The following is a 110,398-nucleotide window of genomic DNA, read 5'->3' on the forward strand; positions in this document are numbered from 1 at the left end:
TCACTGAGATGCAAAGCAGGGCCAGCTGCTCATCCCAGACACCTACACTTCAGCAGTGGGTCGGAGTGCTTCGCCTGCACCCCTAGTTTGATGGTGCCCCTCAGGGCACCTCTGTGCAGGAGTCACCATGCCACACTGGCTGCCTTCAACATGGGACACCCTGAGGACCCTGCCTGGCACGTGCATGCATGGGGCAGGGGGACTGGTGCGTGGTGGCTGGATCCTGCTCCTCAGCAGCCCAGTTTATGCACGCCTGGCCCAGCTGGGTCACCCTGCTAGGATCTGCCAGTGTGGCCCTGCTCCCGGCAGGAAAAGATCCTCTCAGGGCTGAGCCTGGGGGGTTTCTGCCCCAGCAGGGTTGGGGAAAAGGTTCTTTCCCCGCCCTGATAAACCCTTTTCTGGAGAAGGTGCTGGGCACTGCACCCCTCTCCTTTCCAGAGAGCTCTGGCAGCAGGGTCCCCACCAAGCCGTGGGGATGTCCTAGTTTCACCTGGGCTCATGCAGCAGGTGATGCCACAGCTGGGATGTCACACACTGTCCCCTGCATGCGATGGAAATGTCTTTCCTAACTAGGGACTGTCCCCAGTGTCTCCTGGCTCTGGGTTGTGCCCAGCCCTGCTCTCAGGAGGATGCCTGAACATCCCTGCCAGATCCATGGGGCCAGAGGCAACTGGAAGTGAATCTGGGCTCTCCCGGCTGCACCTTCAGCCCAGCGAGCCAGCAGTGGCACTGGGAATGGCTCTGTGCTGAGCAAGGGGCTTGGTCCTGGGGGACAGAAGGGTTGTGGCCGCTTGCTAGGGGTGCTTGAGCCCCTCTGTGCCTCCCGGTGCATCTGGGCACGTCAACATCCCACCCACGCCTGCCTCCTCACTGGGGGAGCAGCCCTGGGCTGGGCAGGGGAAACTGAGGCAGGGAGCCTTGTGAGGCTCAGCCCCGTATATTTCCAGAGCACCTCGAGGCATTGGGACACACTGCGTGCCCTGTACTCCATGCTCCACACCTGAGGGTTTTGGGAGGCAGCAGTGCTGCAGCAAGGGCTGGGGACGCAGCTGGTCCCCACAGTGTCCCCAGCCCCTGACATGTCCCTTCTCCAGTGCCAACAGACATCAGGGTGGTGAAATGTCCTCTGCAGCCAACTGGGCCCCATGGCTGAGCCACCGTGGTGGTGCCCATGGGACTGGGGAGACTCCCAAAACTGAGCTGCCTGGGGACCCCAGGGACAGCATCCCTTTGTCATAACCCTCTCGCCACCTCTCCCGGGTGCCACCATCACTCAAACTGACAAACACGGGTCATTGAGTGCTGGCTGCAGCCCCACCAACTCCCTGCCGCCCCGCCGGGCCCCCCAGCCCCTGATTTCTCTTTAATTGCATTCCCCAGTGTCATGCAAATCAGTCGTCCCAGGCGCAGCTGCCAGGATTAAATTAGACCCCGTTAATACGCGGTAATTACGTTTTCACACAGGCCCAGGAATGCCAGCCCGGGCGCTGGGGCGGTAGGCGGCCAGCGCTGGGGCGGCAATCGGTTTTCACAATATTTACTCTGGCAATTACCCTCCCTTCCAGGCCACGGCCCCTCTGAGGCCAGGGGCTGGCAAGGGGATTAGGGGATGGCAAGTAACACTGGGGCGGTGGCTCAGGATGCTGATGGGACACAGGGTTGGTGTGGGGTGAGCTTCCCCCACTTCTCATCATCCTTAAATTCTGCCCCTTCTATGTGCAGGTTTGTGCCCTGCCTGGAGCATCTGAGTGGTGGCTTCACCCCCTTTTCAGGTGGAGCATCATCGAGGTAGAGCATCTTTGAGGTGGAGCATCATTCCATTCCTGAGGTGTTTAACCCATCCCTGGAAGTGTTTAGAAAAAATGTAGATGCAGTACTTGGGGACATGGTTTAATGCTGGACTAGGTTAACAATTGGACTTGATTTTCTTAAAGCTCTTTTCCAATCTAAATAATTTAGTGATTCTATGAAGCGGAGCATCCCAGAGTGGGGCATCATCAAGGCAGAACATCCCAAGGTGGAGTGTCGTTGAGGTGGAGCAGCATCAAGGTGGAGCACCCCAAATGTAGCTCCTTTTGGCAAGTCCTGCAGCCATTGAGAGGACCTTCTCCAGGTGCCCCACACTGCTCCAGCCCCGCTGGGATTGCACTGTGCCCCTCATGGTTGCAGCTGTAGGATGTGGAGCATCTGAGGAGGATGCTTTCAAGGGAGATTTTCTTGCAGAGCACCAGGGAAGGGCCACGAGGTGAGGGACATCTCGCATGTGACCAACAGAGCAGGGTAACGTGGACAAGCTTGGGACCTGCCACATCTCTAGGTGTCATGGGGACGGTGCAGTCTGTTCCTCATGCTCTCCACTGCTCAGAGCCCCACAGTAGAGAGGGAAACTGAGGCTCAGGACAAGCAGGCATGGGTGGGAATATGCAGGGTCATGGGGACCCAAGCCATGCCCCCCCGAGCTGAGATGGGTGTGGGGTGACAAGCTGGTGTCAGAGCCACTGGGGTTCAGGAAGTGGAGAGCAGGGGAGGGATGTGGGGTGCTGGGAAGGTGATGGGCAGGACAGGATGAGATATAGGGGACCTGCAGGGGATGGGGGACCTGAAGCGATGACACCTGAGAGGTGGGAGGGTGAAATAGGGGATGGAGGGCACTTGGGGTGTGTGTGTGTGGAAAGACATGTGGGGAATGAGAGGGTTACACAGGGGGCATTGAGGAAGGGGGAACATGAGGAAAAGACATATGGGTGTGGATGGGCTCTTGGGGAAAGTGGGAGGCTCCTGGAGGGGGCACAGTCTGGGGTTTGGGGATCACCAGCACAGCCCTGATTTGCTGGGGGCTGGATGTGGGGCTGAGCCCAGCCGGTAAATGGTGATGCCCAGCTGCATTCCCTCCTGTCCATCTCTGAGCCCCCCAGTGCCCACCCAGCATGGGGTGGGGGGGCTGTGCCTCCACTCCAGCCACAGCCCCCCCCAGCCTGTGCTCATCGAGGTCCCCATCCTGGGGCTGCGTTGCCCATCCCCAGGGCTGGCGGCGGAGGTGGGAACAGGCAGGTTGAACATCTTGCAAGAGCGGACCCGGGGGGCCAGAGCTGCCGTAACCCCAACAGATGCAAAGCCCCCACACAATGGGATTAGCGAGTGGCACGTGGCTGGGCGCTGAAAGGCAGCAGGGCAGGCAGACAATGCGCCCGCCGTCACCCCACTCGCTCCCAGGGGTCACTCCTGCTCCCGGCATCCGGGGCCCACTGCTGGCCCTGGGGGAGGTTTCACTGTGTCCCCCCCTTCCCCAGGCACCCATCGTCCCCTTTGTGCGGGTGCCCAGACCTGTTGGAGCCATCTGTCAGGGAAGGGACGAAGCCGTCGCGGAGCCGGGCAGTGTGGCAACAGGCAGATTTATTGGCCGCAATCTGTTCCTGCCTGCCCTGCCCGTCCCACGGTGGGAAGTAAGCCATGAATCCACTAATGAATTAATTAGTATTCCCTGTAATCCCAGGCTGCCAAAGACATGATTGCAAGCGCTTCAAATTAATGTGAAGGGTCCTGCGGGCTGGCGCGTGCAGGGAGGCTCCCACGCAGCAATGCTGAACTCTTGGGACCAGAGTCCGGGCAGGGATGGAGGTGGGGCAGGGGGGGATGACTTTTGGGGTGCCATCATTGTTCTCCGCTTCCAGCCCTGCTGCTGCAAAGGGGCCCAGCCCAGCCTCTTCTCATGCTGAGCGGCTGCAGCTCCTGCAGTTGGAGAGGCTGAGCCCCGGCTCTGAGTGGCAGAGCAAGGCGACCTGTAATGCCCATTCCTTAATTAATGGGGGGTCTTTTTCCATCACCCCCTCTCCCTGGCTGGGGGCTGTGGAGCCTGGGGCCACTTCCCTTGTCTGAGCAGTAGAGAGCTCAGCTGGGCCCCTTCTGGCTGTACCAGTCACTAATTACTCCCCCTTTGCTCTCTCATCACAGCTGTGAGGGAGCTGTGGGCCCTGCGCCCACCCCCAGCACCTGGGTCAGAGCCAGCGTTGCCCCAAGGCCGGGCCCCCAGCTTTCCCCAGCACCCACTCTGCAGTGCCCAGCCAAGGGGGTGGCAGGTGGTGACACCCAATTCTGAGACCCTGGCAGCCCTGTGTCACTATCACATCAGGCTTGGCTGTGTCCTGTTGGATGGAGACCCCCATGGAGGGAGCTGTGTGGCAGGGTCTGTCCTGGTGCTGGGCAAGCTGGGGTGCTCACCCAGGGGTGCTCACCCAGGGGTGCTCACCCAGGGGTATCCTTTAGGAGTGCCCATCCGTGAACACTGATCCAGTGGTGCCCATCTAGGGTTGTTCATTCAGGGATGCCCATCCTAAGGTGTTCGTCTCAGGATGCTTATCCCAGGGTGCTGGTCCAGGGATGCTCACTCAAGGGTTCCCATCCCAGGGGACCCTGGCCAACGCACCTACCAGAGAATGCTCGTCTAGGGGCACCCACCCAGGGATGCCCGGGGTAGCTGTTGAGGCTCCAGTGGGGCGACGGGACGGGAGGAGCCGGCCTCGGCCACCCCCCTGTGGGAGGAGCCAGGCGGGAGCCGCGGCCGGGCGGGAGCCGCCGGCAGCGCCGAGCTCTCAAAACCGCCCGACAGCGGAGCTGCCCGCTGCCGGTGCCGCCGCCGGTGCCGCTGCCGCGGGAGCTGCCCGCCCCCCCGGGGCTGCCGGCACCATGCGCCCGGGCAAGTGACAGCGGGAACGCGCTCCGGTGTCCAGGTAAGGGCAGACCGGCGCCCCAGGGGGTGCGGGGGACCCGCAGTGACGAGTCGGTCTCTCCGACGGGGCTCCGCGGCCGCTCGGTGCCCCCGGTTGCCCGGGGGATCCTCCGGGACGGCGCGGGAGGCTCTGCCCCGACGGCGGAGCAGCGGGATCCCGTCCCGGAGGGGCTCCCTCCGAGGAGAGCGGCCAGTGGTGCAAGAGAAAGCGGGGACGGCGCCGGCGGCGTCGAGCTCCAGCCGCTCCCCCCGGCTCCCCGCAGCTGTCGGGGTTGGGGGGACCCCCGAGCTGGGGGCTCTGCCCCGCCTTGGAGCCGGGCGCTGGCTGCCAAAGGGTCCAGCCGCCCCCGACCACGTCGGAGCCGGCCTTTCGCTGGGGTGGAGGTGATGCAGGTGAGGGAGGTGATGAAGGACCTGCCTCGGTCCCCGGCTTTTGTTTCTCCACTCCCGGAATGGGTAGCCTGGGGAGGGGGGCCCGGCTCGCGCGGCCCCTGCTCTGCCAGCACAGACCCTTCCCCGGCGAGTCCTGCCCAGGGCCAGGACACCAGCAGGGAGGACACCAGCACCCCTCACCTTCCTCCTCCTTTCCAGGTCTGTGTGGATGTTGCAGAGCAGTCCTTAGGCAGGTTCCTTCCTCTGAAAAAATGTCAGTGCATCCCCTCTCCCCTGCCCCAGCTGGCTCGGGGGGGTACTGGGACTGGGACCGTGAGTGGGACTGGGAGCTCTGGGCAGCCCCGGGTTCAGTACTCAGCTGGCACCGGTGCGTCCATAGCCATTCTGTTGGCTGCGCTGGAGCTCACAGACCAGCTGTAGGGCTTTTAATCTGTCCTGCAGCCAGAGCCCACAAGGTCCATGTGCAGCTGGGCCACATCCTGCTGTGTTCCCAGGCAGGGTACAGTCTTAAATAAATCCTAATTTTCATGGTCTGCTTGAGGGTGTCTTGTCCCTCCTGCCCCTCTCCATGATGAATTCCTGGCCCCAGCTGCCCATTTTGTTCCTGGCTCTCATGCCAGCCTTTCCTGCATTCTCTTCCCCAGCCCTCTGTGTTTCTTCTGCTCTGGGTGGCTCTGTCCAGGGTCAGGGTCTTTGCATCAGGGGCTGCGCAGGGCTGAAGTCAGTCTTTGTCCTGAATCAACTGTCCTCATTTGGGGGATCAAGTTCCCTGGAAGGAAACCAGTGGAGGGTTGAAACCAAGTTCCTGGTCCTACGGGAAAGGAGAAGGAAACAAACCCAGGATGTTCAGGATGGGATGTCACCTCAGTGACTAGTGGCACAAAGGGAAAGCATCTCCCTCTCAAGTAGGGATGGCTCAGCTCATAGTAAAGTTGATTTTTTTGACTACAGCAGGCTTTTTCCTGCAATGGGTTCCTTGTGTTTTTTTTTTCCAGACAATGTGGAACGGAGACATTTGAAAAGGAAAGATATCCAAAGGACTGGACAAGCTTCCCAATTCCCAGTGGGTTCCCACTTGGGAAACTGCCAGAGTGACTTAATCAGACGATTGCCCTCTTTGTCTGCTCCCCCTGCCCCCCCCCCCCCCCCCCCCCCTTAAAAAAAAAATCAACATTCTGGAGAAAGCAAGCAAAATTCCTAAAAATTCAAACTGCATTTCCAAAGAGACAGCCTGCTGAAACTCCCTGGAAATACTGCGCTGTAAAGTGTAGGGAAAGGGGGAAGACACTGGGCTTGCCTCTTGAGCAGAGCACCAAACCTTGAGATTTTCTCCTGGGGTGGATTCGGGTGTACAGGACCAGTGAAGGGTGGGAGCTGCAGGCAGGGATGCTGCACTTGGGGTAGTTCCCCAAGGGTGGAGTGAAAGGAACCCCCAGACTGCAGCCTGGAGGGCTTTTGGAGCAGATCTGCAGCCGTTTCTGGACTGCTATCACCACGCAAAGTGGGTGCAGCCCTGTAGTCCCACTAGGACACTGGCGGAAGGTATTTGGACCAGCTCCATCCTGGCTCAGCCAGACCTGTCCATTCGTCCCAAAGATGGTCCTTCACCCACCAGATTTCCTAGCATCTGACAAACTCCTATTACTCTGCTGAAGAGTTAATTGGGGCTACATGGTCCTCTGGGGATATGATGGCTGTGTGTAGCAATTAACACCCTAATCCAGCCTGCAAACCCCATCATGCATATTAAAAGTGGGATTTTCCACGTGGGGTGGACAGGCGCAGTGGAACCAGGCTTGGGCAGCACACTTTCAGCAAAGCTGCTTAGATGCTAAGCTTTATTAAATGAGTCAGGCACGATGACAGGATTTGGGGGGCTGATTAACATGAAACCCAGGCCGGTTTGTGCGGTGTGACTGTGTTCGTTAAGGCAGAGGGAAATGAAGGTTCAGAAAAATGTGCGCAGGTTAGAAGAGCTCAGGCAGGAAAAGCTCTGGAGACAGCTCAGCAGAGGACCTTTACTTTCAAGCTCTCTCTTGCAACCCGCAACATGACAATCAGGGTTGAAGCCATGAAGGGAGTGACTCCTGAGTGGGACTGACACCAAAATTGAATTGTTGGAAGCCCTGAGCCCTGGAAAAGAGCTGCTGGGCCCCAGGGAGAGGCTTCAGTCCCTCACCCAAAACATCACCAGAAATTATTGTAGATAGATAAATAAATAGTGATGGAGAAATAGGTTGTGTAGGTACCATTAGTGGACAGAAAGAGTTGATATCTCTGGAAGATGGTTTTGAGCTCAGCTCCTAAAGTCCTCAACATGTTGAGGGACTGTTCTGCCGGAATTTGTTAATGTCTCCATATCCCTTTGTTGCAGACATCAGAGATGACCAAGACGTACACCAAGCCCAAAGAGATGGCGGAGCTTGTGAGCACCCAAGCCTGGATGGACGAAACGTTGAGCTCCAAAGATGAGCTGAAGGAAGAGGATGGCAGGCAAGGTTCTTTTGGATTGATGTCTGGCTTGAATGAAGAGCACGACAGCATTGAGGAAGAAGAGGAGGAAGAGGATGACGGGGAAAAGCCGAAAAGAAGAGGACCAAAGAAGAAGAAAATGACCAAGGCGAGGCTGGAGCGGTTCAGGGCCCGGCGGGTGAAGGCCAATGCCCGGGAGCGCACACGGATGCATGGTCTAAATGATGCTCTTGACAACCTGAGGAGGGTGATGCCCTGCTACTCCAAGACTCAGAAATTGTCCAAGATTGAGACTTTGAGGCTTGCAAGGAACTACATCTGGGCTCTGTCTGAGGTGCTCGAGACAGGGCAGACTCCTGAAGGGAAGAGCTTTGTGGACATGCTCTGCAAGGGCTTGTCCCAGCCCACCAGCAACCTGGTGGCTGGCTGTCTGCAGCTGGGACCACAGACCTTGTTCCTGGAGAAGCACGAAGAGAAGTCCCCAGTGTGTGAATCGGCCATATCCAGCCACTCCTTCAGTTACCAGTCGCCGGGGCTCCCAAGCCCACCGTATGGGACCATGGAAACACATCTGCTGCATTTAAAGCCTCCGACTTTCAAGAGCTTGGTGGATGCTTCCTTTGGAAACCATCCCTCTGACTGCACCACTCCCCCCTATGAGGGTCCTTTGACACCACCCCTGAGCATCAGCGGGAACTTCTCCTTGAAGCAAGATGGGTCTCCAGACCTGGATAAATCGTACACCTTCATGGCCCACTACCCCTCCGTCAGCCTGGCTGGAGCACATGGACATGCCTCTCACTTCCAAAACACAGTGCCCCGCTATGAGATCCCCATAGACATGAGCTATGAGTCCTACTCACACCATGTAGGTGGGCCTCAGCTCAACGCCATCTTCAATGAATAGCAAAGCAGAGTTAGACCCAAATTCTTGATGCAGAGAGACGTTCAGCCACGTCGTGGAGCTGTTTCTAGAATGGACACAACTGGAGCGATGGTACTGCTGCTACGGGGTGATAGGCTTCTGAGCATCTCTGCAGGACATCACTGTGGAAGGTTCAGCTGGCCTTCCTGTCCTCTCCCAACAGGTTTGCCGGCTTGCTGATCTCCAAGCTGTCCGCAAGAGCCACGTGAACCCTTCCTGACAGCTGAACGCTGAGCAGGCACTGTTGAAAGCTGAGGTGTTGCCTCCCAGTCCCGCTCCCCCAGAGATGCTCATGAAGGTGGCTTCACCCTGCAGGACTTTCTGCCTGAATGCACTCCAGCACTTGGATCGTCCATTGCCAAGACATTAGGGCTCCTTTTCCTCCCTTCTTGGGCTGGTAGGGTGTGGGCACACCTCTGTCTCGCATCAGGGGGACACAAGCCCCTCCTGCCCCTTGGGATGACCAGTTCCCCTTCCACATGCTCTGATGGGGTCATGGTTTTCCCAGTCCAGCCATGGCCAGGTGGACTGGCAGAGGTGGGAATGACCTGGACTGCTTGCAGAAGACCAACACAGTTGCTCCTCTTTGAAGCTTCCCACCCAACGGAGAACCTTATCTTTGCTGCCACCGTATCATCCAGGGATGGCATGGTCCAGCCAGGCTCAGAGCTTCTCTGTGATGGTCCCTCTGCTGCTCTCCTCCTGTGCTGAGCCCTGCTGCCTGTCCTCTTCTGAGCCTCAGACCTTGCCTTTGACCTACAACCAGCATGAGATTATCAGCACACAGAACCTGAAACCTTGGTTAGGGACTGCTGATCTTTCAGAGTGCAAATACCCTAGCTGGAAGAGGAGCTCTCAGCTGAGCCCTTGCTCCTGACTAGAGCCATGTCTTCTCATGGTTTGTAGTGTTATCACGATCCATGCCCTGGACGCATCCTGCCAAAAGAAGTGTGTCTTAATTTCATGGTTTATTTATTATTTACTCTCTGTGTGTGTGGGTCTAATTTATTTCCTTCCATTTTACATGAAATGTGGAGTGTGCTAAATAACCTCCTTGTTTTCCAGTTGACTTCCAAGTGCTTAGTTGGAGTTAGCTTTGTGGAGACGTGTGGTTTTTGCAGTGCTGTTGCTCCAGGATTATTTATTAGCCATTATTTATTTAATTTATTTTCTTCCTGCCCTCATGGTCTATTTTCTGGTGATGAAACCAAGTATTTAACCAAGGGGTTACATATTTAATGTTGAACTGCATATTTAACATGGCCATTTCTCAGATATTGGAAGCTGATTGTGCCCGGCAGCTCCCAACTCATCCCTTGTATTTCTATACGAGCAATAACTTTTGAAGGCTATGCAACTAGTTTTGTTTTCAAGAAAATCCAGGCAACTATTTTTGATGTCCCACTGGTCTTGCGAGCCCAGCTGGCCAAACCTCCCTGTTTTGCAGAGGTGTTTTGTAATAGAGCTGGGAATCTGGAGATGACTTGAGGTCTTTGCTCAGCCCCTGGTCCTGGGGCTTCTTCCCTTTTGTACTGAGAGCAAATGTTTATCCTTTTGTAAAGAAAGCAGAATCGGGTTTTTAGCTCAAATAAAGTTGTGGTCTTGTTTCAAGCAGCATCACCCCAGGGCTGTGGTCTCCTTTCTCCTTTGCTGTGGTCTTCAGCGTGGTGGTGGTGGTGGTGGTGAAGGTCTGCCTGGGGGGAACCAGAGGATCTCACCCCCCCCTGTGCTGAGGTCCAGCCGGTATCCCTGACCTTAGGGCTGGGCTCCAGGGGCTGCTGCTGGGGGCTAGCGCTGGCCATAGGACCAGCGCTGGCCATGGGACTCTCTGGGAAGGTCATCTCCAGAGGCATGGGGGGGTGGGGGGCTTGGCAGTGGAGCAAGGGTTGGTGTGTTTAACATGGAGCTGCTGCTGGCTCTGCCCATCTGTGACCAGCGTTCATGGGGTGCACGTCATGAACACACACTCACACACATGTGCAAACACACACATAGTCACACACATGTGCACCTGCATGGGTGTGCCCATACAGGTGTGTACACACAAATATCACACGCATGTGCACAGACACATGCAGGCAGCCCTTTGCTTGTGTGCACACCAACACACCACACATGCACACACTGATGCATTGTCCTGCACAGCTCTGCATGTGCAGACTCTTGTGAGCGAGGCATGAATGCACGCAGGGAGATGTGCACACACTCTGCACCCGTGGCTGTGCAGAAACACTGGGATGTGTCCCGTCTGCTCTGTGAACGGTAACACGTGGGTGTCCTGGCTTCACCCTAAGCCATCACCCCTGTGGAGAGTGGGACTGTGGAGCACCCACGAGTCCTCATTTCCCAGCTGTGCTAAAAACCTGAAACAGTGTCTGGCTGCCATCGAGGCCTCTCCTCCCCACGGCCTCTCGCGTGGGGACCCCATGTTCCGCATGTCCTTGCACAGCTCAGTGCCTCTCTGTCCCCCAGCCCTGTGCCGGCTGCTGCTGGCAGCCCAGTGGGAGCTGCTGAGCTCCTCATTCCTGCAAGCTGTGCCCAGCACGCGGCTGCCTCTGCCCTACACAGGGTGAGGGCGGGGGGCTCTCTGGGGGGACCTGCAGCTGCAGTCGTGCTGCAAAGAGCTGGGGAGATGCTGCAGCTCCAAGTGGGGACAGGGCTGAGCTGCGTGGGAGGCATGAGCTGGGCAGGAGGGTTGGCAAGGAGACCTTGCGTGTCCCTACACAAGTGGGCAGTGGCTGCTTTGGGGAGTGGGCCGGGGGTGCACCTACCTGGGGATGGGTCTCGCCCTGCCCCAGTCTGCACTGTGGGCTGGGGGTTATTGCAGCCTGTGGAAGCAGGGTGACCCTTCCCAGTATGTATGCACAACATACATATGCACACACACATTCAAAACACTCCAGCACTTCCACACATATGCACACAGATTCGTCCATACATACAGAGGTACATCCGTGTGAGCACACACAGACTCACAACCCTCTTGCACAGCTCTGTGCTAGACACCTACACAAACGTGCACACACACATTCCCCTGTACAACCACACTCCTACAGGCACGGACATGTGTGCACACACCCACCCGATGGCAGTGTGACCCCCACGATGGTGCTCTGGGGTAAGGACAGTGGATTGGCTGCCTGCTGGTGTGCAGGGTCCAGCTGTACCCCCAGTCCCCCTCCCCGGCCCTTTGCTTGCTGGCCAGTGGCCAAGCCCTGCTCAGTGCCAGGTCCCCCAGGCACGTGTGCGCCCGACAGCAGGGGGATAGTCCCTTCCAGCAGCCCCAGCCCGTGCCAAGAGGGTGAGGACCTGTGCCAGGCTGGGGCAAGCGCTGCCCTGCTTTGGCCCCTGCATGGCTGCATGTGTGTGGGGGTGTGTGAGAGCACAGCTGGCCCCCACAGCACGCATGTGGGGCTGCGGGGACACCCCTGCGTGCATGCATGTGTGCGCACCCATCTCTGCAGGACATGGAGGCTTGGCACTGCTGGGATGGCAAGGAGCTGGGAACTGGCACACCTACTGCACTGCACACTCCCCAGCACCAGTACGGTCCAGGAGCTGACAGGGAGATCCCTTTTTTCCCCCGTGTGGCCCAGATGGGATGGCTCTCCACCCTAAGCCTTGATAAGTCCCCACAGGCCACCCCCCACCCCTCCCCACCTCACACCAGTGTGGGGGGAGGCTGGTAGAGGTCCCACAGCTAGGGGGAGGGGGCAGGACAGGCTGGCTCTAGGTGCTGGCAAGGGCACTGGGAGGGCAATGCTGCGTCTCACCAGCCCTAGTGAGGACCCACAGGAACTGGAGCCCTGGGGCTGAGTCCATCAGCTGCACTTATGTAGCCTTAATGACTAATTAGCATCTAGGACAAAGCAGTCCTTGTCAAAAAATGCCCCCCATCACCACACCATGATGACACAGCTGAATTTGGAGGATGCTCTTCCTCCTGGAAGGACCAGGGAGGCTGAGGCAGCTATCTGGAACTTCCAGTGGTCAATGGTCTCATGCTCCAGCATCTCCAGTTGTGGGGCGAGCACTGGTTTTGGGTGCACAGCAGCAACCATTCCAGACACCTCCCAGACTTCCAAAGCTTTGCTTCAACTCTACCAGGATCTCCATCAGGGTCCCTGTGGAGGTCAGCTTGGATGGCAGAGCCAGACCCTCTCTGGCATGCCAGCAGCCAGCTCCATCCTTGGGGGGAACTGGCTGAAGACCAGAAGGTTTGGGTTTGTGGTGTGGTTTTGTTTTGTTTTTTTTTTCCCTCTCCTCTCTCTCTTAAGGATACTGGAAGGAAAAAAACAGCTGGGGACCATGCAAGGTGAAGGATGACCATCAGAGCTGTAAAGGCCAGCTGGGAACAACCTCCTACACCAACCTTCCCTGGGCAGGTAGAGAAGAGCCTAAGGGAGGGATGCTTCATCCCCCATTGTCACAGCACTCTCAGAACTAGCCAGCTACAACAAGGTCTTTTACCATCACCTACCAAGTTAACTTCAATAAGTAGTTAGCACACCTTGCCCCGGCACGGCCACCAATCCCCCACAAGGTCTCAAAGGTCCATCTATTGTTTGTGCTGTTTTTTCATACTCTTCAGGCCAGTCCTTCTGCTTCTCGACTCTGCTACCATCTCCTTGCCTCTCCTCCCTTTGCTTCTTCCAGGTCTCTCCTCATCCAGTGCCCCTCTTCCATACCCCTCAGAGCTATTTAACCGCTTAGCAGGAACCAGCCACAGCTGCACCTTATCCACATCAGCCAACCCACGCCCCTGCAGCCAGCCCACAGCTGTATATTATCAATGTTAATTAACCCAGCTTCATTCCTCTATACACCATCCCACATGGGACATTCCCATGGTACTTGTTGGGGCATCCAGCACCAGTTGGACACACAGCTTGGTGAATGGTGGTGGTGTCCCTGGAAGGGGACTGCCCACCTCACCCTGGGAAAACCACTGTTGGGAGCAACTCTTTGCTCCCAGGGTCCTGGCTTGAAATCACCCCTGTTTCTACAGTGGGGAGTGCCCAGAGCTGTATAATTGCTAAGTCTTTTTAAACCCCAGATTTAAAGGCTGTAATTCTGATATTGTTTGTAATCTGATAACACTGTGAGCCACTGAGCTCCTAATGTGCCCAGCTTGGGAAACCATGAGGATTTTCCCACTAAGCCGAAATATCAGACTGTTGATTCTTGAGTTAATCGTCTTTGCCTCCTTGGGGACATCAGATTTTGGCAACTAACTTTCTTGCTGATTAGTGTAGGCTGGTGGGAGTTGGGCATGGTCCCAAGAGGATCAGCATCGTGGCACCGTGCTTGACCTTGGGAAAACGGGGATGTGCTAGGACACAGCTTGCCTGCACCCACCAGGCGTCAAGGGCTAAACTGGGCTTGTGCAAAGCTGTGACACTCAGGTTCACACCACGTGTTGCAAACCAACCCATCATTTGCACATTTTTGGCCTTCTGGATCAGTCTTTTCTTTCCATGAGTCCAAGCTATTGCTCTTGGACATGGCTGTGTAGGTGGGTAACTCCTGTGCACGGGGTGTCCCTGTCCCCACAGCATCCAGCATATCATAGGATGGATGGAAGGGACCTTAAAGATCATCTTGTTCCAATCCCCCTGCCATGAACTAGGACACCTTCCACTAGACCAGGTTGCTCCAAGCCCTGTCCAACCTGGCCTTGAACCCTTCCAGGGGCATCCACAGCTTCTCTGGGCAACGTGTGCCAGTGTCTCACCACCTTCATAGTGAAGAATTTTTTCCTTATATCTAATCTAAATCTGCCCTCTTTCAGCTTAAAGCCATTCCCCCTTGTCCTATCACTACAGGCTGTTGTAAAAAGCCCCTCACCAGCTTTCCTGTCGACCCCTTTAGGTGTTGGAAGCTGCTCTAAGGTCTCCCCGTAGCCTTCTCTTCTCCAGGCTGGACAACCCCAACTCTCTCAGCCTGTCTCCATAGAAGACGTGCTCCAGCCCTCTGATCATCTTTGTAACCTCCTCTGGACTTGCTCCAACAGGCCCATGTCCTTATTCTGGGGGCCCCAGCATCCTCCAGTCCACCCACCTAGCATCCCACCAAGCCCTGGAGCAGTGTGCATGCGGGCTCTGGCCACTCAGGTCCTTGGAGCATGGGACCGGGCAATGCTGCAGTACTGGAGATTGATCCCCTTGGATGCGCTGTGGGGATGGATGCCTGGGAGAAGAGCCTGGCCAGCCTTAGCTGCAGTGCAGCACGTCCTGGGCTGGGATGCCCTGGGAGCTTTCAAAGGCTGCACATCATCTAACTGGGGTCCATGGCTGTCCCACCACTCTGCTACGCCCCCTGTACCCTGACTGGGCCAGGGGAGGGCAAGGTCCCCTTCCCACATCCAGCCTGGTGGAAATGAGTCTGGGCTCCTCATCCCACTGGCTCCTCTGGAGCCTCCCGCCAGCACGGGGTAGGTAATTCACACAAATCCCGGCACTGGCTTCACTGAGCCCCTAAGCTCTTTGCCACGCTCCAGATCAGCTGCAGTTCAATCTGTTTGCAAAGCTGTACAGAGTGTTTACGCAGCGGGGACTGGTCCAGAGGATTAGGGGGAACGCTCCCCCGGCATCTGCTCAGTCCAGCCACGGCCAACGCTGAAGCATCCTTTGCCTTGGGGGGCCATCCTGGCTCTATAGGCCTTCCACATCCCCACCCTGCCATGGGATCCAGGGAGCGTGCTGGCTCCAAAGGTGCCGTGGGTCCTCCAGGAACCCAAAGGGATTTCGCTGCTGGCTTATAGTGGAGGACCTCATGGTCTTACCCCAGTGCTGACATAGGTCCTGGTGAGCTGGCTGGTGCCGAGGGCAGCTCAGGGTGACCAAAAGGGACTGTCATGCAGCTGAGAGAGGTGTCATCCCTTCCCCTGGGCTCTGAGGAGTCTCAGGACATCCCTGATTGATGAACCCATGGGTACCTGGGCAATACTAACCCCATGCCATCCTCCAGCAGCAGCAGGACCCCTCTTGCAGGGTATTCTCCTTCCTGAGCCCCTTCTTGGTGTCCAGAGCCAAGCCAGAGTGTGGTGACCATGCAGAGAGAAAGAGAAGCAGATGCAACCATGAACTGTGTCTTACCCCAGCTAGGCGTGCAGGGAGCAGTGGCCAGGGTGAGGGATGACCATGGGCTGCACTTGGAGGTTGCCACCTGCAGCATTTGAGCAAACTTCTCCCACCATCTGCCCTGGTCTGGAAGCCTCAGAGATTGTTTGGCCCATGAGGGATGTTCTGGAGGTGTCACTTGGATGAACCCTGGTGTTCCAGCATAGGGGATGGAAAAAAACTGGGCCACCAGAAGAGTTGTGGGGATGCAGCTGCTCATCCTGCAATGAGGGCTTGGCTGAGGGCTGTGGTCACTGGCCGGGCTGCTGTTGGAGCAGGAAATTGTGTCCTGCAAGAGCAGAGCACATGGCTGTCCTGCACACAAGGATCTGTGCTCCTGGAAAGGGCTGAGAGCATGAAACACCCTGAAGTCAGCTGGGATGTGACCTGGGCTGCACACCCTGTCCCGGCGGCTGAGCAGCTCTGTCAGGACTGGTGACAGCTCAGGCAGCGTGAGCAGGAACAGGCAGCCCCGGGCAACCCCCGGCACCCTGGGCAATGCCCAGAGCCTGCGCTGGCATCTGGGTGGCACTGGGCATCACATTCAGCCCCTTCCCTGGCTCAGACATGGGAGATGGCAACTGACACGCACCAGCCAGTGCATGTGTGTGCGCGTGCGCATGCGCGTACACACACACACACAAACACACACACAGACACAGATACACACACAGACGCACACACACACACACAGGGTTTGGTTGTTGGGGTTTTTTTTTATATTATAATACAAGTTCAGGAACCTCCCAGCTTAATCCCCACCAGATAAACTAACATCAGAGAGATTTGGAGTTATTGATGAAGTCTTGCTGCTCGGGTGAGATTAGAGCTCAGCTTAATATTGTAGCAGGAGGGTTTGGGGACGGTTTAATCAGAATTTGTACAGGAATAATCCTGTCTTTAAACTCGTCCCCGGCCCAATCCCTCCCAAGTTGTAATCAGGCAGGAGCCTCTCAGATGAAGAGGCCTCGGTGGGTATTTCCAGCCCAGATATTGCAGGGGGATGTAAGCCAAGGGCAGGCAGGTGCTGAAGACCCTGCATGCCCCTACCCAGGTTGCTGTCACCTCCTCCAGCCCTTCCCTGAAGAGGAACCTGAGGCCCCAGGCTCTGATTCTTGCCGTCCCTCTGTGGGGTGACTCAATACCAGTTTCTGCAAAGGATTAAGCTTTTCTGGATTTGGCCACGTGCCCATGAGATGCCCAAGCCAGCATCGACCCTGGAGGTACCTGGAGCCTGGGGGACACTAGGATGTCACCTGGCCAGGAAAACATGAAGCCCTGCCCCCGGCCAGGGTGACACCAGGACCAGCCCAGCCCTGAGGACTAACCCAAAGCTGAGGGCTCAGCCTCCCTCCCACAGCACCCGCCATGCTCCTCAGGGGGTCCTGAGCAAGCGGCTGTGCTGGGCTCTCCAAAGGAGGTCTCCTATGCAAGCAGCTAACCCCACAAATAAAGATTAAATCAGCTGCAGCCAAGGTTGCAACCAGCTTTGAGAGAGCTGGGCGCACACTTTTGCCCTCCAAATCCTGCCGTGGGTGCTGTAAGCCCCTCCCTTAACCATGCCGTGCCTCAGTTTCCCCCCTTCCGGGTCTGCTGGGATCGCCAGACCCTTGTGCAGCGCCAGTGCCTGGCAGGGACACGGCTGCTTTTGTGCGTGCCGGCTCTTTCAGGGAGCACAAAGACAGGACACGACGGCACAGATGGACCCTTTCAGAGGGGAGCGGGCTCCTTTCTCCGTCTGCCGCCGGGCTCTGCCTTCCGTCGCAATCCCCCTTAATTGAATCCGCACTTTCATAGCTCATTACCCCCCTGATGGATTGGATTAGCCCGGGCTGCAGCCTGCCAGCCTCTGCGGGGAACAGTTGGCTGCTCGGCGTCCCTGCAGGGAGCAGGAGAAAGGTGCGGAGGGGGCCCAGCGGGCTCCCGGCCATTAGCTGAAGCTCAGGAGCAACGGACGCAACCCTGGCTTGCCTCTCCAACGGCTGGACCCAGCTGTGGTCCAGCAAGCAGGCATCCCTGCTTGCTCGCTGTGCCATGGCCAGGGTGGAGGCAGTGCCCGTGGCGGGTGCTAGAAAGCCTCTCTGCTGTAGGGTGTTGGACCCCCCGGGTGACATGCTGTGGTCCTGGTTTTCCCCTGTGGTATTTATTTGATCGTAGGAAGCGCATCCCTGGAATGGGAGGGATGTGGGAGGGATGCAGAAAGGATGGGGGGGACCAGCTCCAGAGACTGGGGTATCAATGACCTAATCCTGCATCTGGGGTGGCTTGTGGCAGCACAAGAGGAGAGGGGGCTTTGCTACCCTAAGCGTGGGGTGGGACACTGGCACGCGCTGATCCCCCCCCCACTGCGCCCGCCACCGCCACTTGTGTGTCCATATGGGCTAACGGCCGCTGCCACTGCGGCTCCCTGCCTCACTCGCTCATTAACCTCTGCTCTGGGGCTGAACCCCCAGCCCAGCTGCCAGCAATGCTCCACGCCCCCTCCTTGACTGCTTGGGGGGCTGGGGCGGGTGGGGCTCTGCTCTCCCCCATCCCTTCCGTCCTCAGGATGAATCACTGAATCACTGTCAAAGGAGGATTTACCGTACCTAAATCCTGGCTGGCCTCCTACCCCGATCATGGCAAGACTCGGCCACTCTCTGCAGCATCCCTGGTGGGCTGGGGAAGAAGGAGGATGCTGCTGTGGGGCCTCTTCCAGCTGGTTGCTCATGGACCCCCACCATGCACACAAAGGCTGGGTTACTTGGGGTTGTTTTCTCAGTCAACTTGTTCTTAGAGCTGGGACAGAGGGTTTCTGAGCCACTTTGGAGTTTCCCATACACAGGACGGCACCGCCCTCACTGCAGAGCTGAGCATTGCAGCTGTGTGCTGAGCCGTGCTGAGGATGGAGCAGAATGCGGGGGGCATTTCTGCCCCCCTTAAAGTGCTGAGCCCTGGAAAAGGGAGGTAGCAGCATCCACACCAAGCTTTTTTGCAGGAGCACCCCAGCAGGGCTTCTCCAGTGGCCAGCAGCGAGGAAGGATGCTGTGGGAGCAAGCTGAGGGCCAGAGCTGTACATCCAGATGGAGATCCTGTCCTGCCAGCTCAGACATCTGATCACAGCGGATAAAAAAGTGCCTGCAGCATAAATGGTTTAGTGTATTCCCCTCTGCATCCTCATCCTCTTAGCAAAAGGTATAGCTGGGCACTCCGGCAGGCTCTCCTACCAGATGTGGCCAGAGTCCCATCGGGGTAGTTAGTGCCATATCATTTACGGGAGGGGATTAAAGAGCCTCCACTTAGAGTCATGGTCCCCAAGGCCTCTCGGATTAGGATATAATGCAGCAGGCTTTGCCTTACAGGGACTCAGATGGAACTGTAACCCTCTTCATCCTCACTTTGCAAAAGCTCTAATGGCCAGGAGCTAGTGGTGGTACTCATGGCTGTGGCTGTCCAGAGCCCTCAGTTGTAATGCCAGGACAAATGCTGGAGGGATCTCTTCCAAAAGCTCAGCTATTCCCAGGGTGAGACAAAATGGCAATAACAAGGTGAGATAGATGTTGTCTGTGGCAACATCCACGGTGGATGAGCTGGGACAAGGACCTGTGGATGATGAAGCATTCCTCTGCCTGGCACCACAAATTTTCCACATCCTTCCTTCAAATCATGGGGGACCTCCCTTCCCTGCCCCCAGAGCTATTCACCTTGCCCAGGGGTAGGGGAACAATTTGGGCATGCACATGCAGGTGACTTGGGAGATGCTCAGGGTGTCCTGCCTGGCCGCCAGCAGCCTCTCTGGAGAACGAGCCCTGTGGATGTCTCCCAGCACCCTGGGCATCTCAAAGGGAAGCCCTCCTTGCCCCACTGTCTGCACACCAGCTCATCCAGGTGTGGTTCACCTTGGCCTTGCATAAACCTTGATGTTGGGAGCCCAGGCCAGGCTCCAGGGATGGAGAGAGTACCACTGCCCCTGCACTGGCAGGGGAGGGATGCTGTGATGGCCAGCCCCTCATTCCTCCTCCTCCCTGGTTCCCTGTGCTCAGCATAGCACAGGAAAAAGGGGGAAACATAGGAAAAACACCCTGTGTCTTCTGGTGACTCAAGATCATGCCCACAGAGCTGTGCCCGGGATCTGGCTGTCCTAATACTGGTGTAAGTCAGGAACATCTCCACTGCGGGGCCAAAGCAATTCTGCCTGCAGGATTTTGGTGCCAGCCCCCACAGATCAGGTGAAGAAGCCCAAGCTCTGGCCCTGGTTTTGAGGTGGTTGCTGCACCCATCCCTCCCATGTGCAAAGAGGGGGCTCATCTGGCCAGACAGTTCTTGGGGGGAGCCGAGGGGATACCCCAATATTCCTTCCACACTGGGAGCAGGGGACGAACAGTCACCCAAGCCTCCCCACGAGCTCAGCTGTGGCGAAGGCACCCAGGCAGCCTGTGAGCCCCATGGAGGGAGGGCCAGCATCCCCCTCCAAAACTCCCCGACACGGCTGCGCTCAGGTGGGGGATGTGACGGTGCAGTGTCCCCCCCTGAGAGTAAGCACAGTCCCCATCAGGCACAGAGCTGGGGGGGGGGGGCCTGGAGTCCCCGAGCTGGCAACAGATGGCTGGAGGCAGCTTGCTGACACCTGCCCCTCCTCTCCACCCCTCTCCTGCCTTTTCCTTTCTTCTCTGTTTGCTTTGTTTGATTTTCCAACACTTTGGGTGAAGCTGGAGGGTGATGCCATGCTGCTTCCCTTGGCTGAAGGAAGCCCGTCCTGGGAGCTGGACTGCAGGGCAGAAAGATGCGGGGGGTTAACAGTTGGACTTGATGATCTTAAAAGTCTTCTCCAACCTAAAAGATTCTATGATGTACTGGCCCCAGGGAGGGCCAGGAGGTCCTTCAGATGGAGGGTGATGCTGCAGAGAATGCTGTGGTGTCTCTGCCAGCAGTAGGTGGAGAGTCTGGGGTATGGCGAGCCTTACTGACGGCTAGCTTTCCTCTGCTCTGCCTGGCCTGGCTGGCTGGGTTTGACCTGAACCCTCCTAGTCTTGGCAGGCTGCTGCCTCACATCCTGCAGCCTGAACGGATGGGCAGGGGGCCCATCAGATACACAGAAAATTGCCCACCTTGGCCCTCCTTGCTCCCCAACAGCCTGTGGCAACCAGAGGAGTTCCTTCTGGATGTGGACAAAGGGCAGAACAGCTCCCCAGCATCCCCCGAGCACCTCCAAGCACTGGCCAGTCCCCCAGTGCTACACCCACCACCACAGCAGCAACCTCGGCCCGGGGGGACAACCTTTCTCTGTGAGGTTTTTGTCTTTGTTCACCCCAGAAATGGGCGCTGGAAAAGCAGCTTCCCAGCCCTGGGCACAGGGCTGGCAGTGACCACGGGGCAGAGGGGACTGGCGCTGGTTGTGATGCCTGGCAGCACCGGAGTCCTTCTAGATGGAAAGGTTTGGCATCAAGGAGGCTGGCAGCAATGCAGGCACGTGGGCAGGAATGGCAGTGCGCTGAGGGATGCAGAACCAGGAGGAACTGGGTCCTGTGACAGTGCAGTCCTGCAGCAAGCAGCAACCACCCGCTGCCTCTTGATCGCTCTGGTGCAAACCTTTAGGACAGGCTCTAGGAAGGGTGCAGGTGCCTGGAGCATCCTTGTTCCACAGTCAGGCTGTGCCCTGCCCTGTGCAATCTGCCCTTGGCAAACCACCTCACCATGACAGCATCTACCAGCTTGCACAAGCCACCTTGCTGGGGGCCCCAAGCTGCCCCACAGCACTTGAATCTGCAGCATAACACCTCCATGGCTCCTGCAACCCGCCCCTGCTCTGCCCTGCTCCCAGGCACAGGAGAGGAGCAATGCCCGTGCTGCTGGGAAGGGAGCCGACGGCAGGGAGCTGACCTGCACCCTCCAAACTGTCTCTTCCCCGGTTTCCCAGTGCATTTCTATAAATCAAGCTCTGGCATGCTCCCCTCCCCTGCGGCAGGGTTTGGGGGTCACCTGTGACCCCTGGCAGATGGTGCGGGGACTCCCACCCCTTCCCCAGGAACTGTTGCAGCCAGCCATCTGTCAAGCAGCTCAAATCTCCTCGGTCCTGCCTGGGCTCTGCCACGCAGCATCTCCACCCTGGGAGGCAGGCTGCTGCCTGCCCTGCCACACAGGGGGTGCAGGCAGGAGCAGAGGGGAGTGGACATCAGAGCTGGTGGCCGTCCTGCCCACTGCCCACCCATATCCAGGGGGTGGGTGGGGTAAGCAGGAGAGGGGGTTGAGCACGGAGGGGGGGGGGGGGGGCGGATTATGGGACCCCAGTGCCTGGGGGGAAGCTCTGGGGTGGAGCTGGCATTGTCAGGCATGGGACTGGCAGGGGTCTTCTCCCAAGTGTGGGGCATCATTTCCCTGGACCAGCTGGGGAACAGTGAATGGAGTTACAGTGGGTGCCATCCTGGGGGTCTGGATTTGTCCCCCAGAGCATGGTGCTGAGAAAAACACCTGGAGCCCTGAGCAGCCTCAGCACTGGGTGTGGGGTTGGGGGGTGTCTCTGGGGACCCACATCCCCCGGAGAGAGCACAGCTGGGCGAGGATGGAGGATCTACCTACTGCAGACCCTATTTTCCTTGTGGATTGTCCCCAGGGAAAGGCTGCTTCTGGGACTGGGACCCAGGGGCCCAGCAGCTCAGCCATCCCCTCAGTCCCCAAGTGGGGCAATGCCTTGGGGCAGGACCCACAAGCAGCTCCTGGGGCTGAGATTCAGCAGGGAGTGAGGCTGAGTCTGCTGCATCCCAAGGAGCTGGGTGTAGGGATGGATAAAAGAAGGTAGGGGACAAGTTTTGGGTGCCACACTGGAGGGGTAAGTGGCACAGATGGTGGCACCGACCTCGCCTGGCAGAAGCTTGCTTTTCCCAGTATCCTCACCCCTCCAGTATCCCACACCCTCAGACCTACGGCAATGAGGGGCTGCTCCCTGGAAGCAGGGGATATAAATGACCATCCTATCTGGCAAGATGCCTCAGTCCTGGGGTCTCCCAGCCATCCCCTGTCCCCTGGAACCCCCAAAAGAGCCAGGTCCCCAGTGAGGTGCCCTCCCATCGGGCCAGGCTGCTGCAAGCTGCAAGCACTTCAGGGAATAGGGGGTGGGTGGGGGGTGCATTGCAACCCTGCAGCCCCCCACCTGCTCCCCCTCCTACACAGGGCTCCTGGAGGGGTTATGGGGATCGTCACCCCAGGCTCAGGCTTTGCTCCATGTCCCCCACTGCATCAGTTTTACTGGGGAGCTCTGGGGCTGGAGGCTGCAGCAAGAGGGGAAGGACGTGTAGCTCATCCTGCTACACCCCACGGGCTGGATGCGGCCCTGGCAGCACCCAGGGATCTCAGCAGCCACCCTGGGCCGGCACCTGCCCTGTGCCTGGCACAGAAGTGGTGGGGCAGAGGAGCTGCTGATGGGTGAGCCAGCTGCACGGCAAGGAGCAGCTCCTGCACTGCAGAGTTAAACACGTCTCCATCCAGGGTCTGTATTTATTTTGCTTGGGGGTGCTACTTTCCACTGCAAGTCTCTCCCTTCCTCCTGCTCTTCTGCTGAGACTGAGGAACAACACTCGATGGGACCGGGGGGCGCTGAGGCTGCTGCCTCCATTCCCTTGCTGTGTCCATGCGGGGCATGACCAGTGCTGTCCTTCCCAGCTCCTGCTGGTACCCTGCACTGGTCCTGCAGCACGGCTGGCTGTCTCCCACAGCAGGACCAGTCCTGACCAGTGCCACAGGCCCCTGATGTGGGGCAGCCCAGGGCCCCAGAGAGGGGCTGCTGGCACCCCGACTCCTCCCAGCCTTAGGGTGAGATCACATAGGCAGTGGCGATGTACTTCTTGCCGCTGCTGTAGGTGGACTTGGTCCAGGCATAGGTCTGGATGCTGATGCTGTAGCCACCCAGGCTCAGGTGACATCTGTGGGAACACAGCCTGTGTCATAGCCCTGCTCCGTCCCAGAGCCCCATAATCACATCTCTGGAGTGCTCTTGGTATCCCCACATCAGCGCTGCTTCATCCCTGAGCCCCGCAGTCGCATCTCCAGGATGCTCTCAATGTCTACACGCCAGCATGGCTCCATCCCCGAGCCCCCTGCCCCCAGTTGCATCCCCAGAACGCTCTCTGTGTCCCCACACCAGCGCTGCTCCATCCCCAGCCCTCCGCACCCACCATTCCCAGGAGCTGTACTGGGCTCAGGGGCCAGCCCAGCTACCAGTCAGGCTCAGGAGGGCACTGCTGACACCACAGCCAGGGGACAGCCAGGCAGATGCAGACAGATACGGTACTTACGCCTTCCCAGGACGTGCAACGAAGCACAATGTGTACAGCCCAAACTCAAACTCGGGGCTGCAGCCGATGAAGGCAGAGCCCACCTCCTTGTAGAAGCCGTCCCAGCTGAACTGCAGCCCCAGAACATCAGGGTAGGTGTCCCACTAGAAAAGGGGGTTTGGGGCTCAGACCCCTGGCTCCACTTGGCTCCAGGTGCAGCAGTGCAGGGCATTCAAGCAAAGCCCATCTGCATATGAAGCCAGGCATCCTCATGCCCTCCCCAGGGACAGAACCAGAGCAGCTTTCAGTTGGTCTGAGGCGCTGCCAGACAGAGGTCCCCAATCTCAAATCTCTCACTTGTGGTTTGAGAGCCCCTTTTACCCACTGCGTTGTCTTTTCTGGACCTTCCCACCTGCCTTCATCCCAGGGTCCACACAAGGAGGCAGAGGGGACATGGAACAGCGAGTATCTCTGATGCTTCTGACTCGCCCCATTTGGGTTGTAGCTGATTTGGGATGCTGCTGGCTGGTGCAGCACCTCTGGCTGTGGACCCTGTGGGATCACTTACTGGCCCGTTGAAATTGTGGCTGAAGTAGTTGATGATGCCCTGCTTTTCAAGGAGGTAGAAGCGAATCCAGTTGTGAAATCCAGACACCTTCCCTTTTTTCACTTCCCCTACACACAAGCAAGACCCTGGGGTGAGCCCTCAAGCCCAGCACTGCCCGGCACCCCTGTCCCACAAGTGCGGGCTCTACCTGAGAAGACATGCTCGAAACCACTGGAGTCCCGCTCACCATCCCCTCTGGAGTAGAGGCCGAACCACATCTCCTTCAAATCAGCAACGAACTCCTGCTTGGAGCCATAGCGGTCTACAGGCAAGGTGGTGTGGAGAGATTGGGATGGGAGCACTGGGAAAGGCAGAGCCAGGGCTTCTCTCCCCTCGCCTCCCCCCATCCTGAATCCCTGATCTGCTTTGCCCTGCTCAATTGCCCCATGTCCTGGCAGCTCTGGAGAGCTCACTCCCCGTGCTCCTCCAGTCTGCATCCTCCCAGGTCATCTCCCACCTATCTTTCCTTTTGGGTTCCCAACATCCAGGGACCCCACTCTCCCTGGTCAGCCCTCCTGTGCTCCACACTTACTTTTTTCATGGAGGAAGGTGAAGAGTTTCTTCATGAGCTCAGTTTTCATCACCTCCTTGAGGAAGCTGTCCTGCTCCCTCAGCTCCTCCGCTGTCACGTCCTCCTCCCTGCCAGTGGCCCTCTGGTAGTTGTCCAGCAGTTTAATGAAGCTTGCATAGGTGGGTTTGGAGAAGAGCTTCTCATTGACATATTTGTAGAGCCTAGGAGAGAAATGATCCTGCACTCAGTAGGGAAGCAGAGGTCCCCTCCAAAAGCAGCCTGGCTAGCTGCTCTCTGCTGTGGTGACCCCTGGCTGCTGGCCACCCTCCAAGGATGCTGCTGCACACTCACGGCTGCGGGGAGCGGTCCTCCTGGTCACCCGTCTCATCAGGGGATGCCTGGTACTGGGGCTTAATGGTGATGTCGGTTGGCTGGGCTTTGTTGTGATCTGCCTGGTAAAGCTGCTCCGAGATGTGCAGAAGGTCCTCATCGGTGATGGTATCTTGCCTGCTGGAGAAACCCTCTGCAAGGAGAGGCAGGAGGTTGGCAAGAGTAGGCAGCAGCTCCCGGGGCTGCAGGTCAGCTGCCTACAGAGAAGTGAGGATGATGCAGCACCTGATGCTGCGTTGATGCACGGGTGTTGCAATCCCAGGACACTGTGGGAGCCAGGTGCTTGACATGGAGGGTTTAAGGGGAGCAGAGGTGATGGGGGGCCCCAGCTCTCACCAACCCCATGCCTTGGGGACAAGAGCTGACCACAGGGTTGCAGGCACAGGAGCTTTTCATTAAGCACTGTGTGAGCTGGGAAGCATCAGTCCCTGTCTCCCAGGCATGGCACTGCTCCTTGCAACATGTCTGCTGGGATCAGCCCCCTCTTGATCTCCCACATCTTAGGGGCATGGTGACCAGGGGATGCAAACACCAGCTCGCCCCTGCCTCTAGCTGTTCGGTGCCTGCCTGCTTCACCCGGCTCTGGTGAAGGGAGATGATGCTGGGGCTCTCACCGCACTGTCTGCTCAGCAACGACAGGCAGCAGCTTAGAGTGGCCAGTGATGGGGTGGTACAGGCACAGACATGGCCAGAAACCAGTGCAACACCCCAGTGCCATTGATCCCCACAAGCCATGGGAATCAGAGGAGTGAGCTGCCCTGAGGCATGCAGGGTGAAACCGGGGTGGTGGTTTATTGCCCTTGCTCAGATGTGGAGCTACTCACCGCGAGTGTGAGCAGATTCCTTGGCCCATTCTCCACCTGCACAGAGCAGAAAGGAAAAGAAGGTCAGGGTGATGGAGAGGTGGGCTGGGGGCTGCCCAGGACCACCCACACAAATGCACATCAACACAGGTGGACACATGCTTGTAACCAACCCCTTTGTATCCCACAGCTGTTCTCTAGCAGCTTCAGGATCACCACCCATCACCCAGGGATGCTCACTGGGTTGGCAGTGTCTGTAGTAATCCTCGCAGCAGTTGTGGTACATCTCACACTCGGCGTTGCAGTGGCACTTGTCATTCTCATTGTAAGGCTCCTCACAGCGTTCCTTGCAGGAGTCAGGGTCTGTGTACAGGTCTTTGGAAGAGAGAAACAACAGCGTGGTCCTCAGGATGCACCACCACCCTGTGCCAGCCAGCCCACAACCTGGGAGCATCCCTCCTTCTGCCCATGTTCCCCTCCTGGGAGAGCCTGAAGGACCAAAAGCACCCACCCTGGAACTACCTGGGATCCTTTGTTAGCATTTAGGGGTGGCATCTTGACCAGCTGAATCCTTGGGATGCACATCTCCACGAGTCACTCCTCTTTGGCCATGGATGTCCACCACGTCAGGTCCACTTCACACCAGGAAATTGCTCCCCACCCTTAATTGCTCCTTCTGATTCACACTTTTAATATCAGGATTAACAGGAGTGGCCCAGGTCCTGCTGTCCCAGGTCTGGAGGAGGAGTGCCACATTCCAGACACCCTTATTTACAACTCAACTGTCGCTCTTTCTGCAATGTTGGGAAAACTGGGAACTCCTTCCTGAGCTATTTATATGATAAATGTGTCATTGAGCATCTGCTTTATTACACATGGTGGCAAAGCTAAAAATAACACAGCAACTCAAGCTATGCTTTGAATAGGGCAAGTGTCATGTCTCGGACACTTTGCCACCAAGCAAATAGGGGCTGCAGGAGACAAAGATGTTTGGTTTGTACTAGGAGACGGCCCAGAGACCATGTGCTTAAGCAAGGTGCGTTATCCTCTGTGCAGCTCATCAGCGCCTGACAGGGGGAATGGGACAGCAGGCAGCTCGGGCACGGCTTTCTCCACATCCCTTTGCTCCAGCCAGGAAGGTGACAATCTCCAAGGATGTGCTGAGAAGCCACATCCCAACCAAGCTGCCAGCCTGTAAAGGGATACCTGGAGGGAAGGGCGTTGCTTTCCCTTGCAAACCTGCAATCACACAACATCTTGAACACCTCTGGGTTGCCTGCCTTGAACTCCAGCAGGTGAAACACGCCCTCGGGACAAATCCTGATACAGTAGCGATGACAGTGACCTCCAAGTGTCACGCTTTGCTGGCTTCTCTCTGATCCCACATGGCTTGCTTTGCCATCTGGCATTTCACCCAAATTATTTGTGCTTTTCAGAATCATGTGATCGAGCTCTCACTCATGCTAATGAGAGAGATAGAACCTCTTCATCCCACCAGCCAACCCAAACCCGGGCTGGCTGACTGTGCTGCAAGGACACACTGCTGACTCCCGTTTTGCTTCTTGCCACCAGGCCTTTTTCTGCAAATCTACTTTATAGCAAGAGGTCTGTTAGCAGGAAGGGGTTGCTTGAGATGCTCCTGGAGGCTGTCTGCCCTTGATGCTACTTTAGTCCCAACTGATGCAGGGAGAACTGGGAAGGGCAGCAGAGCGAAGGGGCATCCCATCATTTGGGTGGTGAGCGATGCTCATGGTGTCCAGACACCCTGCTCTCAGTCAGTCCACTCAGCAGAGCAGCCAAGTCCAGAGCTCTGATGGACTTGGCAGCTGAGATGCCCGTTTCTCAGACAGCATCCCTCTCGCTTCCAAAGCGGCAGTTGGGATAAGCCAGCCTGAATCTAGGCTCATTTTCCAGCAGCAGTTTCAGAGGGATTGTGCAAGGCAGGAATTGCCCACACATACGTCACCACTGAGACGTTCCTGGGGCATGTGCTGCCAGAGCATGTCGCAGCAAAGCACCAACACTGGGGTGTGCAGTGACTCAGTGGAGCTGGGAGCCATGCAGAGTCCCTGGAGGAGTGAGCTCAGCACTGCCCCATCTCCCGTGGGGCTCAGCTGCTTGTGCTGAGGCTTCTCCCCACATGGGGAGCATGAGCAGGGCAGGGGGAATGGTGCAGGAAGGGTCTTCACTCCTCCTCACACTGGTGTGAGCCAAAATAGCTGCAGAGCAGCTGGCCATCCGTGATGGTCACATTCAGAGGAGCTGCTGGAGCTTTGGGGGAGAGAAGTGTTGCAGGGAGAGCTGGGAAGGCTGCAGGCAAGGGATGGTGGCCAGAGCAGAAGGACACAGCCAGCAGTGCTGAGCACGGCACATCCACACTCAACTACTCAGTTGGTATTTGGCTGGTCCAGCCAGTAAGTATTTTCTGCCTGCACAAACCCAGAAAAATATTTCTTTCTCATTTTTAGCCCTTCACCCAGACCCATCCCACCCCTCAGCACAGCTTTTTGGACACAAACAAAACCACTTTCGTTTCTGCAAAAAAAGTTTTGTCCACAAAAGTGAGGGCTACTTCCCCAGCAGCTCCATTCCCCAAGGTGTGGGGCAATGTCTGAGACGTGACGGAGCTCTCCCAGTGGCTCTCAGCTCGATTTAGCACGTGAACACGAGTTGCAGCTCACATCAGAGCAGCGTCTGCGTGTCCCTGGCCTGATCCAAGACCTTGCTGCGCTGTGCAAACAGGCTGAAGATCAACCCTGCCTCTAAAAGGGCCCATTTGAAGGACAAATTAACTGACAACGAAAGAGCCACCAATAGTTTGAGCTCCCCAAATGTTTAGTTACATGCTCCTGGCCCCCAAAACCACATCTAACCCTGGGTGGAAGCTGTCTGTGAGATAATCGGGCAAAATCTCCCACCACGGTCCTGCCTAGCCGAGGATAAGGGAAGTTATTACACAGTGGGGGTGCTACAGCTCAGACAGGTCCATCACGGTACTCTGGTAGCTCTGGTCCAACGTGTGTGCCAGTGACAGACCACAGCACAAGCCAGTGAAGCTGCCCAGCTTCCCAGCCTCAGTAAGCCCAGTTATTCCTTCTAGCAAGAACAGCTTAGCACTTGCATTAAACAAGACGAGACCACGGCAAATCCTCCTGCTTTCAGGGCAACCCAGCAGCTGGTTTGCAGCAGAATTGGCTTGTCTTCTGCACTGGCCTTGCCAAACTCCTCACCATTCATCCCAGGGGGGGTCACCTGCTTCTGAAACATCAGATGCAGCCCACTGGCAGCATCAGAAGTGATGAAACTCCCTTATTGCAAACACTGTTCACATTTTGTGCAAGAGGGTCGCAATCAAGGCACCTAGTCGCATGCAGGCTCCTGGTCAACCAGGAGCCAAAACCTGATGCTCACAAGTCACTCCTTGCTGCAGCACCTGCTTTAGAGACAGAGCTATTCTTTATCATCTCTCCAAGCCTGTTTCCTCCGGTAACAACTGCAGAGCCAGGAAGGACAAAACACCTGAGTTCATGTTGCATTTTCCATAGCATCTGACTGACTCCTCTGCTTACCTCCAGTGGCCACGGGGGCACTGCGCATAAGGTGTTAGAAAAATATTTCCCTTTGTCCTCCCACAGTGGGGCAGGATGGAGGAGCCAGAGGAAGGTGGGTTTGCACAACAGAAGCACAGCAAGATGCACCAGGAAGCAACTAGCGGACAAGGCTAAAGACCAGGGGAGGTCTCAACCCATCAAAGAGAAGGATAAACCACCCTCATCACCAGCAGAGTCCCCCAGAGCTCGAGGAAGCCCTCCAGCATGAAAACATCCCTCACCCTTTCCCTTGTGAACCTCTGCTGGATCCAACCTTGCAAGGAACCAGCTGCCCCATTACAGCCAGTGCTCCTGGCTTACAGCAGTACCCTCAGCACCATCCGCTTTCAACCCATCGCTGGCCCCTTCCCACCAGATGCACTGGCCGGTTTAGCCCCTCTGCCAAAGCAAGGCTCCATTACTCACTGCCGGACACAGAGCCCAGGGCTATTCCCGTCCCAACAAGGAGGATCCAGGTCTTCATTGTACCACAGACAGCAGGCTGGGTGTTTTGGAGAGTCCTGGAGAGCAGGTTGGGAATGATGGTGCTTCCTGGTGCTCCCTGTTATATGTGGGGCCCCTGGGGGCACGGAGGGGAGGGAGGAGCGTGGTGCTGCTGAGGACTTCACAGCCAGGCTGCACGCAAACTTTGCCAAAACTCATTAGGTGCATGGCTTAATTATAGGCTGCCTGGAGTGGGAGGAGAGCTGGTAAATCCAGTATTCCAGTATTGCTCCACTCCTCACATGCATGACCCCGGGGGGTGATTGAGGAGCATGAGGAAAGCTTCTCAGTGGGGTCTTCACCCACCCAGAGCCCAGCAGGTCCATTAGAGATACAAGCTGGTGGGCAGTACCACAGCTTGGTCCCTTGATGTACCACATGCTTCTGTGCAACTGGTGCTAACTGGGGGCAACTTTCTGCTCCCCAATTAATTGAAGGTAGCGACATCCCCTTCCCCAGCTTCTGTACCCCCCTTATGGCACAGACTAGTCTCAGTTGAAGCCTCCAGATCCTCCAGCAACACAAAGAAACCCTGAAATATCAGAGATAAAATCAGCCACAAGCCAAACTTCAGCATCGAGGCTGCTTAGGAAGCAGGTTTTGTGGGCTATCCCCGTATGGTCTCACTCCTGGGGCAAGCCCAGAAGTAGTCCATCCCCATCCTGCATGGTGTAGAGGAATTATTGAGGAATGAAGCTGGGTTAATTAACATTGATAATATACAGCTGTGGGCTGGCTGCAGGGGCGTGGGTTGGCTGATGTGGATAAGGTGCAGCTGTGGCTGGTTCCTGCTAAGCGGTTAAATAGCTCTGAGGGGTATGGAAGAGGGGCACTGGATGAGGAGAGACCTGGAAGAAACAGAGGGGGAAGAGAGTGTGTTGCCTGCCTGCCTGCCTGCCTGCCTGCCTGCCCGCCTGCCCTGGATGAAGAGAGAATCTGGATGCAGCAGAGGCAAGAAGTAGAGTGGACTGAAGAGGCTGAAGAAACAGCACAGACAGTAGAGGAACTTTTGAAACCTTGGGGGGTGGGGTGGGGAATTGGTGGCCGCACCAGGGCAAGGCATGGGAACTACGTATTGAAGTTAACCTGGGGTGGGATGGTAAAAGACTTGTTGCAGCTGGCTAGTTTTGTTAGTGCTGTGACAGTGCAGGGCTGCCTTTCCCCAGGGAGCCTCTGCAGCCCTGGGTGATGCCAAGGGGGAGCTCAGTCCATGCCTGGTGTGGTCACCAGTCTCTTCCCTGCCTGCAGCAGGGCTAGCCCAGGCTCAATTCAGGGCATCCCTGTGGAAGATGTTCCCGGATGGTGGGTGCTTTGCTGTATCCAGTGGGAAAGACAGCTTTTTTGTTGCCACAGCCAGGGGAGGACCAGTCTCCCTCTGGTTCACGGTCCTGGAGCATGTTGTACATGCTGACTAGTACACCCAAAGGCATGAGAGTAACCAGGCTGGAATAGCTCAGCATCCATTCTGCCTTCCAGGGCATCTTCATGCCACCTCTGAACCCTGGTGCAGCCTCCCTGTTTTCAAAGGGGTATTGCAATTGCCCCTGAGGCGATCTCCATCCCCGTCCCTCCCCTGCCTAGCTCAGTTGCTCACAGGGCTGTGCTCAAAACCGCATTGTGAAAATAATCCAGACCAAATTTACCATCCTTCTGGAGGCTGGTTTCAAACCTGCTGGTTTTTCCATTCTGGTTTGGAGAGCAGTACACGAAGGCAAACAGGAAGGAAGTTCCTCAACCAGTTTTGCTGTTGGTATTTGTTGGGGAAGTTCAGCTCTTCTACACATCTCCCCATCTCTTCCCAGCCATGGTCCCTCAAGGGCTGACCTCAACCCATCCATCAGGGAACACAGCTGTATTGTCTGCAAGCATCACCCTTCCTTGTCTTTCCAGGAAAATGATGAAGAGACAGTGCTTGTTGGTGCTGCATCTGAGAGTCCATCACAGGCACTGGCTGGTTCCTGTGGCTTCTCAGAAGCCTCATCACAAGCCTTGCCCAAAGCCCAAATGATGTATGCCAGCTGCTTCTCTGCCCCCCTGCCAGTGCACTGTGACAGACCCACTGGCTGGTCCCTTCTGGTCCACATCCCTCTGGTTTGGCCAGGCATTTGCCCGATGTAATGCCGGGAAGGCTCCCTGGCCAGAGGCTCCTGGAGCTTCTGTTAACAGCCCTGGGCTTTCCTGGGCTGCCTGCCCCAGTGGCTACTAGACAGCCTTGCTCCCGATGCTTTCATCACCAGAAGCAACAGGTACCAGACAGGGTCTCCCCACCAAGGAGGGGATTGCTGCCTGTGCATCTCCACCTCAGCAGGTGATAATTGATGTCCAAGTATCACCTGAGCCCAGGGGAGGCGACATCTAGCCTCCATGAGTGGAGCGGGCAGCAGCTGCCTGCAATTTGTCCTGCCAACACAGCAGCATTGCAACAGCATTAATTCCCCAGGGTGTGTTAGCTGGCACAGGAGAGCAGCGTTTGGTGTAATAAAGACCAGGTTTGGCTTCTTTCTCACCCCTCAGTCATTTCCTACCCTCCACTCTGGGCTGGTGACCCTGCTGACCTGTTCTCCCTGAGCGCAGCCTTGTTTTTCCTGGCATCTTTGTGTCACCCTCTGCTGAGGCTGCTTTTTGAGCCCATCAACTGCCTCATGCCCAAGCCAGCCTTTTCCCAGCTGCAGGCTGTGCTTCAAGCCCTATTGGGGGTGAGGAGCTCGTGTCAGCAGGGCTGGACATTGTGGATGCATGGCTGCAGTCATTGTCCATCAGTCTTGCTCCTCTGAGATGCCCAGGAAGAGCAGAAGCCGCAGCGTCTGGAGATGGAGCGAGTCCCGCAGCGCTCAGTGAGGGATCTGGATGTCCACCATGGAGGAAGACACAAGTGGAGCCTGCCTCTTCTTGCAGAAGGCTGCTTTCCCAGCCTTACCATGGAGGATGATGCCTTTTGCCTTGGGCTTAACTGGGAGTGTCAGCTCCACCAGCAAAGATGTAGGAACAGCATGTTAGTCCCCATTTCTCAGCCACACCTTCCAGAAGCTGCTGACTGGGTGTGAGCACTCCCCACCTGCTGTCCTTGCACACCCCCATGGTCCAGCACATCTTGTTCCCATCTCTGCCTTCCAGCTGTGCTGGACCTGCAGGCACCAAAGCCCTCCAAGCTCCTGGGGACCACCCGCCTCTCCTTGCCCAGTTCCACATCCAGGGAGAGGAGTGGCAGGTGCGCACTGGGCCACGGTCCGGAGTCAGTCATTGGTGACAGAAGGGCAGCGTCACTGGCTGTCACCGAGCCCTGTGACCCTGTTCAGGGTGCTGGACCATGAGGGATGTTGCAGGAAGGTGGTGAGTCAAACACCCTGGGGCTGGGTCCATGCTGCTCTTGCATTCCAGAGGGGATGTGGATTGCCAGGGGTGCTGGGGGGAGGGGGAAGCTGGGAGTCCAGGCAGCCATCCAGTGCCCAGCTCTTGCCCCTTGCATTACACCCTCGCCCAGACCTTTACTCATGATCTTGCTGGAGGAGGCAGCCATCCAGCCTCTCATTTTTGTGCAGTCCAGTGTTTTCCGTGAGCAGGGCTACCAGATGCTGAGCTTCATCCCCATTCCCTTCTGCCATCTTCCTCTCCACATCCCCCTGGACTCATTACCCTCTTCCAGAATATTTATCCAGGTTTTCCTCTCACCCTTGGGACATCATGGGGCTTCTGCAGCTCCATTGGAATTGCTGGTGGGGCTGGACCTTCATGCTCATGCTCCCAGGGAAAGCACAGTTTGTGGAAGATACAGGCTTGTGGGTTCTGGAGGTGCATGGACCATGGCGAGCTCCCCAACGGGATGCTCTTCACAGCCTGCACCAGGAAAACCAGACAAGGGTCAGTTTTTCCACTCGAGTGGTGATGCCTCCAGCCAAGCCAGCTGACCAGGCCAGCATTCCACCTGCAGCTGAAGAAAGGAAAGCCCCAGGATGCATCCACTGACCTGACCAGCCAACCTGCAAACTGAAGATGATCTGCAGGCCCCAAACATCTAGAAAACGTGCAACTCTGGGTTGACCCTTCCTTCCCCGCACATAACCTTTTTCATTTCAAGGCTCCTTAGGTCCTTCAGGGTAAACATCCTGGGAAAAGTGACTGTGGGAGGTGTGGGCTGCCCAGTTTGGGTCCAGATGCCAAGGAATCTTCATTTCCTCTCTGTTTTGCCCTGGCTTGCCTGGACATGCACACTGCTGGGACCATGTGTGGGGCTGGAGTTAAGAAACCTGGAAGATGCCAGGTGTCAACAGTGGTCTCCATTGAGCACGGCCACCCGCTGCCTTGCAGAGAACCTCAGAGCTAAGCTTTGCATTAGGGAGGACCTGGGGTTCCTGGGAGGGACATGGTGCTGGAGCTGCAAGGAGCCCACATCCCATCTTGTAGCTGGCTGCATCACTTGAAACATTATTTAGGTGTGATGGGGACTTTTATTTTAAGCAACCCATTCATCTGCATAGTGAGACTGAAAAGAGAAATTGATGCAGCAGTGCCTTGGTCCCTTGTAGCCCAGCTGTGCTGGGGAGGGGAGCTTTGGCTTGGGGCTTGGTGCTGCGGCTCTGAGGCATCCCGGCTGGGGCACAGACCTGCCAGGGGCTCCGAGCCTCCCCCGTGCTGGTACCCTGCAAACATGGGAGCTCTTAAGGGTCGTGATCTCCCTTGAACCCCATAGCTTCATCCAGGCCTGCTCGGAGTGTTGGGAAGGTCATTGCTAAAACTGCTCCATGCGCATACAGAGGTGCTCCGGAGGGAGGGATGGGGGTCCCCACCTCTGGGGTCCATCAGCTCTGCCTCCTTCAAAGCCATCTCCCCCAAATCCTGTTTGCAGCCCAGCAAAAACTGGTCATGGGTTGGGAACGGCCAGATCAGATTACCACCTCCATTATGAGGCCACCACAGCCTCCTTCCGTGATGGATGCTGTCCTGCCTCTGCACCACAGCTGTACACATCTATTCCTGCCCCCATCCATGTGGGGAAACTGAGGCACGGAGAAAGCTATGATTAGGCCAAGGTTTGGCAGCATGGGCTGGTTTAAGCCCCAGCAGTTCTGGGGTGGGGATTGAGATACTTTTCCTGCATCCCTGAGACTGGAACAGCGGACACAGCCAGCACCATCCATGGGACACACAGGACAGAGTGAAGGGCAGCCTCCCCTGAGGCTGTCCCCAGGATCTGTGGGGCAGCACAAGCTAGACCCTGAGCTCAGCCTGGTGTCTGCATCCCGATGGAGACAGACGTAGTGTTCCGTGCTCACAGGGATGCTCTGGCTTAAGTCCCTCCAGGAGGAGGGGGTGTCTTCCAGCCCAGCACCTCCAGGACAGGCAGCATCAGGGGGCAGCCATGGCTCCTTCCTCCCCCTTGGCCGGTGCAGGGAATGAATCCAGGCTGCTGCATGGAGAAGAAAAGGGAGTGCAGCTTTGCATACAAAAATACCTTTGTTGCTTACTCTGCTGTCCGTGGCCCTTGCCTGCCTGCAGTCCACGTGGGCTCCCGGCTGCCTCGTGGTGCCACCCCTGGTGCCACCCTGGTGACTGCAGCCAGTGGCACAGTCAAGCAGAAGCTGCTCTCGGCTGGCTCCTGTGCAGCCCTGTGCCCGGTGCTGCAGCGAGCAGAGCCACAGGGCTGCCCCCGCTGCCGGCACACAGGCTGCCCCATCCCCGCGCAGGGACCCCTCCGGCCCATCAGGACTCCAGGTCGTGGGAAAGCCGCAGCAGCTCCTTCTGGCTGTCGATGGCTTTCAGGTGCTGCAGGTACGCCCAGGTGGAGACGGGGCTCCGCATACTCAGGGACTGCTCTGAGCCTGCTGGGGAGAGCAGAGATCAGGGCTGAGCTCCTGCCTCTGCCTGGGCTCACCGACCCCCCTCCATTGACTCTGGCGCAGCTTGCCAACCCTCTCCCGTAACTGCTGGCTCATCTCATGGACCCCTCTTCGCTGCCTCTCACCTGACTTACTGACCCACTTCCACTCCTGCTGACTTGCCTCACTGAACCCCTCCATCGCCTCTAGCTCAGCTCATCAAATCTCTCTCTAACCTCTCCCTTGGCTCACGGATTCCCCTCCATTGCCTTTCCCTTGGCTCACGGATCCCCCTCTATCACTTCCAGGAACCCACTAGAGCTGAAGCAGCAGAGGCAAGTGGGGACAGACTTGCTTTATGGCACAAAGTGATGCCCCAGCCTGCTGCCTAATAACCAGAGTGCTTCGGGCCTGCTGGAAGCACTCTGTTACTCTCTTCAGCATGAGGAATTGCTGACTGGTGCCTCCAGCGAGCACCATGCCACCCACAGGCTCACACCACTTGGGAGAGGAAGCTCAGCCTCCATCCCTGGGTCTCCGAGGCATTAACAGCACCTGGACCAGCTTTCACCCACTGCAGCCAGGCTGATGCCCTTGGGACAGCCCCACAGGACACCCCTGACAAGGCATGGTGGGTGCATGCTCCCCTGGGCTGGCCTCCTCCAGCCCCACAGAGTTCCAAGGGGTGGGGGTCTCCCAGCATAGGGGTGGGGGATGCAGATGGGTGAGCCCCAGACGTACACGTGGAGATCCTGACGGCCCTGGGGTCCTCTGTCCGGTGAGGGGAGCGATTTCGCAGTGGGGAGAGTGGAGCTGCGTGTGGACAGAGAGCAGGAGTTCAGCTCCATCCCCGAATGAGCTGGTGCCTGGCCTCATCCTTGTCCCCACTGGGGAGCACTCACCATGTGCGTGGCCCCGGCAGCGCTGCAGGACACGCACAGTCTTTGCCATCATGTGCTGTGGGCAATGCACAAAGGTCACTTGCTGTCACCTGGCCCCACTTTGCTCCCAGGCTGGTAAAACACAGTCCCCTCCAGCTTCAGCGGCGGCTGCCCTGTGGCCCCTGTGAGGGGACAGCCAGGGGTCCTGGCTGCCAGGGGGGCTGCGCTAATGCCAAGGAGATGCTCTGGATCTGCATCCCAGGGGATGGGGGGACAGCAGGTCTGTGGGGAGCCAACCCACCCCACTCACCATCTTCTCAAAGTTGATGAGGTTCTCAGCCAGCGTGCGATTGCCCTCATGGATGAATGTCATGTCTGTGGGGGGGGATTTAGGGATCAGATTTGGCTTCCTGGTCCCTGGGGAGGGCTGGGTGCATCCAAAGGGGTCCTCACCACCCCGGTCCAACCCATTCCCACCTGCCCCCCCAGCAAAGGCCCCCCAGCTCCTAAGCAGAGACACTCACCTTTGAGGAGAAGAGGCACAAAGGGGATGATGGGGGGGCTCAGCTTGGCCACGGCCAGGCGATAGACCCTGTGGTTCCACGATGGGTCCTGGGGACGGAGCGGGACCTCAGGGCCGGCAAGGGACACAGCCCTGGCTGCTCCCTGCCATGGGTGCAGGGCAGAAAGGGGGGGCAGCACCTCCACAGCACCGCTGTGACCTTGAACCTTTTGGGAAGCAGGGCTAAACCCTGCCGGGAAGGCGGATACAGGGCGGGAAGAGGCTGCGCTCACCAGCATCCGCTCCAGCACAGAATGCAGCTTCCGGATCTTGTGGGGCAGCCTCTGCACAGAGAGCGTCACTGGCACTCGTCTCTCCTACCCTGGGGGAACCCCCCAGCACCCCTCCACCCACCCCATCGCACCTCTGCAACACCACCTGTTCTGGGTGCTCACAAGCAACAGGCTTGGAGCTCACTGCCACCCTGGTGCAGGGAATTCTGGCACCCACCCAGGTCTAACCAGACCCCAGGGCTGATCCTGGCCCTCTGCCTGGTGGGAAATGCATTCCTGTCCTTCAGCAGCTCCTGGCTCCTCAGAGCTTGCGGCTGCAGGGTCACCCTGGATCCCAGCACCTGGGCCACCCTTGCCCCTTGCCCAAGTGAGAGGACCCAGATCCATCACCGCAGCCCTCAGAGGATCTGACAGGGCTGGCAGCAGCCCAGCGGTGGTTACCTCCCAGGTCTTGGCCAGGCGGCTGACAGCTGTGTTGCTCACACCAAACATCACTGCGAAGAAGGAATTCAGGTTCTTCTGCTCCTTGAGGCTGTAAGTGGGGACAGAGTCAGGCGGGGAGACCACCACTGGCTTCGTCCTCGCAGGACCGGGAAGCAAGGCACTCACTGTGCAGCCAGCTTGATGAACTTGCGGAGGAGCTGGGCTCGCCTGCCCACCTCGGGGCAGAGGCACAGCTCTGTGGCCACCCAATACTGCAGCTCATTGAACCGCCGCATGACCCGCTCCAGGTTGGCCGTGGTTACATCGTGAAATTTCTGTGGCCCAATGATGTAGTGGATCATTTCCACCTACAAAGCCCAATGTGGTGGCTGAGGGGTGTCTCCAAAGCCGCCGCGGAGGTGTCTCCCACCGCAGTCTGGGTGCTGGCCCTACCTGGTGGATGCTCTTGAAGAGGTTCCAGTCGTAGTCAGTGAGGTGGCTGGCCAGGTCCTTGGAGCTGATGAGGTCCAGGGTCTCTGAGGAACCGACATGGGGGCCCAGCTGCTCGGGGTGGGGGGTCTGTGCACAGGGGAGGATGCCCGACCCCTCCTGCCATTAGCCACCACAGCAGAGAAGGCAACACCAGCCCTTTCCCCAGGAGAGAGGAGCAGGGAGGGATGGACACTCCCAACCCTGCGCGGCTATGGAGGCACCACAGTCCCAAACCCCATTCAGGGGTCCAGCCTGGTGCTGCCCATTCCCAGGACCCCTCTGCCCCATGCTCACCAGACTGTCCAGCTCCTCCACGCTCACGGCAAAGAGCCTCTCATTGAGCCCCAGCGCTGTGAACACCCCCACGGCATCCAGCTGCAGCCCCACTTTGTCTGCGGGAGAGAGGGTGGTCGATGCTGGGATGGAGAAAGGTCCAGATCCTGTCTGGGCACAGGGCAACCACCACCATGGCACAGTGGCAGCCCAGGCGTGGTGGCATCCCCAGAAGAGCCCGCTCACCTCCGGCCGAATTCACCTTCACCAGGATGTGCTCCCCATCCTGGCCGAGCTGGGGGGCGAGGGACCGCAGGATGTCCCGCACCGAGGCGTTGATGGGCAGCACTGTGATCAGGCATGAGTGGTCCGGTCTGTAGATCTCGTAGGGCACTACGGGGAGGTGAAAGGGCTTTAGTGTTCCTAGCCACCGGGGAGGGGACAGTCCCCACCATGCATGGCAATACCTTTGTCCTGGGCTCTTAAAGCACAACTGCTGTTCAAAACTGCTTCCTCCTGGCTTGTGAGCCAGTTCACTGAACTCCGAGTCTGTGGCCAAGGTGGGAGAGAGCAGGGACAGTGCCCCCCCACTGGCCACCCCTCCTGCTGGGGGTCCCCAGAGGGCAGGTGTGACCCAGCTCTCCACCCCCCCGCTGCCCTGACACCTCCCAGGGCCGCCTCTACCTTAGGCTGGGGAGAAACACTGCTCTGTCCATTCTCCAGCCTGCAGAGAGAGCAGAAGTGGTGTTAGAGCCCTGCAACACACATCTGTGCTGGAGACAGAACCAAGTCCTGCAGCCCCCAGGATCCAGGCCACCACTGAGCCCCCCGAGCATCCCTTCCCCACCAGGCACCAGGGAATCCTGGTGGTGTTTGACATCCTCCCCGTGACTGGGAAAACCCCACACTGGGGACAAGGTGGCCCGAGAGCTGCTGGCATGTCCCTGGTCTTGGCAATCATTGCTTTGCTGGCCAAAAGCTTAGCCCCCCCAGAAACATTCAGGTTAGAAAAGACCTTTAAGACCATTAAGTCCAACCATTAACCCAGGACTGCCAGGTCCACCACTAAACCATGTCCCTTAGCGCCAGATCCACGTGTTTTTCAAACACCTCCAGGGATGGTGATTCCATCTCCTCCCCGGGCAGCCTGTTCCAATGCTCGACCACCCTTTCACTGAAGAAATTTTTCCTAACGGCCAACCTAAACCTCCCCCGTGAGATGTGCACGTCCCTTACTCCAGGCACAAGGGGTGCAGGACCCAGGGATGTGGGCATGAGCAGCGGCACCACCGGGGGACAGAGCCAGGCTGTTTTGGATGAGGACACCCCTCCTTCCCTGGAGGACTCACGCTCGTGGCCGTCGGCGGTCCTGTGCTTGCTCCTGGACCAGACCTCCCAGGCGGGGGTCCCGGCTCGCCAGGTCCGCGAGGTTCTACAGGAGGAAGGTGCCCAGCAGTCACCGTGGGGTGGTCAGACAGACCCCTCTGGGGACACTCCCCTTGCCCCTTGCCCCTGCTCCCAGTACCTGCAGCAGGGCTGTGGTGCTGCGGTCGCCCTGCAGCAGCCGCCCGTAGAGCAGCACCCACTGGCTCACCAGCCGCAGGATCTTCCGACGCTTGTGCAGGGAGTAGGTGGCCTTCTCCTGCTCCGAACCCTCCAGCGGCTCCGCACGGAAACTGGGATCAGTCAAGGGCACCAGCACGGGTGGTGGGGAGCAGGCAGGGACCCCCATACATGTGCGCCCAGGACAGGATGGGAGATGGAGATGTGCCCTGTGCTCAAGCGCCTAGGGGATTTGGGGCTCCCCTGGCCAACCCCTGAGGTCCCACCAGGTTGACAGGGACCAAGCTGAGCATGCCAGTCCCTAGCTGGGGGTGTGTGGTGCAGGATGGAGCCCAGTCCGCCCCAGCTCCAGCCACAGAAGGATATTGGTGCAGCAGAGCTCTGCAGAGCTGCGAGGTCGGCATGAACACGGTGTAAGTCAGCAGAAAGTCCCCCAACAGGGTATCTGGAAGAGACCAGGCCACCATCACTGCCCCTTCACAGTGCCCAGTGGGTTGGGGACACAGTCACTGCAGCCAGGCAGTGTGGCTGGCTGGGAAAGGATCACCCGTGCCCTGCGTGGGGTTGGCCTATGTCTCCCCCATCGCAGTGACCATGCTCACTGCAGGTCTTTTTTTCCTCCTGAACACCGTGGAAAGGGCTGGCAAGGTTGCAGGCTGTGGGGGATGAAAACAAATTTTAAGGGCTGCACTAAAAGCGCAGTGCTCGCAGTGAGTTGACTCCAACGCAGCGGCTGATGACGCCAGCTTGGCAGCTCTGATTTGTTACCCGCTGAGGACATCTCCTGGTTCCTCTCTCGCCCAGTTTTGCTCCTTTCCAAAGGCAGAGGGAGATGGAGGAATGCGGGAGAGGAGACGCTGCTGGCTTTGGAGTTGCCTCCCTTTCCCCAGCTCAACGGGGGATTTTAGGGTGAGAGGAGGAGCTTTTGGGGTCGAACAGCAGGAATAAGGAGCCCCACTCGGTGCTGGTTCCCCCACCGGCACCCTGTTCCCAGCCCCCTGCCCATCTCTGGGGCGTAGTCCCTGGAGCAGGGGAGGAGACCCCCCACCTACCCACGGGGTCATAGAGCGTGGCGTCGAGCCTCATGAACTCCAGCAGATGCTCAAGGATCTTCTCTGGCGTCCCGGCCATCACCAAGTACCTGGTGGGCAGAGCACAGGGCACATCAGGGAAGGATGCAGCACCCCCACGGTGGGCAGGGCCACCATGTTGGGCCACGAGGCCACTTGACGCAGCTGGTCAGCATGGCCTGGCATCCCTGTTCACCCACTGGGGACGCAGCCCTGCCAGCAAACTCCGCCAAGGGAAGCCAGCAAGTGGCAGAGGAGGCAGAGGCACGGACAGCATTGGCTGGCATTGCTGCTGGCATGGCTGCAAGGAGGGATGGGGACAGGCTGCTGTCACCTGCTGCTCCGTGCCTCGGCTGGCTGGCTGCTGCCACCCTGCAGGTTCTTCTGCAGGACAAGCACCACCTTCCCGTGCTCCTTCAGACGCATGGTGTTGGCCTCCACATCCTAGGGAGAGAAACCAGCCATGAGCCCAGGTTGGATCCATCAGGTAATGCCTGGCTGGCTGCTTGCACCCCAAAATCCCATATGGGCATCAAGTGCAGTGTCCTCCCCCTGCTAACACCACGGAGGATGCATGGTGCAGCCCAGCTCGGACCCAGCACCCTGCAAGCCCCCTGCCCACCACCTTGAGGATGTGGTTGAAGTCCTGCTTGTCCACACGGAGGAAGTGGCAGTTGTCCTCCCGCAGGATGATGGTGGCTGCGCGGGGTGCATCATTCACCAGCGCCAGCTGCCCAAAGTCATCCCCCTCATGCAGGGTGGCCACCAAGCCCTGGGAGGGGGCATGGACAGTGAGGGACAGGGTGGGAGCCCTCGTCTCCCCACTGGGGGAGACTGACGTGGGGTGTCTGCAGACCCCTTCTGTGCAGGGATGCACCTACCTTGCCATGGGTGACCACATTCACCGAGCCCTTCCAGATGATGTACCATGATGTGCCTTTATCTCCTTGGCTGAACACTGCAGTGGAAACAGCAGTATCCAGCAGCTGAAGAGTGGGACCCTCCAAGCACCCCTCTTCAGCCACCCATCCTGAGCTCCCGTATCGGGTGAACACGGCAAGTGCTCTGGTCCCCTCCGTCCTTGCTCCACGAGGAACATCCACACTGATAGCAAAGACTCCAGCCATCCTCCTCAGGCTGGGGACCCTTTCCTGGAGGACCGGCCAGCCCCGCACAGCTCCTGGGGCACACGATACTCACGCACGGTGCCTGCTCTCTGGTGCGACTCAAACATCAGCACGGATGCCAGCTCCCGCTTCACCTGTGGCAAGAGGCACCTGCCATTAGGGTTACCCCAGCCCAGAGCTGAGCGAGGAGGGGACACGCATGGGCATGGGGGACAGGGTGGGAAGGGGGCCCAGGGACGCTCAGAGAGGGCCAGGACAGGATGCCCAGACAGGAAGCAATGGGATGCAGGAGGATTTGGGGACTGGGAGCAGGCTGGGGGGGGACACACATGTTACAGGGGAAGCAGGGCACAGCCACACTCACCGAGTTGGAGAGATGAGCCACAGCTTTGATGTGGAGGAGCTCCTCAAATATAAGCTCCAGCTCATCCTCTGTGCGCTGGGCAGGCCTGTGAGGGGGGGGCACGGCGTGAGCAGCCAGCCATGCCATTCTCCCCGCCCAGTCCCAAGGAGCAGACACCCCTCTCCAGGCATAACCCCTCTGGATGGGCAGCCTCTTTCTCTCCCTGGCCTGACAGCCGTAGAAGAGATGCTCAGGTTGACTCATCCACAGCAGCGCCTTCGGTACTCCAGACCCCCCTGGAGTGCGGCTGAAATGAGCCCTGTGTCCCCCCCAGCCCCACTCACGGCTTGCGCAGAGCCATGGTGAGCAGCGCATCAGGACCCAGCTGGGCTAGGAAGGCCAGTGCCTCCAGCAGCTCCTCCGCATCCCGGAGCCCAGCACCAAGCTCAGGGCTCAGCTCCAGCTCAGCAAAACGGTAAAACTGGGTTTCCTTGTCCTGGAAATGCCACTCCTGCTTCACTGCAGAGGGAGAGCACACGTGACCTTGGCCATGCACCCATGGGAGACCCCAGCAGCCATGAGTCCCGCCTTGCGAGATCCCAGTGCCACGAAGGGGGCTGTCACCCCCCTCCCTCACCATGTGTCAGGACACCTCCGTCCACCAGCACCTGGCAGATGCCGATGGCCTGGCTACGTGTCTGGATGGTGAGCCCAGCGCTCAGCAGCCAGTCCACCAGCTCCTTCCCGGAGCAGCACTGCCTGCAAGGGGAGAAGGCGTGAGAAACACCCCTAAAAGGGCTGCGGCACCCAGCACCCTGGGTGAACCCTGCCTGGGATGGGCAGAAGTCCTGCTGTCCCCAGAGGGCTGCTGGGATCCTTGGCAGCCCGCGGCACCCTCCAGCATGGCAGGGGTGCCAGCCATCCCACCTGTAATGCCGCAGGTGATGCTTGTGGTCCCGGATGAGGCTGGGGTGGGTGCTGGTGAGGTGGCTAAAGAGGAGCTTCCCGGCTCGCCAGATCTTCTCTGAGGATGCCTGAGGGTGGAAGGGGAAGTGGGGAGAGCATGAGTGCTGGACCCTGACTGCGCTGACACCCTGCATGGTCAACCATGCCTCCAACACCCCGCCAAGGTGCAACACGCCTGCACGCCCACCCCAGCACCCTGGCATCTCCATCACCCGCCCCTGGGAACGGCTGAGCCCAAGGGAGCGACCAGCCCAGAGCTGAGCTGAGGGGTCCATGATACAGGGGTGCTCTGGCCCCCCACCCCTCACAGCCTTCAAGGCATGCTTCTCTATCTCCCACCACCCCAAACTCATGTCGTTGTGGGTCTTCCCAGCCCACCCACCTGGGTAAGGCTGTGTCCATAGTCCAGAGTGGATTCAGTGTCCAAAAGCGGGGTCTGAAAAAACAAAAAAGAAGGGGGTTGATGGCTGCACGGGCTCTGCCATGCCCCCCTTCACCCCACACACCCCAGGAGGGCTCCTGTCCCCCCCAAAGCACAGTTCACCTTCTGCTTTTCACCAGGCGAGGAGGCAAGCATCCCTGCATGCTCACCAGCACCCACCTCCTAAAACAAAAGTAAAACCTTTACTCTGCCCCATCCTTGCTGAAAACAGATGTATACCCAGGGACCTAACCCCCAGAAACCCCCCGTGGTTATGTTTAACTTCAGAAAGGGAAGTGCATTCAAATGAGGGAGCTGGGAGATAAAAGGAAGTTAAAAGTAAAATCTTTGCGAACAGGGATCAAAGGCATCATATTTGAGACACGGAGCTTGCCACTGGAGGAGACTGACTTCAGAGAGACCTGGGGAAGCTGCCACAGCCCCAGGCGAGGGAGAGGTGTCCAGAGCCTGGGGGATTTCCTCCAGCTTTAAAGCCGGGTCCAAACAAAGAGGACAGAAAAGATTCCAAACTCTGGTGGGTTATGGAAACGGCCCAAGAAAGCCTTGGGGAATTGGAAGATCAGCTTGCAGAGGACACCAAGGACAGGACCCGTGGCCAGCCTGTCCCACTGCAGACGACGGCGAGCAAGAGCTCTTGCAGAGGATGAGGGTAGCAGAGCACCGTAAGTGTGCCCAAACCCTTCCCTGCAGGCAGCTTGCCAGTAGACTGGTCTCAAATCACAGCAAGGCCAGAAAAACTTAGGCATTAAATCCTGAAAATTCAGCTGTAACAAACCACCAGGACGCAAGGTCCCTGGCGCCCAGAGCAGCACGGCAGCAAAAGAGCCAGATTGCTGTGGGTGATGCGTAACCTGGCACTTCCCTTGGTACCAAAGAGCCGGTGAATATGAAGCTGTTTTTCCAAGGATTTTAGGGGAGGTCCTGGAAATGATGGACCAGCAAGGCAGAAAGTCACTGAGCACGTGCTGGGTATGGGGAAACAGCAGCGGGTATAATTCAAAAGACATGCCCAAAATAAGGCATATGAGAAGAAAACAGGCCTAAATTTCCCTCGCTCATGGTCAGAGGCTCTGAGTTCAAGCAGGAGCATGTGCTGGTGACTGAAAATGTGAACTACAGCCCTGACAGCTGTAAAAAATGCAAATAGTGGGATGGGTGTCAGTAGGAAGAGAGCAAAATAGGAAACCTCACTGGTCCACAGCACACCCAGTTCACCGGCAGTTCAGTGCTCCCTTAACCTAAAGGAGAAAAACACACGCTTTGGGGATGGAAAAACCCCAGGTACCCACTGAGATTTTTGCTCTATTTAACTTATATCTGCACGTGATGAGTTAATCCAATGCTGTTTTCTAAACTGGCTTCTCATTAATGACTTCACTCTTTACCGATCCTAAAATAGCATCCCTCTTTCTGGCTCGGGGAGTCCCTCCTGGAGTGATCTGTCATCAGCATCAGGAATAGCTGGGGACCGTCTCTGTCAGCAGCATACACAATGGTCTTAGCCAGGTCCCCACTCTCTGGGATGGACTGGCTGCTGACTGCCACAGCACCACCCAGAACCAGGTTCAGCTCCACTGGGAGTCATGCTGATCCCTGCTGGGCCATGCTTGAGTCCTCAGCTTCTCCATGACCACTCACCCCTCCCGGTTATCCCGCATCAGCAGGTGCTGTGTAATCCTTGTGTTAATTTTTCTCCCAGGTTTTCCCCTCAGGGAGGGGATGCTCCAGGTAAAAGCAGGGCAAAGAAGAGATGAGCCATTGCTCAGTCCAGCTGCAGCCCTAATCCTGGTGCAAAGGCAGCCAAGCTTCCCTCCCGGCGCTGCTGAGATGGATGAGGGCTCCTTGGCTCCTGCATGGCCATGGCCCTGAATAAACAACCTTTCATCTTGGCTGTGTGTACAGGCTGGGGAAAGCCGAGCACCCGTCAGACCTGTTCTCCACACACTGCCCGGCCAAGGCAATTAATGCACTTTGAGCATTAACCTCAAGACAGGGGTGAGGGCCATCCTTCCTTGGGGTGCTTTCACCTGTGCAGTGGTCACCTTGAGGGGAAGGCTTTGTGGTGTGTCCCCCGGTCTACTTCTGGCTGTAAGGGGTCTGCAGCACTCGGGCTGGCGGTGGATGTGGTGTGAACTCCACACATGGTGATATCCTTGATCTGCTGGCTCTGGGCTGGTTGGAAAGGTTTGAGCAACCCGAGCAAGAGGGATGATCTGGATGAAAGCCTCAATTAAGGAAGCCAAGGGCAGGAGTAATTAGCTGCAGAAGCATTCTTTGGAAATGAATTCAAGGACAAAACAACCTACCAAGATCTGATGGGAAACCAAAAAGCCCTGGCACCTCCTGGCCCAGGCAGGAGGGTGATGGAGGTGGACACCCACTGATGGGTGCTGTGGGTGCTCTGCTTTGCGCTGCCTGCTTGCCTGTCCCACACCCTGCCCAGCTCAGGCTGCTCCCTCATTTTCTCCAGCCCTTTCCATACCCTCAGGGCTTCCTCATCCTTCTCCAGAGAGCCCGAGCCAGCAGTTTGCAATTGGCTTAAGAGAGGTTTGGGGAGCAGACGGAAAACAAGCAGCTCTGTGAATGCAGCAGGTCCCTGGGGACACTCCGACTTGGCCATGCTGCCACTGAGGCTGGGACACTGTGACTTACTCACTCTGCAAACCTTCCTGAGCCTCGTGACTGCCCTGTGGAACAGGAAACCTGCCGGCAATTGCAGAGCAAATGTTTACAAACAGGAGCTGGGCTGTGGCCATGACATGGAGTTATCTCCCATGGGACCCGGGGTCCCATTTCACCCCCTTGGGTACAAGTGAAAGCTGCTCCGGTCCTCAAAAAGCCTCTTCTGTCACCCTGTAAGTAAGGCCTGTCCTTGAGGCAGAGAGCCACGGTCCTGCTCCAAGCCACGCTCACAAGGACACTGAAAGAGACTTGCAAAAACCCTGCCCAAAGATGACAGCTTGGAGAGATTTCTCCCTCCTGAGGTTTCCTCATTGACAGATCAGCTCTGAAACACATGGAAAATCTCACAGCTGGCCCCCAAAATCCCTTCCCGAAGCATCCTTGCTCCCCAGGTAACAGGTCCAGACCCACAGGATGACCTCCCCACCCTCACCCCCTGCCTAATTGTCACAGCATTGTGGCCGCCGTTTCCAAACAGCTTCCTAAGGAGTCACCTCTTTCCATCTTCCTGCTTATGGGACACGCGGGCACTGAGATCCTGCCTGTCTCCAGAAATCCGGCGGGCAGCTGGCCAAGACCAGCAGCGACTGTTCTGTGCTCACACGCTGCTTTTGTTTGGGATCCCAAGGAAAACAACAGGAGTTATTTCAGGCTTTACAGCTCCAGAGAAAGTCCTCGCCCATCCGCAGCCTCAAAAGGCATGGCAGCCAGCCAGGGGCTTGCTGTCCCCCCAGGAGCCTTGTTGGGGAGGGGGGCTCAGGGGACCTGCTCTGTCCCCTCTGTCCCCTCCACGGACGCAGTGAGAACTGGCACAATGGCACTTGTATTCGAGGAAGGGTGAAGGACAGAGCTGCTTGGGGATGCCGGGCTGCAATGTCCTGCTGATGCTAGGGGACAGGAGCCTGGGCTGGAGCCTCACAGCAAGCAATAGAACTGGGAGGGATTTGCTGGCACTGGGATCTGGCAAACAGGTCTCCAGGAGGGATGAGACAGAGCCAGGGTGCAAGGAGGAGTTTCCAGGAGCCACAGGCTTGCAGCAATGGGGACAAGGGACAATATAGTTGCCCCAAGGCACAGCCAGATGGTTCCCTACTCTTCACGTCTCCTGTATCAGCCCCAAGGAGCGGGTGCACTGGGAGTACTTGCAAAAAAGTGGGGAAAACACCCCCCTTCCCTACAGAGATAGATCCACAAACAGCTGGTGGTTGCCCCCACGCACATGAAACCACTCGGGGAGGGGGCACTCCTGCCACACTTTGTGTGCCACCGTGCTGCCAGATTTTGTCAGATTTATCCTAGGCTGGCAGTTTAGCACAGTACTGCTCCAGCCTGCTGCTTTCCCAGCCTCCCTGGCTTTTTGCCACTCAAGAAAACTCTCCCAGAATTAAGTTCCTAGAAGTTATGGGGAGAAAAAATATCAGGAAGAAGGGGAAAAGAGAGGAAAGCTTTCTTATTTGTGAAGAAGCTTGTGTGCTGTATGGAAATACTGAAAAGGGGGTTGTTTCCTTAAAGTAATTTCACTTTTTTCCTTAAAAACATTTGCCCCAGGTCAAGCAGTGCGGGAAGGGGAAGGTCATGAAGCTCAGCTAGGGCAGGTGAACAGGCTCCAGGTCACATCCCAGTCCAAAGGGGACAGCAAGAGGCCGAGAGCAGGGATCGAGTGCCTTGGTACCCAGAGATCCCCAGCAGCTCCTGGCCAGGGGACAGCACGGATCTGGGGAGGGAGGACAATGCCGAGCATCGTCCCACTGCCAAGACAGAAGTTTCTCCTGCAGAAACAGCCCGACCTGGCGGGGAGGGAATGTTTTGAAGCCAGCGCGCCACAGGGCCGCGGGGAAGGGCTCCCCTGCTCCCAGGCTCGGGCCGGGGTGCACTGCCCGGTGGCCCCGCGCTGGCCCGCGGTAGCCCTGGGCTGGCTTCACGCCTGGCTGCGGCGAGGGGAGCAGGGCGCGGGTCGCAGACCACAGCCCCCTGCCCGGCCGGCTGCGGGGCAGGAGATGGGTTAAGCCCGGCCAAGCCATGCTCTGGTAGGGGGCTGGCGGCAGTGAGAAACCGGGGGGACCCCACTTGCCCTTTGCGGGGGCTCCACCAAACCCCGTTTCCTGAAGCCCTGCGGCCGGCCAAGTGCAGACCCCGGGGCGAGGAGGGATGCTTGAGAGGGTCGGTGGGGAAAGCTGGCAGCGGAGGGGCCTCCCTGCCTCGGGGGGCATCCCCCGGGGGGCATCCCCCGGGGCTCTCGGTGGTGCCGGGGTCCCCCTCCCGCCTCCCCCGTACTCACCCAGCGGATGCCCTGGATGCGGGGCAAGCTGCCCCCCTCGCCCTCCAGCCGGATCTCGTAGCTGGAGCTCCGGAACAAGTGCATCTTCTTGAAGAGCACCGAGAGCCGGCTACCGTCAACGCCGGGCCCCCCGGAGGGGGCGGAGGGGGCCGAGCAGCACCGCCCCCGGGCTCCAGCCCGGCTCGCCGTACTCCCTGCCAGCTCCGGGCTACCGGCGCCCGCGGGCCCCGCCACGCCACCTCCCCGGCCCCGCGCACCTTCATGCGGCGGCGGCGCAGCGGGGAGAGGCCATGGCGGCCGCAGCCCGGGGCTGCTCCGGCGGCGGCGGCTCCGCGGTGCTGCGCGGGGCGGGCCGGGCCGGGCTGGGCGCGCTCCGCCCCAGAGCGGGGCTGGGACCGCGGCCGGGGCAGCCCCCCAGCCCCGCCCCGTCCCACCTGGGCTTTTGGGGACATGGGGACACTCCCCTCCCCCCTCCCCCCCCGAGCGTCCCGGCTGTCCCGGGCGGGGGGGCTGCCCCTGACCGCCCCCCGCGGGAGTCCCCGTCCAGCTGAGCCCCGTGCGTTCCCCCAGGCCAGTCCCCGGGGATCCGGGTCTCCCGGGGAGCCACTGTGCCCCACCGAGACCCCGGGGATTGGGGGGTCCCCAGGAGCCACTGTGCTTCCCACCGAGACCCTGGGGATCAGGGAGTTTCAGGGAGCCCCAGCGCACCCCACTGAGACCCCGGGGATCGGGGGGTCCCCAGGAGACACTGTGCACCCTATGGAGACCCCAGGGATCAGGGGGTCTCCAGGAAACCCTGCACACCCCACTGAGACCCTGGGCATCGTGCTGTCTATAGCAGCCCCTGCACTTGCTCTGTGCACCCCACTGAGACCCTGGGGATTGGGGAACCACAGGGCCCAGCATGGTTTGGGGAGAACAGGGCACAGAGGTGCTGGAAAGTGGGAGGTGATTTATACTGGGGAGGTGGTCCCCACCCTCTGACTGGGAAGGACAGAGGAGCAGACCTGGAGCGTGGCCCAGAGGTCCTGGGAGTGCTTGTGCTGGGGCTTTTGGCTAAAAAGAAAGGGGTTTCTGCCAAAAGGAGCTTTTACTTTTGAAATAAATCCTATGTTTTTATTTAAAAAAGACGACTTAAAAATGTATATATTTAAATAAGCCCCCACCCCAACCAGCAAAGTGATGAGAAATGTCAACTGGATGCAAACAGTTTGGATAGGCATCCTTGGTGCGCTCCTGCTTTGTCTCTTGATCAGACACCCCAGGGACTTTGGGGGTCACGTCAAGCTCCCCGGGACAGTCACTTCTTGGGGCCACCCCACGTGGGCCTGGGGAGATAGAATCTCCCGGTGTGGCCTTGGGCAAATCCAGGAGCAGTCATGCGGGACAGGGACAGCAATCCTTCCTCCCACCATCTGCTTCTCCTGCGAGTGCTCAGAGGCAGCAAAGGCATTTTCCTGGAGACCTTGAAGCTTCAGGTGCCGCAGGCACTGCGCTCTGCTGCCAGTGGGATCACGCCAACCACCCATGCACCATGATGGCGCTGAAGAGTCTCGCACTGAGATCTGTCACCACCGACACCATGCCTGGAGCCTGCTCTCACGTGCAGCTGTTTGGTCCAGGATCTCCAAGCCAAAGCAGGGCAGCTGCTGCGTAACTGTCCTCTGTGCACCCCCACTGCCCCACTCCCCCCCCCCCCACCTCAGGATCTCGCTAAAGGACTCCCAGCTAGTTTCACTGGTAACCCAGTATGGTCACTGGTCCCAGCTGGGGAGGGAGAGATGCAGCAATGCAGGGGCTGGATGAGGCCTGACACTACCTGGAAAACACTTCAAGTGGCATTTAAAATGCACAGTGAAGCAGTTCCCCGTCCTGTAGCACTGCTGGTCCCATTTCAATGCTGAGGCCCCACGGACAAGGCAGACGTGGGTGGGTTGGATGACCTGGGGACTTGGGATGTTGTAGGAATGGGCACCAAAGTTCCCATTTGATTATTATGCTGCAAATGATGCATCTTCTGCACCCCTTTCTTGAAGCCTGGCACAGCGGGGTGCACACACAGACTGTACCTGGGAAGTGCAGGCTCCTTCTGGCCCTTCTCATGGGGTGTTTTATGTATTTACAACCTTAAACATAATGCCCTTTCCCAGGAAACTACCAGTGCCAAAAGCTTTTCCCCCCTCGGCCCTGGGCCAAGTGCCATGCTGTGGGCACGGACGGTGCAGGGGAGGTGACACAGGGATGGTGGCGCAGAGTCTGCCCCAAAACATGGCTGCGAGTGCTGTGCCAGCGCCTTGTCCCAGCGAGCTGGGGCTTCTTACTTTGAGTCCCAGCTTGTTCTTTAGAGTTGTCTGAGCACCTCCACTGCCTGCGCGTGCATCTGCCTGCGCGTGCATCTCTCCTGTGCCACACCAAGGGTGCCAGGGAGGGCTCCGAAGCTTTTTCCAGGCATCCACCCGCTTCAGGTGGCACTGGGTGTGCAACACTCTATGAGATATTTTGCAGCCCCTCCCAGCCCCTATGGCCCATTACAAAGGAAGTCTCCTCAGCCACAGCCCACTCCTGCCGCAGCTCAAAATGGGTCATTGAAGGAGAGTTTGGCACTGGCAAAGGTGGCTTGGGGTTCAAGCAACCTCCCTGCTGCTCGACTGCCTGTTGCTGGCTGGTAAAGCCTATCTGGGAGCGATTCTTGAGAGCTGCTCCTGCTCACAAGGAGCTGGTGACGTGACAGAAATGCTGGTGGGGCAGTGGGCCAAGATACGGCCTTGCTGTTGTGCTGAGGGAAGCTGCTGGCTCCGCTGCTGCAGGGAGGAACCTTTGGAAAGCTCCTTGGCCTGATGGAAAGAGCTCTGGGCTGCCTTGCGCTTTGCACATCAAGGATCTGCTCACCTTTGATGGGCCCCTGGGTCTTTGCTGACATGGGTGAGGGATCCCTGCCTTGCACAGACATGCCCCCCATGCAAATTACAGCTAATTAAGAGAAGGAGGAAGAGGTCTGAGGAGGGCAGGAGGCTCTTGGAGCGGCATTTCCCTGAGGGAGCCCTACTCAAGCAGCTGTGTGATGCAGTACAACAGGCCAAGGACGTGACACCTGCCTTGGCCCCACCAAGGACCGTGGGTGGTTCCTCTCCCTCTCCCTGCATCTTAGCTGATGCTTCCACCACCCCATCCCATCCCATCCCATCCCATCCCATCCCATCCCATCCCATCCCATCCCATCCCATCCCAGTTTAGACCCAGTGCTGAAGGATGCCCTGCCACTCTTGCCGAAGTGCTCTCCCTGCCCCTTTGCTGCCATCTCCTCACTTCCTCCCACTCTGCATTCCTGGGAGCAGCTCCCAGCCCCGGTGGAATTTAGAAAACTTTCCAAGGCTGTGGCTGGTGCAGCTGTGCTGGCAGCGAATGGCATGGAGTGGGCCCGCTTGCTTGTGAAGCAGGATGGTGCATGGGGAGCTGGGGTGGCAATCCTCCACAGAGACCCCACAGCCACTGTGTGCTGTGGACGTTGCTAGAGGTCTGAATCCCTTGGGAAATCGGGAATTAGCATCCCACCATGGGCCGGTACATGTTTGAGCATCTCCCAGAGATGGTGGCTCTGGAAACTGAATTACTTTCATCCAGACCAGTGTCCTGTCTTTACTGGACCAGTGAGACGCTTTAGGGCCAGAGTGTGAGCACCACGCAGCAGTGCTGTATGAGGCACTCCTACCAGAGCCAGCAATGTATGGCACAGGAGTGCCATGGAGCTATGTGGAACACTGCTTATCCGATGGCAGAGATCTCTGGGCCAGCAATGGCCAGTGTGGGATCCTGCTGCCAGGCATGGAGAAACCCAGCATCCAACAACCCCAGCTGCTACTGCTGCACTCTTCCAATTCTCCTGCAGTTTTTCCAGGTGCAATCCAGATGCAGGAATGCTGAAGGATTGCTGCTGTGCCACAGCTGCACACCTGGCCAGCATGCCAGGTCACTGGCTTCGGCCGCAGGGACACATTTCCAATGGGCTGCACCAGCTGCCTGAGTCTGATTAGCTCCGAGCAGAGAACTCCTGCCTTGCCATAAAATGCAAACAGAGCAGCTCTGCTTTATCTGGCTCTTTATCACTGTATTTAACTTGCTCATTTTATCTGCACTTGAATAATAATTAATCTCCCTGAGCAGGCAGGCATGGACCCATGGAAATGCAGCTTTTGTGCAGAGTATGTGCAGCTTATGGGACCTGCTGGAGCCAGGTGATTTTCAGAGGGAGGGGTTTTGGCTGCTGCTCACAGATCTTTCCCAGTGAATCTGGTGGTGCTGGTGTTGGTGCAAATGGCTGTTTGACCTTTCAGATCTCATCAGTGCTCAGACCTTCAGTGACATGGGCTGGGAGAGATGCACATCCCACAACAAAATCCTCCAGGCTTTGACCTATGTGTTCCAGGACTTGGATAATTCATAAGAATGGCTGTTACCACCCATGTTTTGGCCAAAAAGAAAGAAAAAATAATAATTTCCATTTTCATGGGTAGTTCAGGGCACAAATGATTTATTGTTTCTTTGCCACCTCCTGCCTCCCTGGGATTTACTGCCCCTGGTGTGGGTACCTCAGCCCTCACAGGCAGGCTGAGTTCCCCTTGCAATGCTGGAGCCAAGGTCTCGTGGCTGCCAGTCGCTTCTCCACTGTTCATTAACACAAATCACTAATTTCAGGGCTGCTCTGACACACACCTACCTCCCGCCATTGCCAAGGGACCACGGTGGCAGCTACCCAGAGCCGAGCCTCCAGCAAAATGGTGTCTGTTCCCTGAGAGACGAGAAGCTCCCTGAGGTCTGGGAGCTGCGGCCAGCATTCCCAGTCAGCATCTCGACAATAAACCCCATCTGTGGGATCGGGAAACCTTTCCTGGCCCCTTCCCAGAGGCTGTAAATCAGAGCAAGGCTTGCAGGGTGACAGGCAGGGCTGGTGTTTCCTCCCTGGGGCTTGCTGCAGCCCCAACCACCCACCTCCAGGGACACAGCAAAGCCACCTCCCTGGGTGGTGGTCAGCAGTGGGGGCTGGGGGCAGCAGCTGTATTTTGTGGTTGGTCATTTCTCTGGTTGAGGGACTCTGCATTCCCAGGGCGAGTGCCCAGACGTTGCCTACAGCTTGAAGCTTTAAATAGCTGAACATAAATAAAGGTGGCAGCAGAGACAGTCTATCCTGGGGCGAAGCTGAGGGCTGGGTGAAAGCAATGGGCAAGGGGTAAAATCATGGGGTGCTGCCGTGGGGCTGGGGTGCAGCTCTGCTGAGCCCCCAGCAGTGCCCACACTGGGGGCTGCTGCTTTGGTGGGCACCACTGGCAGCACTACCCCAAAAGCCTCACTAGGTGTTTTCTGGGGTGTTTGCCCAGCCTCTCCCCGTGCCTGCAAGACCTGTGAGGCCAATTTAAAGCCCCCTCCACCTCCAGGCTCCTCTCAGGTTCCTTCGTAAATCAAATTGGGGATAAAATTGCATTCCAGGAACACAGTGAGCCGGCCCCGGTTTTCTGTGGGAAAAGCAGCAAACGCACAGTGTCAGCACTTAAATAAAGCTCAGGAGATGTCAGGCTCATTCTCTTTATAGCTCCGGGGCTGGCCTTTCCCACCGAGCAGCGGGTACCCGTGCCGGCCAGCAGCCTGCGGGTGCAGCAGAGCCATGCCAGCCCGGCGCTGTGGCAGGTGGCCATCAGGGGTTCAGGTGTTTGCAGGGCTGGGGCAATGGGTGACAGCACAGGCAGAAAGCCATGCACAGGAGTGTGCTGCGACCTTGGTGGGCAGGTGGCTTTGGGCTGAGCTCTTGACTCTGCTGCTTGTGAGCTGTGCAGGGATGGGGTTTATTTCCTGCAATAGGTTCCGCTTCCCGGCCATGCTGCGTGCCTCCTCTGTCCCCTGGCCAGCCGTAGGACTAGGAGCCATCAAGCTCCGTCCTGCTGCCTCCAGGCACATACAGGATGGCAGGACCCTGTGCCCTCGCCTTTTGGACACAACTTTGTGCTGGCTGATAAACACAAGTTAATTCTGCAGCAATTAGGGGCTAAGGTACAGACCCAGATTTACTTGTTAAATTACAGGTGGTGATGCTACTCCCGAGATCACTCAATTGCAAGCATTTTAGTGATGTGCTTGCAAACCAGGATCACATCAGCAATGCTCTCATCTTTCACTTGCCCCAAATTGACAGGCACAGGTTTCTGGAGCAGCTCTTTCAGCCTCCTTCCAAATGCAAGGAGCTTGGTTGCCTCCATGCCCAGCCTGCCAGGCTGTCACTGCAGCAAACTGGAGCTGGGCATCAACACCCAAAGGGGCTTCAGCAGGTGAGATAAGGAGCTCTGAGTGTCAGGTTGTTTGACAAAGCATCTGGTGGAGCTCAGAAATGCTAAATTGCGGCACTGGTGGTGGCAAGATGCACGGGGGCTGTGCTAAAGAGGAACTGCAGATACATGGGGCAGCAAAATACTGAAACTTGCTTCCCCTCCTGCAACCACTACCCAAAGGCAGGAGTTAAATGCTGGTATTTCCATTACAGCACCTATTTTTGGCATTGTTTCATGACAATGAGTGGTAGGGTCTGGTGCATTTGCACAGAAGAAACTCAAGAAGAAATGGCTGAACTTTTTGTATTACTGATGAATGTATTTCCTGGCAGATGGTTGTAGAAGAAATCTTTTATATTTATCATCTCTTTGGCTTACCAGGACAAGATAACAAATCAGTGTTGAAAATACGATTCTGGGGAAAATGGCTTTAAATTACTGCACTCTAAGCATGTTGTTTTATTCTTTAATGTAGCTACTTTATGTATTTCTTTTCCTCAAACTATATATATTTCCTTTTTATTGGCTAAGCCTTCCCTAATTTATATTTTCATTACTTTGATTAATACTACTTCCACAGTGACATTATTATTCCAGCGCAGTTTTGCAAGTGTCTTGTGGAAACACTTGGCGTTAAATAATCTTCGGATTTAGTCTGCATGATTTGTAATTTAATAAGCAGTTCCGCTCCTGCATTTTATCTCCTAATTGGTACAGAATTAGCAGCTCTTCTGGAATTAACACAAGCTATCGTATGCTTCTTTTTTGTTGCAAAGAAAACACAATAGGTATTATTTTAGCTGTAGTCGTCCAGCCATAACTATAGCCATATTAGGATCATTGACTGGATTGTGGCTCGAGCAGGAATATGCTGCCATGGAAGTGATGCTGCTCTTTTAGGAGGGAAGATTTCAGTCTCCCAGGCAGTTGCATTTCATACTACTTTAATTATCATTTGGTGAGCATGATGCATCTCATTCTCCTGGTATTTCCGTACCCAGTTTTCTTCTTCCAGTTCTTCCTGAAACATGATTCCCAGATTTGCATCTCCAAAGAGCTGTAAACACTTCAGATATGAATCCAGCAAGGGCTTATCATCAGCCTTCCAGAAAATTATGGTTTCCACCTTCATTTGCAGACAAAATATCTTTGAATCATGAACAATTAGCATTACGATTGGTCTAAAAGTGGCAGATTTCAGTTGGGAAAACCAAGATTAAATGAAGTCCTCAGCTGCATTGTGTTTTGCAGGCAGGCGAGTGCCGAAGCGATGCCAGGGGAGGGCAGCAGTGGCCATCAGCTCTGCAGAGCTGCGAGGTGTGTGTCTGCCTGGCACAGAGGGCAGATGCCCTAACCCAGTCTGTCACATGTAGATGTCAGCACCCCTGCACCAGCGGGTCTTGGTGCAGAGGCTGATCCCAGGCAGGTCTAATTTATGGACATGAACCAACCTAAGGATGAAAACTAGGCTCAGGGCCAGTTTTTACTGCTGCAAATGCACTGCTCTACCACAGCTCAGCCCAGCCAGGCTCATGTGATGGCTACAGCCCCTTGGAAATGTTGAAATTAAGAGGCTTTGCCTTACAAAGTCCTTTAGACCCATGGAAGAGACACCAAAAGAGACACTGGGTCACCGAGACACCACATTGCCAGAACAGACACTGAATAACCAGAACACCAAAATGCTGAGACAGAGAGACACTGAGACACGGCGGCTTGGTGGCATCTGAAGGACCTCCCCTAGCCCCAGCACCAGCAAATTGAATTACAGATCACTGTGGTTTTCACAGTGAACAGAGTCAGGTAGGAGCCCATGAGGAACTGGCAGGCAGTTGTGGCAGGGGGGTTATGGAAGGATTCATGAGAAGAGGAGGAAAAATGAAAGTTTTTCCCAAAGGGTCATTTTAAGACAGCATTTGCAACCCTCCCCCAAACCAGGAAGGGCTGGGACCTCCCCATTTCCGTAACTTTTCCTTCTTCCTTTTGCCTTTGAGTCTTTAATAATCACAGGGTCTAAATAATTATTTTTCCCAGTTATTCCCATATAGGAAGTGCTTCTTTGAAGGAGAGAAAAAAAAAAAAAAAAAGCCTCAAGGACAAAATCTCAAGAGATGAACAGGATAAAATACCAGCTCATTTCCAGCTTTCTGAAAAAAAAACAGGGCTACCCCCATCTCGAATGATTTTCCTCCTTTTGTTCCCAGATCCAGCCACCATCCAGCTTTTCCACCTGTGGCGTGTGGGCCGGAGGGAGGAGGAGGAAGGTGATCCCTCACCTGGTAAACACGGCTGTTTCCCAGCTGTTGCTGTGACTTTGCAGGCAGAAGCAATAACCAGAAGGAAAACTCTGCTCTGGGCAACCTGGCCACCAGGTGCTGGTGGGGGAGAAAAGGGCCAAGGTCCAGATCTCTGTGAAATTAAGATGCCATCTGGGGTTGCCTGCTGTTGTGGGCAGTGCCAAGGTGCTGGGAAGCCTGCATTGGCTTGAGAGGTGGAAAAACATCTCTGAAAAATGATCGTTAGGTTGAGAAATGCAAGCAGGCCAAATCTGAGCTGTTGAAGAGGAACCTCGGTATTCACATCCGAAGTGGTTACTCCTCCTTTCCCCACTTGCTCATTGCCATCTCACCTGCCTTCACCTGCCAGAGGTTTCTACCACTTGGAGCAGCACCACCCACAGACTGCCCCTGGTGGGGATGCTCCAGGGTAGAGATGTCCTGGGGTGGGGATGTCCCAAGGTAGACATGTCCTGAGGTGGGCAACAGCCGCTGCTGTGGACTCCTGCTAATGTGGAGCTGCCATAAACTGCTTGGGAAAGGTCTTTCCGGCTGCAGGAGGGGCTGGCAGCCACCACCACCACCACCATGCCCCCCTCCCCCCCCTGCCCCCCCCTGCTGCTCACGGCTCCAGCTCTCCTTGCAGTCAGCCAGGTCATGAAGCTGGGTTTAGCCTCAGACCGCATCCTGGTTTTGACTGGGATGGAGTTCACTTTCTTCTCAGTAGCTGGTGCAGTGCCGTTTGGGCTCTGACGTGGGAGCACTGTTGATAACACACTGATGGTTTTAGTTGTCGCTGCGTGATGCTTATACCAAGTCAAGGACTTTTCAGTTTCCTGGCCCTGCCAGCCAGAGGGCTGGGGGGGGGCACAAGGGGCTGGAAGGGGACACAGCCAGGGTAGCTGACCCAAACCAGCCAAAGGGATATTCCATACCATGGGACATCATGCTTGGTATATAAACTTGGGGGTTTGCCTAGGGGGGATCATTGCTCGGGGATTGGCTGGGCATTGGTCAACAGGTGGTGAGCAGCTGTACTCTGCATCACTGGTTTTCCTTTCTCCCTTTCCCTTTGGATTTTATTCTTTTCTCCACCTTGCCATTGTAACTGTTATAATTATTATTGTTGTTGTTCTTACCTGTTTACCCTGTTTAAATTATTAAATTGGTCTTATCTCAACCCACAAGTTTGACATTCCTTTCTGATTCTCCTGCCCACCCCTCTGGGTCGGGGGGAGTGAGCAAGTGACTGTGTGGTGCTTGGGTGCCGGCTGGGGTTAAACCACGACAGACTGCTTGCAAGGCAAAATAAACAGCTCTGCAGTAAACTGGGCATTAAACCACCCAGATGCCGCCTTCTCCAGGGCTATCGTGTCCCCATGTGCCCAGTCCTGTGAAAGCAGGGATTTCCTAACGATGTGATGTGAATCTTGCCCTGGAACATGACCAGTGACTGCTGGGCTAGCTGCTCCAGCTCTGGCTCATTGTGTCTGCTCAGTGAATCTTTTATTAGGCCATGCAAATTCCAGCAGCTTCTGATGATCTTGATCCCAAGGCCAGCTTGAGGTTGCTATTGCTTCCAGTGTGTTGGTGTCTGCCTGCCCCTCTGCTTGCCTGAGGATGCTCCAAACTCCTTTTGTCCAAGAACAGACATGGTCCTGGGCAAGGGTGATGCGGAGGCTTAGGTAATTGTGGAAACCACATCTCCTCTATCTTAGCATCCCCAAAAAGCTGGTGGTCAGCTAGACACAGTGCGGGACTCTTGTCCAGTGATTACATACATCTGGACAGGGAAGGAGGACCTATAGACTGATCATGCCCAGGCATCTCCATGCACACTCATCTTCTTGTTACCTCCTGCAGATTTGGGGTTGTTCCATGGATGGAGAGAATCCCATTTGCTGGGAGGATGCTAATCCAGGTGGCACTGCCTTTGTATCTGCGGATCAACATGCTTTTGCACTGTAACACCAAACTGATCAAAAAGCTGATTGCTGCCCATACTAAACTCTTTAAGCATTGAGGTGCATGCTCATGCCAGCTGCCAGACCTGCCTTCATGGTACTGGCAGGGATTTAAGGTGCAATGGCTTCTTGGGTGCGATTCTCCTGAGCTGGCTGAGATCTTTGCCTTGGGATGAGGTGACTCACGCCCCAAAGTGCCGATTTCTCTACTGCTGGCTGGCCCAGACACGCATGTCTGCAGGGCACCAGCCTACCAAGGGTGATGTCAAGATCTCCTGGGTGCCTATCACGACCAGCATTGCCGCGCTCACCCTGTTTCTGATGAAGGCATGCACACGCTACTCTCTTCTTCATTATTTTTTTTTTTTGTTTTTCCCAGCTGCAGCTCAACTTATTTGTGTGTTGATTCTGCTCCTGTGCCCTATCATGCATCTGAGCTGGCACTTGCACCCTCAAGCTGAGCTGTTTGACAGATCCATCCTCCAAACCTGCCCTGTATCTCAGCATCTCTGCATGATCTGCTCACACCCACCTGTGCCCAGCACAGAGCTGGGACACACCAACACAGCCTTGGGTGCCCAGGGGCACCTGGCAGCCCATCTCCCACTGGCTCTAAAGTCTCATCTGGTGGATAATTATTAATGCGGGAGAGTTGTTTTCTTCCCATCAGCGAAGGTGAAGTAGCACAGCACAATGAGTACCTTTAAAAATCAACATACGTTATCTGCACGAGGCCACTTTATTCTACTTTCCTGTAGAGGAATGAAGGCATTGGGTTGATTGACATTGATAACGTGCAGCTGTGGCCTTGCCTCAGCGGCAGTGGGTTGGTTGACATGGATGATGTGCAGGTGTAGCTGGTTCCTGCTAAGTGGTTAAATAGCCCTGGGGAGGGTGGGAGAGGGGGTTGGATGGAGGGGTGTGACTTGGTCTCTGGAGGAAGGTGATACAGCACAGACAGTAGAATCTGACCAGTGGTAGAGCCTTGTTGCAGCCTGATAGCTTGCTTGCGCTACAACAATTGGTGCCCTGTGTGAGGCTGAGTTGGACTCCAACTACAACACTTTCCAAGGCAGCATTTACTCTTTCCTGATATTTACCCGTATTGATGTCCTGTTGTTTTCTATGTGAACAGCCCAAGGTCTCTTGATACCATCACCCAGCCTGGAGACAGATTTACCTGCTTGTGATCCCCAGATCCCTCCACAGCCTTTTAAAAGACATGTTGACCACCTCTGAGGTCGGGCTAAGTGATAGACCTGCTCCCCTTAGTATATCTTCCCAGATGCTTCTGCATGACTTTCTGCTGTGGCCTGATCTTCCCTAAATGATCCATTTGAACCTTGATTACCTACAAAAACCCCAGAATTTCTTGTTTCTGATCAGGTCAGAGGATTCTACCTGAAAAACTTTTTTCCACAAAATCTTTTTTTCTTTGGCACCAGCCGTTTGGGCAGACTCAGCAGAGTTAGGATGACGTTACAGAAGTCATCTCCAAATTTCTGCTGGGTAATTGGCAGAAAGTAGGTGTGAGAAGAGTCTGGGCAGAGAGAAGGGAGATGGAGCTGACTTTACCTGTTTTGACACAGAATAGCGACTGGTGGTTGCTGATGTTGCTTATTGCGCTTTCAGGTATGTGCGCACAGCATCTGGATTCCTGTGAAGGCTGCAGAAGGCATCAGGAAAGAGGGGTTTTGCAGGTTTCAAGGATTTTATGCTAAAAAAACACTAACAGCATGTCCCTTCTGCAGGCAAAGGCACCCTGGACAAACAGGTCTTTGCAGCCATCCGTCCCAAGGGCACCCAATACTTTATTAATAGTCACTGAGTCTTTGAGTTCTGACTATGTTCAGCCCTGGGATGTGTCAGGCTGAGAATCAGTGTTGCTGAACCCAAACGAGCTGCAAGATTATCCACGTTTTCACCAGTGACCGTGATGTGCATTCAGCATCTCAGGCATGAGGTGTGTGTGGAATAATGTCTCACGACATGGTCCAAGAAATGCTGTTTCTCCTCTGAGCCCTGCGGTGAGCTCCCCCGTGAATTTTTCCAGGTCTTTAGCCAAGAATGTGATAAGGCTTCATGGGTCGGTCACACTGCATAAACATTTTCTGCTCTGAGATCCCATGACCTGCTCTTGAACTGGCAGAGCTGAATCCCCAGCCACATTTCTGAGCCCCAGTGAACGGGAGCACTTGCAGACATGCCATGACTGTCCTCATCATCATGGTCTCCAAAAAATGAGGATCCTCCACATCCTCCTCATGTTCTCTGATGCTTTGTCACTTGCTCCTCTCCACTTAGCACTCGTTGCACTACATCTAGATGCTGTGTCCAGTTTTGGGCCATCAATACAAGACAGACATCAATGAACTGGAGTGAATTCAGTGGAGGGCCACCAAGATGGCTGGAGGCTGGAGCATGGCTGGAAGCTGGAGTATGGTTGGAAGCTGGAGTTTCTCCATGAGGAGAAGCTGAGGAAATGGAGTTTGTTCAACCTAAAGAAAAGTCTCGGGGTCACATAACCTCCCTGAGCACCTACAAGGAGGTTATGGAGAAGATGGAGCCAGGTTCTCCATGGTGGTTCACAGCAGGAGGCTGAAATCATAGAGGTTCACATGGGATATGTGGGGAAACTCCATCCTTGGTGGTTTTCAAGACCTCGAGGGAAGGGGAGATGATGTTTCAGGGACGTTTCAGGCTGAAAGGGAAGGAGGCTGCTGCCATCTAGAGCAGGGAATCCTGTGCTTGTGGTCACGGCAGCCAAGCTGCACTTTCCCAGCCCTGGAAAGATCATCTTGGTAAAGACTAAGCCTGGAAAATTAAGGAAAAAACAGTATGAGCTGTAATAGAACAAGTAATGGATTCCCAGGCTCTGGGCAGAGCGTGTCCTAGCCATCCTTGAGTGGCAGGCAATGCGCCGCTGACATAAGTGCAATCAATAATTGATCTGAATGAAATAGGTGGGAAAAGCCCATTCCTGTCTCCATCCCTGCTGCATGTTTCTGCCCCGCTGCCCCCTGGGTTTAAGTGCAGCCAAACCCAGCCAACAGCTCAGAAAGTGAAAAAATGTTTGGGTGGGGGGAGAAAAAGGGAACAGAAAACCCCCTAAAACTATTTAAGAACCTTTATTAGGTGTCTTCAAACCACAATCCCACAACCGAGCAGGATGGTGCTGGTTGAAGAAGGAAAATGCCCCAAGAGAGGAAGTGAAAGCCGGGCAGTGAATGTCCCCAGCCCTCCCTGCTGCCCCAGCTCCCAGTGTCCCCCCGTGCCTCTTGTGTCCCCCCACCCAGCCCCACTGCCTCCTGACCCCCCATGATCCCCACATCCCCCCCATGCCTCCATGTCCCTGTCTCCCCACCCTGGTGTCTCCAGCCACTGTGTCCCCACGCCCTCCACGTCTCTTCTGTGTCCCCCTGTGCCCCCACCTCCCCATGCCTCTATCACCCTCATGTCCCCCTGTGCCCCCCACACCCCTGTGCCCTCACCCTCCCATGCTTTCATGTCCCGTGTGTCCCACACCCCCAGCCACCGTGTGCCAACTCCTCTATGTCCACCTGTGTCGCCCACGCCCCCGTGTCCCCACACCCCCTGTGTCCCCACGCTTCCCGTGCCCTTCATGCCCCCAGCCGTGTCCCCATGCCCCCCATGCCCCGACCCCCGTGTTCCCGTGCCCTTCACGTCCATCCCGTGTCCCTCCGTGTCCCCATGCTCCCCACGTCCACTCTGTGTCCCCCTCTCCCCACGCCCTCCCAATGCCCCCCCCAGCCCCCCCCCGGCCCCCCCGCCGTGTCCCCGCCCCCCACCGTGTCCCCGCCCCCCGCCGTGTCCCCGCCCCGGGCCTCCACCGGGTCCCCCGGCCGCCAGGGGGCGCGCCGGCGCGGGGCGGGGCCGGCGGGCGGGCGGCGCAGCGTCGCTGCGATGGCGGTGAGCCGGCTGCTGGCGCTCCGGCTGGCCTACGCGGCGGCCGGCGCCCTCACCGGCCTCTCGGCCTTCTTCACCTGGAGCCTGGCGCCGGCCTTCCGGCAGCCCGCCACGGCGGCGGCGGGGGGCCTCTCGGGTACGAGGCGGCGGGAGGGCCGGGGGGGTGCCGGGGCGCCGCCGCCTGAGGCGGTTCCCGCGGCGGGGCCCGCCGGTGGGCGCTGGGGGGGGGGGCGAGGGCGACGGCGGGGGGGGGGGCGCGACTTCGCCTCGGCGCGGTCGCGGGCGGTCGCTGGGGGGAGCGAGGACGGGGTGGGGGGAGCAGCTCTCCCCCGGGGACGCGCACCCGGCAGGCTGCGTGAGCCCGGAGCCCCCCGGGGGCCGTGCCGGGGGGTCTCGGCTCGCCCGGGTCGCCACGCGGCCTGTGAGCGGCGCGAACAGCAGCTTGTGCGGGCGCGGGGGTGGCGCCGAGGCCAGGCCGGCGCCTCCGAGCCCCTCGCCGCGGCAGCGCGTTTCGTTGCCTGCCGGTGGTAAAACCGGGCTTGTGGCGTGGGGATACAAAGCCCCGTGGGGGCGGGAGCAGAGCGCAAGAGCGTGTGACCGGGGGGCTCGGGTGGGCTGCGCTGTGGTCCTGGACGCCTGCGGGTGATGCTTTCCCGAGCTGCTCAGGAGCTCCTGACCTCCTGGAGGGGCTTGCTGTGCCCGTGAAGGGCTGCCTTGTAACAAAAACTCTTTGGGAGACTTTAGCTTACAGTGTTCGTTGTTTTTGTAACTTGAAGCACAAAGCCGTGGTTTGTGGGATGTGTTAACTGCATCTGTTGATGCTTGTCCCTTAGGAAAAAAGGAAATAGTCTATTTTATAACCTTACTGCTAGTAAAGATGGAATTATTCTTGTCTTCTCCTTGGTACCAAAAAGGTTTTTGCAACGACATCTAGCGAACTTTCTGTCTGTAGTGGAGTAGCTTCTGTTAATGATGGTGTATAACTTGTAGGGAGGCCAAAGTTCTAAAAGTTTGAGGTTTAAATTGTGTGTTGCCATCTGAGTAAGCCCTCTAGGCTGGTCAGCATTGTTACTGAAAAGAGGATTTTATTTCAGAATTACAATTGAAAACTTTGCTGACTTTCCTAGTATAATTTTAGTCTGTCAACTTGTCTTTGTGTGCTCTGTTTTTTCAGGAAAGAAAAGAAAAATGCCAGCCTCCTGCCATTTGTAGCCGCTGAAAGCATCTGCTCCAGGTGCTCTGAAGTAGGCATTTGGGCTATTTGTAAAGGCCAGAAGCTGTAAATTGCATCTTAATGTCCACTGAAATCAGTGAGATTCAGATGCCTGCATTGGTTGTGGATCTTAGCTAATGGTTGGGTTGGAGCAGAGCAGTCCTCTCGGTGTGTCAGCTTTGCAACTCAAGGTTTTCTCTGGCAGAATTCCTGGAGGAAGAATAGAAACTTCGTAAAGAATCTGGTTTACTTCTGGTATTTGGGCAACACCAGTGCTCATGTGTACCTTTTGGTATTTGCTGTGCTGTCAGGAGCAGCTGTGAGGTGTAGGGTTGTGGTTGTCTCTGCTTCCCCTCACTCCAAAAAGCTTTAATTCCAGCTGGGTTTGGAATTAAGCAGAGAACTTCTAACACTTTGCTTTAGTAGATGTCACAAGGGAAGCTGGAGTATTGTACCCCAGAAATGCACAAGGCAATAGCAAGTAATATTTTATGCTGCATGCATATACTGTATTACATTCACAGAGGAATTTCGGAATTCCACATTCTAGAAGGGGGCTGGTGAGAAAGCAGAGAGAGGAATCATCCTGTACTTTCTGTGCTGAAGTTACTTGGATTGGTTATCTGCTGGGAGAAGGAGGTTTGTGTTAATTACCAGGTAATTCAAGCTAGTTAAAGTAACAAGGAGGTAGATAAGCAAGAAACAAAATTTAAAAAATGGTCTTTTGTTAGGTTGGACTATCTGGATTTGCCTGCTCTCAAACATCTGTTGAATTGGATACAGGTAGAGTCACAGTAGGATCACAAAGCCTGAGAAGCAGATTAATAAATGCATGTTTTAGTGTTAGACAAAGCTGATTTAAGAGGTACCTGCCATGTTAAATTCATGGCTTCTTTTTCCTGCCCTTCTGCTTTGCTTTTCTACCCCCTCGATATTTCAACAGGTGAAATATGCCCCAGGTATTAGAGATGAGACTTGTATTTTAGGCTCCCACCCCTGAACTCTGAGAGTATGTAGTGTTCTGTGTCACAAACATTATCCCCACAAAGGAGGGGTCAGGAAGGAGGGGAAATAAAGCCACTTGTGTATGGGGAGGACCTTTTAAATTTTTCCGCTGCCAGACAAACATTAAAGTTGTGCCCTCAGTTCATTGCTAGCCTTCACAAGTCAACATTTCATGTCCTGCACATTGGAGTCTGCATGGATAGAGCCAAGTGTGGGTGCTTGTTTAGTTGTGGAGGGGTAGCCAAAAAAACCCTCAAAAGTCATGTTTTTTCTGTGCATTGAAAGCCAAGGCTACTTGGTGAAGTAAGATTGTTCCAACAAAAAAATCACAGCATGTGGGAGGTTTACATTATGCTTAGACACTGTGGATACTTCAGGTTCAGGTAAACAAGGTGTTCACTTGCTTTGTTTCTGGCATACTTCATTAATTCTTCCTTCTTCTATTGTAACATGCTAACTGGTACTTCTGCTGCCAGAGAATATTGGGAAAGGAAGTGGGTGAGCTGAAATTTTCCGCTGTGCAAGCATCGCAAAGTTAATTGTCAGGCATTGTTTTGTGCCCTTTAGTCTACTAATAAACCTGTTGCAACTTTCTGCATGTTGTACAGGATAACATCATGCAGAAAGACGGCTTCTGCCTCAGTATGTGTGACTAAACTCAAGTGCTGGGGTGCAGTGTGTGCTCTGCTGCAGCTAGTATCACTGTGAAATCAAACCCCTGTGCTGGAGGTGTGTTTGTTGTTCTGGGTGGGTTCAGTGTGTTCAGCACAAACGGGTTTTTTTTGGGGGGGGAGGCCCTGCATGTGCCTTTTTCATTCAGAAGCTTCAAAAAGTGATCTGAGCACCTGAGGGTGAGTTGCAGGTTGGGCCGTTGTGGCTGGGAGGCCGTGTGTGTGGTAGAAAGTTGTTTAGGCTGGAGTATTTGGTAGCTTTGCAGCAGTTCTTTGTTAATATGCCTCTGATTAACACAAGGCTTTGCCTGCCAGCCTGCTCCGCAAGTGTGTGTTTGTACATGTTTATCTAGTTTTGACTTTCTTTCTGGTTTTCCCGTAGGTTCCTGTATGTTTGTCGTTGCTTCTCTCTTGCCTCTGTTGGTGAGATGGATTGCAGCCTGCTGCAGCTTTTGTTCATGTGCTTTTGGTTTGTCAGGGCTGTGTGTTTTCAGATATTTATCCATATACTTCCTCTCTGTAAGAAGTTCTGCTGGTTCCTGTATCATTAGAAGTCTGTATCTTTCTCTTTGTAATCAGTTTATCTATCTTCTGCTTATCCTCTAGGGAACCTTTCCTGCTGCATTTTGCATGGAAATCTGCTGTCCACTGCTGCTTGTACTTCCACTTGCTCAGATACATTTCCTATAATTTAAAGACTTAGATATCTATTTACTCCAAGTTCTAGCATTAAAGTTCTGGGGGGGGGGGAGAATTGCCACATACTGATGAGTCTCTAACTAGAGCCCTCAGTTACCTCTAGTTATGAAACCAGAAGCATGTTAATTTAAGGTGCTGAGCAAACTACCTTTCCAGTCTTCCCAGTTAGCTTTCATAATAATAAACCCACCCACCCCCAATGCCTAGTAAAATCAACTCACTAACCCTCAAAATCTTAACTATGCCCCTGGGCATGCATACTTGGAAATTTTGGGATCATCTTAGACACAGACATTGTGTATCATATCCTTGTTTTAAGCAGAAACACCCTATCGAGTGCTTCTGATAACCCAAGAGACAGCAACTTAATCGACTAATCACAGGACCCAGAAAGTCATTCCTGAGTTAATACTGCCTGGCTCGATGGTTTGCCATTTCATTTTGAACTAGTCACAGTGCCTTTTATAATTTACTGCTTGTTTGTATGTTTGACCTTCTCCCCTCACTGCCTTAAATTAATACTTTATTTTTTTTAAGTAGGCCATGAATCTCTGAGCAACTCTGATGTTTTCATTCTGCTAGAGGCAGTTTAAAAGGGAAAAAAGCAATTAAATGTTTTCAGGATGTATCCAGCCCTTTCCTGAGTGGCTTTTAATGTTCTTGTGTATGTATCTTCTCTTTTTAAATTTAATAGAAAAAGAAGGGGGCTTTTTCCGCTCCAAAGAGGCTGTTTCCAAGCTGCTCAGATATTTCTGGCAAGATACAGAGCTCGTGCTTTGTGAATATAATGTAGACCAGATATTAAAGCAGCTGCAAAGAAGATGAAACACAAAATGTACTTTCAAGACGCTTGAAACTTTAAAAATACTTGATAAATGAAAGTAATAGAAGCTAGTTTATGCTGAACACAGTATCTGATGTGTACAGAAGTAGTGATTTTCTGAAGGCCCTGATGACTAATCTGCCTTGCACTTGCATATGTTAGATACATTTATGCAGATTGGATTGTTCCCTATCCAGGACTGGAACAGCACGGCCAAAAAAGCACTGCAGTTATGGAGTAAAGCATTTGTAAAGGTTTGGATTTGCTTGTGAGATACTACATATTGTTCAATTAAGGTTTGGTTCATGACTGCATTGTCTTAAGGAGCAGAGAAAAGGAAGAGAAAGCTCGCTAAAAGAAAATACAGAAAAGACTGCGCATGGCTTATGCTTAATTGTAATTTAGTTAGGTTGCGAGGAGAGAATGAGTCCCTCGTTAAGTGCTGCTGATGTGATGTTGGTTTCCTCTTAAATATGAATGATGGAGGCACATAGCATCTGAAATCTGTACATCTTGTTTCCTGCTTCTGAAAATGGCTGAGCAGACCAGCTCAGTGCCGAACAACAAGCTGAAATGCCAGGCTTTTTCTTCATGCACACGCGTGGCCCTATCTCCTTTCCTCCAAACCGAAACGTCATGGAACGGTAAAGCAGTTGATTGCATGTTGGCAGAGGGAAATTTTGCCAAGTCAAAACCAGTTTTTACTAGAATACTCCAAAGACTCTTCTCCTTTGAGAGCTGCTTTCCTAAAATATTTCAGTGTTGATCCCCCAGCTATTTTGGCAGAGGGCTGTTCAAGAAAACCCATTTTTAACCTCTTCCAAAAACAGCTGAGGGCTGAGCTAGCTTGGCTTTAGCTCCCGGAAGAAAACATTTTACTCTTTCTGGGAATCAACCAGACGAAGCAAAGTTCAAAACTTAGAAATGGCAAAATGAATGTAGGTTGGCAAAGCTCAGACTCCTTCTAAAGCAGGTATTTCTTTCTAATGCTCCAACTAGAGTAATAGAGCGTATAAAGGAAGATTGTTTAGATGGAAAATGACTGAAGGCTTTGTAAGCACTCTGAAGGAGAAAAAAAAAAAAAAAGTCTTCTAACTAGTCACCACAGACTTCATATTTTCCAGGACTGTGCAAGTAGGTTTTAATATTGTTCTTTATTTTTATTGTCATTTTGTTTGCCGACATTTTTGTCTGCCATCATCAACATGCATTTTGAGCTGCAGAAGGCTGGAATAAGAATGCTCATTGCAGAACAGCTTCTGTGTGTGTGTCTCTGTCTGTTTTTTTTGCCTGCATTGCACATTTGTTGTTTTTTCCGAGAATCTGTAGCGCCCATTAGTGTTGTACAGTGTCCTACTGCGGTGTGCAAATGTGGCCTGACATGTTTGGCCTCTGGCAGCTCTGACCTCAGGGAAGGCAGCTGTGCTGTTATTCCCCGTCAACAATGCAACTTGTTTTGCTGGGACCAAAGAATTGGTCAGTGATGAGCAGGGGTCTGAGAAAACCTTTTGTTTGTCGCAGGTTTTGTTTTTATGTTTAGAGTAAGGGAAAGTTTTGTTTCACTTGAGCTAAAGTATGCTAAACTTTCCAAAGGACTTATCAAAATATTTAGATACTGGTGTTTTTCTGTACCAGGTTACAAACCGAGGGCGAGTCTGCTTTTGAACTTGCCTTTTAGAATTCATTTAAACGTGTTCCAAGTATGCTGCAAGTTTTTGTATTTTGAATATGAATTAATCTTGTCAAAATACCTGTTAACTTTGGTTTAAAAAACCCCTGCCTCTGTTGCTGTTGTTTCAGATGTACTCGTGGTTGTTTGACAGGTCGGTTTCCTTTTCCTGGAGCTTTGTGTACTTGGGATAATTGGTTTTGATTTAGAGGTAACTCTCCCGTTGCTCTACGTCAGATTGTGTCCTATTGAGCAGCTCTTATTTTAGGGTCATTCCAACCATGATGTGTGGGGTAAATCCACCAAGACAAATGTTTCTCTGAAAGGGCTGTGAGATTTTTGATGTTATTTTAAGCAGGTGATGTAACAGGAGCTGACAACCACCATTTTTACTCCAGGGCTACGTCTGCAGATTCAGGTTTTGCTTCTGTGCATAAATGCAAAGTGCGTCTGTGAAGGAGGAGGGGATTTGGGGAAATCGCCTGAGGTGAAAAAGAAAACCTGAAGATCCTACAGATAATCATTCCAAGCTTTAAATGGGACAAAACTGTTATTTCCTGTGCCAATAAAAACTGTTTCAAAACCTGTTTTTGAAGTTGTACAGCTGAATGAGTTAGCTGTTTTTCTATTACCTACATATAGCTAATGGGTTTGTGTTAAATCTGGAAACTTTTTGCTCTCAAGGTCTACAAAATGAGAGATTTCACATAAATCAAAAATACTAGTATGGTTTTCATTTCTCTGTGATAATGAAAATATTTACTGTAAATCAGTGCAACTCATTTGTTGTTCTCACCGCTTAGCTTATGTATATTGGTGAATGGGAGGTGATTTGCTGTTTCCTCAACCCAGTTTCAGCTGAATTAAACATGAATGAGATGCTCTATTCTAGCATTCATGGACTTGTTTCCTCTGGAATTTGTTAGAAAGTGTGGGATTTTTCCTGCTGAATGCTGTATGTAGATAAGCAGTTAGCATAAAGAAGGCTTTTTAGAAAAGGTACATGTTTTCATGTATTTAACCATTTAATTAGTGATATTTAGCAATATGCTCTGCTAAATTAGGTTCCCTGCAATAATTGTTTTCCTTGTGTATTCAGACTCTGAGTTTGATTTGCCATGCCTTACTATTGTAAGCTTGCCTTACTGTTGTGTAGTAAGGCATTACTATTGTGTAGCTTCATCCCACTTGGGATGCCCCTTGTATTCACATGTATTTGTTAACATCTGGATGATGGTTTTGCTTTCTTTTGTGGCTGTTAGCTAGTTCTGAGTGGCACTGGTGGGGTTTGGGTGTCTGCCTGAGGATGATCTCACAAGCTCAGGATGAGCAAATTAAGCAATTGAAAAAGTAAGTCCTGTTCCATTTCTCCTACCTGGCCCTGAATGCATGCAGCCAATGTTTTTTACGCCAGTGCTGATGTTCCAGTGCTGATGTTCCAGTGCTGTGAGCTGGTGTAACTTGTTGGTATGCTTTTCTGCGATTTTAGAAAAAAGAAGGGGAAAAAAAAAAGAAAACCCAATTGCTCTGCAAGTTGGCTAGCCTCACCAGCAGTTCGGGGTGGTGTAGGGGGGGTTAAGGGAGAGGAGGCAAACATGCAGCTGGAGGTGGAGGAGACTCCTTTCCCCTCTGTTTCACGTGGTAATGAGCGTGATGTTTGTTGAGCTGCTGGTGAAAGGACACCCAGTCTTTTAACGACCCTGTGTGACCAGACTCGGTCCTTCAGCGATGGAGGCTGGTTTTTGCTTAGTCATGTATGAGGCAGTTATTCTAGATGTTAAGAATTAACCGAACACAAGAGTTTGCTAGACGAAGCATCCTTCAAAGTGCTGTGTCAGGCTTTAGGGTCAGGGGAAGGTGCAGGGTCAGGCCTGGGGGTGGGGGGAAGATCGGGTGGCAGCTCATGTGCTGCCCCTGCTCTCCCCATAGAGCTTGCAGAGCATCAGCAGCCCTTTTTGGCATGGGAACACCAGCAACTTGACTCAGCAGTTCAAATAAGTTGTGCCAAGTCATCTGAAAGAGCCTGGGGTAGCAGGGGAAGCAGCTTGTTTTCCTGACTGAAATACACAAGTTCCTCCTTTTTTTTTTTTTTTTTTTTTTTTTTAAAAAAAAATGTCGATTGAACTTTCTAGAGTACAAGTTTAAAGGTGAGGAAGTGGTTGTTTAAGCAAGCTGATAGGCTTGTCTACTAAATCCCATGGCAGGCTTTTTGAAGAGCATTGCCAATGCAATTATGGTCATCTGCAGAACTCCAAAATAACTTCTGCTGGTTTTGTGATCTCAAGCATGTGTGGGTAGTGCTAGTCTGTGTGGAACCAGTCATGGAAAAGCAGTATCGGTTGCTGACTTTATGAGAGTCTCAGAATTAAAAGCCTGACTGCCTGGAGCCAGAAAACATGCTTAGGTACAGCAGTTCTGACCAGATGAAGTAATGGACTGCTTCTACCTTTCCTGTTGACTGTGATAAAAAGTCTGTAAGCTCTGTCTGTCCTGGATAGCAGCACTTTACCCTTGGGTTTTTAGTTTATCCTGAGTGCTTTTACTTTTATGAGGTTTTGGTGGTGGTTTTTTTTAAAGTTGTCCTTTTTCCACCCATCTCTTTCAGAGGCCACTGTTGAAGGTACTTTAATTTGCTGTGCCTCGTCCCAAGACATTGAGGAGGCAAAAAACATTGCCAGAGTTCTGTGTCTAGCCTGGAACTGAGTTTTGTGTATATTCAGCTTCATTTGATGTGCACCTGCAGTGCATCCATTGTTTGTGTGGCCAGCTAGGTCAGAAAGCCTGGTAGAAATGAGCTGAAAAGCCAGTCCAGCGGGTTTGCAGGGCAGTTCTCGGCTCTGCTTATCTGTTTGTTTTGATGCAGTTATTTTCCTTTGTGCTATAATACATTCTTGTAAGCCTTGGGAAGCTGTGTGTGTAATGACCGTATCCAGTAACAAATGAGCTCTGGCAAGACTTGTGACTGTCCTTAGTATTAAAATGTTTATCTTGTAGTGGGCAAGGCTGGTTCTGGCTTCCTTTGATGTTGAGAAGTAGCTGCAGAGGGAGGTCTATGTTATTGCAGGATACCATATAAAGCAGCCTGGTATTTTTGCAGTGGTGTCTTTTTTATTTTTTTAATTATTTTTTTCCCCTGCTGCCCTTAAAATAAAATCTGTAAAGGAGGTGGCAGCAAAGCAGAAATACAAGCCAGTTAGTTGCACCACTGGAGGTTCAAATTTCAGAAGTGCTGCAGAGGTCTTTGCCAAAATGAGTCAAATGTTTTAAGTCTGTAAAGTGGCTCTAACTACAGGTTGAGTTTAGCGGCTTAAGGAGATTTAGCCATACTCTTCAGTGCTGTCACTTCAACAGAGGGACAGCTTGCTGTAACTGGAGTTCGTGATGTTGCTTGTATAATGGAGATGACAGGCAGCCCTGGTGGGTTTTAAAAACTTTTGACAAGCTTTAAGCATGTGAGTGGACAGTTCTTACACTGAGTGTCTCGTCTAATTTTTTTTCCTGAAGTGTGATAAAAAGTGAGCAGTTTCTAGAACAAGGTTAGGGAAAGATGCATTGTTTTCCCCTGTATCAGAAACTGTTTACAGGTATTGTTTGGATGCTTTCACCCCTTTTCCCCTCCTGTTTCCTCCCTTTTGACAAGGGAGATGAAACTTGGTTATGGACTAGTCACCTAAGCTTAGGGAAATGCTTCTTGCTGTTTCTATTAAAATCATAGTAGATTTGGCTTTACTTTGGAAAAAAAAAAAAATATATATAAAACCCAAACATGCTCAGATACTTGGTTATGTAATGCAGATGTTTTGGGCCAGACCCAAAAGTAAGAGAGAGATTTAGACCACCTTAAAACTCTTAGTGAGCGTGCTTTGCCGTAAGTGGCAACTGTATGTATGAATCATCTGGGAGCTGAACGTCACACCCCTTTACTTGAAATGCTTGAAGTGTTTGGAGGGGATTTGTATAAATGCACTCTTTAACTGGAGGTACATTGGAGCTAAAAGAGGTGATGTGAATCGCTGAGTACTGAACAGGTCCTTATAACTTGATTTAGGTGTCTAAAATCGATGGTTGTGTAGTGGTGCTCTTTATCATTGTCTCACGTATGTAAAAGCAGCTGCCTGGCCTTGTGAAAAGGTGCACTAATTCTTGCCAAGTGCTTGGCTTGCTATGTGTGATGTCATGAAAGCTGTGTGGAGAGTTAAGTAAATATGCACTGAGTATACATTAAATGGGTCTATCCTAAACAGGAAAACAAGTTTTTTAGGGGAATACATTCAATGAATGTAGTCCTTTCTGTACCAGCCTGTAATCAAGATACATATCTTAAAGCCTGTGCAAAAGCAGGGGGTCTGGGGTGGTCATGAAGAGTGATACTTGCACAGGCAGCCATTTATTCTGAAATTTCCCCTCTCTTTGGCAGGGGACATGACCATGAATCATTAGTATTCCTTGGTGTTTCATATGGGGTTTAATGAGTTGTATATTTATTAGAGACCTTGCTGTGTTGCAATGTGATGCATGGTACTGATTCCCCTTGCTGTCTAATTGAGCAGGTGTTCTGGCGCTCTGGGCCCTAATCACGCATGTGATGTATGTGCAGGATTACTGGAGGACCTGGTTAAAAGGGCTGAGGTTCTTCCTCTTCATCGGGATCCTCTTCTCAGCTCTCTCAGTGGTGGGATTCTGCACATTCCTTGTTTTGGCCATCACCAAGCATCAGTGTAAGTACTTTGTTGCAGTAGGCAAATGGGAGAAATGACTGGCAATGCTTGGATTACTGGGATTGGATTTGAAGGAACAGAAGACCCTGCAAAGCAGAGCTGGGGTGAATCTGGGGGTGCTCCTGCCTTCTCTTCTGAGAGGTGTTGAGAGACTTTGGGGGAAGGGTTTCAAAAATGAATTTAATTTTTCTGCTGTGATATCTCACTGACATGAGTAATTTCGCTGCCTGATGCATGCCACTCCCTTAGGGCATCTTGTAATATTTGATAGCAGCTTTAATAGGCGTGGTCTATGGGACTGCTGGCAGGCACTGTCTACATTTTCCAGCATTGTTCCCTATAGGAACCGAAATTTACTTCTGTGACGAATAAAGGGACTGCTCTGAACATTGTCTCACATGTTGATGAGGTTATTGAAATCTAAACACCAGTCAGCAGGGAGAAAATGCCTGCTACATTTACTCAGCATACAAAGCTGTGTTGCTACAAGGTGTTTAACATTGTCTAAGGAAGGTTCACATAATTACTCCCGGTATTAGCTTAGCAGTAGGCAAAGGAGAGAAAGTTTGGGGTTTTAGGTTGTTTTTTTAGAAGTTGTCTGTGTTTGTTGCTTGCTGCATCTGGACTGATAGCCACTAAGAGTCCTGTTGTTGTTGTACTCATGGTGGTGCGCAAGCTGTGTTGGGGTCATAACCCACCAAAAGCCCTTGGCTTAGCCTAAGTATGCTCCCCATGGAGATTCAAATGCTTCAGCCTAGTGAAAGAGTATGAAAATACTTGTAGGTAGAACACCAAATATTTTTCATCACCTCCTTTCTTGGAAACATGAGGAAAAACTGTTTGGCGGAAAATTTGGGTTTTATTGGGGAAAAGGAGGTATTTTAGGGGAAAGCCCTAATTTGGGAGTCAAGTAGAACATCTGCATAAGTTATTTATATGTGGAAAGTTTAGGGCTGGTAAATCTAATGAGTGGGATTTACTGAGTAATGATTTTTTTTGTGTATTCTTCAAAAAATTATTTTTTAATAATTATCAAGCAGCTTGTACTTAGAGCTGGAATTGTTCTAGGCATTAGGTTATGTAAATGTATTTCAAAATTGTTGACATCTCTGGGACAAAAAATCCCCTTAAACTTTTGAAAATAGATATGAAGACTGCTGACATGCACTGAAAAAGCAGAACCATACCCGCCTGACTTCAAAGCTGTTAATGTCATTCAGTACCGTGTGATTATTGCAGCACTGTATTGAAGACCTGCAGTACAGATTGAAGTGCACCAGTATCATATACTAGATGTCAGTTACAATGATTGGTAAAAATTTTTAGGAGGAGGATATGGTTTATTTCCTGTGTTTTCCCTCCAGATGTGCAGATTTGTTTCCCCTTGCTGTGGTGGGGAGAAGGGAATAGTAGTAAGCCAGGGTGTGAGAAATTAAGAACTGCAGGTTGAGGTTGTTTTCTTGAGGCACATGTTTCTACCATCCTGGTAGAACTTCATCCCTTGGGCCCTAAGCAAGGTGAGTTTGGGTGGCTGTCAGCGTGGTCTTACAGCTGTTAGGATCTGCTCTCTAGAGATGATGATGAGCTTCAAGCTGTGACCATAATACCTTTCTGTGGTAGAGATGAGGACATTTTACAATCTTGAATTGAGATAGCTGGGACTAAGGCACTGATAAGACCTTGTTCTGTGAGCAGGGTTTGTAGATGCAGGCTGGAAAGCTCCTAGAAACTGGGGCCTGAGTTGGGCTCTTCCTGGCCAGACTGCATGAAGCATAAATGGGATTTTAAAATATATCTGTATCCTTTTCTCTCCTAGCCCTGACTGATCCCAGAAGCTACTACCTGTCATGCGTCTGGAGTTTCATCTCCTTGAAGTGGGCCTTCCTGCTTAGTTTGTATGCTTACCGGTACAGGAATGAGTTTGCAGACATCAGTATCCTCAGTGACTTCTAACGCTTGGACTTCAATCCTGTCTGAAGGTGCTGGATGTTTGAATTGCCCCCCAAAGGCATGGTACATGCAAGAGACGTATGAAAGGTGGAGAAGGAACCCACCCAGTGCTGCTCGGTTTGTCTGTCAGCGGTAGGGGTTTTTTCCTAATTGCTTTTACTCAACCATTTAAAGTTTGGCTAATGACGTCAGTCTAGTCTTTCTGTAACTTTCCTGTGTCTGGTAGTGAGGTGAAAGACTCCATGTGCTTACATGCAGCAGGCCTAGATCCGTTCTTTGTGTTGTTCCGAAGTCCAGGGGAGCTTTCCAGCGGGTAGGAGGTCCTGGGCCCTTCAGGAGCTGTAGGTTCTTACCTCACAGGTGCAGCACCCTGACATCTTGTTCATGCGAGTGCATCGCCAGCCTGCTGGAGATGGGTGCCCTGGATGCGTGTAGCAGAGATCACTGCTGTGTGAAAGCTGGCTTCTTCTGCACTGCTCTGCTTCTCAGAGTGGAGAGATGAGCATTTCATTGTGGCAGGAGGTCCCTATGTACCTTCCAGCCAGCACCCCGCATCTTCCAGTATTTTGTTTTCAGACATTGTACGCAAAGCCAGCTCTCTCCTATGGTCTGGATGAGCCTGAAGGGATGCGCCAGCAGCAGAGAAGCACTAGTCATCTCAAGGCTCTGTCAGAGGCAGAGAATGCTGTTTCTGGCTGCTATCCAGGATCACTTCAAAAAGGAACTTTATTCCATATTTAACGCTCAAATTGGTAGCATGTAGAATCAGGTGTTTGGGTGAAAGATGTGCTAGGCAAAGGCTTACCTACCTGAACCTCTGGAGAAACATGAATGTGATTCTTATAAAAAAAAAAAAAAAAAAGCAGTTCTGTGTTTCCTTTTCTTTGCTTAGCTTCCCTGTAACAGCAGGGTGAGAGAGGGAAGGAGACATGGTACTCAAAAATAAGAAAGGTATCCAGAGTCGGCTCCCAGGAAGCCTCTGTAATGAGTGTCACTGGTATAATGCAACCTTGGATAAATTGCTGGGCTCTTGTGCAGTGAGTCAAGGCCTTACAGGTCTGCGCTCATGGGCTGGTGTGCTGGAAACAGCTGGGCTTGACTGGCACATCTTTTGCCTGATGGCAGTGAAGCTCTCCCTCTGCATTTCAGCCATGCGTGGCACTGCTCTGACGAACCTAAAACCTGAGTCAATTTAGTGACCTCTTCAATTTCTGTGTTTTGCTCCCTGTCAGCAGCTACCCTGAGAAGCTTGAAGCCTTCAAGTATTTACATTTTTCCTTGTTAACTGTATCTACTTCAGATGAGCTAAAGGTTTTGGGCTGACGCTCTGGCAGAATCTGAGCTGGTGTTTTGCCATGGTGCTGGCCGCTACAAACTAAAAGTGGCAACGTCCATGAATAATTCTGTAGGTGGATGAGAAGAGAGGCAGGAGAAGCCCCTTTTCTCCTTGCAGACTGATGGAAGATAAACAAGGCAGGTATTTGAAGGAGTCTCCCAGACGTGGTTGTCCTGCCACTTCTATAGGTACTGCTGGAGCCTTCCTTGAAGAGCATTTTTGGCAGTTGGTGGCAGAGGGTAGGTGACGGGACCTGCTCAGGGTTTTGTGACCAAGTGAGGCGCAAGTGGAATGTCCTGTGTGCTCTGTTCTCAGCTTTCTCTCGTGCCACACAAAAACCCCCAGTCTGGTTTTGTGCAGCTGGCTGCTGGGGAGTACCTTGGGCTATCCTTTCTGTTACGTTACCCTAGCCGTGCTCTGACCTTGCTGTGTTTGAATCCCGCTCCACACTCAAAAGGCTCCATCCACAGCTTTGCTGATACGTGTTTCGCTTTGGAAGATGGGTGGTTCAAGCACACCATTCAAGTTGTTGAGGGGATTTTGGAAGTGTTTGATAACACCTGTTGATAGCATCCTCCTGTTTCTTGGGTGGGAAGATCCTCATGTGACTTAATTAGACTGAGGAACATCTTTGGGTCAATGTATGTACCAAGGTTACAGCCAGCTTTTGCCGGGGGACCTGCTGGAGTCACTAAGCCCAGACAAAGGCTGTGGATGTGAAATGTGCTTACTTATGAGATTAATACTCAGGCTTTTAAATACTAAAATCTCCCTTACTGCTGATGTCGGGCTTCCAGCGTGCCTGGCAGGGGATGGAATAGCTCATCTCGCTTCTCTGCCCAAAGCCGTGGCACCCACTGTGGAGTTCACAAGTGGTTTTAGCATCAGTCATTTCAATAAGCCATCTCTTGTCTTAGGTTTCTTCCACACAACATTGCCCACACATTTGCTGTGCTGGGGCAAGCCTCAGCTCTGAGAACCAGACTGGCGTGAGTGCTTGGGATGCAGAAATCCCAACACCGGTCAGGCTGGTGGAGCTCTGCTACTGCCTTACACAGCACCAAAACATTGTCCTTTTCTGTCACCAAATTACAGAGCCCTCCAGCCTGCGTGCCACTGGCTTCGTTTTTGGGCGTGTGTCCAAAAGTCCTATCAGCTTACCCCAGAGTTTTTTAAAGTTTATTTTTGTGACTGTAAACTTGCCTACAAACAGCTCACTGAATCTAACCCCTGTTTTCACCCTGACATGTTTTAGCTCTGAAATTTATACGTGCATCTCAGCTTTTTAAAAGATGTGTATGTAAATATATAATATATTTTTACATTGTTTATGCTTTGTTTGCACGCTTGGTGTAAGATTTGGTCCTGCGGTGGGATGATGTAACTCACGGTGGGGTTCACTTGTGTGTATCCCGGTGTCTCCTTGTACTAAACGACACTATAACTTGTATGTTACACCACAGTAAGAGCAGAAATACAGTCATCTTTCTCACCAAACAAGTGTCTGGAGTGATTTTCCCTATCAAGTTGTTAAATTCTGTCTTTCTCACTCCCGTGGTGGCAACCTGCAGGAGCATTACTCTTTGTGGGAAGGAAAGGGGTGAATTGTACAAAACATTTTGCTTTTTTTGGGTGATGTGGAGCTCCAGCATTTAACTCTGTCATGCTCTGTCCTTGCACCTTTATCAGCACTCTCAACATCTAGATCCACAAGCAGTGATGCCTAATGTGTTCCCTGCCCCCCAACCCCCTTTGCATTTTGGGATTTCACACAAAGGAATTTTTGAGCAAATGATGTTGTTTCTGTTCCCTTTTTATTTCAGCTACATCCTGTGTGTAGTCTGCGCCTGCAGCAAATGGGTGAGGGGAAGAGATGCTTCTAGGTGGGGAGCAGCTGGATAATCTCCTGTGATGAGCACTCCTGGTTTCCGAGCTGTTGCCATCCCCATCTTGGGCACACCACTGCTACTGTCTGCAGAAGCTAAAACTCAGCCACCTTTATAGCAAACCTGGCTGCAACTTCAAAATAGTCTGTGGGGAGAGAATATTTTATTTTCTGTGCAGAACCCATATGCTGACCGGGGACAGCGTGCTGACTTTTTTTGCCCTCTCTGGGACTTGAAGACTTTTTGTTGTTAGAATGAGACAGTCTTGGTCTCTTTTAGCTGTCTCACAGTCCCTTTTACTTTCTTGGCAGCTTGGCTGGAACTTGCTGTCAGCATGTGCTAATTAGCCTGGTGATGATCCCAGCTATCTCAGGCAGCTTTTTGTTTTATTTTCCCCTGTTGGCCTCTGATTCCTCTTGCCTTGTCTGCAGCCTGAAGAGAGACAGTACAGGCGCTTGCTTATCTAATCTTGTAGGTGGATCATTTCACCCAGGCTGTGCCCATCTGAATGTGGAGGAGTTTGGGTTAAGCCATCAGTTTCCTAAAGGATGGTGAGAAAAGGATGTTTTGGCCTATGAAGGCACTGTGGGATTTCAGGGGTCGCCGGATGCAGTGAGAGCTTGGTGTCTATCTAGAAATGGGCTAAGAGAGATGAGTAGGGTCATTTGTCTGCCGATGAGTCCTGGTAATAGGTGTATGTATGTGCCTGGGCTGGACAGAGGATAAAAAGCCGCCTGCTCCTGCCCAGCAACAGGTTTGATGCCATAGTGGGGCAAGGGTTAGTGGTTTGGTGATACCTAATCAGGGGCAGACCCATGGGGATGATGCATTTGCCCTTGCCACCTCCAAGTCTGAGTAAGCATTTGCCCAGGCTCCTGGTGCACTGTGAACATCTGCACCTCCTGCACGGCCCTCAGTGGAGAAATCCACCCTTGTCCTGAGGAGCAGCGGGCTGGGAGGCACGAGTCCTGTGTGGAGGCACCTGTCCTGCAGCCCCAACTCTGTCTCCACCTGCTCCTGACATCTGAGCAGCTTTGCCTGGCTTCACATGCACCCACAGGTGAGATTCCCAAATCTTGTCTAGGTTTGGGTGCACAGAAGCTTCCCTCTGTGCTTGTGCTTCTGGTGTCAGGCCTGTCTAAAAATGGCTGGCAGGGTTGGAGGAGCCATTAGCTCTTGCCTGAACGCCAGCTGTGGGCTCGGTGAGTTCTCTGTCTCAGCTGGCGAGCACGCTCCGAGCAGGCTTCTCCAGCACCTGTGCAGAAAAGGGGAAACAGGAATTCTGCACCTCTTCTTCCTCTTAGGATTTTGGGGAAAGAGAAGGCAGTTTTTGGAAGCTGAACAGGGAGGGGAAATGCCAGACAATGTCTTCGATTCAGCACCGAGGGTTGGCTGGAAGTTTGGTGGGAACTACTGCTCTGCTTCTGCTGTGGCTGTGAGCCCCCCTTGCGGGCTGATGCTGGTGGAGATCCTGCCCTCCCTGAACCTCGCTGCAGGCTGGGCAGCGCACTGAGCCAGCCCTCGAACAGCTTTCTGCCCGGTGGCACGAGTCCTGTCGCTGATGCTGGGGTCAGGACCCTGTGCCCCGACCCGTGACCGAGTCCTCTGTGGCGGGAGGTTTGGGGCAGTGGGAGGCCGCTGCATCTTGATCCCTGATCATCTGTTTTCTGTAGCCCAGCCAGTGAGTGAGGCAGCTAGTGGGGGGCCACAGTAATTAGAACATTTGGAATGAATTTGTGAAGTGCTGGGACAGAGTCTCCCCTTTGATGGTTTTCCTGCAGGAGGGAAGAGTCAGAGGCTCTGCAGCCCCGTGCCAGCCAGCGTTGCTGCGTGGTGAGCTCTGATCCGACTCCAAATACACACGAAACAAGGTTGCTGGGCTCAGCCGCATCCTTGGCAGCACCACTTGGTGCCTTCTCTGAAGGGACCCGGAGTGGCTGTGCTGGGGACTTCTGGGGTGAGAGGTCCCTTCCGGGTAAGGGAGGGGGGCAGGAGCCCCCCCCCCCGCCCCCAACGCAGCAGCAGCAGCTTTTGGTGGCAGTGTGGGAGGTGGGGCTGAGCCCCCAGCCCGGCTGAGCCCCCAGGGGTGCAGGATGGGCAGGAGCCAGTGGAGGGCAGCAGTGGCCTGGCCGTGCTCGGGGGGTGGGGGTGGGGGTGGGGTGGGGGGTTGGAGCTAGCGCCCCCCCTCCCCCCCGCAGGAGCAAGCTCTTCATCCCCATCACACCCACATCATGGGGATGTGCATCCAGCTAGGGGTCTCCTTGGAGCTGCTGGGGGTGGGATGAAGCCAGATGCCTTTGGGGACCACCAGCTCCCACCATGATGACCTGACTGTCCTAACCAAAACCCGTTTCCTTGAAGACCGAGGTCTGCAGAAGTCCTTGTTTCACACCTTCTGGTCCCAGGGTGGCAGCAGGGTCTGACTGTGTCCAGCAGTCACTGCAGGACATTCTGTGGCTTTCCTTCCCTTGCTGGGGTCTCACAGGTGGCTCTGGGAGCTGCTCCTGCACCGGGACATTGCTCCTGGCACCATTCCTGGCTCGTTCATGATGAAATCCCAGCTGGTTTTATTCTCCAAAGGAGCCACTGAGTCTCTGCTGCTGACAGAGTGACTAGCACTGTGGCACATGCTCCCGGGGTCACCACATGAACCCTTCCCAGGGTGAGTGCCAGAGGGGACTTCTCCCCCCCAGCCCTGTCCCTGTGTCGGATCCAGGAGCTGAGCTCAGCGCTCAGGTCCAGCACCATGTCACCTGGGCTGGGGACTGGGTGGGAGCCACTGAGGAGCTCGGCGTGGTTCAGCACGAAGGATGCATGGGCATTCCAGGGCCGCTCGCTGGCATCCCCATCCCAGGATACTTGGGGATGTAGGTACCTGCCAGGCATCACCAACGCTGCTCCTGGTCACTAGCACGGTGGCGCTGGGTGTCATGCAATGCTCTCCGGTCCCACTACTTCTCTGGGTGGGTTCACAGCCACAAAACTGCCTCTCGGGCTGGCTGCAAGGGCCAGCGCAGAGCAGGTAGGAAGGAGAGGGATCTTCCTTCTCTACTTGGTTTGCAGTGGGGAATCAGACTCCCCTGGGCTGCAGTCTCCCGCCCATGCTATGGGACAAGTTTTAGAATCATAGAATGGTTTGTGTTGGAAGGGACCTTAAAGATCATCTAGTTCCAGCTCCCCTGCCGTGGGCCAGGACACCTTCCACTAGACCAGGTTGCTCCAAGCCCTGTCCAACTTGACCTTGAACGCTTCCAGGCATGGGGCATCGACAGCTTCTCTGGGCAACGTGTGCCAGTGCCTCACCCCCTTCATAGTGAAGGATTTCATCCTAATAGCTAATCTAAATCTGCCCTCTTTTAGTTTAAAGTCATCGCTCTCTGTCCTGTCACTACATGCCCCTGTAGAAAGTCCCTCTTCAGCTTTCCTGTCGGCCCCTTTGGGTACTGGAGGGGTGCTATAAGGTCTTTGCAGCTTGGTGAATGTAAGGTTTTTCAGGTTTATAAGGTTTTGCAGCTTGGTGAATCCAGACACCCTCCAAAGGAATGGTAGAGCCGCCCTTAACTGCCCTGGTCAGGAGGGGAGAAGCCTTCTCCTCTCCTGGGGAAAGGTTTCCAGCCCCTGCTCTAAGCCAAGCAGAGCAGCACCCAGCCCGAATTACCTGCTTGTCCTCTGGCACTGGGATACAAGGAGAGCAGAGGTCTTGTGTTGATCTAAAGGGTCAGAGCAAACCCCTGGGCAGACTCAAGTCCATCATGTTACTGAGAGCCCTCTTCTACCTGCAGGTTCCTCAAAGTCACGGCGATCCCCGCCCTGTTCTCGGGGCATACCCAGCTTTACCGTCCAACAGGACCTTTTTCATGCAATCGCCCAGTTTCCCTTTGGAGGAGCAGCAGCGTTCATATCACCTGGCACTTGGCAGCGTAAGGGAGTCGTCAGAAACTGGGCAGCATCTGCTGGATTTGGAATGTGTGTTGGGGCTTGCAGAGGATCTTTGGTGTGGGAAGGAGCCTGCCACGAAGCACAGCTCTACCTGCCGCCCACTGTCACACCACAAGTACAGGTCTCCAACAGCTTGCTGCAACCCACTGTCAGGGTCTCGGCACCCTCTGAGAGGGTCCGTTCCTTGCCCGCGTCGGTGGCTCTGATCCCACCTTCCTGCCTGAGCAGCGCCTGAAGATATTCAAAGCAACATTAACAAAAACAACAGGTTTTTTGCATTTTAGCAATCTGCTTTCAAGATGTGGGGAAGACGGAAGCGGTGTTTCAAAGGCTTCGAGCGCTGCAGCCCCGCCAGACATGGAGGCCTCCGCAGATGAGTCATGCTGGAGCTGCTGAACATGGGCCTTCCAAGGTGGGTTTATGTGGAGAAGGGTGCTCAATGCCTGCTGGCCCAGGTGACACTGTCCTCAGTGTGTTGGGTCCATAAATCTTGGCTGTGTGTCCTCTAATTGGGCTCTGGAGCTGTGCTTAGGGGTGTCCAACAGCTCTAAGGCATGGGGCAGAGCCTGGGGCTATGTGCAGCCAGGGCAAAGAGGTCTTCAGCCATCCTGGAGGTGGCCAAGAATGGTTCTACGCATGGCTGGGCTGGGAGCAGAGTGGTGAGAGGGACCAGCCATGTAGACAGCAAGTTCAAAGATCTGCCTGGATACTAGGTTCCTTGGGGTTGTCCTCCCACTGAGCTTGACAATGCCACATTGGATCCCATCCTGCCACTTGGCCAGAGTTGTGCTTGCAGGACCCATTGCCTGGCAGGGTGGCTGCTGAAAAGGGGAATCTGTCTGCAGTGCCGAGCAGAGCAAGGGAGAGGGGACCATTTTACAAGTCTTGCAGGAAAGAGGGACCTCAACAATGCGTGGCAGCACTGCTCTGCAGGGCAGCCCTGCCATGCAGATCTGCCTGGACGCACAGTCTGCTGCAAGTGCAGTCCCCAGCTTTGCAACAGAGCTGGCCCACCCTGTGAGGAGGGAGCCGACTCAGCACACATTTGCTCTTTGGTTACTGGCTGTTGCTTGTAAAAAATAATAAAAATTAAAAAGAAAAGAAAATCCCCCAAATTCCATTTAATAACTGCAGCCCTTCCTTGCACGGAACGTCCTGGTTGGAGCAGGAGGCAGCTGTATGCTATCATGTGCTGGCCGGAGCAAGATATAGCGGGCATGGGGTGTTTTTGGACACAAATGAGAGGCTGGGGTAGCACTACCTCAGCGGCAGGGCTGAATGGGGCCAAGACAGCGATGTGCTGGAGGCAGTAGGTATGGGGTAGCCCTGGGTATGGGGCAGTGCTGGATATGATGGGTAGAGGGTAGCAGTGGATGTGGTAAGGTGACCTTGGGCATGGTGGGTCAGGGTGGTGTTTGGCATGGCCAGTACGGGTTAAAAGAACAAAACATGGCTAGAAGGGAGCTTTTGGTAGTCGTTGGTCTGGCACCTTCCTCACAGCAGGGACAACTGCAAGGTCTCGTTGTGTAGCCCTGCATCCAGCCCCATTCCTGACTGTGGCTCTGGATCTGGATGGGGTGGAGAAGATAGGACAAGCTGCCCAAAGGGAGCATGGCATGGAAGAGGCCCTGTCTAAGATGTCTTTGATAGGCCAAGTAACCCCAGAGGTGTCTCGTTGCTCCCACATGTCCTGTCTCAAGCTGGATGGGTGCTGGACTCGTGGACATGAGCCCAGACCAGGTTCTTCTGGTCATCATCTTCAGCACCAAGTCCTGCCAGGCTGATGCTCTTCCCAAGGGAATTCATGGTCCTGCCTTCTGCTTCTCACAAGCCAGCAGGTAGAGGCAGGTTTTGGTAAAAACTAGCAGTGGGATTAAAAGTCCCCAGTGGAGCTGATTTAGTGTTGGGATAAGCTAACCAAAGTGCAGATGGAGCTGGGAGGCAGCCATGGGCTGAGGTGTGGGGGGTAAGCATCACATAGAGAACTGGGAATAGTTATTTTTAGGACATCTTTCAGTTTGGAGAAAAACCAAGTGAGTAAAATGGTTCAATATGGTTCCAATATTTAACAAGGAGGCTGAAAATTGCCAGGTTGGAGTATCTAGGAAGAGCCTTTGAGACAATATTTATGGAGAGCAATGATGTGCAGCCAAGAGGAGCCAAACCACAGCTTTGCAAAGAGGTTATTGGATGGTCCTGGTACCTCTGCGGAGGTTACTCTGCTGTCTGGAGCTGGCTGGAGGGCTCTGGTCCTCTCCTGGAACAGCCCATGTTGAGCTGGGTTGGCAGCAACTTTTCAGGGAAGGGTTGTTGCTCATCTTCCTCCTAAACTAAGAATGAAAGAGCAAAGAAATGAAGAAAGGGCTAAAAAGCCAATGATCTGAAATATTTATTGCAGAGTAAAACACAACTGCAAACAAAAAGGCGAGCAGTAGAAAGGGTGCCCTTCCCCTCCTCCTGCAAGTGCTTGGGGCTGTGAGATCCTCCACCAGATCCTATTTACTCCACGCCTGATGTAGCTGGAAACATCTCGCTGAGCCAGTGCTGTGCCAGGACATGTCTCTTGGCCCGCAGTTCCTTGACACAGTTCAGTGGTTTAAAGACCTTGTGGGGGAGAAATTATTCTGGGAATAATTATATTAAAAATCTTGTGGGTTGGTAGCTAGGTCCTGAAGCTGAGGGCTCCAAAGCCTAAGATCAACCCTCAAAAATAATTTTTTCTCCACTATCTCCCCAGTGCCTGGAAGGTGGATTTGATTTGGGATGTGCAGAGTTTGGGATGGGCACCCCAAAGCCCACCAGGCCGATGCGTGCTCCTCTTCCTTTCCACATTGGAATTTTTTTCCCCCCCATCTTGGGGAAGATCTGTTTGGTGGGATGGGTTCAACCCTATTCTGGTTGGAAGGCAGCTTCACCCAGGAAGGGTGTTGGGAGAAATGGGGTGTCCACATTGCAAGTGCCAGCAGTGGGGAGAAAATTTCATCAGGAAGGGGATTATATTTCCAAATGCTGAATTTACATTTGATCTGGTTCCATTTTTTGTTACTCTAATCCTTTCATGCATCCAGGTCTTGCACTTAGATATTCAGATCCTCCTCTCTGCTGCCGGTGCCTTTGCACTGCAATGACTTGGTATCACTTGCAGATTGCTTTAACCTCCCTCTTGGATTTTAGGCAAATGAAGATGCCAAGAAAGCCTGTCCCCAGCTAGTCCTCGAGGCACCTGAAGCCTATGGCAGTCCCTCTTCCATGACAGCCCCTTTTAGACTATTCCTTCCCCATTTGAAACCCCCTTTTCTCCAGTTTACCTACAAGTACCTATGGAGCGATTTATCAAGTGTGTTAATAAAATCCAGACAGAGGAGATGTACTGTATGGCCTTTGTTCAGAAAATAATTTTTGATCAAAGACGATTATTGGGTTAGCCCAAGGTGAGCTTGTTCTCTGCCATTTTTATCCAATTATCTCCCTATCTTTGATAGTTTTTGCCTTCCAGATTTCCTCCAAGCCCTGCACGCTGCCAAGGTCACGTTCACTCTCCTCTCCTCCCCTTCTGACAATAAAAGCTCCATATTCACTGTCTTTACTCGGTTGGTGTTATTTTCCACTGAGTCGTATTTATTACAGATCTGGGTTTCAGTGCTCTAGCACACAATCCTCGCAGAGATTTGCCTTCACCTCCAAGGTGCTTGCTTCATAAACTCCTCGCGATGCACCTTTCCTGTGTCCTCGTCCTCCTCACTGAATTGTGGAGTAATTTAGGGAGATGTCTGAATTATCTTTAAGACCAATCCTACCTGCACTGCACAGATATAATCCTCTTTTTTTTTGCTCTCTTTTTATGTGTACAGCTAAAGGGCTTTCTAGCTTAACTTCTTTAGCCAGATCTGATTCAGCCTGGCTTAGGACAATTCTTACTTTACCCCTACAGAGTTCTCCCAGAAAGGGATGTTTTCTTTGATTCTTTTTCTTTCTACTTGTAAATGGAACTTTTCACTGGAGTTTTCCCTCTCTGTGTCAAAAAAAAAAAAAAAAAAAAAAGTGATTCTCAGTGAAACACTTATATTTTAGCTATCCATTTAGTTTAATCTGCAGCTCGTGATCACTCATTTCAGATTATGCTTTATCATGGCCTCCCTTGGCAGAAGGTCTGTTTCCCATGTCCCCTGACCTACAATGCTCTCTCCAGCCCTTGGAAAAAACAAACCTGCAACGAGACTATTTTGTTCCCCTGAAAACACCCAGCCCCACGGTGCTTTGTATCACAGGACATGTTCCTTTTTATGTTACAGCCTGGACAAAACCTTCTCTTTCTGGTGATGGAGGAGAAGGTGAGGAGCTGGAGGACTCATTCCTCGATGGGGAGGAGAACAGCAAAGGGGACCAGGCAAACCAGCTCAGACCCACAAGGAACCCAGCTCCCAGTGGGGCAGCGATGTGGCATCTTGTCCTTTAGGAGTTTTTGCACCAAAATTATCTTCTCTGTGCCTTGTCCAGCTTTCATCCATTCCAGCTCAACGCTATGTGCCTGCACCCACCAGATAACTTGCTTAGTGTCATCTGGCAGCCATGCAAGGAGACCTGTGGAGAGCAACGGGTACGGCTGAGCAGCAGGTATGGCTTTTCTAGAAAGCACAACCTAGAGCGAACCTGAAAGTGCCTTTGTTGCTTGGTCTGGAGAAGGAACCATTGAGAGGAGACCTGGCCATGGCCTTTGGGGGCTGATTTACAGAAGAGAAGAATGATCTGCTCTTCTTGTCCGGTCCAGATGGGGTAAGAAGTAATAGGCTTAAACTGCAGCGCAGATGTAGGCTAGGTCTTGGGAAGGATTAGTGAGGGCAGCGGGTTGCTGGTGTGGACTGCCAGGTCCCCTTTGCTGGCAGGACAAACCAGGCAGGCATTTGCAGATATGGCAGAGGTGCAACCCATCCATCCTGGGGACAGAGGGACACATGGGTCGACCTCTCCAAGTCTTCTCGGCTGCAATTTTGCATGACTTGTTCTTTTATCCCAGTTAAAATTGCTGAATTTGAATTCATGACTTCAAATGAAGGAGAGGATGCAGCAGGATGCATTGGTGTAGGAACCACTTGCTGGGGACACGAGGTTGGAGGGGCTTCATAGCCAGCCCTGCTCACTGGCCTGCCTGCTGATACTCAAATCACCTCTGTAGCATCCCTGATTTTTCCACTGCCTCGGGCTCCTCTGCTCAGAACCATGTGTTCAGGTCTGTCTGTGCTCCCCCAACTCTGATATGATTTCTCCAAACATTACCCAACACCTTCCCTGCTTTAAGCTCTGTCCCTCAGGCAGCTTAACACACATCCCATCGCCCCCCCCGCCCCCAGCCCCAAGTATTTGATACTGATTGTCTCTATGTCCTGGACTCTGATCAGCCCAGGTTTGGTGCTGGGTAACCCCATCCCAACACAGCAGTGACATACAGGCATGCGGTGGGAGGAGAAGAGAAAAGAGTGGTTTTGGGTACCAGGGTACTTGGCTCTGTAGCCGGCGTGGCCCTGGACAAGGGACTTGATCCCTTCCCCCTCTGTGCTGCACAGCACTTCCTTTTTTTTTAAGAAACCCCTTGAAGTCATCTCCAGATTTTGCAGCTTGTGCCCTTGCCTTTCCCTCCTTTGATTCTTACTTGGAAGCTTTTAGCTGATACATTAGCCCAATAAAGCCCAACAATTGGAGAGAAACCCAATCCTGCCCCCACCCTATCCCCCTTCTCCATTGAGATCAAACAGGTTTTAATCGGAATAGAATTTCCTTTGACAAAATGAGTAAAATCTGCCGCTCGCATCTGCCCAGCCAGCCGCTCCTCAGCCCTGGGCTGTGTATCTCTGCTTGGCAGAGGAGCTGAAATCTCCCCTTTCTGCTCACCCCCATCCTGCTGCCAGCCCTGGCTGCACAGCCCATCCTCACTCATGGCTTTGTCACCCCTGAGGGGCAGTGGGGTCCCACTGCGCTGTGCCAGGAGCCCTCCCCTGCAGAGGTACAGAGGATGCGAGCACCAGCTTCAGCTGCTGGAGCATCCCAGCTGTCCCTCCTGCAGCGCCTGGCGTCCTCCCGGCGTGCTCAGGGACGCGCTGAAGTCCTGTGGGTGATTCGGACATCTGCTCTCGTGGCAGTCCCGTGGCTAGCTTGCAAAGTCCCTCTGCAAATGAAGGCTCCTGCCGTGGCGCTCAGGAAATGGGCCTCAAACCCAACTCCAAAGCACCAGCAACTCGTTCCAGCCGCAGAGGGAAAGTTTCCTTTCATCTCCAGCCAGGAGTTTAACCGGCCTTTCGTCTCTCCCCAGACAGGGCTTTGAAGGCTTGCAGCGTCCTCCCACATGTGCTGCTGAGGCTGGGAGTGGTGTTAGCTCTGGGACCGGGAGGAAGGACTGGGTGGAAAGCAGCACGGGAGAAAAGCATTCGTCCCTCTGGGAGATGCCCAGATGGAGCAACTGGAGGCACTCCTGCCAACCATCTTCACCCCGGAGGGTCATGAAGAGCAGGGGGTGTGCGGGGGCTGGGGACATCCATGGGCTGCAGCACTGTGGGACATGCTGTTCCATGGGTCTCCTGGTGGTTTTGAACTTCTGCACAGTCTCTTCTCCAGACAGTTGAAAAGGTTTTGGAGCTCTTTGAGATGGAGGCAGAGATGCTACCCCCTGCTTTACCAGGCTTTTGGAGGCTCTTTGGGCTTGGTGGGGCTGCTTTCTGCCCAAGACCGTGCTGTGGGGAGAGCAAGGGTGGTTTGTAACGGTTGCAGAGATGGAGTTTGATTCTCACAGGCAAACGTGAGATTTGTGGGCATGGGTCCAAGTTGTCTTAACACCCTCTGCTCCAGCACTCACTCAATCCCCCTTCTCCAAAGTCCTTGCTCCTCTTTCTGGCCCTCTGTGTTTTGTTGATAACAGACCAGGGCATGGGGTGATGCTGATGGCCCTTGCGGCTGGGGGTGGGAGAGGGCCCGTCCTGCCCTCTCCCCACCCAAGTATGTGCTAAGATGTTGCTCCTAACTGTGCTTTGCCAAGCATGGGCTGCCTGGGAGCCACGGGAAGTCACCAGGCTGTGAATGTGAGCTACTAATTTGCTATAAGATGCTGGTGGTTTGCATGAGCATGGACTCTCATGCAGAGCTGTGTGAAGAAAAAACAGCGTGCTGGCTTTTCTGAGACCCCATTTTCCTCAATCCCTTGGATTGGCGTGGCTCCAGTTTGGCCCATGGCTCGAAGGGAGGAGATGCAGAAATCTGAGTCAGCTTTGAGTGCTTACAAAGTTGCTCACATAAAAATAACTCAGCGTTCTTTGGGATGTTTGTCATTAGTATCATCCGTCTGTCTGTCTGCTCTGTACTTTTGTGGCCTTATCCTGCTGGTAGGCTTTGCAGTATTTAGATAACAGCTCAAGGAAAACTGTTAATGTTAAATGTATGTGCTCGCTAGCGTCCTCCTTTTTTGCCTCCTTGGATAGGACTGGCCTGGCTCTGGTTGCCCCTCGGAAAAAAAACACATTTTTCCCCCCCCTGTTTTCACTCCGACCCAGTTTCTGAACCTGAATGTCTGGTCGATTTGCTGTGAGCAGGAGCATGAGGGACCAAGACAGTTTGTTTGCTGCTTAGGAGTCACACCAAGCAAAATCCCATCTGGACAAAATGCTCTTGGACAGTGCACTCGTGGGGCAAATTCAACCTTTTGCTATCACCTTCTTGCACAGATGTTTCCAGAGGCTGTTTTGCTCACAGATTAGACAAAACCTACCATAAATGTTTGCCTTGTTGCTAATGGCAGTTTTCAACTTCGCTTTCCCACAAATACATGAGCTGTTGTTGGAGGATTGCATGGCGCTCTGCGTGGGGCAGATGGAGGTCAGGATGGCTTTGGCTTACTGGATCCTTTCCAGTTCTGTGCAGAGAGAAGTAACTGCACACAAAAAAATACATATTTGCCTCAATCAAACTCCTTTTAAAGCAAGAAACTAGGTTCAGTGCATCAAGGGGAAAAAAAAAAAAAAAAAAAAAAGAGTCAACTTTTGGGCTTTATTGGGATTTCAGGATCATGTGCAGGGGAGAGGGGAGGGAAAGCTTAGTAGTGGGATGGCAAAATGCATGGCCATGCACATGGTAGCTAGAAGGAAAAATGTGAAGGATGGATGAGTAGACAGCTACTTATGTATGGAAATGGAGTGAAAGCTGCAAGAGATGTCCAGAAGTTGGATGCTGAAAGATCTGTGTGAAATAGGGATGGGCACAGGGTGACCCACAGATGAGACATCCTAAGGGTCAGGAAAAGGCAGGCAGAAATGGGCTGGTATGGAGCCCAGGGGTGCAGCTTGCAAAAATAATGACTGTATTCCCTCTTGTGAGCTCCCATGCTTCAGAAACTCTGCTTTTGTGGGGTTCATAGCTGCAAGGGGAGGCTTTGATGCCTTTGCAAGGGGGAAGCAGGCCCGGAGCAGTGTGGTTAGGCGGCATTTACACATTCAGAGAAGATTAAGCCATGAAACTCCCTGGAAGCAGAAAACAACCCTTTGGTTTCCCTTCCCACGGACCTGACTGGAGGCTGTAGGATCTCCTGGCTGGAAGTGACTCGCCACAGGAGCAGCTGAGCTGATGCACAGTGTGATGGGAAGATGCTTTGTGCTAATGCAGCCACAGCTGTCAGAATCCCTGCTCCATCTGACAGTGAGTCACTGACCTCTCATCCTTGGGTGCTAGCTCAGGTCCAGCTGGGTACTGGGAAACACTAGGATCAAATGTAGAGTTCCCAGTCAAGCCCTTGCATGCAACATGCTCACAGCACACCTTATTTCCTTGCCCTCAAATGCCTCAAACAGATCTGTGTTTTCACAGTGCCCCGTTCCTTACCCACACCTGCTCACAAAGCACAAATCTTGGTGCCTCCAGCTGGAGGGAGCCCGGACAAGTTGTCCTCAGCCAGTGGTGCAGGAAGAAGTACATGGAGGTAGCAAAGAAGAGGGCAGAGATGGGTTTGCTTTGCACCAGGAGAAGGAGTTGCACATGTGGAGCTGTGGCTGGGTCCTGCAGCTGGGTCTGTGGAGCCGGGGAGCTGCGGTAAGCCAGGATGGGCACCTCACAAGGTGCCTTTGTGCCTGGCATTGAAATCCAGGACAAGAAATTAAAGCCAAGAATGACAGGTTTTTATTTGTTTCTGAGGTGCAAGACAACAACAGGTGTAAGCACAACTACTCACAAACTACAAAGATGATGGAGCCAAACTCTTCTCAATAGCATTGGGTGACATAGCCAGGGGTGAGCAACTCCTCATGTCTGAGCAGGGGAACTGGTCCAAGAAATGTTTGCTGAAGAGATGAAGTAGACTCAGGGCTAGGCTGCTCACCAGGCAGGAGCGGGTTTACTGCTTGCAGGAGCATCTGGGCTGTAGGGCTCTTCCTTCTGTAGGGAAACTTCCTTCCAGGGAGTTTCTTTACCTGCAGAGACTGCATTTGTGCTCTTCATCCCATCTCCTGGAGGAATGTTTATTCTGTTATCTACCAACCACAGCATGCATGTCCCCCCACCTGCCCCATCAGCTGGGGTGCCCTTGCAGGGTGGCTTCGTGTCTGCGAGGCTTTGCATGGGGTCTGCAAAGCAGCTGGGTCCTTTGGAAGAGAAAGCTGCTGGAGTAAATAGGAAGAGCAACTGCTTGTGATGATCTTCTATTACTACCAGGAAAGCAGATCCCAGGGGGGTTGATCCACTTTATCACTGCCTGGGAATGATGGAAATTCAAGGGGAGAGGAAGGTTGTAATCGCAGGCAGTGCTTGGTCTCTCAGCCAAGGCTGTTAGCGGTGGTGGCCGGAGAAGGGCTTGGCTCGGTTGCTGTGCCCCAGGCAGGAGCCCATCATGCTTGGCTTCCCCCCCCCCCCGCCCCCCCCAGCCTCGGCTCATGTGGTAGCCGGGGCTGGGGTGGAGGCTGCTTCGGTGGGAATTATTCAGCTTGTGGGGAGAGCGAGGAGGCTCTTGGCAGTGGGACCCAGAACAGGGCGTTTTGCTCCTTTGATGGCCAGATGGAAACAGATGGGGAAGAAGGGGGAAAAAAAACCCCAACAACTTTCACATGTAAAAATTAACTGGAATGGGATGGTCGTCAGTGTGGGGTGGTGGCTGGCATCTGCACACAGCATGTGGGGTGTCCTTCCATTGCTTGGCCCCAGTGCCACAGCTCATCCCACTGCCCCGTCCCACAGCTCTGCTCCCAGGGAAGGGACAAGGCAAGGCAGAAAAGCACTGTGACCCAGTCTCACCAGTAACACCATGGCTAGGCCCCATCCACCCCCCCATCCCTTCTGCCCCCCATTTAGGGAGGGCGGGAGGGGGTGCGTTTTGGTGGGGAACATCTTTTAGTTCTTAAAAAGTTCAGCAAGTTCCAGGAACATTATGTCACTTTGACAAGGAAATGAATTGTGAGGCCATCAATCAAAGCTGCAGGCATGCAGATCAAAGGACCCCGCAGCGCTCGAGCTCCCTTTTACAGCCAGAGCCCTGCACAATCCCCCTTGCTCATATTCCCTGCGGTTGCTGCAGCAACAGCACGCTACAGCGGATGCTTCACATTTTTATTCGCGCCACACATGTTTCCACTCTAACACTGCAATAACTAGAAAAACCTGTGAAACCAAAGCTGCTTCCCCAGCCTCCAGGGGCAGCAGCTATTCCTGGCTCCCTTTAATGTTCTCAATTTATTAGTGTTATCCTCCTTTTTTTCACACAGGATAAAATAGAGATTATTTTTGTTCTCTTTAACAAAGAAAAGAAGCTTGCAAAAAACCAAACAAAACCAAAAAAAAACCCACCCAAAAAACCCTCTGCATCAAGGCTTGGCCTCTGATTTTTTTGCCCAGAATTATTTGCAGGCGTAATCAGGTCCTCGGCCATCAAAGCGATGCTATCAATAGCACTGGGCTCACACATGGACTGTGTTACCCCTGCACAGCCCCATCTCTTTGCAGCAACAGGCAGGTTTGCAGCCCCGTGTTACCAGCCTGCGAACTGAGGGTGGAGCTGGGGGTGGCACTTTCTCAGCCTTTCTAGCCCCAAACGGCATTTGCACACAGACAGTGATGTATGTCCTGGCCCAACCCCACTCTGCCCACCAAGGGCAAGTCTTTATATCTGTGGCGGTTGTCCAGGTTGAATCCAGCTCTCTCGTTCACTCCTCTTTACACTGTTATAGCAGATGCAGCCCTGGTTTATGTCACACAACACAAGAAAAATCATGCGTTCAACCCTGTCCCAAAACCCAAGGATGCAGAAGCCTTCTGTCCATCTGCCTTACATCTGTGGTGATGGAGCATCAGTTCCATACCGAGCTCTTCTGCAGTGTGCTTTGACCCATGGACCCCATCTACCACCTGAGACCTCCTCCCATCATAGCCAACCCAGCTCAGGGTGTCCAACAAGGTCATGACAGATCTTCATACTCTAGATCCAGCTCAGGAAAGCCAAAAGATACAACATCTTTCACCACTGAGTAAGAAGCAAATCACTGTAATAACTTTGCTATTTGTGATATTAAGTGGTTCCTCTGCTCTCTCGTGGGGTGTCCTGAGTGGGACAGAGCTGGACCTGGTGACAAGGCAGTGCCATGCTGTCCTTCAGACCATGCAGGGAGCAACGGCCTCTTGCTCTGATGGACCACCTCTGCAGATCCGTGGCGGATGGGGAGAGGCCAGAACATCCTGGCACAACAGTCTGATGTTTGTGTGAGCAGGCGAGTTGTACTGAAACAAGGTGAGAAAGCATTTGTGCCAAAGCTCAGCTTTGCTGGGACTGAGAGGAAAGCCTGGTCCCCTGTGGGGACAGCACGGAGCAGAGCTGGGATCTGTGAGGGGCTTTGGAGACCTGCTGATGGGGAAGAGGCTGAAAGGGCTTGGCTTTATTTGCAGCCAAGCAGATGGCAGAGAGGGGGGTCAGATATATCCAGGAGTGAAGGCTGGTGAAGAGCATCTACAGGCAATGTGAGGCTCAGAGACAGAAATAGGCTCAGGCTGACCAACATGTGCTTTCAGCCTACCAAAGGACCTGGTTTTGATGGGATGCCTCAGCCATTTTCTAAAGAAACCTTGGCTCCCACCTCAGCTCCATGGAAGAGCTCCTGCCTGAGGTCCCACAGCCTCTCTTAAGTTGCTGCAGTGCCTCAGGCTTGTTTTTGCAGGTAATGGACTCCCTGCTCCCTTGCTCTCTGCCCATGTGTGGTTTGATAGTGTCCTTGCTTTTCTTTCACCTTTCCTTTCTTTCCAAAGGGCTGTCTGCAAGAGCCCTGCAAACCATCTTCTGGGCTCAGACCTGCTGAGGACATCCCAACACTGGGGACTTTTCCTACCTAAACCAGAAAAGAAAGCTGCTCAGGAAAGATGGATATGAGTAGGGAGAGGATGGAGGAAGACCAGGAGGTGAGGTGGGCAGAGGGGCTGGGACATAGTGTGAATTCAAATCTTCCATCTGGTGGCTTCTCACTGAATCAAGCAAGCTAAGCTTTTTTTTTTTTTTTTTTTTTTTTTTTTCCCTCTGCATATTTAAGGTCTGAATTTTTCACTGATCTGTCAAAACGAGCGCTATAAAACTCAGCTAGCTGAAAAAGCGAAGTTATTGAAACCAGTTTGGTGACTCGTGACCTTTCCATGAAAATTTTATGTTAATATTCTTCCAAAAAAACCTCACTGGAAGAACAAATTGGAAAGTTTAAGGGAAAAAATACTCTTGCCACAAAACATCCAAATCTGGGTAAAAAAGCCCACTCAAGCGGTTCAGGGTGCTTAGCTGATCCTTCCTGCAGATCAGAGCTCATTGTATTTCTCCTTTTGCTCAAGGATATCAGCAACAATACCAAACTTCACTTCCTTCATCCAAAACAATTCTCAAGGGAAATTAGATTAAATGTCTTTTTTTTTTTTAAAAAAAAAAAGGGAAAACAATAAAAAAGTAATAAAAAAATAAAACGCAGGCACAAGCCCGTGCCTCAGCTGGTGTTAATTGGCAGCTTCCCAGCCCTTGGCAGAGCTGAGCCAGCTCCTCCAAGCGCAGGATCAGAGGACCCTGGATCCTCCTTAAATCCTGCCCTCCCTGGGGTATTTTTTCCTTGCCCTTTGTTTTCTCTCGCTTTCCCAGGCCCCTGTGATCTATTGTCTTTCCGCATTATGAACATCTGATATTAGTCGCTGTCTTGACAACGCTCGCGTGTGAGTAATGTGTTGAGCCGATGCCCTGCCAGCACCATGGGCTTTGGTGAGAAGGAAGGAGCAAAGTCACGGGGCTCCATCCCAGCAGGTCTGAGTATCAACCAGTTTCTGAGCATCTTTTACTTATTTAAGCAATATCGGGTGTTTTTCACACTTCGTTTCTCTGCTAGTTCCCATCTGTGGCTACTGCCATCCCTGACAAGCTGACATGAGCACAGGGAGGATGGGGCTGAGCCAAAGCCCTCTAAAAACCAACATCATCATCCAGCATCACTCAGGTCTCCCCGGGAGAGGGGCTGACGTGGCTCTTTGAGGTTGCCATAACACTTGGGCCCCCACCTAGCATGAAGGATGTTCAAGAGAAACCTGTGGAAGGGTGAGAAAAGCTCATTGTATTTCTCCTTATATATCCTTAAAATAGAGAAAAGCACCTGTAGGACATCCGCATCCCAAGTGAAAAAGCAGCATTTGGGTGGGTGTAATTCGGGAGGCAAAGGGGTTGGAAAGGGTTTTACTGTGAGCACTGATGGACAATGGGATGTGTGTCTGGTCAGCAAGGCTACAGATGCTTGGCAGGTCTACAGAGCATATTTTTAAGAAATACCTCGTAGCTGAGCTTGAATGGAAGTTTTTCTACTGGAAACCTTTGTAACGTGCTTGAGCAAAGTTGGCCAAGTCTCTTGCTGTTATTCAACTCCACCCCAAAGAGCGGAGAGGCCGTCCTCCTCCTCCTCCTGCTCCTTTCCAGGCTGTAGGGCACAAGTCAGACGTTCTTGAACAGAGGTTCAAGGAAAGACTGCAGTACAACAGTACAGGCTATCCAGGATGAAGATGGTACTGACAAGGTGAGAATATTAGTTTGTTATATGCAGCAAGACAATAAAAAAAAGGTCGTTGCCTTTTGAAGGACTGCATCCTCCTGGTCATGCTCAGCCTGAGTTCCTGCATCTGCATTGTTGCCAGTCTGGGGGGAGGAAGGGGATCCCACCACAGCACAGTGTAGGCTCATCAGTGGAGGGGAATTCTGCAGTACATTATGTATTTCTGCTAATAAAATATACTATATATGGAAATTTGTTAGGTGGTATAGAAAGGAGCTAATTTAAAAGTATCTATAGAGAGACAGGCATATGTCAACTCAATAATTTATGTGTTATTGATATTGTTTTGATAAATTACTGATACTGTTTCAAACTATTGTTCCCATAATACCCCTTTATGCTCTCATTATTAGACAGAATAGCAAAGCAAAAGTGTAGCAAGGGCTACGGAGATCTACTGGGGGCGAATCCCAACATCCCCAAGGAGCATCATGCCAGGATTTCAGGATCCCTCCAAAGAGACTCAGGGTGAGAGCTCCCAATGACCAAGAGCCAGGAGCAATGCCAGGAGAGCACGATGAGCAGAGACAGCTTGGATGAGGCCAAGACATTGTGAAGAAGAAACACATTGGAGAGGCAGAGAGGGCACAGGCAGGAGATGGAAAGGTCATGGGGTTCCCAAAGGTGTAGGAGCTTTTTGGGGGCAGGTGGCTGAACGTGGGAGGATGGTGGGCCACCAGTTGACTCCAGTTTCATGTGCTGATTCTAGCAGTGTGGTAACAGAGGGCTGAAAACTATCGAATATAAGGAGGGGCCTGTTCAGAGTATTTTATGGCTTGGTAGTCTGACCTTGGGTAAAAGAGGGTGCAGCTCTCCCAGCATTTCTGCAGGGAGGAGAAAGCGGGTTTATTTGTAGGCAAAGTCAGGACTGGTGTGAGGAAGTGCTACTGCTTATAGTGCTTGATTTCCTGGACGTCAGGGGCTGAGCTGGCTGTGGATCCAGCCAGGAACAGAGTCTGGACCAATCTGCAATAGCTGCTGTATTTATTTGAGAGGAATATGATGGTGGATGAGTATTGGCTTCCATCTGTATAATAAGGGCTACTGTAGACTGCCAGAAATGTACAGACAGAAGAAGAGAGATGGATGGATGGATGGATAGATGGATGGATGGATGGATGGATGGATGGATGGATGGATGCAAACTCAAATTAATTTTTAGTTATGCCATTTCTTAAGAGCAGTATGGATGCCTATCACTGTTGCTTCTTCCTTTGGACTGAGAGAATATCTCTATTGCTCTTCAAAACATACGTGGTGGCCCATTTCCACTTGAATCTCTCATGGATAAAAGTCTCCTATTCCAAACTGAACAAGTGAGTATCTCTGGCTGGCTTTTGCAGGGCCAACTGAGCTTAAAATATTTTAAAAAGACAAAAAAAATCAAAAAAGCCTCCCCTGAACTCCATGGCTGGTGCTCGCATTAACATAGGCAATGTCCCCTGACATCCGGGCAGGGCAGCAGACAGGAGCATCTGTGCCGGAGGGCTTGGTGGTGTCGGTGGAGGAGGGAGGGAGGAAATCTGGAACCCATAAGCTCCACTGATGTTTGCATTACCTTGCACGGCTGCATTGGTCTGTGCCTGGTCCGCCCACAGTGCTCCTCGCCCTATCAGCAAGAGCCATTCCCCAAAGTTATCCAGACACCCTCCTCACTGTAGCCCAAAGGACAAACCAACGGAGCTCCTTGGAGGGCTCTGCAAGGCTTGGGAAATTTGGGGAGGCTGAAGGGTGGATGCTCCAGGGTGCACCTCTTGAGCAGGCGCTGGCTCCTCTCCGGGCCTCCTTGCCGCTGTGCCGTGGCTGTTGCATCTTGTGAGAGCCCAGAGCCCTTTGCCTGCAAGGAGTTGAGAAGATGAAAGAGGAAAGCATGTGCCCAGACTCCCCTGAAGGCAGCCTGGTCACCAGCGAGGAGGAAGGTGAGCGGCTGCACAAGAAATGCCTCCGCAAGCGTGGCCAAGGGGGCAAGCCGTTGGAGGACTGTGGTGCCCCCTCGCCGCAGGGCAAGCGGAGCAAGCGCAGCCCCGTCCCGCAGTCCTTCGAGGACATGCACACACAGCGCGTAATTGCCAACGTGCGGGAACGCCAGCGGACCCAGTCACTCAATGACGCCTTTGCAGAGCTGCGGAAGATCATCCCGACACTGCCTTCCGACAAGCTGAGCAAGATCCAAACCCTCAAGCTGGCTGCCCGCTACATAGACTTTTTGTACCAGGTCCTGCAGAGTGATGAGCTGGACCACAAGATCACCAGCTGCAACTACCTGGCCCACGAGAGGCTTAGCTACGCCTTCTCCGTCTGGAGGATGGAAGGGGCTTGGTCCATGTCCACGTCCCACTGAGCCGGGGTATGTATCACCACCTCCCCACCAACCTCTGCACGTCCCTCGATCTTGCATCCTCCATCCATCTCCCCGGCTCTGTCCCGCGGTGGGGAAGCACACAGCAGCTGCCCCCTCCTCACACTCCACGTGCAAGCAATTTGCTTTAACAAACCCCAGACACTGCCAAGGCTGGCGCTCGGAGGAGGTGGTGATTCCCGACCTCACTGGGGCCAGGAGGACATTGCTGGGGGCTGAGCTGTGGAGCCCTCAAGCGACTGATCTCATTTAACGAGGTCTGGTCCAGGGCAGGCTAGTGAAAGGTTTAAACCCAGGGCTTAAAACTCTGATTTATCCTCCCATGGTAACCCGGGAGGGCACCTAAATCAGCACACACCCTCCTGAATGTGCTTGGGTTACCAAGGTGTCAAACCCACAGGAACGGGACTGGCAGTAGCTCAGCAGCCATTGGCCAACAGCTGCTGCTGCTCCCACCGCGCAAAGACCCCAGCCTTGTCCTGGCCACCTGGGTGATATTTGGCAAGTGGTCCCTGAAGCCATTGGGTGGCCCTGGGGTCTCCAGCCTGCCAGGCTTTCTCCTACCCCTCTCCTAAAGTGCTGCACGTAAGATGGGATCTGTAATCCCTTTGGATCTGTAGGAATAAAATATTGAGCGAGTATGCCAGGGCAATGACATTTGCCCATTTGTTGCACTGCACCCCTTGTCTGATGTACCCAGCACCACCAGCCACCACGGGCACAGCTGCTGAGAGGAGAGGAGAGGGGGTTAATCTTATTTTCTGCGCTGTAGGTCTCGTTGGGCTGAGAGAAAGGGGGAATGGGGGGAGAAGGGTCAGCTATGTGCTAATGTTTCCTGTGGCCCACGAGCAGGAGCAGAAAACTCCGGAAGACATTCCCAAGCCGCGGACTTCAGGGACACTTCTTGGGAGCCCAGCCCAGCTCCCAAGAGTCTCCATTGTCCGCTAAACAGGATCGGGGTATCTAGCTTTCCTCCGGCCCTAATTCATTAGCCCCTGCCTTGTGTCAGCCCTGGCACTGGGGCTGAGAGACCAGCAGGTCTTCTGGGGAATCCAAACTTAAAAGGACTCATTTTTATTGCACCCACCACTACGAAAAGACAGACCCTTAATATTTTCTGCAAGTAGTCGGGGTCAGCCTCCTGCACCCTCCTTGTGTGCCGTTTCTCCTCCTGGCTGGTTGCACTGCAGTCCTGATTCAGTGCAGGCACCTGCATGACTGTGCCCAGCCCTGGTTTCCCTGCAGGTAGAAGCAGCATATTTATAACACGAGAGATTCCAGACCTTGGGATGAGAAGTGCTAAGGGCTGCAAGACCCTAATTTAATCCATGCTGACCCTCAGCTGTGGCAGGGACTGGTGTGATGCTGCAGCCCAGTGTGGTGAGACCACTGGTCCCTGTCTCGTCACATCCTGCTGAGGACAATGATGGGCTCCCGGTGCCCTTGCCTTTAGGGTAGATCTTGGGGAAGCCATAGGGCAAAAAAAAATATCTGCCCTCCAACTTGGTCTCACATTTTGAAAGGCCAGAGGGAGTGGGAATGGGAGGAAAGTGGCCTTTCTGAGACAAAACAAATCATAGCAAATTCCTGCAAAGTGGCCCAAGTGATGCCTGGACAGCAGGGCACCCTCCACTGCAGCCGGTGTCCCCCTGTAAGCACCACTGGCCCTCCTGCCACTGGGCTTTGCCACTTAACGGCCCTGAATTTCAGGCTAGATCTGCAGATGTAGGTGCAAGTGCTGGCTAAACGTGTTGACCAGAGGGATTTCATTTCAGGATGTGCCACATTTAAAGTCTCATTTTCCTGCAAGTCTTGCTGAGATCTCTTCTACCCAACAGGAAAACTGCCACTTTCCTAAACCCATGTATGGATCTAAATTTTTTTGGGCAGACCTGGTCGTTTAAAAAAATGACTGTCCTTGCTGGAAGCAGGATTACTGCCCCTGAGCCATGGCTGGGTGCTGCTGGAGACACCTTCCCCTTCAGGACAGCCAGAAGTGAAGTGTGCAGTCACTTGTTCTCACTTTGAGAAGCCAAAAAGCTGCTGGGGACAGTTGGGATGCTGAGCCCCTCGAGCAAAGCAAGCCTGTATCCCCGCCAGAGCCTCACTCGCCCTTTTCTGGGCATCACATTTTTGCAGCCGAGTGAGTTTTCCAGTTTGTAACTGGGTTATCCCATGTTGGGGGATGCGGGGTGCTTCATGGATTCACAAGAGAGGTGTAATCAGCACGTCAGGTGTACGGGTTTCTTTGGCAGATGGTTTTCAGGTTCTTCAGCACTATGCTGACAAAGTCTGTGCTGGCGACTTGTGCACGTGTCGTTAAAGCCCAGCTAAAGGCATCTTCACCTTGGGGAGGTGGAGGGGTTTTGAGTCTCCCTCCACATCTTCCCCAAACTCGGGGCCATTGGTTTCGGTGCACGCATGTCTGCTCCCGGTTGCGTGTGTGGGCTGATGTGCAGCTCTGCATCCGGTCATTGGCTTTAAACCTGTTTATTTAAGCTGAGTGCTTGGCAGGAATTGTGTTCCCATGATAAACAGAGGCATTAAAGACCCTTAGTGATCTTAAAGACCCCTCTGCTAAATGAAAAAGCCTGCATGTAAAATCCCTTGTGTCCTGGGAGCATGGTAGGCTCAGTGTGCTTATCATTGCTGGTTAATATTCATTCTAAGCTTGCTCCGGTGCTTGCCTTGAGGCAAAGCATCCTTCAGCTGAATAGATAATAAGCTGCTTTGTGCCAGCCTGCAGTGGCATTCGGGTACCAATTAGCAATTCCCAGTTGGGCAGGGAAGTAATAGGAGGAGGATTTGTTAAACAAAGACCAGAAAGAAGGAATGGCCACGGGGAAGCGATGCTAGAGTTGGAAAGGCTGCATCTCTCTCCTGTAAGTGAATTAACCCAGTGCTTGCAAAGGGACTGTAATTTTATAATGTAAAGCAGCTAACGGCTGCTGAGAGTGCCAGCATACTGGTCTCCACTGGAACTCAGCCTATTGAATATCAAAGGGTGCTGGAATAGCTGGATGTGGATATGCCCTTGTTAACCAGGAGACATCATCCGGTGAAAGAGGGATTGAGCCCTCAGGCAAGAAAAATAATGTTTGAAGTCCCCCAAGCTCATGGTTTTTCAGCACAGGCTTGAGCACATTAAAATGTTTTTTTTTCCTGCTGGAGGAGAAAATGAGGCTGGAAGCTGACACTGCTAGGGGGAGAAGACTGGGGAGTTGTAACGAGTGATATTCCTTGCCCTTCATTTATCTCCCTGGATTTATTGTCTTTCTCGCTTTGCCCTCACTTAATTGTCTATCCTGAAAGACCTTGGGTAAATCTTCCCTTTGGGGACTGTTGCTCTTGCTTGGATTCTGCTTTGTCGGGTGTCTGTTTCATTTTCTTTTATTTATAAATATGTCTCATTGCACAGTATTAAAACACCAGAGTATTAAAGGAGCTTGGGGAGATCTCCCTTCCTGATTCAGAACTGCTCAGAAAATGCATTTAAAAGAGCAGCTGCTTCAGAAACCTCTCCGAGATCCCTCTGCAGATTAGCAAGAGAGCACAGTTTCGTCTGCTTGAGATTCCTTGCCATCCTGGATCAGTCCTTTGAAAGCAGTGAGAACGGGTTTCCCTCACTCACTGCTGCTTAAACTGGCCAGGGTGGTCCAGGACCTCTGGGCTGGGCTGGAGCAAGCCCAGGCACTGGGCTCCTCCTTGGATGGGTCCAGCAGGCAAGGAGTTGCACTGGCAGGAGCCACCTCGCTTTCACTTTTGGTTTGAGTTCCCAGAAGAGACAAGGAATTGCCCATATCCTGGGAAATCTGTGCCTGGGTGATTTTTCTTTTTTCCATTCTGGTCAAGGGGCCGTGTTGAGTACCAGCTGCTCCCCGCCATGTGCTCTGGCAGGATGCTTCTGGGATTTGCTCCTTCCTCTGGCAGAGAGCAGGTTTAGAGGCCAAAAGGTTCCTCCAAGGGCTGCCGTCTTCCCACACAAGTGCAGAGCTAGTGTAGCATTTCCCATGGCATCTGCAGGACAGAGAGGGAGAAGAAATGTTTGGTGCCTTGAAGGCTCCGACTTTGATGCCCCAGGACAGTATGAGCGGCGCAAGATGAGGGATGCCAGACATCCCCCAGAATCCCAGGGCTGATCTCTGGGTAAGGATGCAGGACCAGATGGGGCTGGGGATGATTATCCTGACCACCAGCAGCCCAGCCTCTGCCAGGGCTGTCAGGGGACACTCTGACTGCTGTGCAGCAGCAAGGAATGGCATCACCTTGCTGTCCCAAGCTGCTCAGCCCGGAGCAGAGAGAGCTACAGGCTGTCCAGCCAACAAGGACATGTTAAAGAGGGGACTGGGGCTGCCATTATTTTCATTGTCAGAAAAACGTTTTTCGAGCAAAAATTTCCACCTTTCTGTTAAAGATGGAAGCACTGGCCAAACCTGCCTGGTGGAACCAGGCTCCTCTCCATTGCAGCAAGACAGGTTCTCTGCACTATTCAGGATTAGTTAAAATTAAAACAGAGATAAAAATTACAGAGCCAGCCCTCATGAGCATTAAAATGTCTGCTGCTTTATGATCCCCATGAGGAGACAGGCTTGCTAGATCTCAGCTGCGCTCGCTTAGCCCAGAGGAATGCCTTTGAAACGAACCCATATTTCATCACTGAATGTCACGGGAATGCACCTGGGATCTGAGGGGGAACGAAGGAGATGCGTTAACAAGATGGGCTTTGCATTTAATTTCCTTTTATAGGGCTGTATCTGAACAGAGATGAGGGTGTTAATGCAGCAGAGGGAGGGAAAGAGAGTCATCAGCTGGGGCGTTGAGGACGGGATTGCAGAGCTTTGCATCTCCCCGGTTCTGTGGTCTGGTCCATGCCAGCCCTGTGAACGCCCATCACCAAGTCCTGCACACTCAGAGCAAGGCTGGTCTCCTCTGGAGGCTCCCGCAGTCCTTTGGCAGCCTTCGAAATCATGCCATGAGTGCGTTATTAGGCATTAGACCTTGTTAGCTTGAGACATGGCTATGCCATGAGACAAGGGGGGATTATGAAGTTGTATATAGGCTGCATATAGGACAACCCTGTCCTGCATAGGACATCCCTGGGCAATGCCAGCTGGAAAACAGCCTCTTTGGTTGCCTGTTGTGCCAGGCACTGTTGCCCTTGAGCACTGTGTATGTGCACAGTGCCCATCACAGACCTTTTGGACCATGGTCCCAAACAGTCAGCAATGGGACGCATCAAACTTTGGGAACTTTTTCTCTCTCTGCCACCCAGCTTGGGCAGGCTCTGGCCTGTTGGTAGCCCTGCAGGCAGCCCTGCCAGCCTCATCTGCATTATCTCAGCCAGTGCCTGAGTTGAATTATTGGAGGGTTTGACTTATTCCTCTCCAGGCTCCTCTCCAGAGAGTTAAAGGTCTCAGAAATTGTGCAAGGAGGGACTAAAAAAGCAAGAGGCAGAGCTGGGGAGGGGGTGAAATAAAACCAGAGACCTGAGGGTGATGGGGAGGAGGCTCAGAGGGCAGCAAAATGAAACCGTTGCCCCCACAGGGCTTGATTCTAATTTCTAATCTCATCCAGCCCTGGCAGGAGATGTTTCCCCCTGCCCAAGGCCTGGATCAGGCTGCTCTGCCCCACTCCTGCACTCGGTTCACCCACACCATGCCCCCTGGCTCCAGGCTGGTGTCCAGCATCAGCTGGAGGCACCTGGCAGCTGCGTGGGGTCCCTTCCAGCATCACCCTCCACTGCCACCCACCCTGGGGACAGCCCTTCATGCTCCGGGCTGGAGAGGAAACAGTTCATCACAGGTTAATGCCTGTCCTCCTTGCAGAGGGGAGGGAAAGAGATGAGAGGTTTGGTTGCTTTCCTTCTCCATCCTTGCTGTGCTCCCAGAGGAGCATATTGGGGGTAAAAGCTGTGGGTTTTTTTTTTGAACACCCACTGTTGTGGGCTCAAGGTGCCCATGTTCACGTCACAGTCGACATTGCCCAGTACATCCCATGCGGCTACGGGGAGGTCTGTGAATTCCAAGGCATGAAGGCTCAGGAGCCAGAACCAAACATGGCTCTTCCCTCCGCCGGCTACCCAGGCAAGCACTGGATTTGGCATGATTTTGGGAAGCCTGGGCTGGCTGTGCCAAGCCAAAACCTTGGTGACTTGGCAGCCAGGTTGACCCTGCCTGTCTCCCTTTAGGTCTTAGGCCTCCACTTCAATGGAAACAAGCAGCAGCTCGCCAGCGCCCAGGCACCCAGACCCAGACACCTTGCTCTCCTCCAGCACCTGAAAAAATGACAGCAGCCTCCCCAGCGAGCAGGAGAGCACAAGTCCCATCCCACCCTGCCAGCCTCCTTGCCTGCTGGGGCTGCTCTGACCCCTCCAAACCCTGGGGCTGGGGCAGAGGGACTCAGACCAGGACCCAGGTGGTTTTGCTTGGAACAAGCTTGTTTGGATGCTGTGTACAAAACTCTTTAGGTTGTAATTTATTTTTGACTCGCAGGTAAGAAATACTCAAGTTCTCAACTCCTGTAATAGCTGCCTGTTTTCCCAAGCCTGCAGGAAAGCTGATGTCTCTGGCTCAGCGGACTTGGTCTTCCCCACATCCCCACTGCCTGCAGCCAGGATTTGCAGGCAGCTGCCTTCTGCCAGGACCAGGCAGGACAATTCCTTTTGGGATGATAAGTGCTCATGCCCTCCCTCACTGGTCTGGTCCTCACCGCTTCTCAGAGTCCCCCTGGGATGTGAAAATGCAGCGTCCAAGGGTTTGGCCAAGGACTGAGCATGAGTCGTGGGTTTTGTCTGCTTTTATCCTGTTCTGGAGGTCTGCACCATAACAGCATCATGGTTTGTATTGCTAACTGGCATGTGGAGAGGATCTGAGGGGGGCTGCTGAACCCCTCAATGAACCTTGAGGCTCACAACACCCTCCATTCACTCATAGTCCATGGACGTGTCTCAAAACCACCCGCTCTGTTGGAACAACCCAATTTCTTTGAAATTACTGGAAAAATAAGGCTGGAGATGTAACATACAGCCCTTCCCTCTTCCCCATGAGAATTGGGGGAGTTTGGGGACATCTCGGGAGTGGTGCTGCTCTGGGGAGATTCAGGCTCTTGCAGGGGTGAGATTGACTTGGGGGGATGCGGAGACAGTGGGGGGGACAATGGAGGGGTGTTGGGGTTTCTGCACGATCCCAATAAAGTCCGGGGGAATTTTCCAGCGTTCAATCCTTTTGTTTCCGAAGGAAATGGTGCTGTCATTAAGCATGAGGTGGCACAGCTGCACACCCACTCCTGCACCCTCCATCAGCACTGGTGCCTGGTCATTGTTAAGTTGGGCAAAGGAGAATCAGGTATTTTTGCTTGTTATAGCAGAGAAAGGGCGGGGGGGGGGGGAGGGGGAAGTCCCTTTAAATGAGGTTGTAACAGGCATGCAAACTGAAATAATCCATGCGGGAGAGAAGTGTTACAAATGACTCAACAGCAGAGTTTCAATTAGTGATCATGCTTTATTACACACCAGAGAATCCAAGGAGAAGCGACAGCAAGGTTCAGACTATCTTTTTCTATATATTTCTCAATTTTTTATGTACAATGTGAGTGGATTCCCTGTGCTGGGGAGCTGACCACAGCCTTTAAAAAAATCTGAATGTGCTTAAAAAAATATAAATTCCATTAAAATAGGGTTGTGGATGGCTTTGTTAACTGCATCAGACAAAGTATTTTACACATGAAAAATGAAACCACCTTTAGAAAGATAAATTTTCTTTCAAAAATTAAAATGTCCTTTAAAAATAAAGGGGTAATACCTCTTTGCAAAGTGGAGAGTCAGGCTTCCAAGCCTAATTAAAAAAAAAAAAAAAGGGTAAATATATTTTTAAAATTTATTTTTTAAGTAACATTTTGTTGAGTCTTTTTTCTTTTTAAATAAATGTGTATATTGACTTATTTTAAAATGAGGGAAACATCAGCCCTAAGGAAGGAACAACAATTTGAACCAAGGTCTTGGGTTTTTTTTCAATGTTCACAGCCACAACCATAGTTGTTATCAAAGACACAGAAAGTTGCCGGGGGAAAAGGTGTTTGGGACAAGGAGGGATAGATCCGGAGATGTTCTGGCCCTTAGCATCTTCATGTGTCTTGGGGGAAAAGCCCAAATAAACCTCATCCCTGAGGGACAGTTCCTCCAGCACAATGTTGGACATCCCACAGCATCCTTGGCATGGGTGGCCAGGACATCATCCGGCATTTTTTGCCACACCAACAAACCTTCCCACTGGCTGGACAGTACGAGTGACTTCTGTGGGAGCTGGTGCCTGGTTTGGAGGTCCCATTCTCCATTTACAGTGGGGTGGGGCAGGCTCGTCTGGGATGCACGGGCACGGCAACAGGGATGGCTCCTCCCTGGAACTGGGGATGTCCACCATCAGCTTCATGGTAGGACTCTGCCTGACGTTCAGCTGTTAAAATCAGGCAGATGGGAACTCAGTGAGTTCATCCACCCTAACCAAGAAGTAGTGGGAGCACCCAGGCAGTGATGCACCCACCCATACCTGGTCTCCAGCATCACCATGGAACTCTACCCATGGAACCCCACCACCTCCTCCAGCCTCCATGCTCAGTGGACACCACTGAAAGGGGCATTTAGGGGGGGACCTGGGGATGAGGAGGTGCTACCCCATGGGGAGAGTGGACCCTTGCAAGGAAGCACATGACTCTGCTAGAAAAAAATGTGCTCGCACAAACACGCCACCTTACTGCCATGTTGTTTGGCCCCATCTTTGGGGTTGAAACCACAAGTCCCCAGTTGGCAGACGGGGCCGGCACTTTCCGTGAGCTGTTTGACACATCAGCTGCTGCTGTGGTGACACAACAGGGGAGCGAAGGCAGAGGGGCTACTCAGTTTTGGATCTGGTTTGGGGTGACCTACCATGTCGGGTGCAAAAAATGAATGACTTCTTGGCCATCCAACCCAGCCCTGGCCAGGTGACACTCACGAAGGTCCTGCTGGGTGCTCCTAGCCAGATCTGTCAGGCTGGAGGCCGGGAAGGGCCAGCCCTTGAATTCATGAGCTTAATTAATCACCACTTTTCTTGCTTTGGGTTCTTGCCCTGATAGACCCAGGGGAAATCTGAAAATGTTAAGTACTAAAGAAGAAGTGAGGAAAGAGGCTGTTTGCTTGGGGCATGTCCCTCTGCAACAGCTTCCACAGCTGAGCTCCCCCAGTTCCACCCACGGTTTTCTCCTGGAGGAAACTGGAGCGTAAATCCTCATTCAATGTTGACCTTTGGGCTTTCTTGGCGGTGAGGAGCAGCTGTGGGCCACGCCACATCAGGACTGCTCCTGCATGGCATGAGTCCAGCCGGGATCCACTGTGAGAAATGAGGGTGACACTGGGACTGAGCAGGGAAGTGGCACTGAGGCTGACCGGTGGAGAGATGGTGGCACTGGAGGAGCCGCAGCGGGGTGCCCAGTTCGGCCGATGGGAAGGAGCAGAGGGAAGAGGCCACAGTGGCTGGCACTGGGGGGGACACCAGTAACGCTCAAGTGCCCAAAGGCTGGAGAAGCAGCAGGTCCTGCCCACCACCCAACCTTGGCAGGAGAATCCACAGAATGGAGGGCCAGTATCTACAAACACTAGGCTCTGGAGAGGACAGAGGGTTGGGGGTGGGGTGGGGGGAAGGTGCTTTTTAACCCCTTCCTGCCCAAGCTGTCCTACTGCAATGTGATGCCCTCCCTCCCGTCCAGCCAGAAGTTGCCCATCGCAGGACCACCTTGCAGGGCGAGCGCAGGTACCCGAGCGCCGGCAGCAAGGAGGCAGCTGTCGGGGTGCATGGGCAGTGGCATCTCTGCTTGTCACCCAGCCGTGATGGAATTCACACCTTCCTCAGTCTCTGTGTCACTGGCCAGTGCTGCTGGACCCCAGCTCTGGGCAGTCTGAGACACAGAAATGTTTTATTCTTCCAATATATTCCCCCCAGCCCCCTTTCTTTTTGTTATTTTTTGGTTTGTTTGGGGTTTTTTTCTTTACAAAATCTCATCCCTGTGTCTGCAGATGGATCTAGCTGTCTCCTGAGCTCAGACAGGTATCAATGTCCCATCCACCCCCACCCACCTCAGCCCAGCTGTCCCCAGACTCCGCTGCAGCCCA

At 53.6% G+C, this 110,398-nt stretch overlaps 5 protein-coding genes and 2 long non-coding RNA genes across 12 annotated transcripts; 4 read left to right on the forward strand and 3 right to left on the reverse strand.

Annotated features, from left to right (window-relative positions):
- The first annotated feature begins 1,801 nt into the window (after positions 1 to 1,801).
- NEUROD4 (neuronal differentiation 4) lies at positions 1,802 to 17,700 on the forward strand. Its single transcript, XM_080368917.1, has 2 exons — positions 1,802 to 4,727; positions 7,494 to 17,700. The coding sequence occupies exon 2, from the start codon at positions 7,503 to 7,505 to the stop codon at positions 8,496 to 8,498; it is 996 nt and encodes a 331-aa protein (XP_080225043.1). The 5' UTR covers positions 1,802 to 4,727; positions 7,494 to 7,502; the 3' UTR covers positions 8,499 to 17,700.
- Positions 17,701 to 17,709: 9 nt separating this feature from the next.
- Positions 17,710 to 30,190, reverse strand: ENDOU (endonuclease, poly(U) specific). 2 transcript variants are annotated; one of them, XM_080368915.1, is made up of 8 exons: positions 26,435 to 30,190; positions 26,216 to 26,251; positions 25,353 to 25,524; positions 25,023 to 25,222; positions 24,639 to 24,752; positions 24,452 to 24,558; positions 23,905 to 24,047; positions 17,710 to 23,532 (listed from the first exon to the last, which is right to left on the reverse strand). In XM_080368915.1, the coding sequence occupies exons 1-8, from the start codon at positions 26,646 to 26,648 to the stop codon at positions 23,418 to 23,420; spliced, it is 1,101 nt and encodes a 366-aa protein (XP_080225041.1). In that variant the 5' UTR covers positions 26,649 to 30,190; the 3' UTR covers positions 17,710 to 23,417. The 2 variants fall into 2 exon arrangements, with proteins under 2 accessions (XP_080225041.1, XP_080225040.1); XM_080368914.1 differs by having other exon boundaries at positions 26,216 to 30,190.
- Positions 30,191 to 34,711: 4,521 nt separating this feature from the next.
- On the reverse strand, positions 34,712 to 49,904 carry RAPGEF3 (Rap guanine nucleotide exchange factor 3). Its single transcript, XM_080368896.1, is given in 28 exon segments — positions 34,712 to 36,104; positions 36,843 to 36,914; positions 37,004 to 37,058; positions 37,293 to 37,357; positions 37,507 to 37,594; positions 37,778 to 37,828; positions 38,219 to 38,309; positions 38,387 to 38,568; positions 38,654 to 38,779; positions 38,987 to 39,084; positions 39,212 to 39,358; positions 39,433 to 39,514; positions 39,650 to 39,689; positions 40,315 to 40,397; positions 40,491 to 40,641; positions 40,895 to 40,973; positions 41,581 to 41,669; positions 41,933 to 42,042; positions 42,224 to 42,370; positions 42,480 to 42,556; positions 42,799 to 42,859; positions 43,090 to 43,174; positions 43,413 to 43,587; positions 43,706 to 43,827; positions 43,996 to 44,102; positions 44,417 to 44,470; positions 49,437 to 49,561; positions 49,564 to 49,904. Coding segments are annotated over 28 exon segments (3,006 nt in total). The 5' UTR covers positions 49,889 to 49,904; the 3' UTR covers positions 34,712 to 35,985.
- A 10,750-nt stretch (positions 49,905 to 60,654) lies between these two features.
- LOC308055234 lies at positions 60,655 to 63,725 on the reverse strand. Its single transcript, XR_013924492.1, has 2 exons — positions 63,652 to 63,725; positions 60,655 to 62,804 (listed from the first exon to the last, which is right to left on the reverse strand). It is a non-coding gene; the product is annotated as an uncharacterized lncRNA (long non-coding RNA).
- Positions 63,726 to 63,801: 76 nt separating this feature from the next.
- On the forward strand, positions 63,802 to 99,134 carry SLC48A1 (solute carrier family 48 member 1). 4 transcript variants are annotated; one of them, XM_080368926.1, is made up of 4 exons: positions 63,802 to 64,053; positions 84,111 to 84,238; positions 88,119 to 88,440; positions 99,078 to 99,134. In XM_080368926.1, exons 1-3 carry the CDS (start codon positions 63,915 to 63,917, stop codon positions 88,431 to 88,433), a joined length of 582 nt encoding a protein of 193 aa, XP_080225052.1. In that variant the 5' UTR covers positions 63,802 to 63,914; the 3' UTR covers positions 88,434 to 88,440; positions 99,078 to 99,134. The 4 variants fall into 4 exon arrangements, with proteins under 4 accessions (XP_080225052.1, XP_080225051.1, XP_080225050.1 ...); XM_080368925.1 differs by lacking the exon at positions 99,078 to 99,134 and adding an exon at positions 90,131 to 90,229; XM_080368924.1 differs by lacking the exon at positions 99,078 to 99,134 and adding an exon at positions 88,841 to 88,943.
- LOC308055236 lies at positions 66,993 to 70,585 on the forward strand. The gene is made up of 2 exons (XR_013924494.1): positions 66,993 to 69,462; positions 70,396 to 70,585. It is a non-coding gene; the product is annotated as an uncharacterized lncRNA (long non-coding RNA).
- Positions 99,085 to 107,619, forward strand: LOC308055202 (twist-related protein 2-like; the record flags this gene model as incomplete). 2 transcript variants are annotated; one of them, XM_080368936.1, is made up of 3 exons in its annotated part: positions 99,085 to 99,214; positions 99,661 to 100,245; positions 106,445 to 107,617. In XM_080368936.1, the coding sequence occupies one exon, from the start codon at positions 99,754 to 99,756 to the stop codon at positions 100,237 to 100,239; it is 486 nt and encodes a 161-aa protein (XP_080225062.1). In that variant the 3' UTR covers positions 100,240 to 100,245; positions 106,445 to 107,617. The 2 variants fall into 2 exon arrangements, with proteins under 2 accessions (XP_080225062.1, XP_080225063.1); XM_080368937.1 differs by lacking the exon at positions 99,085 to 99,214 and having other exon boundaries at positions 99,754 to 100,245; positions 106,749 to 107,619.
- Positions 107,620 to 110,398: the final 2,779 nt, after the last annotated feature.

This window comes from Falco punctatus (assembly GCF_963210335.1).
Source record: "Falco punctatus genome assembly, chromosome: 18".
Taxonomy (NCBI): Eukaryota; Metazoa; Chordata; class Aves; order Falconiformes; family Falconidae; genus Falco; species Falco punctatus.

Bases quoted from the DNA above. Each gene is read 5' to 3' on its own strand.
- ENDOU (XM_080368914.1), bottom strand. From the start codon at position 26,648: ATGCTCCCAGGTTGTGGGCTGGCTGGCACAGGGTGGTGGTGCATCCTG. The intron at 25,223-25,352 runs GTGAGTGTGCAG...TTTCTCTCCTAG, and splicing joins GAGGACCGCTCCCCGCAGCC to GCTCTACAAATATGTCAATG. The intron at 23,533-23,904 runs GTAAGTACCGTA...GTGTTCCCACAG, and splicing joins GTTGCACGTCCTGGGAAGGC to ATGTCACCTGAGCCTGGGTG.
- SLC48A1 (XM_080368926.1), top strand. From the start codon at position 63,915: ATGGCGGTGAGCCGGCTGCTGGCGCTCCGGCTGGCCTACGCGGCGGCC. The intron at 64,054-84,110 runs GTACGAGGCGGC...TTTGCATTTTAG, and splicing joins GGCGGCGGGGGGCCTCTCGG to CAATCTGCTTTCAAGATGTG. The intron at 84,239-88,118 runs GTGGGTTTATGT...TTTATGTTACAG, and splicing joins CTGAACATGGGCCTTCCAAG to CCTGGACAAAACCTTCTCTT.
- NEUROD4 (XM_080368917.1), top strand. From the start codon at position 7,503: ATGACCAAGACGTACACCAAGCCCAAAGAGATGGCGGAGCTTGTGAGC.